Here is a 144,179-nt window from a genome sequence, read left to right as displayed (position 1 = left end):
ATTAGTAGAATGCCATTGCGGTTGAAGGGAAAGTTTTATAGGATGACTATTAGACCCGCTTTACTATATGGTACGGAATGTTGGGCTGCCAAGAGACATCATATTCAAAAAATGAGTGTAGCTAAGATGCGGATGCTTAGATGGATGTGTGGAAATACAATAAAAGCTAAGATTCGGAACGAGGAGATACGTAAGAAGGTAGGTGTTGCACCCATTGAAAATAAGATGCGAGAGAATCGTTTACGGTGGTTTGGACATATTCGGCGAAGGCCTAATGATGCTCCAGTTAGAAGGTTGGAGAAATGGGAAAATATATTAGTTAAAAGAGGTCGGGGTAGGCCTAGGAAGACTTGGATGGAGATGATAGGAAAGGATATGAATGCTTTGAACCTCATCAAGGACATGGCATTGGATAGAAATGATTGGAGGAAAAGGATTCATGTGAAAGACCCAAAATGAATTTCTTTTTTGGTTCATATCGCTGACCCCAATTGTTTTGGGATGAAAGCGTAGTTGTTGTTGTTGTTGTTGTTGTTGTTGTTGTTGTTGTTGTTGTTGTTATCATGATTCATGACGAGCCTGTTTCACAAACATCAATTATTGCAAGATTGTGTGATATATCTGTGCATGACATAAATAGTCACTTTTTTTTGTTTAGTTACATGAAGAAATCCAGTGTGGTAATAGATCATAGTTCAACTCCCACAGGGAAAAACTGTGGCTAGGACCTTTGCTCCCAGGGCTTACGCAAGGAGGTGCATTCAAACCTTGACCACCCATATGATAGCCAAGGCCTAACCCCACTACGCCAACTCCTTTGGGCCGATATAACTAGTCACTTAAACTATAGGTTTCAAACTTGCCACGTTCTATATGTTGGGTTTTCTTGATCGTGTATGTGTGCATTGAGGGAGGAGAAAACAGTGAGCCAGAACAGAATGGGTGATTGGGAACTGGCCTCCATCAATGGGGATGATATTTAACCTCTCTTGGTGTAGCCGTTTCCATTCCAAATTTAATATATTTTAACTTATACATTTTATTTTACTTTGCCCTCACCATCTTGTGGTTTTAGGATTTTTACTTTTGAGACCCTTTGTCCACACTAGTTTTGTTACCAAGATCCAACATCTTCTGACTGGTTACATGAAGTGAACAAACATATTATATCACAAACAGTGCATCATGTATCATATATAGCACTTTATGATAAAATATGCAGCAAATAAACTTGCATAATTTCAAAGGTAATATCAATATCTAAGTATGATATTCATTTTCAAGTATGAAGTTTTCATATATGTTATGGGTTATTTTTCATGTAACTGCGTGCACTTTTCTTTATTTTAAAGCATAAGGTTTTTCACACATGTTGACACTCCATTACCCTAGTTAATCGAAGTGGATTTCAGTGTAAAAGACCTTGACCCACATTCATCGACCCAAATAGATCTAATATGAAATACTCAAATCCAAATTCATTATACCAATGGATTTGGGTGCAACCAATCATTACTATAGAGCCAAATGTCGAAGACCGAGTTCGAGTTGAGGAAGACTCAAATCTAAGCTCATGGTCCAAGAAATTGATGAGGACCCATTTCCTATAGATCCATATTATGAGGAGTCCTTAGGTGTTATCTTAAGTTAATGAGTGTTTTACCTATTTTAGAGTTGAGACTCCAAAGAGTCTCTTAAGATTTTGCAATCTCTTTAATTCTTTATTATAAGTTGTTTTATATTAAAAGTTTTTTTGTGGCCTATATAGAAGTCTTGTAATTCTTTTGAGGTATATGAAAAATCTGAATAGAACTTGAAAGTTCCTCACTCTCTCACCCTAACCCGTATTCTTTAAGGATAGTCTCTCTCCTTTGCTTGACCCCTAGGCCTTCTTTACCTCTACCTCCTGGCCCCTAGGCCCTCGTCTATTCTTAAGTAGGTTATCTTCTTAAGCATAGGCCTCTTGTAGGTCAGCTCAATCTGACTTGGTGCAAGCCTAAGTTTAGACTGTGCATCAACATCAAGAAATCAGCGGAACTGGCCCACATCAACCAAGTCAACTTTCCTGAACCATCTCCATCACCAGACCTCTTGTGTTACATACCTTTTTTTGCTCCAAGTCTGACCTAAAGAATCTACCCTAACCCTGGATCTGCTCCATCCTTAATCCAGTGCAAGAGAGCTACCCAACCCCAAGATCCAATCCAAGGAAAACCGCTCAGCCTAGAATCCAACCCAAGCTGAGACTCTAGTGGGATACCCCCCTAGAATCTCATCTAGGGTGGGATTGTACTTGTATTTTTACTTTCTTGCTCATTTGTAATTCTATAAGTAGATATATCCTGCTTAGTTTATTTTCAATGACGATTATTGAGAGTTTTCTCTTTTTTTTGTTTGTATTCGTGTGAGTAACCTATGAAGAAATATTCTTCTCCTTCACCCATCCACCATCGTCCGGAATGTGTTTATCCCTTCTGGCCATCGCCCTCGCGACCCACCTCACAACCCATGTCAGTTAGGAGTGATGTCTCTCTTCTGGTCAGTTTCCTTCCTTGGTCGTGTCCTTGCCTTGTGACATGATTAGCTTCACGCACACCTGCCATTTTTTATTCAGTTTCCGATCGTAAGGCTATCATGTATCTTGATTTCTTGCAGGAAGAGTCCACACCCTTCTTGATTATACAAACCTATAAACCCGTAATATGACCCAAGCACATGAGGTGGTTGGGGAAATCACTACCAAGTAATAAGTGTGGTCTGCTCAAGTAGATCAAAGTTTCACACAAATGATGCAAGCTATGGCTGAAATGGGTATGCCTGTGGAAACACTCAACGAGAAGCTGGATGAGCGATTCTAATAGGTCCTCCTGCACTTGGATGAATGGGATAACTATCTTAATGCTGAATCTGGCTTAGAGGGGCAAACTGCGGGTTTTCCCTATAAACCCTATCAGGCCTGCCAACTTTAGTTGGAGTTTCCCAAGTTTGCCAAAGCTGACCCTATGAATTGGCTGTTTTGGGCTGACTAATATTTCAAGATTGCCAGGATGCCCGAGGAGGACCGAGTGGCCTTCGCCTCAATATACAAGAAAAGGCTATCTGCTGGTATCACTAGTTGGGTTGCCTACTTGGAAGGGCTTCTTCAGAGCCCTTGTGATAAGATTTGGTTCACTTGCTTGTGCCAACCACCATATTTCACTGTCTAAGATTCGTTAACAGGGCAACGTTATTGACTATCAAGTAGAGTTTGAGAGGTTGAGTAACCTCGTTACCAAATGGTCCTAAGAGTCCTTGATTGAGACATTCATTGCAGGTTTCAGATCAATGTTCAACCTATCTTCTTAATGCAAGGTTTCAAATTAGCATGTGTGGTTGAGGAGAAACTATTCAGGATGAACACACGTTGGACCCGGACTGGTGGAATGACCAGAGATACACGTCCAGGAGAATCCAATTTCCAGTAAGATCGTAACCCACCCTCCACAAGAGGCTGCCCCTCAAAAGTAATATTCATGGCCAAAGGGTTGAAGATCATTCATAAGGGTAACATCAAAATCTCTCTCCCCGTTGAAATTATTTGTTTGCGTGCTTCCGCATACATACGCAGAGTTATTAAACATGGCTCGGCACACATGAGAGAGAGAGAGAGAGTCAACGAGTTTATTAGCTGGCAGAAATCCTTTAGTGTGCCCCCGGTTCTATCAAGATTTAAAGAATATATTATTAAATTTCAAACAAAATATTGACCAAAAATATTATAATGAGCCGGTATGATTAAAAGAAAAGAAATGAGAGAGAGAGAGAAAGTTTATAATATGTAAAAGGATGGACATAATATATACAAGCTGGGGATACATGACAGAAGCAGAGATTATTTATTCTTCAAAAATAAAAAATTACTAAAAGACTCTTAGTCGAAGTGTGTAAACACAAAAGCATGGTTTGAAAACTTAAAACGGATCAGGTCATGCCTGATCAGTTGGCCCCCTAGTCGCTATGATCATACAAAAATGAGGTTACATCAGGTGATACGTCAAAACACAATTTTTTTGTTTTTCTGAATCACCACTGTCTCTCTCGCCTTCGTCACTGCCATTCATTGTATAAACAGTGGCCCGCCAAAAGTGGCGATGTCATCATTACAACGATAATGACCATGGACGGTGGTGATCTCAAAACACAAATTTTTTATGTTTTGATAAAACATGATTACATTATTTTAGTGTAAATGGGTTCGAACATATCAGACCCCAAGTTGCAATATAAAAGCAAATCGGTTCCAATCATCCCCTCTGTCAACCCTTTCTTCATATCCTTTGAGATTTCATTGATGCAAGTTGTTTTATCAAATCAGTCTCCACAATCATTCAGTGAAGATTCACATTTAAAAAACCAAAACCAACTTGTATATAGGATTTTTTGGTGATTCAAAAATCTATGGTTGACAAAACACAAATTTTGGTGATTTAAAAAAAAATAGGATGGGGGATCGACGACATAGTGGATGAGTGGAACCAAGGGGGGTTGAACCCATTTAATTTAAAACAAAAACGATCTAAAAGGGTTGTTTCATATTAAATCAATCATGCTAAATCCATCTAGAGGGTCAGATTTGAACAAAACAACTTGCATCACAAGATTTAAGAGGGGTAATAAGATGGGGGACGACATACTGGATGAGTGGAACCAAACTCCTATAAAAGGCAGGAGAGAACTAAGGGGAGATCCAGCAGAAGCCTCAATGGCAGATACTACCATGTACATTCTCCTTATCTCTTGACTTGTTTGTTCTAACCTTCTTACATGTGGCCTCATTTCAGCCAAACCTACACATTCAGAGCGTAATTGGAGTCGACTGGCTGTTACCAAATTCCAACTGCGTGGACGGTCAGAAGTGTCTTCCGTTCTTGCTGTTGACATGAACTTGTTCCAATCGATGCCTCCTTGTTTGCTTACGGCCATGGTTTTATGATGCGGCGTTATTATTACCATGGTGTCAAATATCGCCCGTATTTTGAAAGTATTGCAACGAATTGTGATATTTTGGTGATCCTTTTAAATGGGTAAAAGATCGAGATGCTATTGCTTTAATGCAAAATATCACGACTTTATTACTATATTTACATTTTTATTGGCTATTTCTCCAGAACAAGATTGAAGTTATTTTATGTTTTTATAAATATTTAATTTGCTGCTTTTTTACATACTTTTCCTTCCAATTTTTTTATTTATTTCTTTCTTTGGATCTTTTGCTAATAAAAGTCGGGGAAAACAAAAGGTTTCAATTTCTTATAAGAATTTCATTGCCGTTATTTTCATGTTTTAAATACTTTTGTGGCTATGATTAGTTCTAATTATGAATCAAGTCATGTTCAGTCCTGACTCCACAAGGACATGACCATGGTGTTAGCGTTCTGTCAAGTCATCTTTCTAACACAAGATGACCTTTGTTTTTTAAGAAACACAAGATGACTGAACATTTGGAAGTGAGAAAAAGGTAAGAAAGAAAAAAATTACAGATTTTTCTACTGTTTCAAACGAGAAAAGTTTTATCTGAAAGAGTTTTTTAAAGAGCATGTTTAAAAGTGAGAAAATATAGGAAAAGTGATGCAAAATTGAAAAACTGTACCATTTTTTCGATCATTCAAAATGAGAGAAAATTTCTTTATGAGAGATTTTTTTTAAAAAAGTACACTTTTTTGATAGAAAACATTCATCGAGGTGGTGGAGGAATGTTTTAAATTTTGTGAGTTCTATCTCTTCATCTCACTACCATCCATCTCACCACCACCACCACCATCCATCTCACCACCACCACCACCACCATCACCCACCTCAAAGAAAACCAGCCTCCCCACATTGATTTTTCACCATCCATCACCACCACTACTACTACCCACCTCCCAAAAAATCATGCCTGAGAAGCTCCACTATCACCATCTCACTACCACCTACCTCCCAAAAAACCACCCTCCCAATGTTGATTTTTCAGCATATATCACCACCACCACTACCACCCGTTATCACCTACCTCTCAAAAAATTATGTCAAAAAAGCTTCACCACCACTACCAAACACCCCCCCCCCCTCCATGATGGTTTTCCACCACCACCATCTATCTCACCACCACCCACCTTCCGAAAAACCACTCAGGTGAAGCTCCACCGCCACCATCATCTCCCTCCTCACTCTCATTTTTTTTAAAGATTTTCCACTTTATTTTTCTCATGCTACCCAAAACAAGTGAAAATTTTTCATTTAAAAAAGTTATCATATCAAAACTTCTCATAGGCAGTTTTTTTTTCTTATAAGAGTTTTTCTTGCTTCCAAATGTGCCCAAACAATATATTTTTTATAAAAAATATTTCACTACAAGAAATCTATGGATTAGCGATGGTCGCAATCCGTTGTCAATCCGTCGCTGTACAGTTTAGCGACGGATAACTTTCATCACAATTTCCTAGTCGCTAATTAGCGACAGAAACTTTCTGTTGCTAGTTCCATCGCTAATTTGCGATGAATTAATGTCTGCATAGATTTGGTTTTGCGACAAATACGAATCTGTCGCTATTGTAGCGGCGGAATTGCGACAGATTAAACTCTGTCGCAAAACATCAGTCAATTCACTTTTACAACGGATAAATATCCATCGCTAATCCATCATAAATAATAAAAAAATATTTAAAATGTAAATATCAAGAAAAAATTTCTCGTGATACAATTTATATATCTTGTGTATAAAAAATAAAGTACACATAAAAAATACATATACAAAGCAGCTGCAATAATTTATCGATCCACTATAATCCTCGCCAAGTTCTAATTATTTACAAGTGAACATTTATAAAGAGTTTCTTTTGAAACAACAAGAAGGTACAACAAATTCAACACATGAATCTAATCATCGCCAAGATTTTGTGCATCATCTTCTTCATTGTCTTGATCTGCCCCTTCATCCATGCCTGCATAAGCTCCTCTACGCTGATTATCTCCAGCATCCTATAAGAGAAAAGAAAGGTTAATATTGATAAACAAAATATAATAAAATAAATTATATGCAATACATCTAATCTAAGGCAATCAAAGTAACATGAGTGAATTACACATAGACTAGCTAGCAATAAAGTGAAGGATAGACTAGCTAGCAATAAAGTGAAGGATATTAACAAAATTCAAATATGTGTTCTAAGGCTGACAGAAAAAAAATTCTAGTGATTCAATCTTGCAAATATGTGTTCTAAGGTTGTCAAAAAACTCTCATAGTGATTCAATCATGCATATATGTGTTATAAGGCAGTCAAAAACTTTTATAGTGATGAAATCATGCTCATATGTGATAAAATAATGCATATACTAGCTTAAAATCTAACGACATGAAACAAATGACATGAACCTTTCATACTTGATAGGCACCTGCAAACGAAGTTCCCCTATCCCGAAAAAAACTACATAACTTATTACGGACAACGTCGAAAATTACTTCATGTAAATAGTCATGCATTGTGTTCTTAACAAGCTGGCGGACACCATCCCAAGAATTAGGCGAGTCAATCAGACACTTGGAGTTAATGCTGGCGGGAGAACTCTAAGAGTCGTGACTGGAGGAAGCAATGACTAGTGAGGTGTTCATATTACTCTCAAACCTGAACACACGACCCTTTTGGGTTCACTTGTTGCAGTCACTCATATTGCAGGATCAAAAGATGGATGCTCAGTAGAGTCATCGTCATATTGTTCTACCATCTGTTGCTCGTATGACTCCTACAAAGTAATGATTACAGTATGAATTAATAATTAAGAATTACAATGTTTATGATAACTTGTATATTACAATGTTTATTAATACAATAAATACATACCATTGTCGTTCTCGCCTTCTCTGATACAAACTCTCTCATGGTTTTACGTTTATGTGTTTCAACAAACACATCCTTGTATAGCATAATGCCTCATTTTTCTACTTCCTGCGAAGTTAAATGATAAAAAAATTATTTAAAAGGTATGCAACGATACTTATAAATTTGACAATATATATTAATGAGTTACCATTTTCTTCAGGTGGCTCCCAAAAGTCCTAGATTCACCTGTGTGTAGATGGCATCGGGCATCTTCGCTCAGTTTTGTGCAACCTTCGCTGAGTGGTTTCGAAATTCATGCCTCGCTCACTTGTCGCACATTGCATCCCAAAAAACTGACCTGATAGTAGAAGGGTCATGGCCCTTTCACTGCAGTGGATCATCTATCCCACCAGATACTTTTCTTGTTGCAGTCTTCATATTGTGCAGCATGTTTGCAAATCAACTGACAACCACCTTCTGTCACACCTGCCTCGCGCCCTGCTCCTCCATCACAGTCGCGAAGCGATTTGAAGCCTACAAATAATTTCAGAAAGTTAGTAGACATGACTATAACAAAAAATTAATTATGAAACACAATAGCTATGAGAAATGATTGTATACCATGAATGAGGACCACAATTTGTCCAACATCTTCTTCGAGTACTATTTTCATTGAGCGATCGGTCCTGAAAGATGCTGAACTAGTGATTGCCTAATCTCTCATATTAATTCTTGTGACTCGAACCTCGCGTTGCACATGAATTGGTACACATTAACTATCGATATACATTATTTATAAGATAAGTATTAGATAAGTGAAAATGAAATACTTACGATCGATTATCGATATATACTATTTGAATAAGTCATCGTGTGTCAGACTGAGAAGACCCTGCATCCAACGTTGTCTTGTTATTTATATGAACAACTGGTGTAGGTGGGTCATGTGCAGACAAAACATCATCTATAGAAAAATGAGTTAAAAATTTACACAATGTGCATTTAAACTAATCAAGTATATAATTAGTTAAATGATATACCTATCGAAGCAGCCTGTGAAGATGAAGGCCGAGACTGACTACCACTGGGTGCTCGACCACTGTGACCTCCACGAACCATATTCTAATAAATAAAAATTTTATTTAGATTAGTTACACAACTCTATATCTTCATGGATACATAATCAAATCAAAATAACTTCATGCGATATATTTCAATCATTCAAATCATTGCAATACATTCAAATCATTCACATCAAACATTGCAATACATTAAAACATAAGATATGACATCACTTGTTAATCATGGATAACTTATCCTTAACTTGCAATACAATTGGATAAGTTACACAACTCTATATCTTCATGGATACATAATCAAATCAAAAATAACTTCATGCTATACATTCAAATCATTCACATCAAACATTGCAATACATTAAAACATAAGATATGACATCACTTGCTAATCATGGATAACTTATCTTTAACTTGCAATACAATTGGATCAGTTACACAACTTTATATCTATATGGATACATAATCAAATCAAAAATAACTTTATGCAATACATTCAAACATTGCAATACATTCAAATCATTGCAATACATTTTAATACATTCACATCAAACATTGCAATACATTAAAACATAAGGTATGTATTACAAGATGTATTTCACTAGCTCGAGTATACTTCCTCATCACTTGTTTGACTTTCATATTCTTCCTCTTCGTCCTCTTCTTCTTCTTCTTCATTGGGCGCCCATCTACTTGGTATATCATTTGGATCACATTCTTCCATATGTGTGTCATCGAACAATGGAGATATGACATGCATACTATGTGCGACATCGTGACCATAAGAAAAGTTATACATATTGATTGATTGATAGTAATCACCCTCTTCAGCAATCTTTTCTTCCTAAAACTTATCATACTCGGGGTATAGTTTAGACTTCACCTTGCAAACTGCCCAACATTCATTTTTATCTGACTTCCTTGTATTCGGATATGAAGTATAGTAAACTTGTTGAGCTTGCTTAGCTAATATGAATGGTTTATATATTCCGAACCTTGATTTATGATTCACCTCCACAATACCTGGAGCTTTGTCGACTCTTGTTCCTGTGGGATCAAATCAATGACACTTGAATAAAGTTACCCTATTATTTATGCCTAAGTAAGACAACTACATTATTTCTTCTATAACAACATAGTAGTCATATTCATTTTCACCGTAATTGCTACCCTTGACACACACGCCACTATTCATCATTGACTTGTTTACATCATAGTCTTTATGTACCCATTGTAACATTACACAACTTTAGTGGGACCATTTTGTAAATCACATATTCCTTGACCATTAACATCATCATGGCTGACCTACAAGCATAAACAATGAATGTGATCACAACCAATTAAGTAACTTATTGTTGTTTACACAGAAAGAATGTATGTCATCATCCTTACCAACTCTTTCAACCATGCCACAAACTTATTTTCACGTTCTTTTTGTACTTTTGCATCAGTGAGAAGTAGAAGTTCTTTTCACAACTCCAAATCAAATCGTTTGCACTTAACAAATACTTATATTACTGAACCATGTACGCACGTATAGAACTTAGTGTTACATATTAAGTATACTTACTCGATGTAGGGGTCAATCGCTGAGCAATTAAAAAGGATATAGATTTTTGTTGTGTCTTGCTCTCGATCTTCCAAGAGTCTTGACCGACAACTGCCAAAGGCATGCCTAAGTAGTTAAAATATCGATAGTTTGTCTGGTACATTAAATTATTCTACATCATCATTACAAGGTGGGCAAGTGTAACATATTGGAATGCGAGGTTCAAAGTACATAGATGAGAAATTTGAAATCTCTTCTAAAGTGTACGCCTCACAAATAGAACCCTCTACTCTTGCTTTATTCTGAAACTTTTTTTTGAGGTCAAACATGCATCTGTCAACAATATACATCTTGTAATACAATAAATTTCTCAATAGCATTGAAGAAAAAAATATAAAAAAAAAATATACATTTCAAATGCCTGAGGCTTTCTTCACTTTAGGGATGGAGGAATGTTTCTTATGAAGAGAAAATGTTGATTTAACACACACAAACACACTCCCCACCGACCTCCCTACCGAGAGCCTCATCACCAGCAGAGGATGAGACATCCACAGGGCATCGACGGAAGATGAGATGGCCATGAGCCACCGACGACGAGGTTCTCAGTGATCTAACTCTCCAAATTTTAGCCCGCCAAGGGCCCAAAGGAAAATAAAAAATAATAATTAAAAATATTGTCATAGAGGCATTCAACTCTATAGAATTATTGTGCAGGGATTGGGGCCTCCAAAGGATACTATCATATATGTTGAATCTCTTTGTGATTCGATCCTTAAAATTAGCTCATGTGGGCTTCCCATGTACGAGGTCAAGCCATTCGTACTATCAAAGGGTGGCACATTCAAGACAGGCATCTGCTTCAGCAATATGTGCTACCGAGGGTGCGTTATGGCAGGTAAAGAGGTGTTTGAGTTTAAAGATCCATTCATGCATATTCTCACAAGCAAAAATATGGACTTCAAGGTGAGATTTTTTACCCATGCCTCGAGCGAACTTATGCGGTGGCTCTCTGAGAATTGGTTTGATCGGGTGTCTCCTTTAAACACCATTGAAGTTGGCACCCCGATCGATGACATGCCTTCACTTATGGAGAGCATCCAAGCGATCTCCTAGGGTTGTTACAACCCTCTCAATGTGCTTCAAACAACTAGTTTTGTCGATGCTCTCTTTCTTTCACCAAAATAACTCAGTGTGAGTTTGCTTAGTAATCACACAAACTTGTTATGTGTGCTTACAAATTTCTTCCGTCTTATTAATGTTTGAGGGTGGAGGCTTCACTTGGATGTGCTAACTCCGATACCACTTTATTAAACCCTTCAAATTTTTTGAAGTTGGTGGTAGAAGAAGGCCTAGAAGGTAGCTCTAGATTTTTGACTGACATGTATTGCAATTTAAGTCTGATGGACTCAAGAGGATTGAACCTGAGATTCTTTGATCGTGAGACCTGTGGTACATGTTTCAAGGGAGAAAAACCCTGCTGAACACAGTGGAAAAAAGGTATGACGGTTCTTATGGTTGCAGATTAGACAAAATATTAGAAACAAGGTTAAACTACTAAATAAGGTAAGTACGATTTGGACTCGGTAAGCATTTCAGTTCAAAACTGAGAGGACCTGGTCCAAGGGTTTTAGGGTCACCTAGGAACGTGTGTGAGGATTTGAGATATTAACTAAACATAGGAAAGGATGTTGATGGTCAGAGTTATCAATTTAGAAAATTTGGGTATTTCGGTACCTGACAGGATGCAGTTTTGGGTTTCGGGGTCTAGGAAAATAAAGAAAGTTATTTTAAGGTTGGTGAAGGGCTATAAAGGTACCTTAAAGGTCTGTAGCAGGTTGGGGTTGGGTTTCCCATGTTCTAAAAGTCAAACACATGATCTACACTGCAAAAATGTCACTCAGCTTGCTAGGATAGCAAAATGCACAATCTGGGATGGGGGGGGGGGGGCTCGAGCTCTAGAGAAGGGTTGAACGTCCAACCCTTGTAGGCCTAGTTTACTAATTACCAGGGAGAGGCCAAAGAAGTCATGAGAGAGAGGAGAGAGAGAAAGATGTTAGAGAGAGGTTCCAAGAACTTTAATGCATTATTCATTGATCAATAAAGCTCCCCAGACCTCCTTAAATAGAAATAGCTGAGATTGAGTCCTAATTACCCAAAACTTCATCTAATTAAAAAATCCAATAACTCAACTAAGATAGGACTCCTACTTACTAGGAACTTAACACTAATTAATAATTAAAAACTCTTAATTATAAATAATTAACTAAACTTAATAAACTTCTAGAAGGGGTCATTTTCTAGGACTCTTCTGGATTTACTACCTCCTCATGTGGGCCCCTCTGCTAATTGGCCTACCTCCTAGTGATTTCATCTGTCCAGCTCATCATCTTCCTAGTTGGGACTCAAAACATTTAACTTTTTATGAATTGGGAAAGTCATATCAGTTGACATATCATCAACCTAGGACCTACACTATGCTAGTCGACCCTCATTAACCTCTAGAGGTGGTGTTTGGATCCTATGCACTGGAATCATACCATCTTCTAAAATTCGGGTTATAACAACTTTTGAAGGTTTTTTTTATATTGTACCCTCCAAATTTTTTAGGCTCGAGTTGGATGAACTAGGGATGGGCCCGGTTGGGACATCCAGATTTGCAACTGATGGGTATGATAATTGAGTCTCACAGACTTGAGCAGATTGAACCTACTAGGTTGAGGCCTTGGGGCTTAGGGTTACGTGTCTTAGGGTTAGCACCATTTTTGACATGGTGGGGAAGAGATCGTAGGTTTCTCATGGTTGCAAGAGAGGAGATACGGTAGGACTAGGCCAAACGGTTAGCCAGGTATGTGTTGTTTCAGATTCAGTGAGAAGATTGACTAGGGTATAGGTTCAAAACATATAAGACCTGATCTAGAGGGTATAGGTAGGTCTAGAGACATGTGTAGAGGATATGAATAGGTACTTAACTGCTAGGAAGGTTATCGACAGTCTGGACATATCAGATCTATCCAATCAGGTAGGATGATCTAACAATAGGGAGTAGTTTTAGGTTTTCGATCTATAAAAATAGGTAAGGGTTAGGCTAATGCTGAGATTTGAGGATGAGGAGCACTTATAGGCATGTAGTAGGTTGGGGAGGATTCACCCACATTCTGGAGTGCTGACACATAATCCGTAATGAAGGAACATCAATCGGGTTATCGAAGAAACGAGACAACACTTGCCTAGGCTTCAAGAGCTTTGGCTCTTCGAAAGGAATGACAGACCAACCTGAGAGGTCTGGTCTTCACATAAACTAGAAGGGGAAAAAAGAGAAGAGAAGAGGGGGGAGAGAGAGAGGGGGTCAACTAGAGAGAGAAGTGATTTTTAATTTCTAAATTTCATAATTCAAAAGGAGACCCAGGTTTCTATTTATAGTTTATGACATGGGTTTAAGCCCAACTCCAATCCAAAAGTAAATCTAACCCAATTAACTTATGCACCCTCTAACTCATAGTCAAAAATAGACTAAGAAGGGGTTCAGTTGGACTAACCAGAGTTCCTCCCTAATCAGATCCTAACTAGGCCTTGTCATATTGGCCTTATTACCAAAAAGAATAATTGAGAAAATGAATTATTCTTTGTTGGACCCTTTTAGGAAAGGAGGAGACACCCTTTTTGGAAAGGGGGATGCCCCCTACTTAAATTTCTTCTTCTCCTTCCAAATTGGCAATGCTATGAGTTCAATTGCTTACCTTCTTTATCATTCTAGTGTGCACATATATTCATTGACTTTTCTTGAAGATGAGTCATATCACCTCCCTGGCCCCAATTTGACTTAGAAAGATCCCTTGACTTGATGAGGCAGCATTTGAATCTTTGAGCAATAGATTTAACGTTAACTCTGGATCTAAAACCATAATATAATACATGTTTTTCTCGAATCTGACTGTATAAATGTGTTCCATGTGTTTGATTTTATGGAAATAGACTCTTATATCATTTGATTTTGATGCATAGGTAGGTTTTATAAGGTTTAAAAAATGATGTAAATTTTTTATAAATATCATAAATATTCAAGGCTTTAACATTTATATTTTTTTATCGAAAAATATGACCCAAGTATCGTTTCCTAGCCAATCGACTATGCCAAATGCATATAAGTGGTTAGATTTGAGAAAAACAACTCTCAAACCTGCCCCCTCCCCTTTGCTCGTAATAGGCTATTGTAGGCACATAAGGCCATAGGCAGCTAGTCACACACACACACACACACACACACACACACACACACACACACACATATATATATATATATATATATATATATATATATATATATATATATTACACTTAATAGTTCATACTTTATGTATATAATTTTTTAGTCATCCTTGTCTTTTATATATTTTTATGCATTATTTTTAATATATTATACTTAAATTATATATTACACATAAAAAAATTATCTATATGAGCTCTCTTGAGCTGAGCCGAGCCAAACACCATGTGTTCGGGCTTGACTCGTTTAAGATAAATAAGTAGCTCATGGCAAAGTTCGCCAGCTATATGAACCAATCATGAACGAGTTTGTGATGACACGAATCGAGTCAAGTCATGAGCTGCACAGTTCGTTTACCAACCTGTGTCCTATATGTTGAGAGAGGGAGGCTAGATCCCTATTTATAGCTTTCCTATTGTGTTTGGATCTAAATCCTAGATTATTTGGATCTACATATCCAGATATGACTACTGCACAACAATAAACTCCTAATTGGTCAGAGGTATTGCATGAAACCATTTGATTGACTTAGGGTTCTACTTAAGGGCTAAGAAATCTTAAACTAACAAGTTTCATTGAATAAATGAGCTCTAATATGGAATGAGGGGATAAAGGCAATCTAGATTATTTCTATTTGCATTTACTACATTATGATAATGATAATTGGAATAGTGGTAAGTGGTCTTAACAACAATGTGATAATGACAAGTGTTTTACAAAAGTTGGTAACAATAATCCATTAATGATAACATTAATTCAATTTTTACTAATGTAAATTGACAAAATTCTAATGATAATCTATTGATTCTTAACGACAATCCAATTGTCATTAATAATAAACCTAGACTACATTGACAAGTTGATTTGTTTTGTTAATATCTTCTTATTTAGATGTCAGATCAAGATGTGATTTGTTGCATTGGAAAACTAACAATCTCAACTTTAATCGCAATGAAAAACAAATTTTATAGTTTTGGTGATCAAAATACATTAAAAATGGGACCTATCTAAAAAGACAAGTTGCTGATTGAATAAGTAACCTCACTTCTATCATAACTCTCCATTCCGAAGTTGTATTGACCTAATTTTTATCATGTTGAAAAGCTAATTCTCTAGTCTAATCTTTTTTTGGACAAAAAGTCTTGAGGATGTCATTTTAAAGGCCAAAATTTTTATTAAACTAAGATTAACTTGCCTTATAAAAGTATTGAAATACATTGCTTTCGAAAAAATAATTTGCAAAAAATTACTTAGATAAAAAAATGGATTATCTACAAGATCCAATTAGGCCTTAAGGAGGGATTACAAAATCAAAAAACAAACAAGCAGCTACAAGACAAGTTTTTTATATGGTTCAATTATGTGCATACATCCATGAGGAGAGTTTGAGATGATCTTATTAATGATAATCAATCATCATATAAGATAAAATAAGAAAAGCCACAATTAGATGTAAAGCCTACAACCATCACCTTGTTAGTATTCAATGGAGAAAGAATTCACTTCCCTTTTTTGTACACCAAGGGCCATGTCATATAGTCTTGCTCTCGTGGGTGAAGAACAATATCAGTCCTGTGGTTTTTAGCTTCAAACAACTTTCTTGTGTTGAATAATCACCCAAAACATAAACTAAATCCCAATATGCACCACTGTTCAAAAGGGAGTATTACCTTGCTCTTCTCTCTCACACTTTCATTAATGCAATATGAAAGTTATAAATACATGTTTCCCTATGCAAAATGGATGGCATATGGGTCTCAATGGACCCATTTAAGCCACATCATCACAGTTTTCACCTTGACTTAAATGTCCATGCTTATCAATCACCTCTTTCACATCTATGTCCCCTCTCCCTAGGGCCAACAATATCTAACTCGAGACAATAACTAAGTCCAGACAATGCCTAAACTTCTCAACAGTCACTAACTTCATCATCATGTTTGTAGGGTTCTATTTGGTAGGAATTGTCTCTAATTGCATATTCTCATCTTCATTATTTTTGCTTTGTCCTTTTAGCTTCATTTGTATCCAAGTTTTATCAAACTTCTTCTCATCTTGGGCTTCACTTATTTTTACCTTCAACATGAAACTCTCATTGAAGACTATGTCACAACTAAGAATGATCCTTTAAGCAATAGAATCTCAAAGCTCATAGATTTTAACACATTTTTCATATCTCATAAAATGCATGAATGAGACTTGGGATCCAACTTGGTGTATGGTCTATCCTACACATGAACATATGCAAGACACTCAAAAATCCTCAAATCTTTGTAATCTACATGCTTGCACTTCATACATCTTCTGAAGTCTTTAAATCTTTAAATGTTGTAGAAGGTGATCTATTAATCAAGTATGTTGTCATATTAACTGCTTCAACCTATAACTCTTTGTCAAGATCTATGTATCTATCTCTCTCTATCAATCTTTTATTCATCCTTTTTGTCACTCCATTCTGCTAAGGAGTATCAAGAGTGGTAAAGTGTCATGTAATCTCTTCTTTCTTGCAAAAGTTCCTGAACTCATATGGAACACTCACCTCCATTATTTTTCTTTAAGTATTTGATGTATTTTTCAAATATCTTTTTTACTTATGCCTTCCATTCTTTAAACTTTACAAATACCTATACCTCTAACTTGTACTACAAGTATACTCAGCCTTATGAGAGTAGTTATCTATGAATTACACAAAGTACTCTACACCACTTTGAACTTCACTAGGGCTGGTCTTCATATATAAGAATGCATATACTCAAGAGGATAATTTCTCTTATGCACACATATATAAAATCTTACCCTATAGTTGTAAGATCCACAAAATTTTAGAATTTTAAATAAGAAATATTGTAAGCGATGCAAAAAATTATCTTACCCTATAGTTGTGTGATTAATTGTGTTAAACTACTATGTTTTGGCTTAACTCTGACACAATGACAATAATGGGCTAACCGATAAATAAACTAAGTTGAATAAATAGTAACTAAATTAAGTTATTAACTTATTTGGTGAATTAATTAATTGGATGATTAATTACCCTAATAAATAATAATTAACTATGCTAGTTAATTAAACCATAGTCAATAGAAAATTTTAGCTAAGTATTGAATAAATAAAATTTATTATCCTTTGGGTGGCAAATTTAATTATTATCTAGCTGACAATATTAGCGACTTAGTATTTATTTTTGCTAATTAGGATTTATTGTCATTATTAGATAGATAATAAGCACTTACTAATTTTAATAAATTAGTAATTAATTACTAATTAACAAACATTTGATGTAAATTATGCTTAAGGTATTAAGTGAATTATTATATTTAATTTATGAATATAATTGTTTTTAAATTTAACCTAAGAAGAAATTGGCTAACACATTAAATAAATATATATTTTTTAGGTTTGGATCCACCTTGGGTTGGATCCACCTTGGGTTGGATCTCAACCTGATGTGGACCAAACCGGTTTGAGATCCAAGGAGGGATGCCATGTGAATTCGAATTTTGCTGGGAAGGTGTGGGGCCCACACTATGGGGACAACCCATCTCCCCCCTTTCAAGTCTTAGGCTCTATTAGTGGGTCAAAAACTTATCTTTCAAGGAAAGACAAGGTGTATGCCATATGAGATTTACCTTTTTCTCTTCTTTTTGTTTTTGTGAAAGGGAAAAGGGTATTGGAAGAGGGAAAAGGGGGCTGGTATTGACTCTTGTCAACCCTCCATCTCCTTTTAACCTCTCCCAACCCTCCATCCTCATCTACTTTCCCCCTCAAATCATTCTATATAAACACATTTTGAGGAAGGAGGCTAAGTCAATATTCATGATTTTTTCTGTAGTGTCTCCCTTCTCTTCTTTCCCTTCTATCCTCTAGCAAGCCTCTCTTTCTTGTGTAGGAACTTTTGAAGCTAATACACCTCCTAACCGGTCAAGTGTAGAGAAGGGTACACTCGAACTTTCCTCTACATTGATACGGAAGGAGGTCATGCGATTCTCTTTGTTCATACCCCACTCTACAAAGGTAAGGTTAAGACTACTCTCATATAGATGGTATGAGCTAGTGTATGCATCCTTACTTAGAGAAATATATACTTTTTCCAAAAAAAATGGTATGCATATGTTGGGTTTTGTTAAAACGTATAATCCATGTTAATAATGCATTGCTATAGGCGATTTTTAAACTATGACAAATATCGTGATATTTACCGTTTTAGCAGATATTTATCGCGAGATTTTTATTTTTAAATGTGTTTTATCTATATTTTCTTACAAAATTTAAATTTTTTATATTTTTATTTTGCCAAAAAAATACGAGATTTATGAAAAATTTCAGAATCTTTCGAGTTTTTTACTCTCGAGATTTTGCCATTTTTAATTTTTGTCTCTATGGTGCCATATGTTGTCTATGTTTTATATGCAGACTGCATAGGCGCAAGTCTGCGTACTGGTTTTTATAAAACAAATATATATATATATATATATATATATATATATATATATATATATATATATATATATATATATAATAGTTTGGCAATGCATATGGCAGCCAGTACCATATGGCCATATGCAGTCTGTGTTTTATACACAACTGCATAGGCGCAAGCCTGTACCTATTAAAAAGAAAAAATAGTGTGTGTGTAGTGAGTCTTGAAATCAAGTCTGCACCTATCAGGTGTGTGTGTGTGCAACGGGTTTTGAAATCAAGTTTGCACCTATCGAAGAAAAATAGTGTGTGTATGTGTGTTCAACAAGTTTTGAAATCAAGTCTGCACCTATAAAAAAAAAGTGTGTGTGCAATGAGTTTTAAAATCAAGCTTGCACCATAGTTGTGTGCAACAAGTTTTGTTTGAAATTAGGTATGCACTTATAAAAAAAAAAGTTTTGTGCAGCGAATTTTGAAATCAAGGGTCTGCATTTATAAAAAAAAAAGAACAGTTTGATGTGTGCGGCGATTTGTTGAATTTTTTTTGCAAGCCTACGAGTTGTTTTAAAAAATATATATATGCAAAATGGAGGTGTACATGTAGTTTTCGATAATAATATATGCGAGGTTCAAAATTGATTAATTCAGTTTCGAAAATATACATATAAACGATTGGAGGTATATGTGTGTGTGCTTATAACTACGTGTGAGCATGAGTGTGAATACATGAGCTTGATTATGCATGTCCTAAATATAAAGCATGTTTTGAATAGATGCTCGATGTATGAAATGCACATATTGATTACTTTCCTATGAGGGTGGGTATGGCTCATGGAACCTTCTGGGTGCGAATGCACACACTCGTGTGGATATTGTAACTTTTGTTCTTAACTTTTTTATTCATGTGAGATATGTCTATGCTTGTGAGCTCATGTACAGGCTTTGGGACCATTAAGAACCATGGAGGTGTGTAAGGAAGCACCATACTTTAACAACACATGAATGAATCCACACGTTAAATTTTGGTTGCCTTCACCAGCAGATAGCTCATGAGGGCTAAAAGCGCCTAAGCATTTGGAATGGATTTGGTACTTATAATCACAATATAATGTAACGATTGCCTTGAGAGGAGGGTACTTGGGCTTCTGAGGCCTGATTTACCTCATGGAATGAGGTACATGATGTAATAAATCATTTAATAAGAGAAAACCATGCAACTCATTCTCACATGGTCTACATGGAGAAAGTAGATAGTACAACCTCGAGTAGCAAGAGTGACACATAGGTTTACCTACGTGTCATATTTTTCTTTTATTGGGAGCAAGGCATCCCTTTTTTTCTCCAGTCACTCAAAGTTAGGGAGGCCAGGGTTATTCATGAGTCCTAGGTGATATACTTCATCTACTACAGTAGTCTTGGATGTTATCCTCATTGTTTAGTCATCATTGAGATTCTCTCGATCACGGACCACCCATTTGGGACCCACCTATTAGTTGGACACTTCAATTAATTAAAATACTTGAAATAACACATGCCAAAGTAATCTTCGCTAATCTGACAATAACCCAAGTACCCGAGGATACTTTTTAACTAAAGAAAAACTAAAGATTCATTATCACAACTTTGAAATTGTTCTTGAGCATTGATATTCATCATGTTTAAATCACGTTACTGATGTATTCTTTGATGAATCATGATTGTCTATGCATTTACTGGAGTATGACATAAATGCTAGGTTTTAGATTGTAAAATCTTTATGTTTGTAGTATTACCTTACCTACTAGAAAAAGTATGACCTCATCTTATGGGTATGCAGGTCATGCTTGATGGATGGTGCGATGGCGAGACGTAGTGGCGGGGCTGGTGAATCATGACTTTACATTTTTTGTGATCTTAGAAATTTTGAGATTTCAGTTAGACTGAAATCTTTTGGCTCTATATACTTTGGAACTTGTTAAATTATATTTTAATTATGACACTAATTTTGATTGTCACTTATTTATTACTAGATGGATGTAAAATTTTAAATCGTTGTATGTATGAGAGATTGTCCCCATGAGAACCCCATGTGATATGGATCTAAATTCAAGTCCAAAAAAAAAAATGGATCCAGCCCTTTATTGTATTTTTCTTCCTGTAACTCGCCAAAAAATGTCTAACTTATTTCAAAACAATTTTTGTTGTATACCAGAGCCTAGGATTTGTGTGGTAGATGGAATTGGTTCATGACTCATCCATCATCCGATAATCTCACTGTGAGTCTTTTTTTATTAAGTGTGAAATTTAAGCTTTGTATTCTTTTGGAGTAGATGGCTTGCATCCTTAAATGTAATGAAGTCATCCTAGCATTGCATAATGGGAGTCATTTAACAACACGCTAAGGCTATGCAGGTTATGGTGGGTAAGCTCTAACAGTTCATGCAGGAGACTTCCAACCAAGAAGGGATTGGAGAGCTACCAAAATGTCATAGATGTCACTAGATCCACATGGGACAATTATGTCTGTGGGAGATGGGTGATTATCTTTTTTGTGGTGAGAAGCGATATTCTATCTACGAATGTCAAATCAGAGAGGCCCATGAATTGAGGCAACTAAATGTCAAAAGTCTCGAGGATGATGTCTCTCGTGTCAGCGACGACTTCTTCTACACACCAGCAAGCCCAGAACCAGCCCCGTGGGAAGAGAGTGCTGATAAAGGACCAAAAGCTCAGCCTAAACATAGGTGCATGATGAGCAAGAACGAGTTTCGTAGGTAATTCACTTGTCGCCACTAGGATGATTAGGGTCACATCAGTTTTTGCTACGAAGTTGAGAAATGAACTCCTAGTTTTGTTTGGCTTCTTTGTTTTGCATTGTTGCCAACATTGCTGAAATTTTGACATAGACTGTTATAAAAGCAAGCAATGATAGATGTGACAAATTTATACTCTTGATCATTGTATACCCTCTCGACTTTATGTTTCATGGTTTGTCCTCTTTCAATATCAGTAATGACTGCAATTATGCTATATTGTGACATTGAAATTTAGAATTCTGACACTTATACAGTTATATGATTGTATAGATGCATTGGTAAGGTAGGTTTAACAACCTCATTGACATTGTCAACATGTTGGTATATGTTGTAGCTTAGCAAGTCGCCCACGACCAAACAATCATCGACGATGGGGTCTCATACAATAGGCTCATGGATGAACCCTCCTTTTTTTGGCAAGATAGACCTCAAGGCGGCCGAGAGCTGGATTCGTGAGATTGAGAGATTTTTTCGAGATTTAGAAACAAGAAGGCCAATTTCAGGACCTACAAGCAAACGAAGAATGTTGAATGTTGGTACGCGCCAACCTTTGATGTCAAGTTTCTGAGTGGACTTGTCACCTAGGAGCAATTTATTGAGGTCTTCTATGCAGCTTACTTTTCTAAGAGAGGAGTCGAAAGATGCAAGAGTTTTTGGACCTGCAGTAGAGCGATTCAACTTTGGCAGATTATATCACAAAGTTTCAAGGATTGGAGCATTATCACCCTAACCTCTATACCACTCAGGAGTACCGTGCAATAAAGTTTGCATGAGGGTTAAAGTAGGCATACTAAGGTTTATACCAATAGACCTAAGACACTTGCTGAGGTCATTGAAATGTCCACCCTTTTCAATATTAACAAGACAAAATCGCAGAAGCCCCAACTAATCAAAGTCGTGCAAAACTCAAGTGGTCAGAGGAGTCGGCCCAAGAAAAAGTTTTCTAGAAACTATTTTGGGGGATAGAAATTCACCCCACCAGCAAAGAAGTAAAGACACTAGGGAGGTGCTAAGTTGCAACAATCGATGCAACAAGTTTGTCAGAAGTGTGGTCGCAATCATGTGGGACAACCCTATTCTCGTGAGATTGGTGGATGCTTGTAATGTGGCAAGAAGGAACACTACATCAAGGAATGATACAAGAAACAAGGTGATGACCAAAGGAGTAGAGTCGAAAGATCTAAGCCCCAACAGTAACCCCAGCCACAATAGCAGCCACAACAACCCCAACCACAACAACAATAACAACAGAAGCAGAATACTATTTTAGGACTTGTTTACAACTCTACCACCGAATAGTTGGTCAAAGGTGAGTTAGTGTAAGGTACCATGTTAGTCATTGGACAAGCGGCTCTTGTCTTATTTGATTATGGTGCAACTCATTCATTTAAATCTGAAAATTTTGTTAAGCAATTGGGTGTGCATGTTAAGTCGTTGAATTATGTTTTAGATATACATACCCGGTTGGGGATCATTCCTTATAGGTAATGTATGTACCGAACACAGATGTTATAAAGAGACATAACCTGTCAGTTGGTCTGATCCTACCTAGTATGACTGACTTTGATGCCATATCGGGCATGGATTGGTTATTTGAGCATTATGCTCAAGTTCTATATTGGGAAGGAAAAGTTTTTCTATCCCGACCAAGATAACCAAAGGTATAATTCAGACTTTCGAGACTTGTCTTGAAGGACAGAGTGATCTCAACATTGAAGTTTTAAAAGTATCTGCAGAAGAGATGCACTACTTTCCTAATCAGTGTCACCTTGATAAAACTGACTATCGTGCCAATTAATGAGCTGGAGATTGTACGAGAATTTTCAGATATGTTTTCAAAAGAGTTGTTTGAACTTCCTTCGTATCGTGATGTCAAGTTTTACATCGAGTTATTGCCTGAAACTACACCAATTTTCAATGTACCCTATCATATGGCACTCATAGAGCTTGAGGAGCTGAAGAAGTAGTTGTAAGAGCAGATAGAGTGTGGATTCGTTCGATCGAGTGTATCTTCATAGGGTGCACAAGTATTGTTTGTGAAGAAGAATGACAGATCAATGAGATTATACATTGACTACAAGATGCTCAATCAAGCTACTATTAAGAATAGATATATGTTGTCGCATATCAAGGATCTATTTGACCAGTTGCAGAGGGCCAAAGTATTCTCGAAAATTGATCTGAGATCTGGGTACCATTAACTCAGAATTTAGGACAAGGATATTTCAAATATTGCTTTTCGGATGAGGTATGTGCATTATCAGTTTGTAGTGATGTCTTTAAGACTCACTAATGCACAAACAACTTTTATAGAGTTGATGAACCGAGTGTTCATACCATACTTGGACACGTTCATGATTGTTTTCATCGATGATATCATGGTATATTCTGAGAACATAGAGCAATATCGGGAGCACCTAAGAATTATTCTAGAAATTCTTAGGGAACAATAGTTATTTGCGAAGTTTTTTAAGTATAAATTTTGGCTCAAGCAGGTCATATTATTGAGCCATATAATCTCAACGAATGGAGTATTTGTGGACCTTGCAAAGGTTGAGGTTGTGCTCAACTGGGAGTAGTCGAAGAGTGTTAGAGATAGTCGGAGTTTTCTTGGACTAGCTGACTACTATCGACTATTCATTAAGGATTTTTTCAGGATTGCCATGCCGATGACAAAGCTTTTGAGGAAGGAAATTAATTTTGTATGGGTTGAGAAGTATGAGGATAGTTTTAAGATTCTGAAAATGAAGCTCACAACCATAGCAGTGTTAGTTTTGCCTTCTAGTAGAGGTGGTTTTGTGGTTTATACAGACACATCTGGAACACGTTTGGGTTGTGTTTTGACACAAAATGACAAAGTTATAGCTTATGCATCGCGTTAGCTGAAGACTCATGAGTGAAACTATCAAACCCATGATTTGGAATTGGTTGTCGTAGTGTTTGCATTAAAGTTATGGTGACACTACTTGTATAAGGATTAGTTTAAAGTATTTTTTGATCATAAGAGCCTCAAGTATTTGTTCTCGCAGAAAGAATTGAATATGAGACAACGACATTGGCTAGATTTCATCAAAGACTATGATTTTTCTTTATCATATCATCTGAAAAAGGTGAGTGTTGTGATAGACACTCTTAGCCGCAAGTCAGGTGGTGTTTCAGCCAATCTTGTGGGTGCAAGTTAGAAACTTTTTAAGGATTTTGTCATGTGCAAACCATTTGTGGATGATCATGGAGCTATTCGGTTATCTGAGTTGACTATTCAACCTAAAATTTTTATGAGGATTATCACAAAGTAGAAGGACACTCAATATAGAAAGCTTATGGCATGCGTTCAATAGGGAGACTTCTCTCTTCGTTGTAGCAAGGATGTGAGCATTCACATGAAGAATCGACTTTGGGTGCCAATAACCCAAAGTTGAAGGAAGAGTTACTCAATGAATCCCATAAAACCAAGTATACCATCCACCTTGAAGGCACAAAAATGTTCAATTATCTATAGTGGCAGTTTTGGTAGAACGGGATAAAGCAAGAAGTATTAGCGTTTGTTTCCAAGTGCATGACTTGCCCATAAGTCAAGATTAAGCACTAGAGACCTGGCAGAATGATGCAACAAATTGTGATTTTTGCAGTAGAAATGGTAAGGTATTACCATAGATTTTGTGGTAGGACTATCGAAGACTCACACACACCACAATATAATTTGGGTTATTGTGGATAGACTCAGCAAGTTTGCTCACTTTCTACCTATTCGGATCAGTCAATCTCTTGAGGGCCTGATACATCAATAAGATAGTTCATTTACATGGGATACCAATTTTGATTATATCAGACCGTGATTGGAGGTTCACCTTGCGGTTTTCGGGTCAGTTGCAATAATCTTTAGGTACTAAGTTGAAGTTCAATGCCACTTTTCACCCCAGACCAATGGTCAATCAAAGCGGACAATATAGACCCTAGAGGACATGTTGTGAGCCTGTATGCTTGATTGGAAATGTGACTGAGATATACACCTAGTTTTGGCATAGTTTTCTTACAACAACAACTATCATGTGAGCATCAGGATGACTATGTAAGAGGCTTTGTATGATAGGCCTTGCTAATCACTAACTTATTTATACGATATTGGTGATCGATCGATTTAATTATCGATGGTATTGCAGTACTACACTTAACAGGTGCAGATGATTTGAGAGAGACTATGTACAACTCAGAATCAACAAAATAGCTATGCAAATCAGAGGCATAGAAAACTCACTTTTGTGGTTGGAGATCTGGTCTTTGTGAGAATATCTCATATCCCGTGACACTGCCGCCACAATATGATCATATTCAAAACGTCTTTCACATATTCATGTTGCAAAAATACATTCATGACCCTTCACAAATAAGTAAATCAATCACCGTATAAAAAAAAGTTAAAACCACAAAAAAAAAATGCATCTATCGCCTGTCCACAAAGGTGAAATGATATGTGCAGCCAAATCTTCCATCTATGATCACCAAGATGTACAACCCACAACCAACACCTTTTATGTATTTAATGGAGGAAGAACAATACCTGTCTCACGGTTTGGCTTCAAACAACACTCGTTTTTTTTTTCATTCACACAATGATCGCCCAAAACACACACTAAACCTATATTCACCACCGTCCAAACAAGTCTTAACTTGTCCTTCTCTCTCACACTTTACTTGCAGCAATAGAAAAGTCACCGACACGGGTTTCCAAGAATCCTATGCAATACGGATGTCATGTGAATCGTGGTGGACCCATCACAACCTCATCATCACAATTATAAGATCTTTTTCACAGCAAGTTTTTCTTTAGTTAATCAGACATGGATAAATAAATCAAGATAACATATAAACAATAAGCTGGGCATCATATAAGAATTGGTTCATTCACATCCTACACTTAGTTGTGTATCTAGGATTTGATCTTACATATTACATATTATGTGACATACAAAATTGAAGGACTTAGATGGCTAGACTTTTGGATTCAAATTCACATTTACATAATGGTTTCCTATTAGAACTATATTTAGAATTTTTTCTAAACGCGAATCATACTTTAAGGTATAACTAATTTTATGTCTTCACAGATTTATATTTTTAATCATAATAAAAAGTTTAATTTAAACCTCATTTATCTAGTGCCCAGACACAAGGACCGGCCGTTGTCCCATTCTATTACATTACATTATAAAAGGCAAGAGAGCATAGGGAATCATCCAGCAGAAACCCCAATAGCAGATACTACCTCATTTTCCTTTTCCTTTGTCCTTGGTGTTTGTTCTATTCCTCCTACAGTCTACGGGTGGGCATCGGGCCCGCGCTGCTCGGCTCAGGATCAGGCTCATTTAGAGCTCGACCCAGGCCCGTTTAGAGCTTTAAGTGCTACCCGATACGGAGATGGCCCGGCCCATTTATTAATAGGCAGGATTTTAGCCCGGTTCTTAACATGCTTGGATTTGAAGAGGAGCCCATGACCTGGCACAATGGGCCAATGTTCAGTGGGTCAGTCCATCTTGACCCAAACCCATTTGTATTTTATTTCCGAATAAAGTTCAAACATTAATTTCTATAATACAAAAAATAATGAATTAAATGAAAGATCACCCAGCTAATTATTTTTCTCTCTCATATAATCAAGTGCATGATCACTTTCAAAAAATGACTGTAGCAAACTCGCACTGCGTGATGGACGCTCACTAAAAGTTTGCGTCACATAACACCTTTAGCTGACAAAAAGTCGCTGGTAAAAGTATGGGACCTTTAGCGACTAAAAGTGTTTATGTGGAAATAATGATGCTGAGTGTCCATTGCACGCGTGATGGATACTCGGTGCAAGTTCATTTTGATTATGTTCTTAAGTAATCATGCACCTACACACTACTCTACAACCAGCGCCCATTAGGTGGGCCTGACAGTCTGTGGGCTGACGTGGACCCCGTCCATGTATATAACAGACCGGATTTCAGCCGAATAGTTAATGGGTCAGGACCTAAAACCTCAACCCATACCTGACCCATGGTGAGTTGGGTCAGCTTGGTTCACCAGGCTGCTCGACCCATAGCCCACCCCAGCCAGATGGCCTCAATGTGCCATTCAATAGTTAGATGTTTCTCGCTTTCTTTCTATTAATGGGCACATGCATGTCCTACTTAATTTTTTGCCATTCAATAGTTAGATGTTTTTTATTTCTTTCTATTAATGGGCACATGCATGTCCTACTTAATTTTTCCTTGTAGTAGGGATGGCAGTGGACCGGGGGAAAGCGAAGCCCCGCCCCACCTCACCTCGTTTGGACCGGAGATGAAGGGCATGAAATCCGGATGGAGGCAGGGATGAAGGTCAAAATTCATCCTTATGCAGGGATGGACTTACACTTTCCCCCGCCCCGCCCCACCTCATCCCAGCCCCATCCTCGTTAATAAAATTATTAAAATATTTAAACCTAATTATAAAATTACAAAAAAACCATGTTAATATATACTAACTTACTAACCCTAAATCGTTTGCAGCAGCAGCACCACATTAGTCAACCCTCAGCCCTCTCTCTCTGTCCACCATCGGCGACCATCATCGTCGGTGCCAGATTCGTCCACCAGCTTTGCAAGGGATGAGATCATATCAGGAGTGTACAATGGGAAGACTTTCAACCAGTTTGAGAACAAGGACAATGGGATCATATCAGGAGGAATTTTGAGAATTTGAAGCATAGAGGACTCAGGAATAACGGGATTTTGTACGATGTTTTGGTTGATATATATGGACAGTATGGAAAGCTCGAGGGCATCGACGAGTGTGTAACAACCATGAAAGCTGAAGGTTTCCAGCCTTCTTCCGATGTGTTTTGTGTTCTATCAAATGCTTATGCTCAGCAGGTGTGTAAGCATCTCACAGTTTGCTTGTGTTTATTATGTCTTCTATCGCTATTATTTTCTTTAGTAATGAACACCGCTTGTTTCTTTAATTTATTGTTGAAATGTTTTTGCTATGACTGTATTAGCTTCCTTATTTGTAGGGGTGGCAAAACCTGGCAGGACCCGCCAACCTGCCTCTTAGGCGGGTTCGGATTGGGCTTAAGCCAACCCGTTTAATAAACGGGTCGACCCGCCTAACCCGTTTATTAAACAGGTCGGTTTCGGGTTGGGGGTATGCCAACCCGGCTGACCCGTTTAATAAACGGGTTAGGCGGGTGGGTCAACCCGCCAACCCGCCAACCCGCCAACCCGTCTGCCAACCCGCCAACCCGACCCGTCGACCTGCCAACCCGACCCGCGAACCTGAGAACCCGTTTACCCGACCCAACCCATTTATTAAATGGGTTGGCGGGTCGTGTCGGGTTACCCATTTATTAAACGAGCCGGGTTTGTGTTTGCCACAACCGGCCCGTTTAATAAACAGGTCGGGTTCGGGTTGAGGTATGCTGACCCACCAACCCAACACGATTGCCACCCCTACTTATTTGCTTGATTATTTGCATGTAATTCTCTCTTAGGTTTGTTGCAGTCATAACATTTATTTTTCAAACTTCTAAGACAAAATTAAGGATATGAATTTTACTTTGTTTAGAAATTGTTTTCAAGTGTAGAATTTCAAAGCATGGCCATACATCTTGTATGTGAATTTTATTGACGGAAAATCCTTGTGATATTTGACAAAAATTTTAGAAAAATATAGGTAAAATCTTCACATAAATTTGAAAAATGTTATAGAAAATAAAAAAAAAACATGATATACAAATTTGTGATGAGATCCATGGCGGGGCGAGGCGAGACGGTGACGGTGACGGGGGCGGGGATAATTTGTTTGAGACGGGGCGGGGGTGGAGGTCCAAAGTCCCCCCCCCCGCCACGGGGATGGAGGTTAACTTTTTGAGATGGGTCGGGGGTGGAGACCTTGTCCCCCGCCCTCGCCCCGATCCACCGCCATCCCTACCTTGTAGACTTATTGGTTGTCTCATATGCCACGATTGCTACCAATTTTGAATCAAGAGGTGCAGCCTCCTTACCATAGTGACAAATATCGCGAGATTTATGAAAATCTCGCGATAATATCTTGAGAAATTGCCTAAAAGTTTAAAACGACAATTTCTCACTAGATTTTCAAAATATGGCAGGATTTATGAAAAAAACATAAATACCATGATTTAAACACGATATTTATGTTTTAAATGGCTAATTATCATGAAAAAACCATGTATTTTTATTTTCAAATAATTTTTATTAATATTTTCTTATAAAAATAATTTTTAATTAATTTTTTTATTGCCAAGATTTTGCCGAAAAAATGCAAGATTTATGGAATTTTTTCAATTTCTCAAGAGTTTTTGAAAAACGAGAGATTGGCCATAAAAACGTTTGTCACTATGCTCCTTACCTGGCACCATGTTGGCTCATGAGCAGGTATGTTTTCATGGACTTATGTAGATGGGCCCCGCATTTTTTTCATCCAAGAGGAACGATACTTCAAGGATCAGCTAACCAAAAAAAGAAGATACAATAATGTGAGCACTTTGAAACAATTTACAAAAAGGCACCTATTTTTTTGTGAATGTACAAAAATAACATAACTTTTGACATATTACATTTAACTGCAAAATTCATCTACTCTCCTGCATTTCCTAGTCGACATTGACAGAGGAAAAGATGCAAGAAAAATCTAGACTATAACTTGAGGCTTTCCTTTTCTTTCTCACCTTCTTAGTTTTGTCTTTGTTCTTTGTTGCACCAAACTACGTACATCTTTCAGATGTATACACTAAAACAGGTCACAAAACTTGTTGATAGTTCATTTCTACTGCATCAAACCAAAAGCACTACAAATTTTATAGAGAGATGTCTTATTATCTGTTTGCGTCCGTTCTCTCTCGAACACAATGAACCAAATACAATTCCCACCAAGTAAACCCTTTAACTAGATTTCATGAATTAGAAGTAACTTTGGCGTTGAGGATATCAACACCGGCCAAGGAGATTTAAAAGCATAATTCAATGTCTGTCATACCTTCATTATGAGGCATGGTTAGGTGATCGGCCCGAGTACTTCACAAAGTACTTAGGCCACAAAAAACACAGAAAATCACTAACACGTGCAACATTTTCAGAAAATCACTATTCTGTGTAAAACACAACACAAAAAATCACTGCACACACCGGTTTTATGACTTTTGTGTGGCTCGAATACTTTGTAAAGTACTCAGCCACGACATTGGATCTGCTTTGCTTCATTGCTCTTATATCCCTTGCAGTAGCTTTCCCACCTTCCAATTCTTCTTTGATCCATGAACACCCTTTGCCCTACCAAAAGACCAAGACTTTAAAATTCATAATATAAGGAGAAAAAGAAAAAAGAACAGCAACAACACTAATGGCATGTTTGGCAACACTTCATGCAAGTGAAGAAATAAATAGCATTGGTATAGGGCATGTTTGGTAATACTTCATGCAAATGAAGAAATAAATCTCATTGGTTTTGGTTAACCAAACATTAGAAAATGAGAAGAGAAGTGAGAAACCAACTCTCATTTGCAATGGTAAATGAGATCCCTTTTCTCATTTACGTGAAAATCAGAATCATGTCAATAAATCAAATTTGATTCGGAATCACATGTGGCCTAGCAAACCAAACTTAAGGTAAATAGAAAACCCAACAAAGTTTTGAGTTTTTGGTACCTATTCTTCAATTCGGAGATCAAAGAGTAAGCCTCTCATGATGGTGAGTAAACTTGCAATTGTTGCCACTTGTCCCTTTCCCAACTTTAGTTTCTTAGTCTTCGAATTCTTTTCCATCTTCTCTGGAAAGGAGTAAAAAGGGCAATGGAGAGAGAGAGAGAGAGAGAGAGAGAGAGAGAGAGAGAGAGAGAGAGAGAGAGAGAGAGAGAGAGCTTGTTGAAAAATCACTTTTTAGATTCAGGCCGGCCGTGGTTGATGAACAACAATCAAGTTTTTCAATGCAAAGGGTAACAATGAAATTTTACTGGCAGCAAAATGGTTTTTGTTGTCCTCCATCACTGGAGCGTAGGGATGCAAACGGTTCGGATCCAAAACAGACAAACACATGAGGATTTAGATAAGATCCAGCAAAAAATTGTAAAACCTCCATCCTAGATTTAACCCATTTGCATCCCCACTGGTGCGGCTGCTTGAGAGTTAGTTCCTTAACCGAGGCAACTAAAACGTAATATTGCAAATGTCAGGTGCCCCATCGTAAATACTTCAAACGTAAGGCATCTCTTTGTAAGTACTTCAAACGATAGGTGACTTTCTGTAAGCTTTCCATATTATGTAGAGAAAACAAGGAGTCAAGAACAAGGTTGAACTTGAGCCTTTTTGTGAATTAAAGTATGGCAGAAAAATCCAGCCACTCGTTAATGCTTCGTAATTAGTCCACCAATCACTATGTGAACAGAATAAAAAACGTACACCGAAATACCCACAATGCCCGATGAGTCCACAAAAGTGTGACGGCCTAAATGCCCCGTTCGAAGAAGCAAGCGTTGGTTGGGTTGTTTTGGTTTCCATATTCCCTCCCTCTGCAGATCCAATCAGATAAAGGCCTTCGCCCATGTGAAAGCAGCCAGCCAAAGGTTGCTCCGATTCCAAGCGGGTTCGTGCCGAGGTTGTGGAGTAATCTAAAAAAGTCAGCGCAGGCGGCTGGAGATTTTGAGCACTTGTTTGTTAACGAGTATTTGAGGTCGCCGGTCGCTGGAGATTTGAGCAGACCTTCTGGGAAAAGAGTGTCAGAGAGCAGGGCATCGTGGAGCTTGTATTTGATGCGTTCTCCATAGGAAACTAGCTCATCCGGCGGTGCTGTCGAGGACTCATAAACTAGGAAGTCTTGCCATTCTAAGCACACCCCTCGCCGGCGTCGAGATCCGTCTCCGGCCGGTAATCTTTCTCTCTCTCTCTCTCTCTCTCTCGGTTTGGTCGGGGAAGGGGCTCCGATGCATGCTTCTTTGATCTCTCTTAATTGATGAAGCAAAAAAGGAGTACACGTTAACTGTTTGATGAATTGCCTCAAAGTTGTATTCTGAAAATATTTTGATAGTTGTGACTTGCTTACTGTGATGAGTGAAAACCTTGAATGGGTACCAATTTTTTGGGAATTCTTTGAGCACCATATCACATGTTTGAGACTGTTGTTGGCTTAGACACGTTTGGCATATTAGAGATACTTTCATCTCCCACTTAGTTCTTGCTTCTTTCGTGTGTAGAATGTTGGAGGACTTTGAAGGTTTGGAGGATTTGATTAGTTTTGAGTTTTTAGGTTATTTTGCTTATATAGTAATATTTTTAAGACTTCTTTAAATGTCTGAAAATATCATATCACCTTTCCTTAGTGTTTCCAAAGAGACAAAAAAGTTGGATGATTTGAATAATGATAGGATGTTTGTGGTTTGTTCCATCGTCATTTAATACCAAGATTTATATGTAGTTCTGCATTTTGAATAACACTATCACCTCAACACACAATAGCTACTTGAATGATACCCGTGAATATCAACAACTACGGGTCATTATGAGGCACTAACTTGAGACCACATTATTTCTCTCGGTATTTAGTATGGTAATAGCTGCAAGAAGCTTGTTAGGACCATTCCTAGGGAAACTAGTTGAAGTTCCAACTCTGTTATAGTTCTAGCACATAGTTCATGATTCAAAACTGTCTCGCACATAGTACACGATTCAAAACTATATTTGACCAGAACAAGAGGTAGGAAGCTTTCTTCAGCTAATCAGTGCAGTCTATTAGGCAAAAACTTGCATTTCATGCTATGTCATAAGATTGAAGATATCCCTGCAAGAAATATTCAATAATCTTCAAGAAGGGAAATAATGCAGATGCATAATGGGGAGCTGCCACTTCATAAAAAATAGAAGCAGCTTCAGCATTTTCAACAAATAAGTTATGTAGTAATGGGAAGAACATGTTAGTCTAGTTGAAACTTCACTTATAATATTCCTGAGCTTATAGGAGCATTGCTCAGTAATGAGAAAGTCTACCAACCACTGTCACTTGGAAGCTTTAACTTACTAAATATGGTGCATTAAAGTTTGCAGTATATTCCAGATGAGAGCAGCCAAATCCATTTGGGTGTCAAAAGAAACAGATAGTAATTTCATTAATTCCTAAAAAATGGTCAAACATACCCAACTGGAAATGACTATACTGTTGTTCCTGTTCTCAATTTTGCCTATATCATGCACAATAAATATAGATATAGAGTAAAATCTTTGAACAAAATGGTTCGTACAACTGCAAGTTTCCAGTGAGCTGTCATTGTTTTATAGTGTTGCAACTACTTATAACCAAAGATGAGAATGCAATGAAATGAGAGAAAGGGCCCACACACCTCACACAAGAGGCAAGAACAACCCACACACCTCACACAAGAGTCAAGATTACAACCCACAATATATGCAAGCACAAGAGCCACTAAGGGCCAAAGAGAGAGAGTACTCAATATTAAAAATAATTAATTTATTACTCATAAAATGCACATAAATGCATTGAATTAAAAGGGACAAGAGATCCCATATAAATAGGCAAAACAAGAAAGAGAGAGATCACTTATAGCCATTGGGGAGCTCCCAACAACTAGAAATCTACCTGTTGTGGAGCTCCTTAACTAGCAATTTGAGTACCTCTACGGGATAGACCTCAACAGAAAACTGAAGAGTAACGGCAACAGGTGATTGAGTTCAGTGGTTCCTCATATAAAATTATTGACTCTAGAGATATGGTAATATGGAGAAGACAAAATTGTTTGAAGCACATATAGAACCGGAAGCGCCCCTTGTTTCAAAGAGAGGAGGATGGGTTATTCACATTTCATTTGATGGTCAGAGGCGAATTGAAAGCTAAGCAGTGGTAATTCTAAAGATCCCCTGGGGGAAAAATAGAAATGTCTCCTACGTTACCTGTAATATGTGGAATGGAAGTATCGACATAATTTCATAGAGTCATTCGGTCTGAGTGCTACATGAAGAACATAAGCCAGATGACGGAATGAGGAGACCTAGGATGTAGAAGATCGTAGCATGAGTGAATCGGCAGATTTGGATTCCTATATATCCACTCATGTGGTACTTCATCATACAATTCATATAAGATCCATCTGTCTAGATATCATCATCTACATCCAGAAAGCCGTATGCTTTGGAAGAAGCTTGTACAGTTTGGGAAGGGGTTTTTATTGATAAAAAAGAAGAATCTACTTCAACCGATATGCCCTTAGGCACGACCATACATAACATAGAAATAACACTTGGAAAGGGTGGACAATTAGCTAGAGCAGCAGGTGCTGTAGCGAAACTGATTGCAAAAGAGGGTAAATCAGCCACATTAAGATTACCATCTGGAGAGGTTCCTTTGATATCCAAAAACTGCTCAGCAACAGTCGGACAAGTGGGTAATGTTGGGGTGAACCAGAAAAGTTTGGGTAGAGCCGGATCTAAATGTTGGCTAGGTAAGCGTCCTGTAGTAAGAGGAGTAGTTATGAACTCTGTAGACCATCCCCATGGAGGTGGTGAAGGGAGGGCCCCGATTGGTAGAAAAAACCCCACAACTCCTTGGGGTTATCCCACGCTTGGAAGAAGGAGTAGGAAAAGGAATAAATATAGTGATATTTTTATTCTTCGTCGCCGTAAATAGAAAGAAAAAACAACTAGAAATCTACCTGTTGTGGAGCTCCCAATGGCTATAATGGTCAATGACCATCATGCCCTTGACTAAAATAAAAATGACAAAAAAAACCCTAAAATTACATTCTAAAAAATAAAAATAATAAAAATATATATTTATTATATATATACATGTCACATATGTATTCATATATGTATATATATATATATACATATATATATATATATATGTACACTTGAATATGCTTTTACACCTCTCCTCAAACTCATAGTGTCACAATCTAGAGTTTGCCAATAAAGTGAAATCTCGAAGATGGAAGCGATGTGGTGAAAAAGTCCGCCAATTGATACTTAGATGTCATATATGATAATGTAATGGTCTTCTTTAAAAACTATTCTCAGACATAGTGACAATGCATTTCTATGTATTTGGTTCTCTCATGGAACGTGTGATTGCCAACGATATAGATTGTGCTTTTGTTATCACAATATAATCTTGAGAGTTCTATTATGTGAACTCCCAAGTCTTCTAGCAGTTGTCTCAACCACACCATCTCAGAAGTAGTAGTGACTATAGTCCGATACTTTGCTTCTGTAAATGTTAGGGACATCTTTTGTTCCTTCTTGCACTTTCATGATATTAAGTAGTCACGTACAAAGACACAAAAGCCTGTGGTTGAGCATCAATCATTCACATCTCCTCCTTAATTAGAGTCTGAATATGCAATTATTTCTAATGAGGAAGAAGATGATACAAATAAACCATGATTAATTAAAATTTTTTATATATCTAATAATCCTCATTGCAACACTCATATGTACTATAGTGGGGGAATGCTGATATTGACTAACATAATGAATAACAAGTGCAATATTAGGTCTAGTAATAAAATGATAAGTTAGTGCTCCAATCATTTGCTTGTAGGAAGTTGGATCCTTCATAGGTTCTCCATCATTGTTTTTCATTTTTTGCATTTATGATCTTTGGAGTATCAACTCGCTTTTCATCAGTAATTCCTGATCGATATATTATCTCAATTGCATATTTAGTATGCGACAAAAAATAACCACGAGATGAATATGGTACTTTAATACTAAAAAAAAACAAAGATCTATCATATCAAAATTAGCCTTAACGATATCCTTGATATAATCAACTCTTTGCTTATCACCTCCTGTGATAATTATGTCATCAACATAGAGTAGTAGAATCACTATACTTGCATTAAAGGACTAGACAAATAAAGTTGTGTTAGTATAACATGATTTAAATCCTTTAATTGAATCCGTAGTTTGAAAACTTTTTGGGTCAACCTGGTGACTTAGCTGACTCGACCCAGATTGTCCAAGTACTGGGTCAAAATCCAATACAACTCTCCTGTATACAAAACTCGGTCGAGTTAGCCGAGTTTTAGCATGACTCGATCGAGTTTGCCCATGACTCAATTGAGTCATGCATATATATACATATATGATATATTTTTATATAATTACATATATTGTATGAAATATAATATAAATATTATGTATATTATATATAAAAATATAATTATACATGCATTAATAATATTACACATTAAAATATTATAAAAAATATCATATAATGCATATTATATATAATATATTGATAACACACTATAAAATATACATAGTATATATATATATATATTTTATATAAAATATAAACTTAACATTACCCGACTGAGTCACCCATCACTCGAGGACAAACCTAATGACAAGTCACCAGGTTTTAAAATCATGATTGAATCATTATGCTAATAAAACAATCATACCAGGCTTTGGGAGTCTGTTTTAAGCCATACAAGGCCTTGCGTAAGCTAAGGACCTTTCCATATGCCAACTCTAACCCTGGAGAGGTTCCATATAAAATTCTTCATTTAGATTTTCATTAAAAAAGCATTTTTATGTCCTTTTGATAAATAGGCCATTTTCTGATTGAGGCTATAGTAATAACTGTTCTAATAGTAATCATCCTAGCTACTGGGGCAAATGTTTCTTCATAGTCTATTCCATATTATTGATTATAACCTTTAGCCATTAACATAACTTTGTATCTTTTTAATAATCCATTACAATTAGTTTTAATTTTGTATACCCATTTACATCCTATGGGTTTCTTACCTATGTGCTCTGTCACATGGACTTGGCTAATAGGCCATCGCACCGTCGTTGATGCGGGTGCCTCACCTAGTGCGACTTCATCCAAAATGGTTTCGATCAACTTTGACCGAGTCCGTTTTGATTTATTAAAAAAAAAAATTTAGGGGAGGGGGTTAAAACTATAAAAAAATAAAAAAGGGAGAAAGGGGAGAACGAGATAGAGATAGATAGAGAGAGAGAGCCTCGGCATGGATGCAACAGAGTAGGAGGGGGTAGAAAAAGAGGAGAAGCAGAAGGGAGCAGGTGAGGAGGAAGAAATGGAGGAGGCAAAACAAGCGGAGAGAGAGAGAGAGATTCATACCTGAATGGTGGGGTCACTAAAAGGGACGGAGGAATTTTAGGGGAAAGGGTATGTATCTTTCTTCCTAACCAGCTCCCTTCTGCTTCTTCTCCTTTTTTGCCCCCTCCTCCTTTGTTGCATCCATGCTGAGTTTCTTCCTCTCGTAACACCTGGTGCAAGCAAGTAGTCGGGTGTTAATTGGGTCAGACTTAGGTCTGATCCAAGTCTGGGTCTGATCCAGATTTGATTGGCCTAGATATGTTTAGACTCAAGTCTGATTCAGACTTGGGTCAAAGCAAACCAGATTTGAATTGAACCTGAATATATTTTGACACAAGTCAGACTCAGTCTTGTGTTAAAGCAGACCTAGGTCTGAATTAAACCTGTGTCTGTTGGGTTTGCTTTGACTCAATCTGATTCAAACCTGGATCAAAGTAAACCCATATTTGAATTAGTCTGGGTATACAGACCTAGGTTTGTCCAAGATTATATATATACCTTCCCACACCCCGTACTTAAGTTTTTTGAAAGTGCCACATCGCCACACTTGTACCCACACCTGCATCCGCATCCGCATCCGCATCCGCATCCGCATCCGCATCCGCATCCGCATCCGCATCCGCATCCGCATCCGCATCCGCATCCGCATCCGCATCCGCAGCTATGTCACATAGCCTATAGGTAATGATTGGATTTTTCAAGTTGTAGCTCTTTCAAGGGCTATTACTTAATTGTTCATAGCTTCACTCTATTTTTTGTGATTTTTAGCCCCATTAAAGGAAGATGGCTCTACATATGAGTGAAGGGCCATGAGACATGTTCTATATTTTGGTTTAATTGATTCATAGGACACAAATCTACTAGGTGCTTGGGATACCCTCATTGATCTTCTAATGCTAAATTAATCTACTTCTTGATTTTGAGAATATTTTTCTAAGACACATGGAAGATAATCCTCGATGCGCCGAGTATAAACTTGTATACTATTATAGGATTCATTTACATTGTTATGGACATCACTTTCACTCTTTTGTGCATCATGAACATCATTATTAGCATTCCCATGCACATAATGAACATTAATATTATCATGCTCATTCATTGTCAAGATTACTATCATGCTCATGCACATCATTATCAAGATTATCATCATGCTCATTTACTAAATAAAAAAGAAAAGAGTATTCACACTCTTCCTTAGACTCAACCCTATCAAATCCATTTTATTTTTCAAGGAAAGTGACATTTCTTGAAACATAAAGTTTGTCCCTTTTAATATCATAACATCTATATGTTTTTTGGTTTTTGGCATAACCAAAAAACACAAGGTATAGCTTTTATAGAAAGCTTATCATTTTTTGATAAGGACAAAGCATTTACAATAAAAAGTCTTTGGTAGTCGGGGGAAACTTTAAAAACAATTTCTATCAGAGAGACATTCCCAAGGCCAGTTGATGACATTCTTTTAATTAAGTAGACAACCGTAAAAGCGACTTCATCCCAAAATATTTTTGGAATATCTCTTCAAATGAGTAGTATGCTTGTGGTTTCAATAATGTGCTGATGTTTTTATTCGACTAGACCATTTTGTTATGGAGTGTTGGGACATGATCTTTGATGTATTATTCCATGGTGGTTATGATAGTTTTTGAAATCATTTAACAAAAATTCTTCTATGGAGTCTGATAATTTTTTTTAATATATTCATGTATGTCTACTATAATCATCAACAAATGTAACATAATATGATACTTCTTTAGACATTACTTACACCAGTACCCATACATTCGAATGTATTAACTCAAATGATTTTTTAGAGATAAAATTGCTTGAACCAAATGGTTGAGATTTCATTTTTTCAAGAATGCAATCTTTACAAACCAAATCCTTTCCATTACAATTTTCAAGAAATGAAAAAAATGTGATTTAGACATACTGGGATGTCCTAATCTCCTATGCCAATTCTCTATATTTTTCTTTTCAACAAAATTACAAAAAATTTGATTTGCATGTGTAGGTTGTCCATGAAATAGAGGTCCCCTTTTCTATGGCCTCGCCCAATCGGCCTCCTTAACTAGAGATTGTGCACCAAACAACCACTAGATGAAAAAAAAATCTTGCATCCATGATCGGTAATTTGAGAAACTGATAAAAGATTTAGATTCAATTTTGGTACCATTCTAATAATCGAGACATAAAAGTTTTGAGAATTTTTAGCAGAAACATTTAAAGTACCAAAACTTTTGATTTTTAAAGAAGTTACATTAACGGTTGATACATAGGAATAATTAGGGTTATCATAGTAATCAAATAGTATCGACTCATTAGGAGTCATATGAAATGAAGCGCCAGAATCTAGAATCCAAGAAGACTTACTGGGATCCACGCATATGGACACCACGACACCTGAGAGTGAAAATTGATTTTTGAAAAGTGGTCATAGAACCTCTATTAATTGTGAAAACAACATTGATCCAATGCTTGTGGAGCCTTCATTAATGCTACTTTTCTCGAAGGAGGGACCCACATACGCCATCTTTTTTTCTTTTTTCTCTTCTCTTCTCCTCTTTGGGCAAAACGGTTTGATGTGTTTCGGTTTGTTGCAAAAGTGACATTATTTTCTTCTTGGCCTGATAGTCATTATAAGATATTCCAAAGTGAGGTGGCTTGTAAGTTCTATTACGAGAAAGGCAAGATTCTCGATGCACTTCATAATGAACACCAAGAACCATAAGAAAATGTATTTGAATATAAACTCACCATAGAAGTAAAATTGAAACACAAGAATTATAAAATAAATAATTTCATTAAGAATGCAATTCAAATAATACAAAGAAATATAAAATTACAAGCAACACAAAAGCCTAAAAACTACCCATTACTCTCTCACCTTACAAAGGCACCCACCCGCCCATATATATAGAGAAAAGAAGAGAGAATAGAGAGAGTGAAGGAGAGGAGGAGCCCTTCTAGTCATTGGACTAGCCTCCAATGGCTAGTCTTAGTCAACATAGGTTGACTAAGATTTTTTGTTTTATATATATATATATATATATATATATATATATATATATATATATATATATATATATATATATATATATATATATATATATATATATATATATGTGTGTGTGTGTGTGTGTGTGTGTGTGTGTGTGTGTGTGTGTTGTAGCGACCCCAACTAATCCTCGTAAAAATAGTAATTTTTTTTTAAACAATTGCGGAAACAAACCCATGGATCCGGGGTTTCACATATTTAATATACCAAACCACAAACAGACTGTGTATTGAATCAACGAAGAATAATCAACTTTATTAATCAATGAATACCGTCAAATAACTGAAACAATAAAATCGTCTAAGACATAATGAGCCAATCTGACAGGGAACCTAGAACTAGTCAGACAAGGCTCGCAGTCTCCAACTAGCAAGTCAACCTATCACTGAGCACCCAGATCTGTAAAACAATTTTTAAAAGCAGGCAAAAACCAAAGTCCTTTTTACGAATTTATCTAAAAATTCAAACAATAAAAGAATAACATAAACCAAATTCATGCATAAATTTCAGAGGAATATCACAATAAAAATTTACATAATCAACTTATCAATCAAGTATTTACAGAATATCATGCAATAACAAATTTCATGCGAAACAAAATAAGTATGAATGCATGAACTAATGCAGAACAATAAAGATGCATGATTCAATGTACATGCATGAATAACTCATTAAATTATTTATCAGAGTTGATTTTTGCATGCATGTCCCTATTAAATGCAAAAAAATGTAATTTTCACTTTTCTTTAAACCTAGAGATACTTAAAATGAACACAATTTTTCGAATTCCAAATTGGGTTTCCAGTTATAGCTTAACACGCAATTTGTATTTTATGAATGTATTCTACACTTGTTCTTCGACTGATATCAGGAATCCTTACTTTTTATCGGAACATTAGGAATCCTTACCTAATGCTGTGAGACATCAATGAAAATCCTAACTTGGACTTCGGAAAATGGTCGTCGCTTTCTTGGTATACAAAAAACTAAATCTGAGTCAACATTACCCCCATACAAAGTGATTGAAATCTAAAACCGTGGCCAGGAGGTCTACCACCACATTGGGTTTAGGGGCACAATTTCACACGAAGTTTTAGTATCTTCACGGTCCCCCAATATTACTATCTAAGATTCTCACACTATGAAAGGGATATCAAAGAAGAAATCAATTACACTGTGTGGTCTCTTTTATCTTTTTAAATAATTTAAAGTTCTTTATATAGTAACGGTTTTGCAAATCCTTATACCAAACCAACTTCAGGCCCTGACTCACATAATTTAACAGTACAATTAACTTAGGAAAACCAATAATTTTAAGAAATAAATTTTGCAATGTATAAATAAAATCAACACTAAATGGAGCAACACATGCTCCTGGCCTACACGACCGTAGTGGTTCACATCTGACCGCAAAAGCATCTTAAAGTGATTTATGCATCCTTTGTAAAATTTTAGTGAACATGCAACATACACTTTGTTTTCAAAACATGTTCACAATGCATATTCAAACACACAACATGAATGCACATAAAGCCAATTGCATACACATGTGAACAAATGCTTACAACACGCATTATCATGATCAATTTCATGCATAAACACCCAAACATGCATATGATCATATTTATGCTTACAAAATAAACTTCAGATTTATGGGTATGATATGAACATTTGCAACATGGTATTTGAATGCATAAGCATGCAAAATCAAATCACATCAGATATATCTCCCTGAAATCAACATGAATGCGGGTCTGAGCATAACAATGCTGTTCAGAATCAACATCCAACGTACTGCAACCCAACACACTACTAATTTGATCAGATTGTAGACACCCAACATAATCGACAGTCTGGTCAAATTGCACATGCCCAGACCATGGCCAATTTGATCAGGTTTCACATGCAAAATCAATGATCAACCTGATCAGATTACACAAATACGAACCGTCTCAAATTTGATCAGATTGCATCTGCACAATCTGTGCCAAATCTGATCAGGATTACACACACTAACCACAATGGCATATCTGAAACCAATTCTCAAAAATAACATACAAGCAGATCTGCAATCAGCACCAAACAACATTGTATACAAGTCTGATCCAGGCTTCAAAATAACATGTTGCCAAGTTTTAATTACAATCAATAAGATGACATACAATTAAATATGATAACAGTAATCTGATTATCATATAAAAAATTTGACAACAATCAACCTAATAGCATAAACGTAGATTTGATGACAGTCAATATAATAGCATAAACTCTGATTTGATGACAGTCAATAAAATCAGATTTGTTAACATGGAATCAAATCTGTTAACAGTCAACATAATGACTGGAAATCAGGTTTGATAATAGTCCACAAACTAACATATATAAGTCTATTAACAGTCATCAAATACAACATATTATTCAAATATGATAAGCATAAAAAATGACCTATATGGGCAGGTCTAAAACAACTTAAAAAAAATTACCTGGAGCAGGTTTGATCGGCCTACACTCACACAACATGTGGGCCAGTCTGATCAGACTCCACCCACACCTATAGTGCCTATCTGATCAGATTGCTCATGCTCACATGTATCAGCAATCTGATCAGATTACACACCAAAGCAGGAAAACAGTCTAATCAGATAGCCCATGTAACATATCAACAATCTAATATGATGCTGTTAGCATAAAAAGTATAAGCAAGACTGATTCAAACATTAAAATAACATATATGCATAGCGGCATGTTTGATCAGACTGCCCACAAAAGCATATAGGCAGATCTGATCAAACAACTTATATGATGAAATCGGCAAACATGAATTGGATCAAAACTGATTTCAAACAATGTATATCTATATTCTTTTGAACATGAAAAAAAAATCAGCATATGCCAAAATTGACAAGGTCAAGTATATATATATATATATACAACAAAAAAAAGGGCTATATAAAGAATTCAACATGTATTTCTTACGATTCACATACCCAAAAATCAATAAAAGTTGAACACATGCTTAAACAGGAAAAATCAATGGTATGCTCGTGTCAGACCTAGAAAATCGACATAGACATGAAATCAAAATCTCAAAGTAATACATGTATACATACATATTTTTAATTCAGATTTCTCATTTCCATCTAAACTTATACATGAACCTGATTTAAACATGTTTCTTCCCGTAAGAACCTAGAGAGAAACTCGTACCTTGAATCAAAACGTAGAAAAGATCGAAAAACGTCGGATGTATTGTGAAAATACAAGTTTTCTTCCTTTCCTTCCTCTTTTTTTTCTTCTTCTTTCTTCTCTTCCCTTTCTTTCTTTTTTTCTCTCTCTTTCTTTCTTTTCCCTTTTTCCTTCTCTCTCTCTCCCCAACGAATTTGGGTTCTCAACTCTCTCTCTTTCTAACTCTCCCTCTCTCTCTAGAAACTCGAGTTTCAAGAGAGAGGGAGAGACTACCCCTCTTTTATACTATATTATCCTCTCTCTATATTTTTATTTAGCTCTTATCTAAAGGGTTTATCCAGAGGGTGACGTCCTCTCTAGAGAACCCAATTAGGTAGAATTCTACTTCATGTAGAACTCCACCTTATCTATTAGATAAATCCAGAATTTAATTATTTTATTTTATTAATTATTTTACTATTTAATTTATTATTTTATTAAGCAAAATATTTTATGAAATATTCTAAAGGGTGTTGCTTCCCTCTAGAAGCCTTTCTACCCAATTTAACTTTTAAATTGATTATAAAGTTTTAAATTGGCCATATTTGAAATTCGGATCCAGATTCAGATCCAAGATCCAAATTCATATCAAAAACCCATATGGATCTTACCTAGACCAGATCCTAGCTAATATGGGTCTTGAACTGGGTCCAGATCCATATCAACTTGGATCAAATGGAGCGGATCCAATCCGATCCAATCTAGAAAAAGGTAAAAGTAAAGGCAGATCATTTTTGAAAAACGCGAATTTTGGGCCAACCATAACTCGATTTCAGAGAAACAAGGCACCAACGTGCTCAGAATTATGAGACACATATAATGGTATACATAACCGATTTTCGCTTGAACTTAACCTGAATTTCGCTTGAATTTAAAGGTTAAAAACAAAATATTTTCTCAAACTTTAATTGTCTCATTTTGGTCTTGTCAGTGGGCTCTGGGCCACGCCCAGACCCATCTGACATCACCTATATTTAAAGATATTTTTCCATGATTTTATCATTTTCATTAAACACTTAGTTTAAAAAATCAAAATTTTTGAATTTAAAAAATCATAAAAAAATACACGATATTACATATGTATATATATACATGCTATATATAATATATATGAAGATATATATTATATATATTAATATATATTCATATATATATATATTTATATACATTGAAAAGTACATTCATCTTAACACCCCTCTCAAACTTACGGTGACTCATTGTAAATTTGCAATTACAGTAAGAAGGAACCCATTACATAAAATGTCTTTATCAAGTTCTTTCATTTGACTCTTCTTTAAAGGGTGCTCTTGTTCTTTAATCATATTCTCCATTATGCAGAGGATCTTTAGGATCTTCAATATCATCAATTCTTGAAAACCTGTAAATAAAGCTAACAAAACACCCCAACTATACATATATATCATAGGAAGATTTCAAAAAATAATTATATTAGTTATATATTATGGAGAGAGGATGGCCAAGCATGCCAAAAGTATAATTTATATAAAAATATTTAATAGACCAATTTAACATTTTCCAAAATTATATAAGGTAGGAGAAATTATTATTTTTTCAAAATATAATAGTCATTGAGATTCTCACTTCAATCGATAATTTTAAGAAATCATAGTTCTTAATTCATAGGAGAACATAATTGCATATAAAAAGAAAAAAATGCATGCAAAAATGATAAGCTTCATAAATCATTAATTACTTTAAGAAAACATCATTGTTCAAAATCAATACACACACACACACACACATATATATATATATATATATATATATAAACATATTAATGCATAAAAGGCATGAAATATGGAATTTTCAAACAAACATCAATAAGTAACTGACAAAAGAGTGTAACTCATAAAATCCCATAAAGAAGAATAAATTTTTACATAGATTTTCTTTTGAGAACAAAACATTTTTATACAACGGAAGATATAATGATTCAAATCATTCAATAAATATCAAGACAAGACAAGTATGGCAAGCATGAATTAATTAATTATTTCATTTCTAGATGCAATGTTAACCATACAACTAATGTATATATGAATGAGTCATAAAAGACAAATACGAGCCAACTAAGGGCATACAAAGGTACAATTTAACACCCATAATCACAAGTCCACTAGAGACAACATAAAAAAACAAGGGTTTGCAATAAATATAAAATAATAAAATTTATTGATAATATGCTTAGTTAGAAGCATTCATTATGCAAAAACACGCAAGACAACCATGAAAAAATACCTTTAATCATGCAATTAAAACATATTTGGATAATCACAAGTAATCATGTAAAGATGCAACAAGTCTTTAATCACGAACCGAAAGTCCACTAACTAGAGTGAATAATTACAGAGGTGTTCTCTAAGGAACACACTCACAAATCCATGAAGGGGGCACTCAAAATAAAAAATATAATTTCATTCCATAAATCAAGTGTGCAAAAACATCATATATCAATAGCCATTTCTCATAAATTTAGAAATTTTACAAAGAGATTTAAAAAATCCCACATAACACAATGAATGATATTTGTAAATCTCAACAATAGTTCGACCACGACAAGCAATCACCTCACTAGGCCTCCAAAACTTCAAAATTCAAGTGTATTAGCTACTATAAGAAGTGCATAACCACAATACCACTAAAGGGTTAAAACACACACAAAAATGTAAATAAACATCACTTGTTTACATATAATGACACTCAAAATAAGTGTATTAATGACTAAAACAAGTGCATAATTATAATGCCACTAATGGGCTAAACAAACACACAAAAGTGTGAATAAACATATCTTGCCTACATATAATGACACTTACATAAGAAGCATAATAGGAAGAAACAAACAAGGTAAGAGAGTTTATAATGAAAACAAATTAATGTCATAAAAAAGAATAATGTTATAAATTTTGATAATCTTTTGAAACACTATGATTTCAAAAAAAGATAGCCATTACAGATAAACATAATTATGGACATCCAAGATAATAGTAATGACCAAATAAACAAATAACCATCACAAATAAACATGATTATGGACATCCAACATAATAGTAATGACCAAATAAACAAATGAGTGCTACAACACACTCAAAACCCGAGATCAAACAACCGTCGGTTAGATTGGAACTATAAGCCAACAATCTAAACTGACAAAAAAATGGAGTGCACACAACTCACCCCAACAAACATCTCTAGTTTAAACAAAGCCAACATGGATCCAAAGGCCAATCATCTATCAATTAGATCTAAGACATGTGTCAAATAAACTTTGATAATTACAAATTGATAAGATGATTTGAGGTGCACATATAACTCACCTCAATGGCTAACTTTGTCTCAACAACAACAAGGCCAAAAATAAATGAAGCATCATATAAAATTCTATGATGGACAACAAAATGCCATAACATGGCAACAAAGAACTCATGAAAATAAATTTCAAATAATGTGAGTTCGAATAATAAATAATTAAAAAATATTATTTCAAATCAGTTTCAATAAAGATTTTAGGAATGATGTAATCACATGCAAACAAGGTGTCAATTGATAATATGTCATAAATCTTGTGCAAGCAAAGGCAACAAGATTATATCAAAAGCAATAGGGAATGATCGAGGGGCTAGCTTACCCTATATCATAAATCCACTAAGGGACCAAAGTAGCGGAAGCACAAACACAAATATTCCAAGCACCACCAATCACTAAGAGGCACAATAGCTCGATATATAAAAATGTGGTAGCCTTTTATATGAAAAAGGCCTAATAAAGAGGCGTATACACATATAGGGATTCATTAAGAGCACATGGATGCTAACAAAGAGATCATATAAAATATGTAAAAGAATGCATTTAAGTACATGATAATAAAGTATGTTCATGCAATCCAAAATAAGTTGGTATAACAATCACAAAGGCTACTTGTGGCATATACCCAAGAATATAACACAAGAGATAATATTCCATCAATTGTAAGAATCACTCCTTAGTCTCATAAATTTAAATCATTGAAGATCATACTCAATCAATCATTAATCCTTTAAAATAATTTTGCACAATAAGATAGTTTTAAATATAACAACTTAAAGTCAAAACATAGATGCCACACAAGCATAATAATCTTATGAGAGCCTATAAAACATTCATGATATTTCAAAACAATTTATAGCCTCTACGAGTCAATGAGTAGATCATTCAAGAATTTAAAGCATATTTTTCAACGTAGAAACTTCACACATTATATCAAGAATCATGCTTTGAACTTAAAAAAACATGTAAACACATTCACACAATGATAGAGAGCATACAAATACAATATTAACGAGTACAGGAATATATTCAAAATATCATGCATATCACAAGCTAAATTTCATCAAAACATCATAATATTAAAAAAATCACATGATTCATGTGAATACACTCATTAAGTGTCATACAAGGACATAAAATTTAGTAATTTGCAATTCATGAACATATGAGATTTTAAGAAACCACATACTTTTGCAAAATACACTTATCTATAATCAAATTTTATGTTTACATAAAACCATATGTCAAGATATAAATTTTTTATGAATTCTACTTTCAATGGATTTATGAAAAACATATTCATTTAAAAATAATTCCATTTTAGACACATATGCCATAACGCCACAATGTACATACCAGAGCAAGCGAGCCTTGAAAAAATCATTCCTTTGAAGCACGATCACGAACAAGACTTCAAAACCATGATGCCTTTAGGTTCTGATACCATGTCACGAGAAAGGCATGGTTCCCAATGCACTTCAGAACGAACACCATGAACCATAAGAAAATGTATTTGAATACAAACTCACGGTTGAGAATAGGTGGTTTTAAGTAAATAGGTGGTTTTAAGTTAAGTCGTTTTATATATTAGAGGCTATTTGAATTTTTGATTTTATAGTAGACTTAAAATGTAACTACTCTTTTCAGCCTCTCTCTATTTAATATAGAGAGAAGCCCTAATCACAATTAAGAAGATTGATTACTTGCAGCCGTCTCTCTCTCTCTCTCTCGTCTCTCTCTCTCTCTCCCTCTACCTAGGGTTCGGTGCCTTCATTACTTCCGCAACATGGTATCAAAGCCTACTATCCTAGGAGCGTGATCTACACTAGGAGCGTGACCTACATCAGGAGCGTGATCTGCTGCAACGATCTCGAACCAGGTGTGGTTTTATTTATTTTTGATCTGATGACAGATCTGGCCCAGATCTGTTATCAGATCTAATGATCAACGTGGGAGGGCTCTTCAGGTCTGGCAGCAGTAACCCCCTTTCTCTTGATCGAGATCTGCTGATTTTTTTTTGGATTTAGCAGCTGATAACATTGTTTACCTTCGTATGGCTATCGTGCCCCTGTCGTGATTTGATTACCTTCGTATGGTTGGTTGTCCTTTGAAGAAATGAACCTCTTGTTTGTTAGCAATCGTGATTTACAGCATGCTGTCGTGATTGCTGTGATTCTTCAGGCTGTCGTTAATCTATTTACTGTCGTGATTGCACTGTTGGCGTGAATACAACATCTATCTTTTTTTTTTTTCTGTAGTGATCAGTAGAAACAACAAGTTGGTTTTATCTACTGTGATGAAAATTATCAGTTGTGTTGTTGTTGAGGGAGTCTGTGTGGAGGATAGATGCTGGTCGTTGGTTATGGCTGATGCGTGATTGACTCATATGTGTGTGCAGCTGTTCAATATTCATGTGTGTGGGCTGCTGTCCACTACTGTAGCAGAAATTGCAGGCTTGACTCCCTGCCGTACTGGGAAAATACTCTTCTTCTGGCCTGCTGTACCTTGTTGTCGTTGTTTTTTTTTAACAGCTGCTGTTGTGTGAGTGGAACACAAGTTATTGAAATCTGTCCCTGCTGAAACAGAAGTATATTTTTTAGTATGGCTGAAACTTCAAAATGTGATTCCAAATTGGAACATATTGGAGAATATAAAGCATTTGCCAATCCTTTTTCGTACGGGTCTTCTGTAAGATTGAATGAAACCAACTATGCCAGATGGTCCAGAACGTTTATGATGTCGGTATCTGGCCATCGTCGAAAACATATTTTGTTGGAAGATGGACCCACTGAAAAATTGGGAAAATATGTTATTTGGGATGAAGATAATGACATAGTTATGTCATGGATCATGAATAGTGTCGAACCCCATATTGCAGATGGATTGATTTACTATAATACAACCAAACTAATGTGGGACAATCTTCGTGATACATACTCACAAGAAACGAATGTAAGTCGTGTCCTACAAGTCGAACAAGAGATATATAATTTGCAGCAGGGAGATCAGACCTTAACCCAGTACTATGCCTCTGTCAAAGCTGCGTTTGAAAGACTTAATGCTCACAGGCCTCTGTGTTGCTCGAAGCAGAAGGATCATCAAGAACAAACCATGGTTGCTCGTTTTCTTACCGGTCTCTCTTCAGATTTTTCTGTTGCAAAAGTTCAAATGTTGACTGGATCAAATGTTCCTACTCTTGCTAATGCATACAATCGTCTGAGTAGACTAGCTATCTCTCTTCCACAATCTCAGCCTGTGACTCAATCATCTGCCCTTGTTGTCTCAAGGCCGAGGTCGTGGACGTGGTATGGGAGGCAGAGGAAAGCTTCAATGCACATTCTGTGGAAAATCTGGACATTTAGAAGATCACTGCTGGGATAAGCATGGTCGGCCAACCTCTTCTTCATCAAAGTTATATTCTCCTAAAGCAAATGTGACTACTACCGAGACAACAAATGTACAAAAGAATATCACTGACAATGAAAGTAGTATCACCCTTAGTCGTGCGGAATATGATGAGCTGATAGCTCTTCGACCTTTGAGTTCCACTCCTCCTGTAGCTGGTGTTGCATATTCAACCGGAAATCATCTTCATCCGACTAATAGTAAGTGGGTTATTAACTCTGGTGCTTCCAGACATTTGTGTGGAAATTCACGTGTTTTTTCAGATCTAAAGGATATCAAGGCTCAGCTTGGAGTCTCCTTAGCCGATGGGAGCTCCTCCCCGGTTGTTGGTCAGGGAAATATTTCTATCTCCTCCTCATTACAGTTGAAAAATGCTCTTCATGCTCCAAAATTTCCTCAAAGTTTACTCTCTGTTAGTTGCCTTATAAAAGAACAAAACTGTAGAGTAATATTTGATCCAATGGGTTGTCATTTTCAGGATTTGCTGACGGGGAAGAAGATTGGTGGAGGCTATGAAGAAAATGGAATTTACTACCTACATCATCCAATGGGTACTGTTCATGCTGCAGTGGAATAGTCATTCAGTCCTATTCAGTGGCATCGTCGTCTTGGTCATCCCTCATTGTCAAAGCTTCGGTCGGTCTTTCCTCAGATTCCTTCCACCACATCGCTTCAGTGTGAAGCATGTCAATTGGGCAAACATCATCGAAGTTCGTTCCCTTCGAGTCAGAGTCAGTCTAGTAATAAAGTTTTTGAACTTCTTCATGCAGATGTATGGGGTCCTAGTAAGATTCCTACTAGGACTCAGTGTCGTTATTATCTTGTTATTGTTGATGATTTCTCTAAGTTGTCATGGGTTTTTTTAATAAAAGAACGATCTGAAGTTTCAAGTATTATTAAATCCCTAATTCTTGAAATAAGAACTCAGTTTGACTCTATTGTCAAGATTGTTCGCACTGATAATGCTCTCGAGTTTAAATCAAAAGGTCTCTTACAATTTTACCAAGATCATGGCATCCAACCCCAAACTTCTGTTAAAATGTATCATTCAACTTATGTAATCTTATATATATTTTATATATATAAAGGATAATACATATTCATATATGGTATATATGCATATGTATTATCCTAATTATATATATAAAATATATATTTTTCTATTTATAGGCATAGGGGTAGTTTAGTCATTTCATAGTTTTACGCATATTCCATTTGGAATATGTTTGTAATTTTTACTTTTATTTTTCTTTTTTCTTTTTCTCTTTTTTAGTGGTTTGCGCCACCTAGGGAGGCTCCCAAAAGAGTCGTTGGGGAGCCCCCAACGGTCACAAATGTGACCGTTGGGGGCTCCCAACGACTCCTTTGGGAGCCCCCTAAGTGGCTCCTTGCTTGTATTATAAATAGGGGCTTTCCCCTTGTAATTCCTTTACTTCTTGGAGGAGCTTATGCTCCATTGTATAGGGTTTTTACCCTCTTCTCCCTATTTCTTCAATAATATTTAACTTATGACTTTAAGTCATATTTATCCCTTTTATGGGTTTATGTATTAGCACTTGATGTGCTTGTGTTGTTCCCTTAAGTGGGTGTATTCACACTTAATGTGCATGTGTATGGGTTCATTATCGAACCTAAAATATTCAAAGTCACTTTCTAACATGGTATCAGAGCCCGGTTACGATGGGGTTGTCTCTTGGCGCAACGGAAAGCGTGGTGCTCAAGAAATGGTGAAGTATTCTTTGTTCCTTCTCTTTTTTTTGGAAGTTTTTCGGTATGTATCTCTTTTCTTAACATATTATGCATTATGAAACTATTTTTTGCACATTTAGTGTTTTTTGATAGTTGAATCATTTCCTTTTAGTATATTTTAAAAATATCTCTTTTTAATTTTGGTAAACGTGTTTATTGTTCAAATATATAATTCTTGTTTATATAAGTTATCGATTCCTCATTACATATTATTGTAATTTATGCTTGAAATTACATATAATAGTAATTTATGTTTTTAAAATAGTTTTCAATTATGTGAGATTTATGATTCTTCCTAAGAATTTCGTGATTAACCTATAAATTAACTTTTTATATATATTTTCTTGCTAAATTAATGATCTTTGCTTAAAACTCTTGTGTATGGTTTTTAGTGTTTTTTTTGTGAAAAACAAAAAAAAAATTATATATATATATATATATATATTTTGATATAATGAGAATTTCTCGCATCTAAATATTTGTTGTTTATTTTAAAAATCTTCTCACACTCTATAGAGTGCATAGTGTATCTATTGCATCCTTTAGTATAAAAGATTTTCATTATTTTGATTTTTCCTCTAAGGATGCCTACATTGGCCATAATATGGTCTTCCTTGTCTTAAATTGCATATGATTGCATAATTAAAGCTTGAGAGTCTCAAGCATTTGTTTCTTTTTATGAAATACATGCTTTATTACATGTTTTCCTTTATTACGCTTTTTGCGTATTTTGTTCAAGTGATTGTGAAAGTGTCTTTGTACACTTCTTTTATAAAATATTTATGCTTGTATGCGTATTGTCTATCCATAGACATTTTCACATAGTACTCTCTTCTCAATAAAGAGATGTTTTTATTGCCTTATTTAGGGCTTGTGTTTATTTTTATCCCTAAATAGACTTGTAAGATTGTTTTTTTTATCATTATAAATGCTTCTGTAATATCTTAGTACATGTTGTCCTAAATTTGCACATTTAAGATTATTGCCGTTTTGCATCTTGGTATACATATAAATTGCTAATTATAAAGGCTTGATTTATTTCTTGGATTATTCCAAATCCTTTTTCCCACATGACATAGCTTAAATATTTCATGTTGTGTTGATTAAGTCTTTTTATAATGATCATGATTAAACATAATTTCGTATATATACAACATTATTGTCACATGACATATTGTTATGATTAATTATGTTGGACGTTTGATTCAATTTTTAATCGGTCCTCTTTTCTTTGAAAAATGATTCCTAAAGTGTTTATTGCCTTTTTGTGGCATTTATATTTGTCCATCACATGTTATTTAATGCATCATTTGTTTGGCCTTATTATTGTTTTATTAGAGATGTTTGTTGAGGTGAGTTATGGGTACCTCGTGTTATATCATTCTAGATTGTCCACTTGCCATATTATAGATGGTTGTTGAGGTGAGTTATGGGCACCTTGGGACTCTAAAATGATTTGTTATATGATCTCTAATTATGAGTGTGTCACTCATTTTTTCTCTTTTGGCCATTGATCTAATGGATGCTCTCATTTATATGTAAATGTGATGGATATATGATGTTTAAAACCTTAAATGTTTTAAGGTATATTAAAATCAAGGTTTTGGGGATTATTGCCTAATATTTTATTGTTTATGAATCATATGAGTGCATTTGCACATTTATGTTTTGTGCTTTTGTGCACAAGTGTTCTTGGTGTGTATATTCACACATTTATTCCAAAATGATATTGTTATGGGTATTCTTTTTGAAGAATATTGTTTCAAGGTTTTATTTATATGTTTGTCATTACAAGTTTTATTGCCTCAAAAGTCTTCTCCTTTTATAGCCCCTTATCTAAGTGTCATCATATGTAGACAAGAATTTTATTACACCTTCGTGTGTTGTTAGCCCTTTGTTGGCTTTTGCTCTCTTGGTCTAGTAGCTGAACACACTTGTCTTGAGTGTTATTATATATAGACAAGGCACGTTGATTCACACCATGGTGTGTGATTTTAGCCTATGTTGGCATTTGTGTCCTTGTTCTAGTCGCTGAGTTGTATGCCCATGGTTGACTTTTTTCACTCAATTCAAGTGTCATTTTATGTAGACAAGAGATGTATTGCGTTTTTAGCCCATGGTTGGCTTAATACTCTTGTTCTAGTAGCTGAACATACTTGATCTTGAGTGCATTTTTACGTAGACAAGAGATGCTTTTTGTCCATGTTGGCGTGTATTCTCTTGTTCTTGTCGTTGATGCACTCATTTCAAGTATTATTATATGTAGACAAGAGGTATTTTTACACACCTTAGTGTGTGTTATTTGGCCTTTAATGGTATTTTATTTATATTCTTGATCTAGTAGCTTATACACTTGATTTACGGGTTTTGGAGGACTAATGAGGTAGTTGCTTATAGTGAATGAACTATTATTGAAAATTGCAAAATTTCTTTCATAACTTGTGTTTTTAGATACAAGTGAATAATATCTATGATATGTTTTTAAATCAAATTGATATTTTAGTATTTAATCTATATATGAAGTGCTTACAGTTAGAAGGTTGGAGAAATGGGAAAATATATTAGTTAAAAGAGGTCGGGGTAGGCCTAGGAAGACTTGGATGGAGATGATAGGAAAGGATATGAATGCTTTGAACCTCACCGAGGACATGGCGTTGGATAGAAATGATTGGAGGAAAAGGATTCATGTGGAAGACCCAAAATGAATTTCTTTTTTGGTTCATATCGCTGAACCCAATTGTTTTGGGATGAAGGCGTAGTTGTTGTTGTTGTTGTTTTGTTGTATGAAGTGCTTACAGTTTTTCGGCATCTTTTGTATTTGATATGCAAAATGAGTCTTTTGTCTCAAATGATATTCATTTTTGAATCTTGGGTGGATGCTTTAATATATTTAGTCAAATCATGCTTCTTATATATGACATTTGTTTGACATAGATCTTCTCCCTAAAGATGTGAAACTCTATTGTTGATCTATGCGTGTTAAAGCCCCTTGAAGTTCATATTCATCATGCTTTTGAACATTTGCATCCGTGTTCATTTTGACTAAAGTATGTTTAGAGCATGTTCATTAATGATTTTGTTTAAGTGATTAATTCATTTCATGATAGTACATGCATATGCTCATTATGACCTTTTAGGCCATCATTCAATAAAACATATATAGCTTATGCCTCTTCGTAGGCTTATTGTGGTGTTCCTTAGTGAACCATTTTGTTATTCTCCATTATGGGGTTATGTTTGTCCAATGTTGGACCTTATGAATGCATTATGCATTCTTGCAATTCATGTCCGCATAATTTGCTTCCGCTCACTTTTTAACATGATGTATGATTTTGAAACTTTGGTTTTCTAAATTTACTTTTCATGCTAAAATAATTATCCTATCATGTGCTTCAAATTTCTATGCATAAGTTATATTTTTGCACCATTGTTTTGCGGATGTGTCATCCGATATGGTTTCAATTAAGCTTGTTAGAAATGTTCCAATTGAGTAAAATGCAAAGATATGTTTTACTTGTTTCTTTGTTGTTGTTCCACAGGATCTTGAAGATAAGAGGAAAAGAAGTACCTTGATAGATCATGGAAGGTGCTCATCGTTAAAGACGTTGGAGGAAGAAATTTGCAATGGCATTCGTACCGAAGGCTCTTGAAGCCTTGAGAGTCTTCCTCCTGCTTTCTTCAATCTTTTCGTTCCCCCACGCAAAGTTTGAGGGGGGGGTGTTAAAATGTATCATTCAACTTATGTAATCTTATATATATTTTATATATATAAAGGATAATACATATTCATATATGGTATATATGCATATGTATTATCCTAATTATATATATCAAATATATATTTTTCTATTTATAGGCATAGGGGTAGTTTAGTCATTTCACAGTTTTACGCATATTCCATTTCGAATATGTTTGTAATTTTTACTTTTATTTTTCTCTTTTTTAGTGGTTTGCGCCACCTAGGGAGGCTCCCCAAAGAGTCGTTGGGGAGCCCCCAACGGTCACAAATGTGACTGTTGGGGGCTCCCAACGACTCCTTTGGGAGCCCCCTAAGTGGCTCCTTGCTTGTATTATAAATAGGGGCTTTCCCCTTGTAATTCCTTTACTTCTTGGAGGAGCTTATGCTCCATTGTATAGGGTTTTTACCCTCTTCTCCCTATTTCTTCAATAATATTTAACTTATGACTTTAAGTCATATTTATCCCTTTTATGGGTTTATGTATTAGCACTTGATGTGCTTGTGTTGTTCCCTTAAGTGGGTGTATTCACACTTAATGTGCATGTGTATGTGTTTATTATCGAACCTAAAATATTCAAAGTCACTTTCTAACAACTTCTTGTGCCTATTCATCTCAACAAAATGGGGTGGCTGAGCGAAAACATCGACACCTACTTGATGTTGCCATGACCATTATGATTCAATCCAATGTTCCTGCGTTATATTGGGGTGATGCGATTATCACTGCTTGCTATCTGATCAACCGCATGCCTTCGTCTTCTGTGGGTGATCACATTCCATTACATATCTTAAAACCTGATGCTCCACTTTTTTCCTTATCACCAAAAATATTTGGATGTGTTTGCTTTGTACACAAACTTGGCCCTGACCGTGATAAATTAGCCGCTCAAGCTACAAAATGTATATTTATCGGTTATCCCAAAAATCAAAAGGGCTATCGATGTTATGATCCCATTTCTCGCCGAGAGTATGTCAGTGCGGATGTATCTTTCCTGGAATCCTCTCCATATTACTCTATTTCCGGTTCCCCGCTGCAGGTTGATCCAGCTGAGTCTTTTCCATTACCTATACCTCCTTTTCCTTTGGAATCTGTGCCCTCATTACCGAACCAAACTTTATCCTCCTCCAGATTTAATAATCCTCCATTGGTATATGTGCGTAGAGCTCCACTTCCGCAAGAGCCTTCATCTTCTTCTTCTCCTGAGGTAAGTTCTACTGACAATCGTGATCTTCAGGATGATGATAACATACCTATTGCTCTACGAAAGGGGACAAGACAATGTACCTTATATCCCATATCTCATTTTGTCTCTCATGCCAGAATTGGATATCAGATGAAGTCTTTTATTTCAGCCTTATCTGCTGAAACTATTCCTCTGAACTATCAACAGGCCGAACTTGATACTCGCTGGAAGCAGGCTATGCAAGAAGAAATGACAACTTTAATATCTCAGCATACCTGGGATCTAGTCGATTCCCCAGCAGGTGCTGACATTGTTGGATGCAAATGGGTATATACAATAAAGTACAAAGCTGATGGTTCTATTGAAAGGTACAAGGCCAGATTAGTCGCGAAAGGGTATACTCAGACATATGGAATTGACTTCTTTAAAACTTTTTCTCCTGTTGCACGGATGGGTACCATCCGTCTTGTTCTCTCAGTAGCTGTTCAGCATGGTTGAAGCTTGTACCAGTTAGATGTGAAAAATGCATTTCTATATGGGGATCTATCTGAGACCGTTTACATGCAACAACCTCCAGGATTCGAGGTTGAGGGGGAGTGTCAGAAGGTGTGTAGATTGAGAAAGGCGATTTATGGCCTGAAACAAAGTCCTCGTGCATGGTTTCAAAAATTGTTTGAAGTGATGTCACGTTTTGGCTTTAATAGATCAGCAGCAGATCATACACTTTTTATAAAGAAAACTAGCTCTGGCATAGTTGTTATGGTGGTATATGTGGATGACATCATTCTTACAGGAAATGATGTGAAAGCTATTGAAGCCACAAAGGCTCATCTTCAAAAACACTTTGTTACAAAAGACCTTGGTTCACTCAGGTATTTTTTGGGTATAGAAGTTGCCAGGAGCCGTGAAGGGATGGTTTTGTCTCAACGGAAGTATGTTCTTGACTTATTAAAGGAAACGGGAATGTTGGGAGCTAAACCAGCAAATATTCCCATGGACCATAAAGTTCAGTTGTTTGAAGAAGGGTCAAAACTGGTTGATAGCAAGAGCTATCGTTCCCTAGTAGGGAAGCTACTGTATGTAACTGTGACTAGGCCGGATATTGCTTTAGCTGTAAGCAAAGTTAGTCAGTTTATGGACAAACCAACTGAGGTACACTGGAATGTAGCTATTATGATTCTCAGATACCTAAAATCTTCTCTTGGAAAGGGGTTATTGTTAAGAAAAAGTGGAAATCTGGAGATAGTGGCCTATTCTGATGCTGACTATGCAAGATCTGTAGTGGATAGAAAATCTACCACAGGTTTCTGTGTGTTTCTGGGAGACAACTTGATCTCTTGGAAAAGTAAGAAACAAAATGTTGTTTCTAGGTTAAGTGCAGAATCTGAATATCGGGCTATGGCCCAAACAACTGCTGAATTGATATGGGTTCGTACTATTCTTAATGATCTTCAGGTGAAAGTTTCTTCTCCCATGACCATGATGTGTGATAATAAAGCGGCAACATATATAGCGAACAATCCTGTATTTCATGAGAGAACAAAGCACATTGAGGTTGATTGCCACTATGTAAGAGATATGGTTCAAGCTGGTCATATCACTACCAAATACCTAAAGTCTGAAGACCAAGTTGCAGATATGTTTACAAAACCTCTTGCTAGACCAAATTTCTCAAAATGTTGTGACAAGCTGAGCATGATTGATATCTCCAGCTTGAGGGGGAGTGTTGAGAATAGGTGGTTTTAAGTAAATAGGTGGTTTTAAGTTAAGTTGTTTTATATATTAGAGGCTATTTGAATTTTTGATTTTATAGTAGACTTAAATGTAACTACTCTTTTCAGCCTCTCTCTATTTAATATAGAGAGAAACCCTAATCACAATTAAGAAGATTGATTACTTGCAGCCGTCTCTCTCTCTCTCTCGTCTCTCTCTCTCTCCCTCTATCTCTCTCTACCTAGGGTTCGGTGCCTTCATTACTTCCGCAACACTCACCATAGAAGTAAAAATGGAACATAAAAATTATAAAATGAATAATTTCATTAAGAATGAAATTCAAATAATACAAAGAAGAAATATAGAATTACAAGCAATCTCGCTACAAAACACTCAAACACATAAAAACCTAAAAACTACCCATCACTCTATCACCTTACAAAGGCACCCACCCACCCACCCACCCATATATAGAGAAAAGAAGGGAGAAGTGAGAAAATAAAGGAGCGAAGGAGCCCTACTAGTCATTAGAGCTAGTCCAATGGCTAGAATTAGTCAACTAAGATATATAATATATATTATATAGATAAAAATATATGTTATATATATTATATACATTATATATAATATATATGAAGATATATATTATATATATTAAAAGTACATCCATCTTAACATGTTCATGTATGATTTTCGGGTGTTGACATAGCTAGCATGGAATCTTCATCTTTGGAAAAAGGTTTCTTTAGTCTATTTCCCTCCATAGTTCTTCATGAGTCTCTATTATAGAGGGAACATCACCTCTACGAAGGAGACCAAACTTAGTACTCAAATTTGGGTCTAAGACCATTGATAAATTGGTAGAAATGCTTTACTTTTCTCACAGAGCTCTATGTCCATAAGACAATGCCACTTGGGCTCAAGTAGGGCTAATTCATCCCAAAGATGGGAGAGATCATTGGGTCATAGTCCTATCTTTGTTTTGTAGGTTACATACATGTGTAATATCTTTCAAGGAATGCATATATTGTCGGTATTTTCATACATTATATGCATAGTCAAATTTCAACAAGCTTGCACACTTTTTGATATCCATACTATGGATGAGCCATGCCATGATTTTGGAATGGCCCACCCTCCATTCCTTCCATCTTTTCTCCTAGTCAACAATAACCTTGTTCATGTCTTCTCCTTGAAATGCAGTTTTTTTTCCGTTGTTGTTTTTGGTAAGGACAAACATTGGTTCTTTTACAGTGCCGCTAACCAAACCCCATAGCCCTTTGCTCCAAATGTGGTGCTTAACAATAGAAGCTCACATCTCATAATTGGTGTCATTGAGCCTTATGGGAATGGAGGTGATTGACTCATGATGATCCTCCATGATGGCGAGCAAGATGATAGAGAGAGAAAGAAATAGAGAGATGAACAACAAGGCTCCTTTGAACACCACGAACTCTCGATCACACGATCCACGAGCTCACATCCACGGGAGCACTTTGTCCACAAGAGTCAAGAGTCCAAAGCTCTGATATCATGTAATGAAATGAGGGAAAGGGCACACATGCCTCACACAATAAGCAAGAATACAACCCACAATGGATGCAAGCACAAGAGCCACTAAGAGCCAAAGAGAGAGCACACAATATTAAAAATAATTAATTTATTACTCATAAAATGCACATAAATGCATTGAATTAGAAGGGACAAGAGGTCCCATATAAATAGGCAAAGCAAGGAAGAGAGCGATCACTTATAGCCGTTGGGGATTTCCCAACAGCCATAATGGTCAATGACCATCATGCTCTTGACTAAAATAAAAAGGACAAAAAAACCTAGAATTACATTCTAAAAATAAAAAATAAAAAATATTATTTATATGTATACACAACATATATGTATTCATATACACACAGACATTATATATATATATATATATACACACACACACACACTTGAATATACTTAAACTGAGAAAGTAGGTGGGGATTGAAAATTTTCATATCTACTCGAAGACTTCACTTGGCCACGGCCACTTCCAAGTGGATATTTCCTCCTTTTTCTGTAAAAACGAAAAGTGGCTATTTCCTCCTTTTTCGGTAAAACAAAAGTGGATATTTCCTCCTTGCTGTGCAGTTTCTTGATCCCACAATAGAATCCATTTGCCTCATTCCCTTCTTCCCAATTATCTTTTCTATCGTTGGCTATTCATCACCACTGTCAACCAGGTGTAAACTGGTTGAAGTCCAACACCACAGTATCAGCCATGATGTAAAATGCCATATATATATATAAATGAAAATATCTATAGTGTGTCTCTGTGTGTTTGTGTTGCTTTTGGTTTCTTGTCATACACATGAGTAGGTGCTTGCTTGTGATTGTTTATGTATGCACATGTTATTTTTGATTGAATGATCATGAAAATACTTGTTGCTTGTGATTTCTTGTCATAAATATGAGCAGGCATTTGTTTGTGATTCATTATGTATTTACATGCTATTTTTTATTAAATGATCGCAAGATTCTTGTTGCTTTTGGTTTCTTGTCATGATGACAGGTAGTTTCTTGTTTGTGATTGATTATATAAGAACAAGTGTTTTTGTGAGAGTTGTGATTCTTATGGGATGTCTAACAATGTAAATGGATGCTCAGCACAAGGATTTTACTGAGCCTTATGAAATGAATCCTTGTAGATCTGATGTTATTTGTGATGTTTCTTTATAATGGAAATGAATTATTGCTTGGACAGTGTCCTAGGCATATGAATTTGCGAAACACATAAATATCGTGGGAAATAAGGTTCGTGGAGGGAATAATGGTAGGAATTAGAACCAAATTAGTGGGTTGAAGAATGCTGGTGGTGGAGATCAAAAGAACCAAAATGGTGGTGGAGAAGGTGCTTGTAACAACCCCAACTCATACTCGTGTAAATGTGACAACTTTTTTTTTTTAAACAAGTGCAAAAACATTTTCAGAGACCCAGGGCCTTTACAATTATAATACATTCACAACCATAAGGGATCTTATACCCATATTGTAAACCAAACCAAACCAACTTTATTTATTAAAGTGCATAGAGTCTGAGATATAAGTAAATAAAATATAAATAAAGCAGAAAGAAGAGTCACACTGTCCTAAGAAAAGTCTGCCAAGAAGTCGCATAACCCTCACAGCTCCTCGCAAAGCAAATCTCTTCACTGAGCCTCAGAAACTGTAAAATCACAAAAGTAGGGGTGTCAGAATCCAAAGAAGTCTGCGTACGAATCCCTCTAATGAAACAAATAAGTACAAAGAACACAAATAAGATTCATGCAATATTTTAAAAGGATGCAGTTATGACAAATTCATAACTCAATTAACCATTCATGCAACAATTATTAAGCATGATGAAATAATTTAATAAACAACTGAAACCACAATTTAAGCAATAAAAATATTTAACATGTATTAGAGAACAAACATTATGCATCCACCAATATATCACAATTAAGAGAACAAGTAACTATGCATGATTTAATGCATAACAGGAATACACATGATTTTAGTGCATATGCATGAATAAATTATTATCTTTTATCAGAGTTTTCTTTTCGTATGCATGTCTCTATTAAATGCAAACAATTTAAGTTCTTCTTTTTATTACCGTTGTCCGCAAATATTCTAAACGAGTAAAATTTTCTAAGGTCAAGTGAGTCCTTAGTTGTAACTTACTACACAATTTGCATTTTATTACTGTGTTCCATACTTAGCCCTCGATCGAAACAACCTTCGGAATATTAGAAATCCACATTTAATGCCGGGACATTAGAGACACCCACATCTACAAATGCCCATTTCTTGGTATACCAAAACAATAGCTTTGTCTACACAGCACCCCCAGGCAAAATGACAGATTCTCCCTAAAACCGTGATGAGGAAAATAACCTCAATATCGGGTTCAGAGGTACAACAACGCACATAGAGTTTTAGTATCCTCACAGTTCTCCAAAACTGCAATGTCTAAGATTCCCATATTATAGAAGGGTTATCAAAGAAACATAGATTGCACTATTTTTTTAATTTCTTTTATCTTGTTATTAATTCATCTTTTTTAATTTGCAATTTCACATGCAGAATTAATAGTACAAGTTCGCAAATCCACATGCGAAGCTTTTCATGGGACCACAACCCGTGGCAACATAAAACCGTGCAATTAGAACAATAATATCAAATTTTGTTTTTTGCAATGCATAACATCTCAAACAAAGAGCAACACATGCTCAAGGCTCGCACGACCCACAATGATTCATTTTGGTCATCGATGCATTCTTATGCAAAAATCATGAATAACATGCCACTATGCATTCACTTTACATCCTTTTCAATGCACAATCATGTATGTAAATTTAAGGGTGTGCATGAAACAACAATATTCATATGCATGTGCATGAGTTCACACATTCATGCCAAAAGCATGCTTTCATTCAGTTTATATATTTATGTCAAATGCATGCTTTTCATTCATGAATCATTTTAATCAAACCTGTGAACACTCTTGCAACTATTTACATGCAACAACATATCAATTTCATGTATGCTCATGCATAAGTTAACAATCTTATAAACACTTAAATTCAGCATAGTATATCTAGTTTAAGCATGTAAACAATTCATTCTTTTGCATGTGAAAAGTCAAGTCTAATATCACATTTGGGAACTTGCATGCATCATTGAATTCAAACTAAGCTTCACGATATCAACATGAACTACCAGATTTGAGTATATGGCAAATCATCACTTTACCTAATCAAGAGTCTGACCTGAGCAGACTTGGCAGGCCAGCCAGCTCAACAAACAAAAAAAAAGAAACATTATATATATATATATATATATATATATATATATATATATATATATATATATATATATATATTGTAAAGTGCCTGCCCAGCAGACTGCTCGACTGGGCTCGACAACCCATTAGGTCAGGCCAGTCGAACGGCTGATCTGACAACCAACCCCTCTCTTTTCAAAACTTCTTTTCAAAAACATTCTTTTTTTATAAATCAGCACCTAGCTGACCCAATCGGTTGGGGCTCAGCTCCAGCTCCGCCGACTCAGTCGGTTAGGCCTGACAATCACTACACAGGCCCAGACTGGCCCACACTGGGCCTGTGGGCACCCTGTCAGGGCCTGGCAGCCAGCCGAGTGCCACTCGTTGTTTAGACAAAAACTAGGCTTGGTAGGTGCTGCACAGGCCGAACTTGTGTCAGGTCATGACAGGCCTGCCGTGTATAGCTCGGTTGGGTTGCCATTGAGCCCAGTAATGGCAAAAAATTAAACATGGGCCAGGGAAAATTTTTGTGATGCAGAAATTTAAACATGAACATACATGCATATACGGATTCTCAATCCAAATATGCAACTCTTTTGCATATACCATACAAAAATGCTTGCACATATAAATTTATACACAAGTAAGCATGCATATGCATATTTAATATCATGTATGCAGGTACGAGCAATGCTACATTCAAATATGCATAGTATACAGCCATGAGCACATTCAAGATCAAGTATGCGTGCATGAACATATTAATATTTAAGTATGCTCAGATTCTTCAAGCTGCCAACACATTCATAAAGATTTTTATTTAGATATGCATTAATAAACAAATTTCTTTCACATGCCTATATGCATCCAACCACTTATACATTGGGCGACTCGTGGGAGTCAAATTTATTAAGGACAAATACATGAAATGCCATATTTATCATGAAATAAAATTCTATTTTGGCCTTCAAATAAGCATGTACAGAAATTTATTTTTGGTAAGATGTCAAAAAATCGAAAATACATTCATAAAAGAGGATCCATAAATCCTCATCTATGCATTTTAGAGTAAACATCTAGATTTACTTATTTTCTATGGATTTTCACCAAAATATTGCATGAACATCTAATCTATATTCAATTTCTCACTTGAATCAAGAGAGGAAACCCATACCATACATATAGATCGAAAAAGAATATGAATTTGATAGTGGAAACGTCGGATGGCTGGTGAAAGATGATCTCCTCCTCCTTTTCTCTCTTTCTCTCCCTCTCTCTTTTCTTTCTTTCTCCCCTTTTCCTTCTCTTTCTCTTTTTTTTTTTGAGATTTATATAGACAAAGAGGGGGTGACGCACCCCCCCTTCTCCAGCCCCTTCTAGATGGGCCGGAGAGATGGAACTCTTTCCATGTTGGACTCTTCTCTCTCTTTAGAGTTCCGAAAATTTTTGTACTCTTAAGTTGACTTTTCAAAATTTTAATTCATTTGGACTTTAAGTCTCTCCGACCTTTTTAAGTTCTTTTACATGTGTTTAAGGACTCTACTAAGAGTCGGAAACAAATACCAAAATAAAATTTCAGAATTAAATAAAATTAATTAATTAATTATTAAATATTAAATAATAAATAAATATCTAGAAGCTTTCAAAAGTTGCCATATTAACTTGGGAGACTTCTTAACATTAATTAATTTTAATTTAAAGGTATCTAATGAATTTAAAGTTGAAAAATTCATTGGGCATGGATTTGGATTTGGATCCGGATCTAAGATCCAAATCCATCTCAAAAAATATAAATGGGTCTAGGGATGGATCAAATACATATTAATATAGGTCTTGGATTGAGTCCATATTCATATTATTTTGGATCAAATCCATTTGATCCAATCCGATCCAAATCAGGACCCGGCACGTCGAGGCAGTCATTTTTTGAAAAAACACGATTTTCGGGCTAACCGTAGCCTGAATCCATAAAAGTAAAATACTGTTACGCTAAGAATTTTGAGACACATCCAACGATATATAACTTGAACTTCGCCTCTGAAATTCGTTCAAAAATAACCTGAATTTCGCTTGAATGTAAAGGTTGAAAATAAAACTCTTTCTCACATTTTAAGTGGCTCGTTCAAGCCTTGACAATGAGACCTGGGCCAAGCCCATACTCAAAAGCATCGGCCTAAAATCGAGAATCAACCAATTTTTCTTCTATACTAAGCCAAATTTTCGAAAAATCTCAAAATGACTTTGTGAAAATACGCGATATTACAGTGCTAGTGAATCAGCAGAGTCTGCTAGTGGTGGTCTAGTGGTGGAGGAGATGCTAGTGGAGGTCTAGTGCTTTGACAAAAGTTGCATGGTCGGGAGTTCACAAACCGACATCATCTATCTATAGAAAGCGATTGGGATGTGATGCTTGTGATGCTGGTGGGAGTTGGTCCTTTGTTGCTTTAACTGGATGCTTCTTTGGGGATTTTCATGAACCACCATGTGATTTAATGTGATCCGTTCATTGTTTGGGTTTCACGAATCATGATGTAATCAGATGAATGTCAATTTGAGTTCCATGAATCATTGTGGTGGTCTTTTTTATTTTTTTGTTATGTTAGATAGTTTTTTCTTGAATTCTGTGATCCGCTATGCAATTGAATGCCACTGCATATTTGGTTGTTGTGGTAGGAGTTGGACTTTTGTTGCTTTAGATTCTTCTTTTTCCTGAGTTTGATGAATCACCATGTAATTGGATGTCAATGCATGGTGCATGTTCTTATGTATACTTCTCGAGATCCATGAATCACTGTGGTGGGATTGGTTTTCGTTATTTTAGATAGCTATTTGAGGAGTTCCATGAATTATCACAGTACACTTGAATTTTCAAAGCATGTGTGCTTATTCTCAAGTTTTAAATGGAATTGGTTCTTGTATGCTGCTTATTCCGTATGAGTTCATTTTTTCTTTTTTCTGTATGTTATTATGTTGAATTTCATGATTCATGAATCATCATGTATTTGAATTTGAATATCAAGGTGAAGTTCTTATTCTATGGCTATGATGGTTTGGCTTTTTTGTTATTTTGGATTTTCTTTGTTGCATTTCACTAATGACCGTGTAATCACACATCAATTTAGGGTAATCTAGCAAAAAAAAAGTCCTCATTGTGATGTTTCACCTATTGCCGATCTTGCTTAGATGACAGTATAAGCAGTTAGTGCTACATGCCAATGAAGGGGTGCACCATAGTGTCAACTATCTGCTGAAAGCCCTTTTGATTCTTTCTACTCAATGATTATTAAACTCCCTTAATAACTCAGCTAAGATATGATTCAATCAGAGCAGCACCATGCAGTTCATTAGGGAAGACGTTGAACATTAAAAAGCCAAATGGTTTTTAAGATTTCTCCATTTTATGACCTCAATCTTGTTATACAGTTTAACCTTTGACTTATATTAGTTAACTCTTTACCTAGTTATCCAGTAATTTATTTCGAGAGGTCCAGATTATTTATTGGCAAATTAGCATAATTTTTTTTATCAAGGCAACATTTGCAGCTAAGTTTATGAGAGAGAGAGGGAGGGAGGGAGTTCTCTTTGTTCACACACACACATAAATGTTTGGATCCGAATTCAGATAAAGATCCATAATATGTAGGACATTTTTAATAAACAATTATTTCTTGTGAAAATAAATGTTTGGATCACTGTCACCGATATTTTGAAAATATCGTGATATTATCGACAAATCCAGGTCAGCCAATATTAAAGGTAAAATATCATGATATTTTCAAAATATTGCCAGGAATAAAAATATCACACTATTATTGCCATGATATTGTGATATTATAACAATTCTTTTTGGAAAAAACTTATTTTATATATTTTAAGCCTATTTTTAGTATTTTTTGGTATTTTAAATTTTTTCAAAGTTATGTTTCCTTATATTTTTCCAAGAATGACTATTATTGTTTTATATTTCTTATTATTTTTCATGTTTTTTGTATTTTTAAAACTCCCAAAATTTTCCAAGATTTTTCAACTTTTGAAAATCTCTCCGAGAAATACCCTCGCCTGGATATTACCTTGAACAATATAGGTGACTATTGTTTGGATTCAGATTCAGATCAAGATCTAGAAATACGTGGTCCATTTTTCATTAAAAAACATTTTTCGTGAAAATGAATTTCTGCAGGACAAGTTGTATTTGGAATCAAACAGAATTATTTGTCCAAGACAAGTTGTCCTGCCAACTCAAACATTAGACAAAAAATGGCTACGGATAACTTGTCCAGGGCTCTTTTGTCTTAGCACAACTTGTCCTGGACCAGTTGTCCTATGAATCAAACTCATCCTAACTGTTCACTTCCGAATTGCAGGTTACCAACCAAAGCATAGAATAGCGACTGGGCAGGATCGGACGGCCATAGAGTGCATCTTGATGGGAAGAGGGAGAAAAGGAAGTGAAAAAAGATAATAAGACACCCACCGTCGTCCCCGTCAATATCATAACTGTTAAGTTACTGTAGACTGTGTGTTTCTACTTGCTGTTAGTGAGTGAACAAAGCAAGTGATGGGCAATTTGATGTAGTAACTGGGTTTCCTTTGACTCCGGGGATTGGGAGGGTCGTTGGTGGTGATTTTCACAGCAGCAGCAGTATCATTGTTGATTAGGGATGAGGGTTAGTTAGATTGGTGTTTGACTTGTGATCAAATGGGATCAAAGACAGGATTGTCCCCATTATCACCACCGCCACCTCCAGCGCCTGCTCCCACTTACAGGTGGGTGGAGACTAGCTGGGAAAAGGAGGAGGATGCTCCGGGTCCTCGATGCGCCCATACTCTCACAGCCGTTGCAGCGAAAGGTGTGGAGGGGACTTCTGATTATGTTGGTCCTCGCTTGGTCCTCTTTGGCGGAGCCACTGCCATCGAAGGACCCTTGAATGCTGGCATCAGTAAGTTTCATCTCTCTCTCTCTCTCTCTCTCTTGATTCATTAAAATGGAGTTTTTCCATTTTTCACAGGGTTGGCTGGTGTTACTAATTTGGTTCACATCTATGATGTCCTCACTCGAAAATGGTCGAGGTTTGAGAACCTCCATCTCTCTCTCTCTCTCTCTCCATATGTGTATGTGCATGAGCACATCTAGTTCTGTTGCCTTTGTACTGTACACTTCTCACATAAGGAGTTGGTATTCGTTCTTATTAAACTAGTAGTTCCCAACAAACTTTGCTTCTTCGTTTATGATGAATCGGGTGGTTTGGTTATGCATGGAGTTGTGCTTATTGGAGGAACTGTACCATTGTTTAAGATCTTAACCTACTTGTGGAACTACAGAATCCATCCTGCAGGAGATCCCCCCTCTCCCCGTGCTGCACATGCTGCAGCTGTCCTTGGTACCATGGTTGTCATTCAGGTAAGCCGTCTCTTCTGTCATCTCGATCTCTCATGGAGGAATTCGGAAATATTTGATTTGTTTCTAAAAGATGCAAGAATTACTTCTACTTTAGGGTGGTATAGGTCCCGCAGGGCATTCAACTGATGATCTCTATGTGTTGGATTTGACGCATTCCAAATTGAAGTGGCATCGGTGAGTCGGATCTTTTTTTGGGTGGTGGCCCTTTCTAATGCTGCTTTTTCTTGCTCCATCTCATGCTTATGATCTTGCAGGGTGGTTGTTCGAGGACCTGGGCCTGGTCCTCGTTATGGCCATGCAATGGATTTAGTTGGACAGCGTTATCTTGTCACGGTTAGTGGCAATGATGGTAAGGGCTGTTTTCTTTATCTTTTTTTTCCTTTTTATTGCAATTATTTTAAATACTAATGCTTTTTAAACCTTGTTTCTCTCTTTCTGCTGTTTGGATGTTTATTTTTGTGCAAAAATATCTCATAAGCATCTATTTCAATGGACTTGTTAGGCATGAGAGTTCTCTCTGATGCGTGGGCTTTAGATACTTCACAAAAGCCATATGAGTGGAAGCGACTTAGTCCAGAAGGTGACCATCCTTCAGCTAGAATGTAAGATTATCTCTTTTTCTTAACCAACATTACATGATCATATCAATGTCCATAAGTACCTCTCCACATGCCAGTTTAGTGTGGCCCCCAACACACATTTCTACTTATAAGTTATAACAAACATATTAAAAAATGGACCCTTTTGTGAAAAATATAAATTTGACTGTGCTATGGTCTTATTTGTCCTTCGCTTGTTTCTTATTTACATTCATGTGAATAGGTTCTAGTTCAGGGCATTTTAGTCTTACTTCGTCATTTATTGTAAGTAGCCCTAATAAAGAGGTTTGACCGATGTATCCTATTCTTATGCTCTAAAAAACAAAGTGGGCTAGGCTCTCCATTGAAGCTCTCTTCTTCACCATCTATACCATTGATTTCCAGACCTTGGGCATACTAAGAGTTGTGATATCTCCAGTTTGATCCAGTTGTTGATTATGAGGTAGATCCTACACTTGTGACTGGTTGATTTATGTACTATTGAAATCTAGCATCATGTAACTTGAATCTTTCATTGTAAATGGGTATTCATAGTGCTAAAGATTCTTATGTTAGGTAGTGTGGTACTAAAAAAAATTGCATAGTAGTATAAAGAAAACAAGAAAAAAGAAGCTTGCAAAACCAAATGCAATATAATAAATTGTGTCATAATGGTCGAAGTTGATAATACCTGAGAAGAGAGCACTTTCATAACAGACCATTGCATAATATCCAGTAATAACCATATCTAAGTGGCAAGCTTCTTCCCACCTTTCTTTTCTCTCTTGGAAGCATGTGAGGAAGACTTATTATTAAAAAGTGAAAAGAAGGTAGGGCAACAAGTCATTCAACACATTGTGCATGTAAGAAGCAAGGTCGTGAATACTGTAACTATAAGTAGGTGATTGTTTGATTAGGAGAGAAGAAACATATACATACCTGAAGTGATCTTGCTCTTATGTTCGCTAATGGTGTGCCTAAGTTTTTATGGTTTGAAGCATTTAATATGATGACATTTCATAAATAGATTGCTAGCAGATGTGTTGGATGGGAAAAGGCTCACAAACATGACTCCTAATTTTTCTGATCTCAGGAATTTTGGGTGTTGGCATTATATCCATATAGATGAATTCGAAAGAAGGAAGCTTGGCCCAAAATCTGAAACATGTGCATTCGTGAGTTATCCAAATGGATATAAATGTTATGGTTGTTACTCTCCATCTAAAATATTTGATTCAGAAAAGAGCAGGTGCCTAATCAATTTTATAGAAGTGAACTGTTCTTCATAAGTGGTTCCATTAATGATATGCAAGGATAAGGATTTTAAGTAGTTATGTCATAATGAAGAAGGTAATAATGATCAAGGTTGTATCATATCGTAATTCGTATCGGTCCGGCCCAAAAAAAGATACGTATCGTAAAAAAATCATAAATTTTGAAAAATAAAAAATAAAAAAATAAAAAAATAGCAAATAATCTAAAAAATCATGACACACGAAACAATGATGACATGCACAAAATGCAATAATAAAATCACATATAAAGCATTTATGTCTCTATGAGCTGCATAAAACATCATCAAACATCAACTATCTCACAAGAATAATAAAGAATATTAAATATCTTGCAATTAAGAACATGCCACAAGACTCATACTTTCATATTATATAAACAAAAATATTATGACAATAGTTGCACTCGATTTTCAATCGGTTTTCATTCATTATTTGAGTGCCCCATTGCTATGTCATATCATTTGATGCCATCTTTGTTTGAGGAGTATGGAGCTTGATTTTTACCTTGATATGATCTAACTTCGCAGTAAGTTGGCGGGGGGTTATAGGGTGCCGCAGCACCTCCCGAGGCAAAAATTTTTTGGAGAGTAGATTTGTAATTTTACTCGTAACAAAGATTTTTTTTTACCTTAAAACACATTTTCTTGAGTGAAAAAATGGTGGAAATGCACTTTTTTATCTTAACCAACTTCTTTGGGTAAAAAACGGTGCAAATGCATTCTTACTTGATGATATCATGAAAGCTCTATCCCTGATGCAAAGTTTGACCTCCAAAACGGTCTCATGACTCCTAGGGCGTGTGAGTAGCTCTCTAGTATGTTATATACAAAAGTGGGTTTCGGCCCTCAAAAGCTCTTTAAAACCTAAAAACATAAAAGCATGATTTTGCCCATTTTTAAGTCTGCAGCCACCATATCGTACAATACGGCACCGTATCGTATAATACATGTATCACATCGATCTCTTGCATCGATACAATACGTATCTTAAGTAAAATGAAAAACTTGGGTTCTTTATGATATTTCTTCGGTGTTGAAGTAGATAGAGCAGAGAATAAATTGAAGATGTGCCAAAAAAATATTCTTAAGACCCTTCTCAAAAAGGCTAAAAACATGTTACATAAATTCAATGTGGTAAATTGCAAACCGAATGAGACTTCTTTCACAATGAATAGAAGAATATCCAGAGAGACTAGTGTTCGGATATTGTATATTCTTAAAGAGAAATTTGATGGCATGAAGGAGCATGAAACAGAAAACTGTGGCAAGGTCAAGCACTGAGAACGAATCAGGACTTTAGCAGTTATAATTGCTGAAATAATTTGGATCTATGTCACATGGATACGGCTGAAGATACAGGGATACAATCATTTTTATGAAGTTTTCAATGTAATTAGTATACAAGGGGATACAGAGTGGCAGTCAAAATGGAGTATCCACATGACATATATTTAGATTAAAGGATTGATAAACATATTGGGTTTAAAGCCTTCATGTTCGACAATATTCTGTGATAATAAAAGTGCATGAGCTCTAGCTATAAATCCTGTTTTTTTATGATAGATCTAAACACTTCCAGATTGATTATCACTTCATAAGGCAAAGGAGTTGAATAAAGTGAAATAAATGCTAAATTTATAGGAACCAAACATCAAATTGCAGACATTTTTACTAAAAGATTATCTGAGGCAAGGCATCAATATCTAAAGGGCAAGTTGTACATGCCCCATTGTGGGAAGGTACTATCTAGAACTGATCTGTTGAATTTAACTTTTATCAGTTAGTTTTCTACTATCTAGAACTGATCTTTGGAATTTAACTTTTATCAATTAGTTTTCTTGCACCTGTTATGTTTCTGTTTTGGGTGACTTCTGGTCACCCAACATACTATGATCTATGTCACAAAGATGAGTGCATAGGTGTACATGACTCGTAAATGTGACAGATTCGGCAAAATCTTTAAAAGTATGACACAGTGACACAGATATATATATATATATACATATATATGTATATATATATATATATATATATATATATATATATATATATATATATATATATATATATATATATATATATATATATATATGTGTGTGTGTGTGTGTGTGTGTAATGTTTGATATTAGTATGAAATATTTTGTATTGTTTATCTAAAAAAGTTTTTTTGTATCAAGTATTTATGAAAATATAAATATTTTATATATCCCACTTACACAGGAATTTTTGTAACATTTATTCAGATGAGTCTCTCTCTCTCTCTCACTCTCTCTCCCTCTTTCAGGATGAGAATGATAAAAATAAGAAAAAAAAATGGCATGTCATACCTTTTTTGACTTTTTCATTCTTTTTTTGACAGTTTTTACTCTCTCTTTCTCTCCACAATGAAGTTATTTTTGAACATAAGCATGAGTCTGACAAGTTTTAAACCATGTCATTATCGTGTCGTGCAGTAAAACGTGTAGGACTTGTCTGGACGTGTCATCCGTGACATGAGGCTATTTCGATGTATCACTGTGACATAGACTATGATACTACTGTATTTCATTTTATTAATGAATTAAAGTTCCCTTTATGCTTCAAAAGAAAAAGGAAATGAAAACCTAACTGATTTGTACTACCATATGGGAGAGTGTTGCCTGATCTTAATTTGAATTTCTCTTTCATATTTCCTTTTTCTTTTCTGTTTTCTTGCTCTTATCTTTATTTTTTCTTGTGTGTGCATGTGTCTATGTTCCTGCACAGATTGTGGATGTTACTGTCATGAATAGACACTAGTAAAATGAGCCAAAAGAGCAGAGCTTCTTTTGTTGTGGCCCATCTCATTTAGGCCTAGTTCCAGCTTGAGCTTGGGTTCAACCTAGCTGTGAAGTTGTGTTCAGTTGTGCTGGCTCATTTCTGTTATTGAGTTTATTTACTCTTTACTGAATCATTAGTGAAAGCGCTAAACTAATAAGATAAGACTAACTAAAGTTTCATTCAAATTAATCATTTTCATTGACTGCTTTTCTGTGGATGAGTTAAATAGCAGCAGGAGCCGGGTGTCCTTCTATTTGATGTCGCTATGTGTCACACTGTAACAATATTTTTTTTTCTTGGCAGGCCTGGTCTGTTGGACATAGACCCAAATTTTCCCTTTCCAAGTTCTCCCATTTGTTCCACTGTTCCTTCCCAACCTAAGATGCCAGATATTTCTCCTTCAATCCCCTTATCCCTCATTCTTCGAGAATCAAAAAGGATCTTTCCGACTTACTGTGGCGGTGGCAATAGGGGTATGCTTTGATCAATATACTGAATTGGATGCTACCCATAAACCCAAGAACTCTTATTACATTCCTGTTCCAACCTTAAGAAGTTTTCAGTCTGAATAGATAGACATGCATATATCAAATTCTGAAAATATTCCACCAGGTGTAAAAGATTGAATAAATAACTTGATGTTCCCTATGACAGACACATGTTAACTGACTGCACCACATGATATTGATTAATGTTCAACATTGCATATTTCGACGTAGCAGGTCTAGCCAACCCTGTAGCCCTTGTTTTGGACTTGGCTCATTAAAGATAATGAGCTCATAAAATAGGTTCATTTTTGAGTTCAGGAGACCTGTTCTTGTTAGCCCAAATGAATTGAGGATGGGCTGAACTGCTGTGAGCCACAATGAGCTCAGTTCTTTCCGCAATCTTAGTCATGTATGATGTAAAGCATTTCTTCTGCTAGTAATAGCAGAATAACTTTCATATAAAATTCTCTAGAATATAATATTTCTCAATCATTTTTCAGGTATGCAACAGCTAGTGCTCGTTCAGATGGCTTGCTCTTGCTTTGTGGTGGTAGAGACTCTTCTGGTGTGGTAAAATTTTAACCTTGAAAAGCTAAGATGCATATAACATTTTCCAGGCATTCAGATATTACCAATGCCTAGTGGTCCTTTTTCACTCTTATCATCTTGTAACCAAATCTTTCACATGGATTGGTAATTGAAAATATGCTTGCTTTTGAGGCTATCAGGTTTGGAAATTTTGCAACTCATTCTCGATGCAAGTGGGTACCTCTATTACCATACAGACATTTCTGTATCACACACACCCACACACCCACACACTTACGCATGCGCATGCACGCGCACGCACGCACACACACACACGTGTGCATGTGTGCATGAGCAATTCACTTAGGAAGGAAATGGTGCTTGAACATTGTGATCCATAACATCTTTTATTCTCTTTCTTCTATCATATGTATACTACATTAATTTAGTTCTTATATGATAAAATTTATCTGATTGATTTCTGTTTGAAGCATTGGGAATGTGGAAATTGATTTCACTTAAAAGTATCAAGTTCCATTTTTTTTTCTTTCCTTATCAAAAGGCATGCCCTTAATTCTTATTTCTTGTGAACAAAGAATGATCTTGTTGAATTTATTAGCATGTTAATGTTGTTATTAGTGTGTTTTACTACCATGCCCCCAAGAAGGAAATATACTCAAATGGAGGCATGAATGCAAAGCGTTTATTGGAATGACAAAATGGATGCAAAGGAGATTGAGGAAGAACTAGATTTGGCAAAAGCGCTATATTCACATACATTCCAATGATTTTCGTCTTGGGAACAAGGCAACTTTTAAGAGGTGGATAATGTTACAAATTCCACTACCTTGTATATGTAATATGTTTTCATTTCTTTTGTATGTCATATTTTATTGTATTTCTTGTATGTGGATGTATTTGGGTTAGATCTGAAGGGGTAAAATCATGGTTGCCAGTTGAGGAAGCGGGAGCGGGAAGCGATACGGGAAGCGGGAGCGGGAAGCGAGGCACTTTCAAAATTTTAGGAAGCGGGGAAGCGTGGGACCACTTAGGAGCGATTCGGGAAGTGTCTCGGAAGCGACCTAGGAAGCGTCTCGGAAGCGACCTAGGAAGCGTCTCGGAAGCGAGGGGGAAGCGAAAAAAATAAAAATAAAAAATAAAAAATACAAAAAAATTGAAAAAAACAGGGGAAGCGAGGGGGAAGCGTGGGGGAAGCGAGGGGGAAGCGTGGGGGAAGCGTGATGGGAAGCGCGCTTCCCATTAAAGGGAAGCGCGTCCCCCATTAAAGGGAAACGCGTCCCCCATTAAAGGGAAACGCGCTTCCCAAAAAAGGGGGACGCTTCCCCCCACGCTTCGGAAGCGCGACGTTTCGCGCTTCCGAAGCGCGCTTCGGGGAAGCGCGCTTCCCCTTTTAGCTAGGCGCTTCCGGTAACTCTGGGTAAAATCCTGTTTGTTGTAGTTGCATGGGGTTGCACTTGTATGGGCTGTATCTTGCTTGCAACTCCACAAGCCACATGGATTAGTAGTTAGGTTATTTTAAAGATTTTATGCGTTGTAGTTGCATGTCCATGTGCACTTACTTGCATGGGCTTGCACTTGTAAGGGCTGTATCTTGCTTGTAACTCCACAAGCCACATGGATTAGTAGTTAGGTTATTTTGAAGATTTTATGCCTTGTAATCGTAACGTCCAGTGCAAGCTAGGGTAATTAGTGTTAATTACTACCATGCCTACTGAGAAAGAAATATGATCAAATCGAGGCATGAATGTGAAGCATTTTATTTGAATGACAAAATGGATACAAGGGAGATTGAGGACGAACAAGATTTGGCAAAACCACCATATTCACTTACTTTCCAGGGATTTACATCTCAGGGACAAGGCAACTTTTAAAGGGTGAAGAATGTTACAAACCCCAGTACCTTGTAAGTAGGTAGTATGTTTTCATTTCTTTTGCATGTGTCATATTTTGGTGCGTTTCTTGTAGGCTTGGATGTGTTTGGGTTGGATCTGAAGGGGTAAAGTCCTGTTTGTTGTAGTTGCATGTCCATGTGCAGTTACTTGCATGAGGTTGCACTTATATGGGTTGAATCTTGCTTGTAACTCCACAAGCCACATGGATTAGTAGTTAGGTTATTTTGAAGATTTTATGCTTGTAATAGCAACTTCCAGTGCAAGCTAGGCTGATTAGCATTATTTAGTAGCTTAGCAAAAAAGCTAATGAGGTAGCTTGCATCCTAAGCCTCATTAAGGGGAATAAATAGGAAGAGTCTTGTGTTAGAATCTGTCCAAGAAATGAATCATTTGGGAATTCTCTAGAATTCTTTGGAGGTTTCTATTTTTGAGTGCCCTTTTTCCTTGAACTAGAAGGAAATTCTACATCAATTTGCAATCCTATGAATGATTGACTGGTTTCTGGTGAGGTTGCACTACCGATTAGCTTATCTGATCCTGACCGATCTGGATCTTCTTCATTACAGGTTTGAACCAGATTCAGAATTGTAACATAATGAATTCTAAATTTTCCTTCAGAAACTTTTTTTGCACATGGCAGTTTGTTGCTTTTGGTTATTTCCTTCTATTTTGAACTGGAAAGGACAAATTATTGGATTCTTATTGAATTATAAATTGTTGAAGAAATAGCTGGTAAATATACACAAACTGCTCTCTTTGATTGCAAAAAAATGAGTTAGTGACTTATGGTCTTATTTACTTGCAATTCACTCGTATCATCATCATCATATCATCAATCCTTGTCTTATGATCCTTTCTAGCTGGGATAATGTCATTCCAAGGATATTTGATAGAATTGGGCTGGGCGTAGATTGAATGTGTTAGGGAATAAATGTCATTTCAATAAGATTTGATATAATACTTTACCAGAAGACATTGGAGCATGGATTTGTTAAAAATCTAATTGAATAAGAATTCTTTTTGCTATTTCTGATATGTTGAGACTTACTTTTGCAACAGTTTGTAATCTATGATTCATCGACTTTTGGTTCTTGACCTGTGATGTCTTGACCCTCTGTGCATATCTGCTACATTCTTACTTTAGATTTTATTCCACATTTCACAGCCACAGGCAGATGCATATGGGCTACTAAAGCATAGAGATAGTCGATGGGAGTGGACCCTTGCTCCAGGGGTTTCTCCCTCCCCAAGGTATCAGCATGCTGCGGTAAGTTGTGGCTAAAATATTTTTCAATATCATTAGTGAAAATTCATATTTTGAATTGATTATAAGAAAGCAAGAAATGAATATAAATGACCATTACATTGGATACTTGTTGGTCTGCTTTGTTCAAAGATTCATACAACAGTTCATAAAGTCACTAGAATGCAATAGTGTCTGAGCTTCATGTTGGTTTAGACCAATGTGTATTTATGTCTTGTAACTATGCTGATTGAAACTTTTAGCATAATTCTTTTTTTATTTTTCGTTTTTGTGGTGGATGTTTTCTCACTGGATTGCCACCTTTTGATTGCGTATCTTTAGATTTTGAGACAAATACTTTCAAAATTATCAGGTGTTTGTAGGCAATAGATTGCATGTTACTGGAGGTACTCTAAAAGGAGGCCGTACTGTTGAAGGTGAAGCAACTATTGCAGGTGAGTTCTGGTGCTCTTTCCATTTTCTTTTTGTTTTTCCTTATCATTTGTTTGGATTTGTTTTGTTAGTTCTGGATACTGCTGCTGGAGTCTGGCTTGATAGAAATGGAATTGTTGCATCCTCCCGTACAAACAAATCTTCTCTGGAGAACAATCCTTCACTTGAGCTTTTATGTCGTTGTCGCCATGCAGCTGCTGCTGTGGGAAATCGTGTGTATATATATGGTGGTCTAAGGGGAGGTAATAGCCCTCCATTATACATATATTTACACTTTATTTAAGTATTTGTGCTTCAGACTTTTGTTCCATCAATACTATTTGTTGATATTTCCTTTGATACTACTATTTTTTTTCTTACTTTTTCCTTGAAGAAAAGAAAAGAAAAGAAAAGAAAAGAAAAGGAGCTTGTGATAGTATGCACCATTTTATTCTGTGTCATGCTTTTCTTTCTCACAAATAAGATTCTCTAACCTAATGGCTTTGTCTCCCACATGTGCATGATGAACTGGGATGTATTTACATGCAAAAAATGGTAATTTTGACTATAAAGTACATTTTTTTATTCTTGAAGAGTTTATCTGAATGTTTGTATGTATTATACATTTCATCATTCAATCTTTGACTATAAAGTATTCTGTTTCAAGTAACAAAAAAATATCCTTTGCTAAACACTCACCAAGGAATTGGATATCAATCTAACTGTAAGAATATAATAGAGTAGGGATTGTCTTTTCATCATAATGGAAACTAGAAAGGACTGAAGAGATGCTACATGCAATACCATATAATTGGATTATGCAGAGGGGCAACCCCATTAGATTGGTATTTATAATGATATTGCCCTAATAATAATACAATCAGTTTACATTTGTACAAAATTAAAAGACCTAGCAGCTACTTTTAGGATTATTCCATATATCAAAGATACTATGTACCGTGCCTTGTTCTTTTCAACCTCATCAAAGTTGGAGTTGAGAGCTTATTGTACTTCAAACTTTGGTGGATCTTTTAAAGATAGACATTCTACTTTAGGATTATGCATCTTTTTGGGTGATTCTTTGATATCATGTAAGAACAAAAAGCAACGAAGAGTTACTCTATCTACCACAAAAGCTGAGTATTGAGTTATCACTGAAACTACATTTGAAATATTTTGGCTCAAATGGTTACTTGAAGACATTGAAGTAAACCTAACTGGTGAAGAAGAGTTGTATAGTGACAATCATAGTGCTATTCATATAGCCAAAAATCCAGAATTGCATGAGTGCATTAAGCACATTGAGATCATATATATGCCGTTTTAATAGAACATATTTGGATGATATCAATTCATTGTTTCATGCATAGTTACCTATATATTTCAAGGTAATTTCTCGGTGAGGGTTTTTCTTGAAGATATTTTCAATAATTATTTTTTTCAGAAAATTCTTGGTAGTTTTAAAAATGTAAAAAATATAAAAAATAACAAGAAATATAAGAAAATAATTGGTATTCATGGAAAAATATAAATATAAGGAAATAGCTTTGAAAAGTTTTTAAAATACAAAAATAAAAAAAATGCAAAAAATTGGGCTTAAAATATAACAAAATATGTTTTCTTCAGCAATATCATGTTAATATGGTAATATTATCGTGATATTGTTATTTCTAGCGATATTTTGAAACTATCACAAATTTTGCCGATATTATCGGCTGACCTAAATTTGATGATAATTTTACAATATTTTCAAAATATCGGTGATATCGGTGACACTGGTTTTATGTTGGTTTGGCTCAATAAATTATTAAAATGCAGATTTCTTTACGAAGAACCTTTCTACTTGTTTCACACATTTCTCATCAAACTCGGGATGATTGACTTTACATCATCTCGGGTTTGAGGAGTGTTAGAGGTTTATTGTAAGATAATGTTATATTAGTACATAAGTCAAAAGTCATAGTAGTTAATTCTGTCCATTTTTAGTTTCTTGTATGGTTTACATTATTTATGTAGCAAGGACATTTTAGTTAAAAAATGTATGGGTGCTTCATTAGTAAAAGAATTATGAAAAACAAAAGAATCATATACAAATCTTTTTGAAAGAATGGGCTACTTAAAACAGCAATGTATCCAGATAGAGATGAGTGAGGGGGAAGAGGCCTTCCGGGGTGGTCATCCGAATACGATAGATCCCACAAGGAAGCATGCCTCGTCCAGTTCAAGGTCCAGTTCGAGCTTGCCTGTCAACAATGGTCTGCGATCGTCATCTGTGGTTGTAGGTTCGAAGGCGAACCTGTGCAGTCACACTTGCAGGATAATCCTCCTAAAACAAAGGTCCTGAAGGAAGAGAAGAAGATGATTATTCCCAAACCTTGCTATGCAGGGATGGTGCAACCGTGGAACTGGACTCTGATAGCCAGATGTACGAGTGGGGAGCGGCAGAAAAAACAGATAGATTTTGATTTTATCTTTACGAATATGAAGCAGATGTGGTCGGACATCAAAGATATCCTCTTTATTTCGGGTAAACATGGCCTGTTCCTTATTAAGGTCATTCGGGAGGAGGACATGGACTTTATTCTCCAAGCAGCAACATGGAAGTTCGGGGGTAGGATGCTGATCATGGACAAATGGCGACCGGAAGTTGGAAAAAACTTCAACTATCCCTATTTAGGTCAAACTCATTGATCTCTCTCCCGAGCTATGGAATAGCGAGACATTACGGCCGTATTATTGAAAAAGAAGGTTGATTTTGTTTTCTTAGTGGAATGTAAATCTTCTTAGGTGTCTGCTTGTCGTCAACTCTCCAAATTTAAGCATTCTTCCACTGATAATTTTGATTATGCACCGGTTTGTTGAATTATTTGTTTATGGTGTCAGAATGCTATTGATGTAGATGTAGTCAAGATTTTTGGTCAATTCATTCCTGTTGTTGTGAAGACTGCTCTTGGTCTTGTACTTGTTGTTGGGGTATATGGTCCCAACCATGGTACATATCGTTACTTTTGGATTTTGCAATATGATACACACTCGTATCTCGATACAAGTGTGTATTATACTCTATGTCACATGGGTGCGGGTGCGGGTGTGGGTGTGACACGGGTGCGACACAATTTTAAAATTTTTGGACACGGGGACTCGGCAAAAAAAAAACAAATATATATATATATATATATATATTTATAATTTTATTGAGCTTGTTGAAAACATTTATACGGTATTGACTTTTCCTGTTATGTGAGATTTTTGTGATTCATCTTCTCAAAATTTACTAAGTGTGTTAAATAATTTCTAGTTTAAAATATCATGGAGATGGAAGCCTTTTTATTAACTGAAACATTCTTTTCTTTAGGTATTGGATTTCTTCAATAGTCGCATGGATGCACAAAATGTATTTATTTTATTTTATTTTTAAAATGCCACAGTGTGACTGTGCACAGGCACAGTCACAGACTGTGCGACTGTGCACAGTCATACAGTCACAGACTGTGCGACTGTGCACTGTGCACAGTCACACAATCACAGACTGTGCACACTGCACAGCCTGTGACTGTGCACACTGCACAGCCTGTGACTGTGCACACTGCACAGCCTGTGACTGTGCACAGTCACAGTCTGTGACTGCAGCACAGTCACAGTCTGTGCCTCTTTTTATATATATTTTTTAAAATAAAAAATATAAAAATTTGATTTTTTAGGGACATTTTTGGACTCGGTCAAAGTTGACCGAGTCCAAAATGTAGACGGACTCGGCCTGGACTCGTTGACCGAGTCTGACTCGGCGTTGACCGAGTCCGGGCCGAGTCCGAAGCCGCACCCGAGTCCGCACCCGTGTCAGGGCGTGTCGACTCAGGTGCGGCACCTCCTTAGCCGAGTCCGTGTGACATAGATTATACTGGTATTGTGTGTGTCATATGATACAGTGTGTATTGTATGATATAGTGTGTATCGTACAATACAATATTGACACACTTAAAAAAAGTCGAAAGTTGTATTTTTTCATTTTGGGTTTAAAAGGCCTCTTGAGGGTCAAGTTCTCTATATGTATAGAGTCCGTTAGAAGAGAACCCACACACCCTAGGTTCCGTGAGATCGATTTGAGGGTTGATTCGTGTGCAAGGGATCGGGCTTTTGCGATTTTATCATTAAGAGTGCATTTCCACTATTTTTTCACTGAAGGAAGTGGGTTAAGATACAAATCCCTATTCTTTGCTTCTTATTGAATGTTTTTGGGGAATTGTGCGTATGGTGCTTTTTATTCTTTGCTTCTTATTGAGTTTTTTAATTGATTATGTTTTATTTTTTATCCTTCGATGTCGTTTTCGCATTCATATCATATAGATGATCCTGCATGACAATACTGCAGAAGCATTGATGATGTACCACGACTAGGGTTACCATTGAATTTGAGATGTCTGTTTTGTGATGCTGTTATTAGATGTGGACTTCATAGATTTAAGCAACATATTGTAGGTCAAGATTAAAATGTACGCCCATGTAATTCTTTATTTATTGTTTGCCACTTTTCGTGCTAATGTTATTGATGAACTCAATGTTGTGAAAAGCGTTGAGGCGTAGCGAGGCGCTCCACCAAAATCTGAGGTGAGGCATAAGCCTCGAGGCGTAAAGCGTAAGCCTCAATTAAAAAAAAAACTATAAAAAGTATCTAAAATTATAAATAAATAAAAAATTCTTTATTGATGAAGCAACAACCAACAAGAAATAAAAAATCTCAAATAAATACTGAAAAAACATACTTGAACTTTGCCACCGAGTAATGAATGATCAAAACATACTTGAACTTTGTCATTAGGTTCTCCACCAAAGCATGGTAGTCCCTAATAAATGCTGGCATGTGTGTGAGGTATACTTACATTGAGTATTGAATGGATTCAAAGGCACTGGACGCTGGCAGAAAGCCATTCACATAAACCTTGTTGTTCTCGTTCTTCTTTTCTAAAATTCAGTCAAGGAAGCCAACTTGGTTTCAAGATCATCATGACTGTAAAGAGAGTACTTGCTAATTTACCATGAACTTTGTCAGGGTAGTGTAGTTTCTGTCAACTTTGTCATTGGATTCAATAGGAAGGCCTCAAAATTATGAGGAAAATGTTTCTTCTAATTTGTGAACCATGGGGGTGTATGGTGCACTTGAACTCATTCCACAGGCATTCAGATGTTAATAAAGTAACACTGCCTCCAATGACGCTTTGTTCATTTTGTTCAAACTACACTGCCAATTTAGCATGAACTCAAGTATGTTGCACTCAAATATCTCATCATGACGGTCAAAAAAACAATAGTTTTTGCACCCCTCGAAAGGCAAAATATCATGTCATATGTAAAGGGTTCAGTCATGGATAATTTCTAACAAGCTGAATCAACTAATCTCTAGCAAGCAAAACAGACAAACTTCAGACATAAACTACACAGGAATATGTGAAAGAATAAATTTCCTTTGAATGTAAACTTCAGAATTTATATATGAAAAAATAACACACGTTAGTAAAATAAAAATTGGGTCTCCTTTACCCTTTTGAGTTGCATTCAGCTAGATACTGAGTTAGTAAGCAACCACCGAGGGCTTAAAATCTTTTTGTTTTGAAAGTCTAGCTGGGGTTAGTCCGACCCCTAACAGTTATACAATCTAGAGGAATAAAGAGAAGGAGAAGAGATAAGAAGAAGAGAACGAGAGAGAAAGAGAAAAAAATAGAGATGAGAGAGAGTACCTGTTTTGAGGCTCCACCACGAGAGAGAGTATGCTGTGAGAGTCAAGAGGGAGAGACTGTTGTGAGAAAAAAACAGAGAGAGGGGTGAGAAAAAAAACCAAAATCACAACATAAAAGGTCGGGGGCACTTTGTTTAAGCCCTATTTTTTGGTCAAATGAGGGTTTTGACCCTCATTCGACCAAATGCTTCGAGGCATGTACGCCTCATCCTGAGGCGCGCCTCGCCTTGAGGTGTGCGCCTCAAGGCCTATGAGGCGCACACCTCGAGGCTTTTGTGCTTTACACATGCGCCTCAAGGCATAAAGCCCCTCACCTTAAGGCAAGGCACGCTTTTTGCGCCTTGAGGCACATTTTTAATAACACTGGCTGAACTAAAAGAAATTTGAAGAAGAATTTTGTAAAAATTCAAAGATAAAGGACTTCCAACCATTATTCCAGATTTTGAAGATGATGATGACCCAGTTGCCGAAAAATGGCTGAAGATAAAGAGATCATCACGCGACAATTGGATGTAACACTGAGAAATTATTGTCCTGATGTTTGACAAATAGATTCTAGAAGATAGTTTAGTTTTAGGATCGTTATAGTTTAGAACTTTAGAGATGAAGATTGACATGTAAGATGTTAGTTAAATGTAATATGTTTAGTTATCATGAACTCTTACTAGTTCAGTTCTGACTTATGACATTTTAGTATGACTTGGATACAACAACAACAACAACAACAACAACTACGCCTTCATCCCAAAACAATTGGGGTCAGCGATATGAACCAAAAAAGAAATTCATTTTGGGTCTTCCACATGAATCCTTTTCCTCCAATCATTTCTATCCAACGCCATGTCCTCGGTGAGGTTCAAAGCATTCATATCCTTTCCTATCATCTCCATCCAAGTCTTCCTAGGCCTACCCCGACATCTTTTAACTAATATATTTTCCCATTTCTCCAACCTTCTAATTGGAGCATCATTAGGCCTTCGCCGAATATGTCCAAACCACCGTAAACGATTCTCTCGCATCTTATTTTCAATGGGTGCAACACCTACCTTCTTACGTATCTCTTCGTTCCGAATCTTATCTTTTATTGTATTTCCACACATCCATCTAAGCATCCGCATCTCAGCTACACTCATTTTTTGAATATGATGTCTCTTGGCAATCCAACATTCCGTACCATATAGTAAAGCGGGTCTAATAGTCGTCCTATAAAACTTTCCCTTCAACCGCAATGGCATTCTACGATCGCACAACACTCCAGTAGCACTTTTCCATTTCATCCACCCAACCTTTATCCTATGATTTACATCTCCATCAATTTCTCCATACTTTTGAATGATGGATCCCAAATATTTGAAATAATCATTCACCGGTATATCTTGCTCACCAAGTTTCACTACACTCCCATCACTACTTCGTTGCTTACTAAACCGACATTCCATATATTCAGTCTTACTCTTACTCAACTTAAAACCTCTAGCTTCCAATGTCTGTCTCCATAATTCTAACTTAGCATTAACCCCAGCTCTAGACTCATCAATCAAAACAATATCATCAGCAAACAACATACACCACGGTACATTTTCTTGAATTGATCTCGTAAGCTCATCCATCACTATCGCAAATAGGAAAGGGCTTAAAGCAGATCCTTGATGTAACCCAACCGTTATCGGAAAATTGGTTGTCACCCCTCCACAAGTGCGGACATTGGTTACTACTCCTTCATACATATCTTTAATTATACTAATGTACTTGAGAGAAACACCTTTCTTCATCATTGTCCACCAGAGAACGTCCCTAGGTACTCTATCGTATGCCTTCTCTAAATCAATAAAAACCATATGCAAATCTTTGTTCCTCTCTCTATATCTTTCAATAAGTTGTCTAAGAAGATGTATAGCTTCCATAGTTGATCTTCCAGGCATAAAACCAAATTGATTCTCCGATATCATGACAACCTTCCTCAACCTAGACTCAATCACCCTCTCCCAAAGTTTCATAGTATGACTCATGAGTTTTATACCACGATAGTTTGTGCAATCTTGTATATCACCCTTATTCTTATATAAAGGCACCAAAGTACTCTTCCTCCACTCATTAGGCATCTTATTTGTTCGCCAAATCAAGTTAAAAAGATTTGTCAACCATTCTAAACCTTTCTCTCCCAAGCATTTCCAAGCCTCGATAGGTATACCATCTGGGCCAACTGCCCTTCTTGATTTCATTTTCTTCAAAGCCTCTGCAATTTCTTTCTTTTGAATCTTGCGCATGAAGTCACGATTTATCTCATGAAAAGGAATGGAGAAGTCTCCAAGATCTTGAGCATGACTATCATTAAATAGCTTATCAAAATAATCTTTCCATCTCTCCTTAATCTCCTCATCTTTGACTAAAACCCTTTGCGTTTCATCTTTGATACATCTAACCATACCCAAATCCTTCGATTTCCTATCTCTCATCTTTGCAAGCCTATAAATATCCTTCTCGCCTTCTTTGGTATCCAACTTGTCATAAACCTCCTTATATACCTTAGCCCTCGCGTTTCGAACAACTTTTTTAGCTTCCTTCTTTGCTATCATATACTTCTCCAAATTCTCATTATCACGACTCTTACTTAGATTTCTATAACACTCTCTTTTAACCTTAATAGCTAATTTGACATCCTCGTTCCACCATGATGTATCCTTACCTAGTGGTGCACCGCCTTTAGACTCACCCAATACCTCCTTAGCTACTTTTCTCATACCACCCGCTATCTTATTCCACATTGATTCTGAATCCTCCTCGAGACACCAATCAACTTCCTTAACTACCTGCTCTACAAACATTCCTTGTTTAGCTCCTTTCAGTGCCCACCACTTAATTCTAGGATCTATCCTATGTCTATCCCTTTTGCGGCATTGTCTAATTCTAAGATCTAAAATTAAGACTCTATGTTGTGTAGCTACACTTTCTCCTGGTATAACCTTACAATCGATGCAAATTTAATATTGTTAGTTAAGGATTTAATTGTATTTAAAATTTAAATTATGTAGTTGCCTTTTATTTATATTGTTAGTAATCAGTTGCATGTTTTGATATTAATTTAAATTATATAGTTGCCTTCATGTGTGATTTTATGGTTGTATTTTGTGCAATTCATCATTGTTTTATGCAATATAATTTTTTTAGGATTTTTTGCTATTTTTTCTAGATTTTTTTGGTTTTTTTAGAAAATTTCTATTAAAAATTTATGATATATTTACTGTACGATATAGTGTTACTTTGGGCCTGACCGCTATTGGTAACGATATGATACTTACAACCTTGGTTCCAACTATTATATGGAGAAGCGGGAGTTATGGAGAGACTTGGAGGGTCATGCTACTAACATTCCTTGGCTTCTGCAAGGTGATTGGAAACACTATTTGTGATCCATCAGAGAGATGTGGGAGGAAGGTATCACATGCCATGTGTAGGGAGTTTAATGACATAATTCAAAATTGTGTCCTTATTGAGCCCCCTACCTTGGGAGCTCGTTTTACTTGGCACAACCATCAGAAAGGTCTTCAGTATATTGCTAGTAGACTGGATAGGATCCTTGCCAATGATAGGTGGATCCACTCCTCTGAATCGTGGGTTGAAGTGATCTCTAATTCGTGTTCGGATCACATTGGTTTGCTAGTTAGCACTGATAGAATGCAGGATAAGGCTAGACCTCCGTTCAAATTCTTTAAGATGTGGGTTTTCAGTGAGGAGTGCAAATCCATTGTTTAATCATGTTGGCAGAAGCACATGGTCGGTGTTTCGATGTTTAAGATGGTTTTTATTCTGAAAGAGGTTAAATTCTGTCTGAACTAGAATCATCATGTCCTGGGGGATATTCATGAGAGGCTTCATAAATGTAATGCTGATTTGGAGCGGGTCCATTGTCTTATTGATCAGGGGTAGTTGGGATATCTTGAAGAGGAATCATGTGTTACAAAGGATCTTAATGCCCTTTGTCAGTTTGAGGTGGCTTTTTGGCATCAGAAGTCCCGTGTTCGATGGCTGCAGCACGGTGATAGGAATACATCCTTCTTTCACTTGAAGTTCAAGCAATATGTTCTTCTAAGAATCTAAACGATGTTCGAGTGCTAAAAACTGTAATATCGTGTATTTTTCCATGATTTTTAAATTTAAAAATATGACTTTTAAATTAAATATTTAATTAATTTGATAAAAATCATGAAAAGTATATTAATTTATAGGTGACGTCAACTGGGTCTGAGCGTGGCCTAGAACCCACTAACAAGACCTATTTAAGCCAATTATAATTTGAGAAAATTTTCATTTTTAACCTTTAAATTCAAGCAAAAATCGAATGAAATTCAGGTTAAATTCAGTCAAAATTCAGAGGCAAAAATTAGGTATATACACCGTTACATGCGCCTCATAATTCTTAGCAAATTGGTGACCTATTTTTCTGAATTCGGATTATAGTTGTCTCAAATCACGTTTTTAAAAAATGACCCGCCTATATTTTTGTTTTTTTCTGGATCCACTCTGTTTGATCCAAGTGAATATGGATTTGGATCTAGTCCAGGATGCATATTAACTAGGATCTGGTCCAGGTAGGATCCATATAGATTTGGATCCAAAATCTATATATGGCCAATTTAAAACTTTAAGATCACTTTTAATTAAAAGAGGATAAGGTAGAGTTCTACCTAGGGTAGAACTCTACGGGGAGCGGCACCCTATGAAATATTCTTAGATATTAAATTAAGTAAAATAATTAAATAGATTAACTAATTAAGAGGATAATCTAGAAGATAGTGTTCTACTTAATAAGAGTCATCTAGAGGGGATGCCACCCCCTTCTAGATTAGGATAAATTAAATAAAAAGTAATAAAACATGAAAACAATATATAAAAAGGGGGTTGGACTCTCCCTCTCTCTAGAACTTGTGTTCTAGAGAGAGAGAGAGTTAGAGAGAAAAGTAGAGAAAAAAAGAAGAAACCCCAAAATCGTGTGGGGAGAGAAAGAAAAAGAGAAAAAAAAGAAAAGAGAGGAAAGAAAAGAGAAGGAAGAAAGAAAAGAAAAAGAAAAAAATCAGTCTTTCATATATCCATCATTTTTCTCGGATCTTTTTCTACGCTACGATCAAGGTACGAGTTTTCTTCTAAGTTCTTAAGGGAAGAAATATGTTTAGATCGATTCATGTATAGGTGTTTGAGGGAAAAGAAAAATCTGATTTCGAAACAACATATATTTATGCATATGTATTGTTGATTTTAGTAGATTAATGTATATGTATTATTATTCACATATATGTCATTTTCCCTGGAGTATTGAATTCTAAAAATATGCTTGATTTTCAACTCCCTAGATGTCGACTTTCTTGATTTGGAATTTAACATGCATATACTACATGTCAACGATTTTTCCCTGTTTAAGCATATGAATGCATGTATTCAATTTTGTCAATTTTGGATATGCATGTAGTTAGATATGCATGTTGTCAATTTTTTTTAATAGCCACATATATATATATATATAAAATCCTATCGACCTTGCTATGTGATGAATTTTTAGCATGTTCTGAAAATATGTATAGACTCATATTTGTTTTGTGTGCAATCTGATCAGACTCATTGATTTCTTCGTGTAAGCAAATCTGATTATACTTGCCGATTTCTGTTTGTATGTAAATCTGATCAGACTTGCCAATTCCTTTATGTCAGCAATCTTATCAGACTTGCCGATTTTTGTTTGTGTGTAAATCTAATCAGACTTACCGAATTTTGTATGTTAGCATTCTGATCCGACTTGTCGATTTCTTTATGTTAGCAATCTGATCAGACTTGCCAAGTTCCTTTGTGGGCACACATGATCAGACATGCCAACTATTTTAGATATTTAAATCTGATCAGACTTGTCGATTTTTGCGTGTCGGCAAATCTGATTAGACTTGCCGATTTCTATGTGTAGGCAAACCTGATAAGACTTGTCGGTTTCTGTGTGTAGGCAAATCTGATCAGACTTGCCAATTTTTGTATGTAGGCAAATCTGATCAGATTTGTCGACTTTCTTTTGTGTGCAAAACTGATCAAACTTGCAGTGTTTCGCATGTGTGTAAATTTGATCAGACTTGCCAACTCTTATTGGGTGTAAATCTAATCAGACTTACAGTGTTTCACAGGTATGCAAATCTGATCAGATCTGCTTAGTTGTTTTGCTATCCGAATCTGATCAGATCTGTCATGTCTCAAGTATGCAAATCTGATCGGACTTGCTGAGTTATCTTAGTAAGCAAATATAATCAAACTTACTGAGTTGTGTTGGTGTGAAAATCTGATCAGACTTGCCGAATTCTTGAGTGTGCAAATTTGATCAGATTTGTTTAGCTTTATATGCATTCATATCTAGTCAGATTTGCCGAGTTTCTTATATACGTAAATTTGGTCCAGATCTACCGAATGGATGATTGATTGATTTGTGAATTCAAACCAGCCCCAGTTGTTGGCTCAATAAGAAATTTCTGCATTGTTAAATTGGCACATGAATTTGATCATGTTTAAGATTGATGTATGCATTTTTTTGAAATAATACATGAATTTGATGTTGATTTGGTTGACTTGCAGTGGTGCATATCATACACATGAAATCTGAAATTTATTTGATGTTTGCATAAATATGATTATATGCCTGTTTGAATGTTTGTGCATGAAATTGATCATGTTAATGTGTTATACGAGTATTGATTGGCCTGCCTATGTGTTTGGTTTCATGTGCATTTATTTGTGTGTTTGAATGTACATTCTGAACATGTTTTGAAACAGGATGTGTGTTGCATGTTCATTGAAATTTTGTAAAAGATGCATAAATCACTTTTGAGATGTGTGGGTGGTCAGATGTGAACCATGGTAGGTCGTGTAGGCCATGAGCATGTGTTGCTCCAATAGTTGATTTTATTTATGCATTGCAAAATTTATTTATGAAAATTTAATGATTTTCTAAAATTAATTGCACTATTAAATTGTGCGGGTCAGGACCCGAAATTGGTTTTGCATATTGATTTGCAGAATGGTTTTTGTGTAAAGAACTTAAGATTATTTGAAAAAGTAAAATAGACCAAACAATGTAATTAATCTCTTCTTTGATATCCTTTATACAATGTGAGAATCTTGGATGACAGTTATGGAGGACTATGAGGATACTAAAATTTCGTGTGCGATTGTGCCTTTGAACCTGATATGGTGGTTCACCTTCCGATCACGGTTTTAGGGAGATTTTAGTTACTTTACCTAGGGGTCGTGGTGTTGACTCAAGTGTAGTTATTAATATATTAAGAAAATGACGTCAATGAATGTTGATTTTCCTGATGTCCCAATATTAGATGTTTTCTAATGTTTCGATGGATGATGTTGATTTTTGATATCGATATAGGAACAAGTATCCAGTAATAAAATACAAATTGTGTTAAACTACAACTGAAAACCTAACTTAGACTTCGGATATTTGTGTCCATTTTGAGTATCCGTGGGTTTAAGAAAAAATAAAAATTAAATTTATGTGCATTTAATAGGGACATGCATGCAAAAACAATTCTGATAAATAACTTAATAAGTTATTCATGCACGTGCATTGAATCATGCATATTTACTGTTCAACATTAATTCATGCATTCATACTTATTTTGTTTCACATGATATTTGTTATTGCATGATATTTGGTTAAATGCTTGAATAGTAAATTGACTATGGTAAGTTGCTTTTTGTGATATTCCTCTAAAATTTATGCATCAATTTGGTTTACGTTATTTTCTTTACTGTTTGAATTTTTAGAGAAATTTGTACAAAGGACTTTGGTTCTTTCCCGTTTTCTTAAAACTGTTTTACAGGTCAGAGGCTCAGTGATGTCCTGACTAGCTGACTGGAGACTGTGAGCTTTGTGACCGGTGTTTGGTTTTCTAACAGAGTGCCACGTATTGAGATAGATGAATTTTGGTGTCTTAGATTATTTGCTAGAGGTTTTAAGTTGAGTAAGAGTAAGACTGAATATATGGAATGTCGGTTTAGTAAGCAACGAAGTAGTGATGGGAGTGTAGTGAAGCTTGGTGAGCAAGATATACCGGTGAATGATTATTTCAAATATTTGGGATCCATCATTCAAAAGTATGGAGAAATTGATGGAGATGTAAATCATAGGATAAAGGTTGGGTGGATGAAATGGAAAAGTGCTACTGGAGTGCTGTGCGATCGTAGAATGCCATTGCGGTTGAAGGGAAAGTTTTATAGGATGACTATTAGACCCGCTTTACTATATGGTACGGAATGTTGGGCTGCCAAGAGACATCATATTCAAAAAATGAGTGTAGCTGAGATGCGGATGCTTAGATGGATGTGTGGAAATACAATAAAAGATAAGATTCGGAACGAAGAGATACGTAAGAAGGTAGGTGTTGCACCCATTGAAAATAAGATGCGAGAGAATCGTTTACGGTGGTTTGGACATATTCGGCGAAGGCCTAATGATGCTCCAGTTAGAAGGTTGGAGAAATGGGAAAATATATTAGTTAAAAGAGGTCGGGGTAGGCCTAGGAAGACTTGGATGGAGATGATAGGAAAGGATATGAATGCTTTGAACCTCACCGAGGACATGGCGTTGGATAGAAATGATTGGAGGAAAAGGATTCATGTGGAAGACCCAAAATGAATTTCTTTTTTGGTTCATATCGCTGACCCCAATTGTTTTGGGATGAAGGCGTAGTTGTTGTTGTTGTTGTTGTAGATTATTTGATATTTTTGTTAAATTAATAAAGTTTGAATTATTTTTTTTTGATTCAGTAGACAATCTAGTTTGTGGTTTGGTATATTAAATCTGTGAGACCCCAGATCTTTGGGTTAGTTTTTGCAATTGTTTTAAAAAAAAATTCACTATTTTTACGAGGGTCAGATGGGTCGTTGCAAAATCTCAGTAGGGGGAATTGTGCTTTGGGCAGAATGAGATTATGGCAGAAGCTACCAAATTTTTTTGCAGCCTTTTTACTCGTGAAGGGTGCATTGATGACCAGTTGCAAGGTGTTCGCTATCCTCAAGTGTCGACAGAAGAGAACCATTCCTTGTTGATGTCTGTGTCGGTTGAAGAAAATAAACAAGCAGTTTTTTAGTTCATGGGAGACAACCTGATGGGTTTTCAGGGATGTTCTTTCATTCTTACTGGGAGATTGTGAAAGATCTGACCAACACAGTTATTGGAATTTTTGAAACTGGTCATTTTCTTAAAGAAATCAATGCTACTCATATCATCCTGATTCTGAAGGTGCATGAGGCCATGAGACTCAATGATTTACATCCTATTAGCATCTGTAATTTCGTTTATAAGATCATTTCTAAGGTCATTGTCAATAGGATGCGGCCTGTACTTCAAAATATTATCTCACAATCAAAGGGCATCTTTTAAGGGAAGAAATATTAAGGAAAGTATCTTAATTGCACATGAGATGCTGGATTCGATGAGCAGAAGCAAGAAGCCCTCCTTCCTACAGGGACTTAGGGTCCCCTTGACGAATGCCTCTAGAACTGTGAAACACAGGACCAAGTCTCCAATTCAGAATCATACAGAAACTGGGAGAGGATACACATTCCTTGATACTGTCCACCCAAGCACTGTCAAACCTAAACCAAAGGAGAGAGGATCTTAAGAAATTCCAATCAACTCTATCATAATTCTTTATTAAATCTGTTTACTCATTGTTTTTCATTAGCGATAAAGGAAATTCAGTGGTGAATTTTCTCCACTTGATTGAAGAGTTTGAAGGTGTTTCTGGACTTCGCATGAGTAAAGAGAAATGAGTCTTTATTCCCTTATAGTGCTCCTTCGCGTATTGATCATGTTCAGAGTGTTTGTCAATGGCAGCCAGGTAGCCTTCCTTTTAAATATTTAGGTCTGCCAGTGTTTCGAGGCAGTCTTAAATCCAGCCATTGTCAAAGCTTGCTTATAAAATTTCAGAAAAAGTTGGAGACGTGTAGTGGGTCAGTGCTCTTTATGGCGAGTAGAGTGGTGTACATCAATTCAGTTGTTTCATTTCCAGTATATTGGACGATGCGTTTCCTTCTGCCTAAAGTTCGGATAATGAAGAATGCAATGGAAGGGAGAGTGAACAAACACTTAATTGATCATAGTATTGTAGACTTCTTCCTTAGATTCGATAGATTTCATTGTGTTAGGACCTCAAAAAGGTGTATGTTCAATGTGGTGCACCTGGCTAATCTTGGGGTCCTTGGTGATGCTCGTTTTTGGAAGGATAAATAAACCACCAGACTAGTTTCCCTTTGTTGGAAATATGCAATTGATTTCTGATGTAATCTGGTCGGGGTCTTTCTAATCCCAGTTTATCAATAAAAAAAAAAGACATTTTGGTCAAGGAAAAATTGTAAAGATTGGGGTTGACCCTATATTCTATGTAGAATCCCTAAAGAATGAACGAATGCTTCTTGTTTCTCTTTGCTTCTCTCTTATGCTAATAGTTTTTAAGACATTCATTTTAGCCAAACTATGATATAAAACGATGGGAGGAGAGAGAGAGAGAGAGAGAGAGAGAGAGAGAGAGAGAGTCATATGTAAACTTAGTCGTCACTTATGAGTGGTATCCTTGTAGCCTTCATACCCCTGTTTTAATATTCAATATCATTTGCCAACTTGTTAACAGAAATTAATATTGGCCTAGCTCCATGCGTTGATACTCATAAAAAATCCAATGAATGTGAAAAGCTAATATTTTTTGGACTGTGGAGTGTATATATACAGCCACATCTTAAAAAATTTGGTACCACCCATAACATAATCCATATGATAGGATAGAATCCAAGGCACCATTTGAAAAGGGATTTTGACTTTTATATTTGTGGTGTACAAATTGTGCAACTAAAACACCTCTTTTTGAATTGGATATAACGAAAGAGGAGCTTTATTTGCTGAACTGTGAAACAGGTTCCTTTGAAAAGCAATAGTGACTAAAAAATTATCATCTTCGACACAGTCAAGATTTTGACCTATATCACATGGGTGCGGGTGCGGGTGTTGGTGCGGGGATGCGACACTTCCAAAAAACCCAGGTGCGGCAGGGGCAAAAATGTAAAAAAAATTTATATATATATATAATTTTGAAGTTTTAACAGTTTAACATTTAACAGTTAACATTGTCATAATATGATTCATCATGCATGCAGTATATCAACCTAAATATCAAATTATCAATCAAATAAGTAAAGCAATTACATAAATCGACCTAAATATCAATCAAATAAGTAAAGTATAAAAAAACCAAATTACATACCAAAGTATATCCTGATGAAGTAATGGATGTTAATAATTTTCTTCTTCATCATCAAATGCATCATTAGAAGGAATACTGGGCTCAGCTAAATTCATGTTTATTATGTTGAAATCATGTTCTCCCTCGAAGTCACACTTTTCTGGGTTTACATCCCAAAATTTGGATGTTCCTTGTCTGCGTTATAAACCCAATTTGAAAATGATAAATACAATACAAGTATATTTAAATGAAAACTAAGAAATAATCAAATAACTAAGAGAGCAAATTAGTACCTGTATTCATTATTGCTTCGCGAAAGTAATCGAAGATTTGAATGAACATATACTAAATCCTCTGCACGCTTGCTGATGAGTTTGTTTCTTTTCATGTTGTGGATTTGAGAATATGTGCTCCAATTTCTTTCACAACAAGATGAACTAGCAGGCTGCGATAGCAATCTTAATGTAAGACGTTGGAGAATAGGTGTTTCTGATCCAAATGTTGACCACCATGTGATAGGATCTATATTATCTTTTTCTCTCACGAATAATGCCGGTCCATATAATCTCGAAGATGAAAAATTTCCAAACTCTTGTGTGACATGATGTATTAGATATGCTTTTGAAAAAAGTCTTGTCATACACATATTTCTATGTCTTGATAGCTCTGGGTCTAAATTTGGAGGGACACGACCAATACCACCAGCCCGCCACTTATTTGCATAATATTTTGGATTAAGAGAATGTGCCATGCAATGCAAAGGAGTGTTGCTCTTATCCCATCTTCTGATTAAAATTGAATGCATATGATTAAAAAAATCTGAATCATCTAATGCAGGATTTTTTTCTTCATGCTTGAAAACTATAGCTTGTATTTTTTCAGTCATATTATCCCACATTTCATAAACTCTGTGAAGCATGGGCTCATCCTTATCAACTTCTCTTAACATTTCCCAAATAGGTTGCGTAAATTGAAGGAAGTATACCACCCTGTCCCAAAACTCATCATCAAGAATGAATTTTTTAATTTCTTGAGCCTTGATATCATCATCAGCACGATAGAATGTTCAATTTTCATCAGTCACAATGTTAATCAAAACATTCTTCACTCTTTTAATCCTCTTCATCATCACAATGATGGATGCAAAACGTGTTTCAGCAACCTTCAACAATTTCAAATCAGAATGCCTATTAAATATAGCATTAGCACGATGGTGGTTAACAACAAAATTCCTAATGCTTTTGACATTTCTTTCTAAATCTTCAATCCATGAACATAAAGCATATGCTTGTGAATTTTCTTTTTCTTTGGGGTTGCAGATGCTCTTTAGGGCTAGATTTAAGCTGTGTGCTACACAGGGAGTCCAAAAAATATAAGGGTACTCACTCTCCAAATTCAACGCTACACTTTTACAAACTGGAGTGTTGTCTGTAATGATTTGTACCACTTTCTGATCACCCACTTCTATAAACAATCCCTTCAAATACTCTGCATTTTTATATTCCCCAGATGCATCAACTGCTTTCAAGAATATTGGGTCACTAAGCGAACAAACAATGAAATTAATTAATGGACGCCTTTGAATATCTGTCCATCCATCAGACACAATAGAAACTCCATTTTGCTCCCATGAATATTTTTTAATCTCTAGCAACCTCTCCACATTTTCCCTCTCTTCTGCAATAAGCGTGGTTCGTATTTTTTCTGAACTTGGAGTCACATAACCACTCAAATTACAATTTTCCAAGGATGTTACTGAATCCTTCCAATAAGGATTTCTAGCCACATTAAATGGGAGTGAACCAGAATAAAAATACCTCCTAACTTTTCTATCCAATTCTTCTCTTCCATATGTATTAAATGCTGCTTGTATCGTTCCTCTACCTCCTATATTGACTTTTTTTTTTTCAGTATCTTCTTGGTGGCTTGCAAATGACACACTGACTGCAGAAGAATCGACCATTGCCTTTCTCTTCTTGTATTTTCTTGTATTGTCTTCACATTGCTTCATCAACTTTTCTGCAAGCTGAAATGCCATGTCTTGGTATCTTCAACAAATGAGCCTTCACTCTTGTGTAAGACCCAACAAAATCTCTTTCGTAGAGCTTGCATCAAAATCTCTTGTTTCCACCACCTCTTCCAGTTTTTGCAAGTTTATCTACATGTACCCATAGTGGCCCCACATCATCAATCCAACTGCAACTATCAGCAAAACTACCAGCAAAACTCACATGTTGGGATGAGGATGACGCAGGTCCTTTCCATTTATCCATCATTTTTATCTTGAAAACACACAAAAAAATACATTAAAATTTTCAAATCAATTATACTCGACCCCCTCCCCCTGTCGAAAACACAGGGAGAAGGCGGGGCTCAGCCCCTCCCCTGCCAACCCAACAAGAGAGAGAGAGCGAGGGGGGCTCGACCCCTGCCCTGCCAAAAACAGAGGGAGCAAGGGGGGCTCAACCCCTACCCTGCCGACCCAACAAGAGAGCGAGAGGGGGGGGGGGGGGGCTCGACCCCTCCCCTGAAATCAAAGGGAGTAGGGTGAGGGGCTCGGCCCCTCCCCTGCCAAAAAGAGGGAGGGGCTCAACCCCTTCCCTACCGAAAACAGAGGGAGCAGGGGGTGCTCAGCCCCTCCCCTATCGACCCAACAAGAGAGCGAGAGGGGGGGCTCGGCCCCTCACCTGTTGAAAACAGAGGGAGCGAGAGGGGGGGCTCGGCCCCTCCCCTGTCGACACAAGAAGAGAGTGAGAGAGGGTACATACCTGCGAAAGGAGAGGAGGAGGAGAGAGAGCTCGAGCTCAGGGGGAGAGGAGAGGAGAGATTAGGGCAATTTTTTTTGCCCTAATCCTCCTTTTCATAGGGGATTTTTTTTAACGCCAAAATAGTGGACAAAAATGACCCTGGGTGTGTTGACCGCAACCAGGGTCATGTTGACAGCACCCGGTGCCGCACCTGCGTCGCGTCGACGCGGGTGCGGCACCTGTTTTGCCGAGTCCTTGTGACTTAGATTTTGACTATTCCATTTCTCTATGAAACCAAAATGTGGATATCTGTCTGTACTTATCGGAATCTCTTTTAATTTTTATTCTATTCAGAATTGGCAAGTCTGCCAATAACTTGTGGTGTGGCTGGCTTATGATGTAATGAATCTAGAGGAATACAAAAGAGCCACCAAGGGCATACAATGATCAAAAGAGAGTGCACAAGCACAAATCTTTTAAGAGACAATACACAAGCCAATCAATGGCATATATAAAAGATCACAAAAGCCACCAATGGACATACACAAAAGAACACAAACGTAAAATAATATATCTTTTATTAAGAGAAAATGCTTAGAAAAGCATTAATACAAGAGGGGACTTAAACTCCTTTATGTAGACAACATGAGACTCAAAAGAGCTATTGGGATGCTCCCAACGACTATAAATATAACCGTTGGGGATGTCCCAACGATGTATTGGTCTTTGACCAATATGCCCTCATATAAAAATAAAAAGATAGAATAAAAAGAATATAAACAAAGAAAAATCTGCCCCTAATGGGAAGTACCTACTACATGCAGGTAAAAAGAAAAATTTCCCTAGAGGGCAAGTAACTAGAATATGAGAACTGAAAATATGAGAACTAATGTGTGAATCACAATTTTCATGGATTTTTTTGTTCTTTTTTCTTGAATCTAACCGTACGGATGTGACCTACATGCTTGGTTTTATAAGAACTCACCCTTGAATCATCCGATTTAATGCATAAACAAGATTTTTTTAAGGCTATAAACAAGAAGGCAGGCAACAATATGTGATAAATCATGGAGCTGTGTTATGCTAAAGAAAGTGACTTAGATCTTTGGCATAGATGATTAGGACACCCAAATATATCCAAACTATCTGTTTTTCTGTTTTTAAAAAAATCTTGTAAGGAAAAAGACTATGTATGTAAAGATTGTATACTTGAAAAGATGAAAATATTGCCCTTTGGATCTAGAACTTCTTTGTCTAATAATTTTTTTGAATTGGTGCATTCGGATGTATGGGGTCCTGCGCCCGTTATGTTAAAAGGTGGATTCTCATATTATGTTACATTTATAGATGATTTTGGTAGACATACTTGGATCTACTTCCTTAGATTCAAACCCGAAGTATTTTCATGTTTTAAGGATTTTCATAATCTTGTTAAAAATCAATTTAAAACAAATATTAAGATCTTCTGCTCCAATTCAAGAGGAGAATTTCTTTCAAATGAATTTTAATTTTATTTAGAAACCCATGGTATTTTTTACCAAAAATCATGTCCTAGGACTTCTCATCAAATTGAAATTGCTGAGAGAAAACATCGTCATATTATTGAAACAACTAGGACTTTACTTATTTCAAAGGATGTTCCAAAAAAGTTTTGGGCCGAATCCGGTTCTGACCACAGTTTATTTAATAAATAAAATGCCTTCTCAAATCTTAGAAAACAAATCCCCAATTGAAAAAGCTTTTTAAAACTGCTCCCGATTTGAAAAGATTAAAGGTTTTTGGATGTAAATGCTTTGTGCTTCTTGAAAAACATAATAAACTCTCTCCCAAAACTATTAAATGTGTTTTTGTTGGATATGCCGATAACCAAAAAGGCTATCGGTGCTATGACTCAAAAAATGATAAACTTTATGTATCTAGAAATGTTAACAAAAGACACCAATGGGCATACACAAAAGAACACAAACATAAATAATAGATCTTTTATTGAGAGAAAATGCTTAGAAAAGCATTAGTACAAGAGAGGACTTAAACCCCTTTATATAGACAACATGAGACTCAAAAGAGTCGTTAGGATGCCCTCATACAAAAATGAAAAGACAAAGAATAAAAAAATATAAACAAAGAAAAATCCTCCCCTAAAGGGGAGTACCTATTACATGCAGGTAAAAAGACTAAAATGCCCCTAGCGGGCATTACTTATTATATATATATATATATATTAACATATACAACTCATATTTTAACATATGATGGCACTATAGATGCCATGTCTTATGCTGAAGGAGGTGGGGAAGGGATTGAAATAAAGCACTTTGAATTGTTGAACCAAGTATTATGTTGGTTTATTATAAATTAGAAATTCCAACGTTGAAAATTTATTAAACAACTTGTTAATAATGGATAGTAAGGGCCTTCTGGCAGGTTGTAGATTGTTTTTGTTTATTTCTTGAAATGGAAGAACAAAGAAAGTGTCTGGCATTAGGCCAATTACTATTAGTAACATTACTAGAAAAGAAGGCAATTTGTGCTTTCCATTGTTTTAAACAAATACTTTTCTGTACTTCAGAAAAAAAGGTTTCCGTTTCCGTTACTGTATGTGAGCCAGCAATGACTTTCGAACTTGTGCAGATTTACTGCTTGACGATCTCCTCTTTGCGGAAAATTCAACTGTTCAAACTGTAGCCATGATCCCCATAAATGCCTCTGAAAGAGCAATATCGCCCACCAAAATTGATCAGTCAATCATGACTGGTTCATCATACATCCAAACAATGTCAGATGGACTGATTGAGACAGCCACGTCTGGTGCTTCTAGGTGCTCTTTACTTGATTTGGTTATTACAAAATCATAATAAACTAAAATTCAGGATATTGTTGTAGTCTAATTCAATTTTGTAGTTGTTCATGATGAAATCGGTTTGTTATCAGTATGGATAGGAATTCTCTTGAAAAACTGGTTGAGGCTTCTGCTGCTGAAGCTCAGGCTGTTAGTGCAGTCTGGGAAGCTGCAAAGGCTGCAGCTTCCATCAATCAAGACAATATGTTAGATGGGCAGTTATCATCAGATTCAGTCAAGGATAAATCTCAAGCCTCAGAAATATCCTCAGACTCAAGTGATGGAGACATCCTTGAAACAGATGTTCGCCTTCATCCTAGAGCTGTATGTGGCAGTTGGATTTTCAGCATTTCATCTATGTTTAATGCCATCCTGTTGTAACTAACTTTGGATCCTTCAGGTGGTCGTTGCTAAAGAGCCTGTTGGAAATTTGGGTGGGCTTGTTAGGCAGCTTTCTTTGGATCAGTTTGAAAATGAAAGCAGACGAATGAATCCATGGAATATGGACCAGGGATATGCAGCAAAAAGAATCTTCAATAAACAAAAATCGCCTGTTGGCTTGCACAAGAAGGCAGGCAACATTAAGAAATTGAGGTTATGTTGGTAATAGTGCTTGTGGCTGGTTTTTCAATATTTATTTTTACTTTCGCAGATTATTTCCTTGTTGCTGAAACCTCGTAACTGGAGTGCTCCTATGGTGCGAAAGTTCTTTCTGGATTCATATGAAGTTGGTGAGCTGTGTTATGCTGCTGAACAGATATTTCTGCAGGAACCTACAGTTTTGCAGTTGAAGGCTCCAGTTAAAATATTTGGGGATCTTCATGGCCAGTTTGGGGACTTAATGCGCCTATTTGACGAATATGGTTTTCCTTCAACTGCTGGAGATATAACGTGAGTCTCAACTTCTGTTTTTGTTGTGGATTCATTCTCACCTTAGCAAATGTAGTTTCTTTTGGTTGGTGAGGTTGCCATTTGTGGTTTTGAGTTTTGGGCCCAGAGTAAACTATTTGTTATTTGAATGTTCCCTTTTGTCTTGGATGATGGAGTCTCAGATTTTGATGTCTCTGAACTGCTTTTGCATGGTTACCCTCATTGCTTCTGATACCAGCTAGGCTTAGGGAAGATGGATTAGGCAGGGAAATAGGGAAAATTGAAACTAGGATAAAATGAAATATATAAAGGGTTCTCTCTAGCTCTTAGTGGATCCTAAGATCTAGAGTATCTAAAACAAGGTTAGATCAAATCCTACACTAGGAAGTCTAGAGTAGTCCATGAGATCTCCAAAATAGATCCCTCCAAAAGTATTGTTAGTCAAATATATAAAATGAGTACAAATGCTCTTATCTATAGTTCCATGCCCCTCCCCTTAGCTTCCACTAGAAGCTAGCTTAGCTAAGCTTGGCTAAACTTCCCAAAGAAGCTATTAAGAGTACAAAGACCAATTTATCTCCCAAAGTGCACATATCAACCCTTTATTTCTCCCAAAAGGGTCACCGACTCTAGTACAAGCAATATCAATCCTCATGAAACCAAGACAAAGGAATCCATCCAAAACTAATGCTAGTGGGTATGGTAACTACTTTAAGTAATTGCTTTTGGCTGCCATGAGCAAGTGGCTTTTTCATGGTACTGACTGGACTCTGGAAGCCACATGCCATTTGAGTTCATTTTTTTAGGTACTGTTCATTGTTTGAGTATTATAGTTGATCATATTTTGTCTCTGCTATGTTTCATGGAGAGACATGGCCGTTTATGATGTTAAAAACACCATTACTTTCAGTTATACTTGTCCATATGCTGATTATGCAGCAATTGTTTACTCAACACCTTGTGCATGATCTCAAATCTGAATTACACAATATGGTGACTTTACTAGGTCTACATCAGTGCTAGTTTGATGATGTCCTGGACTTTATTACTATGATGAGTGTAATATGTATTTTTTGATGTTTCCAGGTATATTGATTATTTGTTTCTAGGTGATTATGTTGACCGTGGCCAGCACAGCCTGGAGACAATAACCTTACTTTTGGCTCTTAAGGCAAGCTTTGGCTGGAAGAGTTTGACAAAATATGATCTATTTCTTGCAATGATATCAACACAATCGATCTTGCCAACTTATAAATCTCTTTTATTGATTTGTATAGATTGAGTATCCTGAGCATGTACATCTGATTCGGGGGAATCATGAAGCTGCTGATATAAATGCACTTTTTGGCTTTCGGTTAGAATGCATTGAAAGGATGGTAAGAATGATTGGCATATTAGTGTCGTTTATATCTTGTCTTGTCAAGTAACCAACTTTGCCTGTGCAAACATTTTTTTTTTGAATTTGTTAGGGTGAGAATGATGGAATATGGGCATGGACTCGATTCAATCAACTTTTCAATGCTCTTCCTCTGGCTGCTCTTATAGAGAAGAAAATAATCTGTATGCATGGAGGCATTGGGAGATCCATAAACTATGTAGACCAGATTGAGAAACTGGAAAGGCCCATAACAATGGATGCTGGATCTATTGTCCTGATGGACCTACTATGGTATGGTTATCTTACTACTGATACTTAGAGGACAGCCAATTGATGAAACCCAATCTTGGACTTACAAATTGCAATAATGATTTGTAGGTCTGACCCCACAGAGAATGACACTGTAGAAGGGTTACGGCCAAATGCAAGGGGCCCAGGCTTAGTCTCTTTTGGGGTATGAAGATTGCAAATTCAAAATTTGCTATGCTTATGGACTTTAAAATATCTTTTTAGATAGTTAATTGTATGTTGGATGGTGCTCTTAATTGTGTCATTGCATGTTGGTATTATCCAATAAACTTCTGATTTCTGAAAAATGGTAGCCTATTTAGTTTCTTGCTTGTCATAGTATTCCACTATAAAATTTTACTCCTTTAATGTTTCACATTAAACTAAAATAGTAATTTTAATTGTAAGTCAAGATGCCGGATATGCACAAAACTGTCGCATGAATTTGGTTGTTGGCACTGGGATATAGCCCTTTTGTAATGTTCTAGCACTATAAGAGGAACCAGGTCTTACTGTGATGAGAGTCATGCTATGTCACAGGGACTCGCCTAACTGGGTGCCGCACCCGCGTCGACGCGATGCTGGTGCGGCACCCGGTGCGGTCAACCTGACCCTGGTGCGTTGACTGACGCACCCAGGGTCATTTATGTCAAACTTTTGGACTTTATATATATATATATATATATATATATATATATATATATATATATATATATATATATATATATATATATATATATATATATATATATATATTTGCTGCACCCCCACACTTGCACCCACACCCACACCCATGTGACATAGGAGTCATGTCATTTCTCCCCAAAGGAGGTGAGCATGCCATTAAGTATAAGCATCTGACCATGGTTGGGGAAGATGGCTCTCCTAGTCATAGTGACAAATATCATGAGATTTATGAAAATCTTGTGTTAATATCACGAGAAATTGCCTGAAAGTTTAAAATGACAATTTCTCGCAAGATTTTCAAAATATCGTGAGATTTTGCGAAAAAACATAAATACGACAATTTGAACACGATATTTACATTTTAAACGGCTATTTATCATGAAAAAACCATGTGTTTTTATTTTTAAATAATTTTTGTTAATATTTTCTTATAAAAAATAATTTTTAATTTTTCTAGTTTATTTTTTTATTGCCGAGATTTTGCAGAAAAAAATGCGAGATTTATGAAAATTTTTCAAATTCTCGTGAGTTTTTGAAAAATGATATTTTGCTGTTTTTAACTTTTGTCACTATGCTCCTAGTAAGCGTTCTTGGCTGCTTCGGGAGCCCTATGCCCAAGGTCTTAGGAGGGGCAGATGGTAATCATCGTGTTAAATATTGTTGTATATAATAAAAAAACCTTTTATGTATGTACGAATGTATATTTAGTATATATATAATGTATATTATATTTAAAATATATTCTTTGTTTCTTATTTTTTTTATTTTATTTATAACTAGCCGTTAGATCCAGCTAGCCGTTACACATGTCTAACGACCAGTTTAGCAACTAGTTAGACATGTCTAACGGCTAGTTGGCTGTTTCTCTCCTTCAACACAGAATATTATATGTAAAATATCATGATATTTTGAAAATATCGCCAATTTGATAATATCGCGATATTATCAATTATTGTTACTGTTTTTTATTTTTTATTTTTTATATCTTAAATATATTTTCCTTCTTTATTTTCATTTTTACTTATTTTTTATTATATATGTATTTTGTTATCTAAGCATGATATTTTCTTAGTTTTTGTTTTATATATATATATTGTTTTTTTAAGGATCGAGATTTTCTCGAGATTTATCACCAAACCTATAATATTGCGAGAAATAGTCTCGTCGAGATATAGCTGATACCAATATTTGTGTCTGTGTAATTATATGGGCAACCTAGCCATTGTTGTAACGCCCCAAATTTCAAACCTGCGAACCTTTTTAGAAAACAGGTAAGAGACTAGAAATATCTCTTTCCTTCAGAGTTTGTTTATGCAATCAGTGAAAGACTATTCTTTTGTTAAATTCAGAAAGGCAAGCTGTCAACTTTGGGCGCCTTAGCTAAAAGAACCAAAATGCACAAACCATGCTACTTGCAAGCCACTTGGAAAAGCCACTTCCATTAAAAGAAGTTTCCAAATAGTATAAAATTCGGATATTCCAAGGAAAATCCGTTACAAAACCCAAAACGTCCAGGACGCGAGCTAAGAGCAGGAAGAAGAAAGTCTTGAAGCCATCTTGCGATCGCACCATCGCCCGTGGTGTACCTAATCATCACCTGTACCCATAGAATGAGTTAGTTTCGTGAAAAACTAGTAGGTGCACAAGAGAGACTACATAAAACTAAATTATGTACATTTAATTTAGTAGGTTACGCAGTTTAAAACAAGTTAAACAGGTAAGCGGTGCAAAACAAGTAAGTAGTGCAACTGTCAAAACGCAGCATGACGATTCATTTGATCGTAAGCTGTGAACTATCACAAAACAAGCAAGTCTCATGACCCAACAACCAGTGTGAACAAACGTTATGTTTCAATATTACTGGCCTGCAGGTACGTGTAGGCAAAACGTAGAAACAACTGAGACTAGTTCGGGTGTCTGTTATTCTATGTATTTTCAATAACCCAAATAGCTAGTTGAGTCCGCTCCTAAAGGGACGGCTTTAGCCGAGAGAGGATTCCCCAAAGGCAGGTAAGCAGTGCCACGGATGCATCCAACTTCTGCAGAAGTGTTGAGCTAACTATTGTAGCCTATTTCCCCTAACTCCAATGACTGCGGAGGCCAGATTATTGCCCGTGGGGTGGTTGTTAACAACTTGTCCATTGGAGTTTTGCACCACTCTGTCCTCTCCCTTGACAGACAACAATAAGCGAATGGGTGCGTTTGGGGTTGCTTAACTAACGACCCATTCTATGCTGTGGTCTTTAAACCACTCGAGCATCTTGCCTGTGAAGGCGAATCAGTCATCATTTAAGTGATTACAACATTGTGCATTTAGCACTATTCGAGGTCGCACGTCTCATCTGATCATCGTAGTACTAGCGTGTAGTGCACGACTACAAGTACTCTAGGATGAAAGGGGTATAGCTCCTCAATAGGAGCCTCAACAAGAGTGTTTCACAAAGATGTAATATTTATCAAACTTTACTTTTGAAACAACTAGCAGTTTGTGCCAACATTTGGCATGCGATTTTCTAGAATCTCATCCGCTATCGGGGTATCTACATGCCTCACATGACTCGATACCGACCTCGATAGATGGGATAAGGGTTTCTCAACAGAACCTCCGCTAAGAAGTTCGCTCGAACCCCAAATCGTCTGCAGGACTGCGTACTCGAAGAACCCGAATCCCTGCTAGGGATCTCTCTAAGCTCTTGACTCAACTCTTGTCGCAAGAGGGAGAGCGGTAAATGCTTCTTGCATCCTCCACGAGGATGCCTCTAAAGCCTATGCAATGAGCGAAAACCTGAGCGTCATCTGCAATAGCAAGGCAGTAACAACACATGCAAAAGCAAGAGCCTGGGCGCAAAGCGCGACGACAAAGTAAATACTGTAAGCAGGAGTGCAACGCAAGACCTGGGCGCAATGCTCGACGACAAAGTAAAGATTGTAAGCAGGAGTGCAACGCAAGACCTGGGCACAATGTGCGACGACAAAGTAAAGACATGAAAGAAAGTAAAGGACAAGGATCGCGAAACTGCGTCCTTGAGTTAAGTGCATACTCGTATAAATATATATATTTGTATATATATATATATTTATTTATTTAATGGTCGTTTTTAGTTAATTGAACTTAATTTAATTGTCCAAGTCTTTCGTGCAATCTTTTCTTACCTCGGAGAGTTGCCAGCTTGTTGGCGCCTGTGGGTGTAAACGATTGACGACTCGGGTTACGGAGCGCGAGCGAGATCCGTCGTAACTGCAAATATGCGATATTAACATGCAACCAAGACTAAAGCAAAAACAAGGATAAGACTGGACTTCTCCGATACATAGGGCTGGGGCAGGGCCGAGCGACTTTTGCCGCCAAAAGAACAAGTACAGGGGCCATCGACCCTCGCTGGTTATTTAAAAAGGCAAGGGCCTTCGGCCCCTGCTGGAAATTTTAAAAGGGCAGGGGGCCAATGGCCCCTGTTGGAACAACAATAAGGGCAGGGGCCTTCAACCCCTGTTGGAATACTAAAAAGGGGGCCCCTGCCAGGAGAGAGAGAGAGAGAGAGAGAGAGAGAGAGAGAGAGAGAGAGAGAGAGAGAGAGAGAGAGATGCAGGGGCCAACAACCCCCCTGTGGCTCTTGGGAGAGGAGGCTGGGGCCAAAGGCCCCTGTCGGCTTGCTTAATAGGGAAACGAGACAGGGGCCAAAGGCCCCTATTGTTTCTGAGATGAAAAAGGAGGCAGGGAGGGGACCCGACCCTCCCCGGTAGAGACAAAAGGGCAGGCAGGGGCCCCACAACCCCCTGCCGAAACCCTCCTCACAGGCGGCAGGGGTTTTACCCCTGCTGATCCGTCGCAAATGGTAGGGGCTAAAGCCCCTGCTGCACGACCCTTCCTTATCGTAAACAACCGACGGGAAGGGGCTTTTTGCCCCCGTCTATCGACGACAAGGAGAAGAGAAAAGGGAAAGAGGAGGCAACTGAAGGAAAAAGAAAAGGGGAAGAAAAGGCGTACCTGGTGGTCGCCGGAGGAGCCTTCGGGCTGTCGACGGTCGGATGGGAGGTCGCAGGTGGTGTCGGGTTGATAGGGGTCTCCGGGATGGCTCGCCGGAGAGGATCGTCGGTAGCGGTGACCGTGGACGAGCGAGAGAGAGTCGGTGAGAGAGAGAGAGAGAGTCGTGAGAGCGAGAGAGGGGAAAGGGAGGCTTCGAGAACCTCCCCCTCTTTTCCTCGCTGTCTTTAAGAGAGAGCGAGGGAGGCGGTGCCTCAGTTGGGTCCGGATCCGACCCGAATCCAAGGTCATAATTTTTTTTTTGAGTTTTACAATTGTAATGTATGTTTTTAGTGAGCATTATTATTAATAAAATTTATATTTTTTGTGTTGCTCTCTTGCTCACATACACTCTTTGCCTTAGTGCATTTGTATTGCCCTTAGTGGCGTGTGTTTGGCTTATAGCCCTCTTGTAGTACTTCATTGTCTTTCAATTATCATGGTATCATTGCCACTCCTTTTTCCTAGCTGCCTCTAAACAAGACTCAGGCTCAACATAAGAATAAATCAATACAAAAAATGCATGATATTTAGGAGCAAATGACTCATAGGATACTAAATGAGAAGGAAGAATCAAAGTTTTAGATCTTCTACATACCTTAGAAAAATTAAGAAAAGATGACTCACACAAAGACTTTGAATTTGGTTGGTCGGAATCAGCTGACAAAGGAATATGATCAAAATTGACCTCTTCTCTTCTATCTGGCTTTCCCTTTACTTGATCCAAAAAAGGAATTTCTACAACATTTTCATGTATTTTTGAGTAGGCTTGTCCAAATCGATTATCTCTTGGCTGAACCTGCTCCCCTTGAATCTCCATCCTTTCATTTATACTATCTTTTTAACCAAAAGGCATCGAGAATGACAAATCATACTCATCTCTTGTCTTTTATCCATTTTGGCTGAAATATAACATATCCTCATGAAGACATGTTGGGATACCACACCCTCTTTTCAATAGGATCAAAACATTTGTAGCCCTTTTGACCATTAGCAAAACCAAGGAAACAACACTTAACAATTCGAGGAGACAATTTATCTCTATATCTATCAGGTAGAAGAACAAAACATATACATCCAAATATTCTCATCATTTCATAATTTAGGGATTTTTCATACAATTTTTGAAAATGAAATATACCTTAAAGCACACTTGAGGACATATGGTTTATCTGATAAATACTCAACTGCACCCCTATAACTAGACCTAAATGGCAAGGCATGACCTTTTGTCAACCTACAACTCTCACAGTCTTTAACATTGATTATACACCACTAACTGAGGCTCACCAATGTTTCCTGAAGATACCAACTTTTGCAACTTAAAGCAAACTTCTAAAATCATCCTCTAACAAGGTCCTAACTCAAATAAAGCAAATTGCAACCCTTCCCTAAATGTGTTGATGTCAACACCTCGAGATGCGTGCCTACAGGAACAATGCTAACAATCCCAAAATGAAGTTCCTAATACTCTCCTTTCAATCCCAGATGACCTCTTCTTAGAGCTACACAAACTCTGATACCATATTTAAGGAGATACATGCATTAGGGTTTCTCAAGAGAAAGCACAAGTAGGGATGGCAGTGGACCGGGGCCCCGCCCCACCTCACCCCGTTTGGACTGGTGATGGAGGTCATGAAACGGGGATGGAGGATAAAATCATAACCCGTGTGGGGATGGAGGCAGGGATGGACTTACGTGTTCCCTTGCCCCATCTTTGATCCCCATTAGTAAAATAACTAAAATACCCTTCGATGGTTTGACCTTCTTCTTTAGGGATGACAATAGACCAGGGGTGCTTTGGTCCACTGCCATCCCTAAGCATAAGAGAGGAGAGGAGAAACTAACTTCATTGATTTCATAAAGAAGAAGGTGGTGCCTCTTAAGGGTCGACCCACTCTAGATACATTACAAGACAAAGAAAAGAAAAATGTGCATGACCAAACTGCCCCTGGTTATGTTATAATGTACAAAAGAATACTAGATTAAGGGACATCACACTAGTGATACAGTATTTTACACAACTCTTAACAGGGGTAATGTTGTAATGTCACAAAAGGGAAAGTTAATATAAAATAGGAGATTCACACAATCCCACATTGGGAAATGTGAATACAAAAAAAATCTGTCCAGAATTCTATTCTCTTCCTCTTCTCTGCAGGATCTCTAAACCAACAAGGTACCCAAGTCTATTACAACCAATGTCACATGGGTACAGGTGCAGGTGCTGGAGCTGGTACGGAGGGTACGAAATGGCAATTTCAAAAAATGCGGGTACGGAGGCACGGCTATATATATATATATAACTATAAAATAAATTCAAAATAAACTATGTGTAAAGCCTTACTTTTTGATGAATAAAAATCTGAGGGGGCCATCTCCCCCAAGTTATTCATTACAAGAAACGCACTGTGGGAGGATACAGCACTGGTCATATAACTGAATTTCTGGGACCTGCTGAGATCTTGTTTTACAATCGTTCTTGTCATATTTTTTTCCCTTTCCGCATTTACATATTTGTCATTAGCACCATTACCACGTAAATGGCTTGACTTGGGTTTGCATATGAAATATCAATATTGGCAACCAGTAATATGATTTTTCCTTCTTTTTCCTTTTTGTCAAGTTATTCTGTTGGTTGCCATTTTTGATGACTAGCATGATGTTATGTCACCATGTCATTGGCGACCTTTTTGAGGAGCAAGATGTTGGAAACGTACTGCAAAATTAGAAATGAAAGGATTCTTTATTTTTTTCTTTGATTGCATTGTTTGGAGTTCCATCTCAGTGGTTGATATTGTATGTTTATGTAAATGCAGCCTGACAGAGTGATAGACTTTTGCAAGAAGAACAAGTTGCAACTCATCATCAGAGCCCATGAATGCGTCATGGATGGTTTTGAGCGATTTGCACAGGGACATTTGATCACTTTGTTTTCAGCAACAAACTATTGTGGTAATTTAATCTGTTTGGTTGTATCCCAAAAGGCTGTGTATTTGTTGATAAAATAGTCATTGTGTTGTATTATATGCTGATGCTGCATGGAACATTTGTCAGGAACGGCAAACAATGCTGGTGCATTACTTGTAATTGGTAGGGATCTGGTGGTTGTGCCCAAGCTGATTCATCCACTTCCACCACCTTTCCAATCACCAGAATGTTCGCCTGACCATACCATGGAGTTGACATGGATGCAGGTGAGTTTGTTATCTGCCCATCTGCTTGTTCTTTTCCTTCACAAGATGCATCTAAGAGAATAAGCTAAATTATGTGCTTGTTCTTTTTCTCAGCAATATTGTCTTTTCATTTTATTCAGGAGCTCAACATTCAGAGACCACCCACTCCAACAAGAGGCAGACCACAACCTGCTCATGATCGCTCATCTCTTGCTTTTATATGACTGAAATGGATGTATTGAGTGTCAAGTTAAATAGATCTCCAATGGTGTCTCCAAGCAATTTTTCAATTGTTTGATGTAAGAAAGGTGTAAAGAAGGTAGGAAATTGGGGTCCTAGTGATTGTTGATGTAGCAATGTATAAAAATAATGCGGGTGAAGTGGATCCTGCGTGTGTTGTCCATTGTGTGAAGATCACCATGAACCACCGTCCAGGTTCATCTCTGGTTATTAATTTTCAGTGAAGGGTTGATATCTAGGCTAAGTGGATTTTTAATGTATTCCTTCTTTCATGGTTTCGTGTTAAATATTATCGAGGTGAAAGTAGTGTGTTTCAGGGGTATTATGCCCCTTGGTCATGCCGAAGCAAGGCAACTCCCTGGTGGAGAGGAGTGCACTACAGGTTTTCACTGTTGGGAAAGTGGCCATGTGTACTTTTGGTAAAAGTTTCAAAATATTCTTTATTTTATGATGAGAAAATACATATTCTTCTTGAAGTTTTGGTGCTTTTATTGCTTCTTCTTAAACTGCTTTGAAAAGTGCTTAGTCCCATATCTAAAAGGGAGTGATATTTCCGGTGATAAAAAGTCTTTCTTCTATATTTTATACTTTAGTAACTCGTGTGTTAGGGTGGCCTTTAGATGTCTTGCTTTACGCAGGAACAGACTCGCCGTTCATTCGCACGTGCGCACAATGTGCACTTTTGCAGTGGCGAGAGGTACATGTGAGGCATCGAGGTTCATTTTGACCGCTTAACCTTTTTACTTAATCGTATTTGACTTTCTTCTTCTCGATTGGTTTGGCCGTTTAAAAGTATTTAAAAGACATTTATATGGTGTTTATGGGGTGTTGTGACTGTTGGTTTTGGAGGTCGTTGACCTTAGGTCAAAGGCAGGTGACAGTTCATGATCATTTTTGCTGTTGGATTGGCTTTTAATATCATTTATCACAAAAAACTGATTGGCTTTCAAAAGGTCTAAAACTCTTGATTTCAGTCTTTTGAATCATTAAATTTCTTAATTCGCAAGTTTTCTCTCTTTCTATTCTTGTGTTCTCGTTTGGCTTGTAAAATTCATTGTGAGAGAGGTCATCTGATCTTGCAAAGCAGTGATGTTCTTGAGTCTAAACCTAATTGTATCTTGGGAACTCAGTCTCTTACAAACCTTGTTCGCATCTTCAAAAATACTGAAGGGGCAATTAAAGTTGTAAAGATAGAGTTCCTAAGAACGTGCCTCTGGGCTTGAGATCTTGATTTTCATAAATCTTGTTTTTGGCCGCCATTTGTTCCAACAAGTATGATTAGGTCATTGATCTTTGGGTGGTTTCCCCATTCCTCGTTAAAAAAAGATAGCGTGTTGCACTTATTGCACGAGATTGAAGAAAATGATCAAAGAGACTGCCACTAATGAGAAAAAACTAGATATGTAATCATAAATAAATAGAAGATTATGTAACCATTGTGAAGGTCCTATTTATATATCTAAGTTCTTGCTAAAACTTGCTTGGTATAACCTATTGATAACCTAAATTACTTAGGTTACAATCACTCGCTTATCATAATCGTCCAAAAGAATGTTTATCCAAAGTCTTAAAGCCTTTTAAAAAGTTGTAGATAAGATAAAAATAGCCAGATTTGTGCTAGTGGTCTTCGCTTTATTTTCAAATGACTCACATGTTCCTCGAGGATAGGCGAAAAAATGGATCAAGCCAGGTCGGATCCCCTAACCTTTTTCCTGGATGCAGATTTAAAAGTAGGTTCCCCTAACCTTTTTCCTGGATGCAGATTTAAAAGTAGGTTCCATTTGAATGTGTATGTGGGTTAGATGACAAGGTGATTGGATTTGTTGGAACTTGAATGACTTTGACGATTTTATGTTTATATATAAATTAGATCTCATCCATCTCCATCTCCAACCCCAAAACCCTCTATTTCCAAATCTGTGGTTGGATCTGGTATTACCATAAAATTAATTTGAACCCAACTTTATACCTTCTATTGTAGATTAGGCTGAATCTATGTCACAAGGATATGAGACATGAATTTGCATAATTTTTGAAAAATCAGACACGGAGACATTGATTTTTTAACTATTTAATTGATCACAAATGGGCTGAATCTATGTCACAAGGTTATTTTTATCTAGCCCTTATGCGGGCTTCATCGACTGTTAACACTTGCTCTCAAATGTACTTGACAGTGTAAACGTCAAAAAATGGGGTGTGATATGGACTTATCTAACTGAATATGTAATCGGATGAGTTTGCCTTGCCATAACTATCCATAATCATTCATATCATATTATATACTTCATCTTGGAAGAATATGGATGAGAGAAACCTACTTCCTTCATATTATATTATATTATCTTATATTATCTTATATTATCTTAAAGCAACCTGTTTTTAGCCTAGATGGCAAGTTACAATAATTCAATCCAAATGAGCAAATATTTATTCATTTGAGAGAAACCAAAAGAGGGGCATTAAAAGGGATCAAGGTAAATATGCTTAGATAGCAAATAGGTTAATTCCAAATTAGATAACTAAATTTAGAGTTGGATAATCAAGAATTTAAAAGCTAATACAAACAAAAATAACGAACGAAATCAAGGCAAGGGACTACCAATCTATAATCAAGGGAAACTAGATCCGTAACTGAATATGATACCATGCATCGGTCCAAATTCAAACTTCCAAGTTTGAAGGGATCAACTGGATGTCCCCTAACCAAGTGGTGGTATGAACAAGTGTCATACATGAGGTCCACGCTTCGAGAGAGAGAGAGAGAGAGAGAGAGAGAGAGAGAGAGAGAGAGAGATTTCACACATGTTTTCTAAGTTTTTGTTTGTCCCCCTGCGCTCCCACCATGTGCAGTCAAATCAAATGATTGGATGGTTACAAAAACCTTCCAGATGCGATCTACATGGTGTTTTTAATAAAAATCAGGGTTTTGGGGCTGTTAGACATCAAGAGACCACAATGTAACAAGATGCGTTGAATTAAGACATTACAGTTTTATTCCAGAAAAATACAAACCAGAGCATGATTACTAACAAGCAAACTATGCTTGATACATCTATTTGGTTAGATTTAGGGGTGGCAATTTCTGACACGACCCGCCAACCCGACCCGCCAACCCGTCTCTTAGGCGGGTTCGGGTTGGGCTTAAGCCAACCCGTTTAATAAACGGGTCGACCCGTGTAACCCGTTTATTAAACAGGTCGGGTTCGGGTTGGGGGTATGCCAACCCGCCAACCCGGCTGACCCGTTTAATAAACGGGTTAGGCGGGTGGGTCAACCCGTCAACCCGACCCGCCAACCTGCCTACCTGCCAACCCGATCCGTCAACCCGCCAACCTGACCCGCGAACCTGAAAACCCGTTTACCCGACCCAACCCATTTATTAAATGGGTTGGCGGGTCGTGTCGGGTTACCCGTTTATTAAACGGGTCGGGTTCGTGTTTGCCACAGCTGACCCGTTTAATAAACGGGTTGGGTTCGGGTTGAGGTATGCTGACACGCCAACCCGCCAACCCGACCCGCCAACCCGACCCCATTGCCACCCCTAGTTAGATTGAATGAAAAAGAGACGTTCATAGCGCTACTGCAATCTCTCTCTCTCTCTCAGAGAGAGAGAGAGAGAGAGAGAGAGAGAGAGAGAGAGAGGTACAAACCATCTAAACTACATTAAAAAATCCTTTATATATGTGTTTTTTGGCAAATTTGATGTACAATTGTGACCTCCATGATTAAAAACCTAGGAATAAGCTCTTAGATAAAAACTTATTTATGCATAAATAAGACTTTATAATGCGCTCAAAAACAACAATTTAAAATTTTAAAAAAATTCTACATTATAAAAATCTTATTTATGCATGATTTTTTTTTATCTAAGAGCGTATTTCTAGTTTTTGACCATGAAGATTACATCTGTATGGTCAAATTTGCCAAGAAATGCTTCTAAAAATGTCTGTGCTCTCTAATTTGACTATCGACTCTGTTATGGACCATATATAAGGGGGGATCTGATAGAGATTCTCACAAGACCCAATATGGGAAGACGAGTGAGAAGGCTGATAGTGATCCTCACCAACAGGAAAAGTCGAGTGAAGAGGCTGGACGTGATCTTCACAGGTTTGGCAAGGCTGGATGTGATCCTCACCAACAGGGAAAGTCAAGTGAGTAGGCTGATAGAGATTCTCACAAGATGGGAAAGGCGTGTGAAAAGGAAGCCGGCCGAGGCAAGGTTGGTTTATGTTATCTCAGCACAAAGGAAGGTCCAAAAATACAAAATGAGATGGGAAAGGCGTGTGAAGAGGAAGCTGGTAAAGGCAAAAGGTTGATTTATGTTATCTCAGCACAAAGGAACTCAAAAACATACAAAATGAGAAAGTTGGTGTTATTACTAAATTGCAATGTAACAGTTATGTATATAACACCAAAAATCAAGGACACTCACTAGATAAAAATGTAGTAGGGAGGTCCCCTAACAATATAGTAAAAAACGACCTGTATGAAAAAACACCTCGTGTGCTAGAGTGATTATAGTGAGGTGTTCAGTGGACGTAGGTGATTTTTACACCGAACCGTGTTAAAATCGTTCTCTCTTATTGTGGTGTGATTGTTTTTAGGATCTCGTCCAATATCATTTATTCTGTAGTCTCTAATGGTTAATGGTAGGCTTTGGATTTGTCTGCTGAAACGGTCCATGGATTCATTTAGTGTGGTTCTTTACCAGGAAACACAATCTTGAAATAGTTTTTATTTATAGGACAATCTTGAAATAGTTGGTTTAATGTAAAACTCAGAAATTTTTAGTGCGAGGGCCACTGATTTTTTGAGCTCTTGGGAGACGGCTTATGTATAGAAAGCCCAATGAAAAATATGTTCCTCTAAAATAGATCATTGTTGATTGTTTTTTATACTCTGTGGATTAGCATTCTTTTAGGAAGATTACTGTAAATTGATATTTTGATCAATTACTGGTAGGGGTCTGCCTAACCCCAGCTTTCCTATATAAAAAAAAAACTACAGGGAGATCATGTAACATGCATAAACACCTCGTAAAAAGCCAGCACGGCCTATTCAGATAGCAAATTTTCATGATCGCTTGTATCTATTCCCGTCTTCTGCAGATTCCACCAGTGGTGAAGGAAAGTCGGTGGCAAGAGTAGTTGGTCAGTTCGGACCTTGTTCCCCTTTCACAAACTTCACCAGTAACCGGAACATCACTGAACTCATCCAGCATGACCAGGCCCGTATCAACTGGATCCAATCCGAAATATCCCCAGATGCCGGCCTAGGCAAATAAAGCCTTCCTGCTTACTCTGGCATTGGACTGGGCACACCCAAGCAGGATTACCTTTTCTTGTTCGACAAGGGAGTGACGTGACCTGGGTCCAGTGTGAGCCCAGCCTAACCTCGAGCTACTCCCAAGAGGGCCCAAGGATCATCCCTTTGAGCTCGCCCACGTTCCAGTACTATGGCTGCAACCCAACTAAGGCCCTGTTTGGTAACTAGGAGCTGGGATAGAAGTTAATGCATTTGGCAAAAACTTGATCAAACTACCTCGGGAAGAAAACTGGATTGCGCGGTATGAGAAGAAGAGGTTCCCCTGCAGATGCTGCCGACCGAACAACCACTATGGAGTATCCTTTCCCTGGTGGCAGGTGCTATACCATGGATCATGCTTCCACTATTGAACGTGCATCGATCGAATGACCAACATCAGAAGAAAAGGGAGGCCTGGTTAGGGCATTCGGAGGCGCCGGGTTCAGAAGGCAGGAGGATTTCAAGCTTCGGGCGGGGGATGCATAATTGTGGTGGTCGTTTGGAAATTGGTAGCTGGGATGGGAAGTGAGGTCCTCTCACCATTGTATTTACCTGCCAAATCCAGGATTTGGCAGTTCTCACTTCCTCAAATTACACCTCCTATCCCAACTACTAGTTTCCAAACATGGCCTAAATGCAATTAGCTGTCCCTCGAGGGAACACAGGGTTCGTGCCGCTCATCAAAATGCATGTACAGTTTAAAGTACCTTGATGAAACCCAATCAATCGGCTTCTTTGATCGCGACACCTTGACCTTGACCAGTACCAGTACCGATGTCTTCTCGAATTACCCATTTGGCGGCGGTATTGAGCAAGCTGGACAGTTTGGAAAGGAAGCATGGCGGCTCATGTTGGGAAGGAGCAAGCTCTCTCTGGTGTCCTTCACAGCCAGGTACTATGATGGTGTATTCTGAGCCAGGATCAGGTGCTATCACATGGCACACTTTGAGTGTGCCTTTGCACCGTTGCCCTCAATCTGCTTTTGAGCCACACAACTGACAGTCAGCCAAAGATGGAGGGCATTAGGGGCACTGGCACACTTCAAAGTGTGCCATGTGATCGCACCTGATCCTGGCTCATGTATTCTACTGCCTGCAAACAACAAGCTCAGCCGGATTTTTATCATTAGGGTCGGACCAAGGGTCCCAATCCGCTTCATTTATTCTATTGCTTATAAATTCCCAAGCTCCATCATTTTACTTGGTTTCATTGCAAGGGATAAGCGTGGGAGGGAAGCTGCTGTCCATATCTCCTTCAGTCTTTTCGAACCCGGGCACGCTTCTGGATTCGGGTACCGCAATCATTTATCTACCCGCCGCGGCTTTTGCTTCACTCAAGGCTGCTTTCCAAGGTTACATGTCTGCATACCCTAAGGCTTCACCTGCTGATATTTTCGACACTTAGCTTTTCATTCACGCACAGACTTGGGGATGATAGGGAGTTGGCAGCAAAGGAAAACCAAGATTATTCACGATCTCGCCCAGTCTAAGATTGGGTTCAATCTTGGAGCCTGCAGTTGATGATGATCTTGACCTTGATTGGGAGGTTGGTTCAGCTCAGTTATGCTGGGCCTTACTGTGCAATAAAATTAAGCTTGGTGAGCATGAAAATTTGTCAGATGAATGAGTGGATGGTGTATGGCTAGATATAAGTTTGGTTAATTTACATGTACGTGCTTAAGATTGACAAATTTACTTTTGAATGTAATATACAAGGTAGGTTGCAGAAAGAATTCTTTCACCCCAAAATTTGCTGGGTTAGTTAGCCTAGAAACGAAGAGCACGGGCAACATTAAGTCTCTGTGTCTGTGTTTGACGATCTCATTTTGTTGCTAGATTGCAACACAACGTGATGATGATTAATCCCTTTCTTTGTAAGATATGATTGCATATCATTCCAGAAAGATCTAAGACTTAAGACATTGGTACTAAATTGAGAATGAATCATCATAACAAAATCTTTAAAAATATTATAAGTTTCAGACTTATATATACCCACGTGCATCCGACTATGGTCAAGAAGTAGTGACCCACGTGCTCCTCATATAGATGGGGTTTGATATCTTGCATAAATATGCACAATGGATTAATTCAAACGGTTTGAAAGAAGATAGAACTTGGAGAACGAGAGTTTAGTTTGTTTGGCAATATGACAAATTGAACAATGATCATGAGATATAGAGTCATTTGCTTTATTTGAATTAATAAGAATCTAAAGTCCTAAATTCAACAAAGGACCATGTCTAGAATGCCAAATAAAAGAAGAACGAAAAATATTTAAGGCATGTTTACTATCAATCTCAAGTATGTAAAGGTTACCCTATAGTCTACCTGTTCCAATATTTATGTTTGAATATGGGTCCTAAAAACAATGATCAGCAGTGAATATGACTTTACAATTAGTCATGAATCAATTTATTAACAAAAATAAGATTAACCTAAAATTTAGAAATATATAAAACATTGGACAACATGATCTTATATATATATATATATACATATAGTGAGAGAGAGAAATAAAAACTTACTGGATAGAAAATATACCAACCCTACCTACTAAGAACTTTTTCAGTGTTTTTTCCAAAATTCTGACCTTATGTGTTCATCATGATTGATTTACTAGAAATTGACACTTGGATTATGCATTTTGGATGGAAAAAATGGTATTTGAGCCTCAAAAAGTTATAGAAATGGTAGACTCTTGATTTTTGAACCTTATAAAAACCTATTCATGCAATGGAATCAAATGATCCAAGTATCATTTTCTACTAAATCAATCATGTTGAACACATCAGAATTTTGAAAAAACACCAAAAATTTAAGATCCCAAGCAATCTGGTACCATATGATAGGGATGCAGTAGGGTAGCTTCCCACTGCCTTATATATATATACACTTGTGGGTAAGGAATCCACCTGTAAGAACTCATAAGGGGAGGTTGTTTTGACTAAATCTGACCTCATGAACGTGTTTAACACCGTCAAAATTAGCTTTTGAATCTTAGTTTTTGGACATAAAAATATGTTTTTTTTTTTGAAATTTTGGTACAGTGTAGGCCGTTGAAATTTTGTTTGAAAAACACTCGATATTTGGGTTGTGAATCCCTTGTCATAAGTTTGAAGCAGCAGGCTCCCTATATGTTGAGAGGGTGACTTTAGGGTTTTGCGGCCATTAGGCATGGTGACCTACCTTGGCAGGAGTTTCAAATGCGGCAGGTCTCCTGACTTAGCAAGGGTTTCCCTATGTAATTAACAAAAAAGGAGCATTACAATTAGGAGGCTACTGGGATTGAATAAGATAAATGGTAAGGTCACTCTGTCATAAATAAGAAGGATTACACACACACAGGTAGCAAGCCTTCAAGTGAAAACATTAATTAATTAATGAATTATTATTATTATTATTATTATTATTATTATTATTATTATTGTTGTTGTTATTATTTTTTCATATGGCTCTTTATACGTGATCTACAAGTTTAGTTTAGTATAAACCAGCCCTTGAATAATATTTTTCTGACGCATATGTTAGATGTTTTAGGGTTGAAAAATCAACAGCTTATAATGATCAGAGTTTTAAATCCTCAAAAACCTCATATTTTTGCATCGAAAAAATAAGACCCAAGATTCAATTCTTATTATTTTGACCATACTGAAAACATCCATGGGCTCAGATGTGGTCAAAATAACCTCCTATAAGTATATATATATCCTTATGGATGTGATCTATAAGTTTTTTTTAGTAAAAACAAAGTTCTAAATCCTCTGATTGTGCCATGTAAGCAGGCTTCTTAAGGACTTCAAAAATCAACTAAGTACAATGCAGTAAAATTTGATGATTAAAAAATCATACTTTTTATCTCAAAATAACCTGATACAAGGTTTGATCCTTAGCAAACAAACTATGCTGCACACATCTATGTGATCTGATTGAGTCGACAAAGCTTGAACCAATGATTTTCATCTTATATATATAGTGAATGGTAGTTGTGCAACCCTTAGGTGCGCAGCTACATGGCGCCATCCATCACAAGGCGTGATGGATGACTACAAAAAATGCAAAAAAGGGCAAAAACGTGTTATTTGTGCATTTTCCTTCTTTAGCGGCAGTTTTTAACCACCGCTCAATAGAAACTGGGGCCTTTAGTAGCAGTCAAAAAACTGTCACTAAAGGATCCAGTTCTAATTGGACCTACTATAAGAGAAACCATACCCGGATCCTATAAAGACTAGATGAATCAGACCAAAACAATATTTTTTTATCATTTTTACATTGAAAATATGTGGATCTTAATCAGAACTCTGGTCATGCTCCTGGGTCTGGTATAAAATTTCACAAACCATACCGAGCTCCATGTATTAATATGACCCTTTGGGTCCAACCCGGATTATAATCGGGTCTTCTTATTTATCACCAAACCCTGATCCTATAGGGTTTGGTACAGGTCGGGTCCGGGTCAAACCTGACCCGTTGACACCCCTACGTACAATCCCTCCTGCATAAAAGGGAAACGGCATTCATCCTGAATTGAAAAACAAACATTCTGCTTTTTTTGATAATCAAAGGGAAAGTGCCTATTACCAACCCTTGAGGTCCCTCCTGCGGCCCAGGAGTACACCTAACTTCAACCTTACGGCAGGGGACAACAACCATGGGTTCGAACTTGTGACAACCCGCCAACTTAATAGCATTCACAAGTAGGCCCTACCAGGAGAGAGAGAGAGAGAGAGAGAGAGAGAGAGAGCAGCCCGAACGAAATTATGTTGCCTGAAACAAGAAAGCAAGAATATGATTTAAATATACGAAGGCAACAATATAAATAAATCCCATTCTAATAATGACGATGAGTAAACCCCCAAGTTCATCACATGCGTTCAAACAAAACGAAAATATTCCTCGATCAAAATTTACAAAATCTTGAATCCTTTTCCTCGACAACAATAATAAAATTTCAATGTTCTACCGATGATTGCACTGTGCTAAGAAACCACAATATTTTGGATGCAGATCAGGTCATGCTGAAAATGAGCGTTTTTGCTCATGCTGACATCGTGGCCATCCGATTTGCATTTTAAAAAGCTCAAAAGTCAACAAAACCACGTGGCATTCATCCAAAAATGCAAACAGACGGCCACGATGTCCGCATGAGCAAAAACGCTCATGTTCAGCATGACCTGATCTGCTTCCCAATATTTTTAGTTCAAACTTTAACTCATACTCACATTGTGTTCTATTTACCTTTTGCAGATTCTACAGATAAGCAAGGTAATTCCTCGGTCCTTAAGCTGGTCAGTCGGTTCGGAGCATGTTCACCCTTTGGGAACTCGGCCGTCAACCCGAATAACACCGAACTCCTCCTGCTAAACGAGATCCGGGCCAACTGGATTATGTCCAAGGCTTCAGGAGACGTCCAGTCAGACAAAGAGAGCCTTCCTACGTACCCAGGCAGCCAATAGGGCACCCACCAATTCATCGTGAAGATCGGTCTGGGCAGGCCCAGGAAGGACTTATTCTTTTTCTTCGACACCGGGAGCGACTTCACCTGGGTGCAGTGCAAGCCATGCGTCTCGTGCCACCCGCAGGTGGGCGCCATATTCAACCCCACCCAGTCCTTTACATTCCGGTACTCTTGCAGCTCAGCCGACTGCGCCGAGCTAAAGCCGGAGGGTTACTGGGCCAGGTGCACCCTGTCAAAGTGTTGGTATCTGGTCCGTTACTTAGACAGTTCTCTCACCACCGGCTACTTCGGCCGCGACACCTTGACCATGACACCCACCGACGTCTTCTCCAGCTTCCCCTTCGGCTGCGGCAGTACCAACACCGGGCTGTTCGGGAAGGAAGCCGGGCTGCTCGGGTTGGGAAGGAAGAATCTCTCTCTCGTCTCGTTGACATCAAAGAAATACGGCCGCGTCTTCTCCTACTGCCTACCGACGGGAAACTCGACCGGGTTTCTAAGATTTGGGTCGGGCACGGGATCGCAGTACGCGTCATACACGCCATTGCTCACAAGTCCCCAGTACCCATCCTTCTACTACGTTACACTGGTCCAGGTGAACGTGGGAGTGCAGGTGCTGCCGGTATCGGCATCATTCCTTTTGAGCTACGGCACGATCTTGGACTCCGGCACGATCATAACGCGGCTGCCGACCGCGGCGTACGCCGCGCTCAGATCAGCTTTCCGGAAGTGGACTGCGAAGTACCCTTTGATTCAGCCTTATAGCATCATGGATACTTGCTACAACTTCTCAGGGTACAAAACCGTAGGACTGCCATACATAACGTTCTATTTCCAGGGAGGGGCGAAGTTGGTGCTGGGTCATAACAACGTCCTGTTTCCCTTGGGTGGGAACAAGTTTTGCTTGGCTTTTGTTTCGACGACGGGCAGCGCCATCATAGGGAACTGGCAGCAGCGCACGACTCAGATCGTTCACGACCTCTCCCTCTCCCTCTCAAGGATCGGATTCAGGCCCAGTGCGTGCACATAGCCCGCTCAGATGCAACGAAAAGTGAATGTGATGCCCCACGTCCCCCAAAGACGCGAATTTGTCTTCAGGGGCGTACGAAGGAATAACTTGGGACTTGCCATGATTCAATGCCAATGTTACCCACGATTACTTTATAATAAAATAACATATAAAAAAGTTAGATATGTGTTTTAGGAGAAATGTCCTCTCATAGCTATTTACCAAAATACATGTTCAGACTCAATGAAATGAACATGAAATGTTCTCTTTTGGTCATCTTCTCCTTTTTTTTTTTTTTTTGTGAAACACTGTAAAACCCTTTTTCTTTAAAAAAAAAATTAAGGCAAATAACCGACGATCCGATGACGATCGTCATCCTCTTCCTGCTAGCAGTGGCCAGAATGATGCCCTCGTCCAGCGGACAACCGACTGTGATAGCTTCTCTGCTACCTTCGATCAAGGCTATGCCTTCTAGGCCACTCTGATGTTGTCCAATACGGGCGTTCGCACCCTCAAGTCCTGGTTGACATTCGTCAGGTTCTAGCACCGCAAGGTCCTTATCTCGACCTTCGACATCGTGCTCTTCGATAGGACCCACCTTCTCGCCAACGTCGAGAATGGCACGTTCCTTTCCAACTTCCCTGTCACGGACCTCAAAACTACCATCGAGACGTTTGGCGACTATAACCTGATCACAACGAATATCGTGCTCAAAGAAGCGGAGTTTGGCATCGCGATTTATGATTTACACACAGTAGCAATTTATGAAAATCGCATAGAAAAAAAAAGACAAATCGCTATATCGAGAAGTGAGTTACGAAAATCGCGTAGCAAAAAAAATGGCAAATCGCTAAATAGAATAGCGATTTACGAAAACCTCCTAGCAAAAAAAAAAAACTGCAAATTGCTAAATAGAGCAGCAATTTACGAAAATCGCATAGCAAAAAAAACCCCGCAAATCGCTACACGATGTTCGTAAATCGCTATATCGAGTAGGTGGTGCCTATGAGCTTCTTCGAACAGTTGTCGTGCAGTTGGTGTAGCATCACGTCTTTTCTGTGAAATGCGAGTATTGCTTGAAACAGTTCTTGATTTAAGTTGTCTTTAATGTTCTTAAATAAAAGACAATTAATGACTTGCCAGCTTTAGTTTATCATTTTGAAGCATTTCTATTTTTCACAATCCTCTGCACTTTATAGCGAAGTAAATAGGTGGGATTCAGTTTCGATGGAGATATTAGTGAATCCTACCTTATCTCATATATACAAACTTTAGAGTTTGATTTGGATTTGAATTGAAGATCTGATAGCGGAACCAAATTCCATTAACTAAAATAGATAATTTGTTATGCCCTTTACATTAATTTAATTCAGATGTTTGTTGGACTAGAATTTGAATTCATTTTTTAACGTAATACTCCAAGTGTGAAACTAATCATCAATTGGATGCCATTATTCTTGTTAAATCAAATATTTGACTCAAATTTGAATAATTTACAATATCCTACATGTAATGTCATGGAGAACTGGTTTTTGTACCCGAATAAAAACCCATCTTTACCCATTAGCAGGAAGACAATCTTTTATCCAGAAAAATTAGTTAAGTCCAGACATACAATCAATTACCTTTCTTTCCATAAGCATATAAAGGGAAACAACCAACTTCTATTAGTTTTTACATCAGAAAACATGAAATTGAGAGCGAAATGTGTGAGAGCAGAACCAACAATCGGACTGAGTAACTTGCAAGGTAATTGGTGCAATCAATGGGTGGAACCAAGGAGAGGCAGGAAGGGGCTCTGCCTCTGCCCCCACCCCCGGTAAAAAATAAAAAAAAAATCACTTTAAAATATGAATTTTGAGGGGGATAGAGATAAGCATGGTTGACTTGCCTATCTCATTCTCCATGTTGGATTCCTAAAAATAGTTTCTTAAAATAAATATTGCATTGATGGACTGATTTTTACTCAAAAGCCAATGCTTTCTCTAAATCAAATGCTAGTTTGATAAATTAGCATAATGTATGTCATTGTAAAAGCTGCTTTCTTAAGTATTGGCACAATTATCTTGAAATATATTTCCATTTTGCCTAAGATAAAGTATCTAAATGAGACCTTTAGCTTGGTATAAATACCTCCAAAGGCCAGATTACACATATCCTGATTAAACTTTCAGTTCATACTACTATGAGACTCATTTCAAAAATTATGCTTGAGGATCCTATTAATTATAAGAAAATAAATAAATTCTCTTCTCCTCCCAAATCCCCTCCTCATGCCCACACCCCACACCCTGCCCCCACCCCCACCCCGCCCACCCCATGGAGCTTGGGTAATCTGGAGCTGAGGCATTGGGGTTGTGCTACCTTAGGAGAGGCAGCCTAGTGGAGGAGAACACTTACTCTACGATTTTCAATTTCCCATCATTTTTTTATCAGTTCGAGGTAGGTTCATCCTAACTACGAATGCATGTATGATGCTAAGGAAAATATGAGTGCAATGGAAAGATTCTCAGATGCATTTCAATATATATATATATATATATATATATATATATCAGTCATGGTTCATGCCTAGATTGATGTCATATTAGGGTTTGAGGTTTTAGAACTTTAAAACTGTTCTTACCGAAATTATTTTCAAGTTTTTGTAAAAATCAAGAGATGTTTTTGTAAAAATCGATTTGTGTGATTCTTAATTCATGATTTGTGTTAAATTAATCATGTACACCATATGGTAGATTAGATTGATGCTAGAACTGATATTATATGCCCATGATTGTCTTAAAAATTCAAGATTTGAACCCATTTTTATGAAATACCAAATTCGGTTCGTAAAAGCCTTCTTTTGAAAAAATCAGTTATGTGGGGTTCTTGAGTCTTTGTGGTTTCTTATTATGAACATGAACTCTGAGATTTTAGTATGCTTGAATGAATACAATCATATTTATGATGTGTTATATGAAATCAAATTATGAAAAAGCATGCTTGTATGATTTATTTTATGAAAAACATGCATGTTGATGTATTTAGTTAAAATGCACATTCTGTTCTGAATTTTCCTACTAAGATGCATAAATTGATTGGATATCCCAAACAATGAATCCAAAAAAATTTAAAAATTTTGTGAGATGTTTTAGACACAGAGAGGAAAATTCAGAAAAAAATTTGCTTAATTCGATGTTCGGATTAGGAAATATGACCTTTGCAACAAAATTTCTGTCCTGACAAAAATTCTATAAATGACACTTTGACCTTGTTGATTTTATTTCTCCAATTCAGTTTCATGTTTATGGTTGAAAATTTTATGAATGATAATTGATATAATGAAAAAAAATTAATAAAAATTTTGTGCATAAATTCATTTTGGTATATGAAATAGAAATTACACAATATGTTTTTGAAACCTAAAATTAAATTTCTAGAACAAGAATAGACTACGATGCATGAATTTTAATTAACAGATGGGATGAAGTTTAGACTTGATTTCTATGTGATAATTTAACATACATTCAAGGCTAACTCAAATAAAAATGAAAGAATTTAACTTATTCTATATTTATATTAGTTGATGCATCTTCAGTAAAATTGAACTAGACAATTTTGTTTAGAGAACAAAAAACCAGTTTTGGTAAAATGTTTGTTTCTCCCTAGTCCGTAATCTAAATGAGGCATGGTTTGTAGTTATGTTTAGATACCATATCAAGGTATTTACTGTTAAAATTTCAGATTTTTCTGACTTATATTTAAACTGTGAAAGAATTTACAACAACTGATAAATTTTGTCAATGTTGTCCCAAATTGAAAAAGCATGCTCATGTCACTACAAGAAAAATGCTAATTAGCGATGAAACTTTGCGACAGATTTTATCTGTCACAACGTTACGACAGATTAGCGAGAGCAAACCATCTGTGGCTCATTTCGTAAATATTTACAAAATTAGTGATGAAAAACATTCTGTCGCCAAATCCGTCGCTAAGTAGCGACGGATTCACAACCAAAGTTTTATGTCGCAAAACCCATCACACTTAGCGACGAATTGTTTTTCGTCGCTAGTTAGCGACAACGTTTGCAACAGAAACATTTCATCGCTAAATGTCGATGTAAAATGCCCTAGGGCATGAATTCATTTTTTTTTGGCTCTCACCCGTGCTGCTCTCTCTCTCTCTCACCCGTGCCACTCTCTGTTGACCGGCCCCTCCCTCTCTCTAGCTACCGCTCCCTCCATCTCTCTGTTGAAATGCTAGGCTACCAGTGAATCAGCAACCTCTAACGAAGGTCACCCCCCTGTGTGAAGGATGACTCATGACAGAAACTCCCAGCAAAGGTAAGGGTTAGCACATTCTTTTTTGTTTTCGTTGGGGTTGCTTCCTCCACCGACGATCGATCATAGATGCTGGTCGCCAACTTGGGCAGTTGGCCCTGACGGTTAGTCGACACCGACGACGACCACCGTCAGCCACCACCAACCTCCCGACGAAAGCAAAAGGGAAGAAATCACCTTTTGATGTTGTAAAAATAGAGCCACCGCCTTCTCGGTTACAGAAAATGGCTCTGGCGAGGCCGATGGCGGCAACGATCAGTTGCAGAAGATGGCTTCACCTTCTGTTTAGTTTTTTTTTCCTTTTTTTGGTTTTAAGGTTGGGTTTTGTTTTGACTCCTGTATTGGGTGCCTGTTAGGGTGTTGTGCCGAGAAGAGAGGTGCGGAGTTCGTTCCTGAGTCTGAGGCTGATAGGTGGCTGTGGTGGTGGAATTACTGACGATTTGCATAAGGTAAGAAGCCTGATTGTGATTTATTTACATGGGAATTTCTCTTAGGTTTTGGTTTCTCGTCTCTGTTTTGCGATTTTTCATTGGTGTGCATGGCTTTTTAGTCGTGTCTCATCCTGATTTACTCGTATGTTGATTAATTGCTAGATATTGATTGTTTTATGCTTCTATGTCTCTTCTTCTTTCTTTCTTTTTCTTTTGCCCCTTTTCTGTGAGACGTTTCCCATGTCTGATCGAGAAATTGAGTGCTATATGTTGATTTTTTTTTGGCGTATTTACATTTCTTTGTGGTGGTTGTCACTTTGTGGAGACTGTTTCATGCCTGGCTATCCCTGTCAAAATTTTTACCACCGCACGTTGATGTGTTGTGAAGTGGTGAACTGTAGATATGACAAGGCTTGGCGAGCTTTGAAGTTGTATGGTCCATTAATATGGAATGAAAATTTTAACTTGGATCAAAGATATTCTTTGATCAATTTTTGAGAGTTTTATTGTTTTCCATTGTTTAATGTGATGTTCCACAATCCAGTGTAAACTGTTACCTTTGGACACACTGGCCTGATCCTCAATTATAGTCCATCCTTTTCCATGAATTGTGAACTGCATCTTAAATCATGTATGAAACGATCTTGTTTAACAGTAGTATTTTCACAGGGATTTTCCAAAAAGATATCTTAAAAATATGCTACTAATTTTCTGTATTACTAAGTTCGGACTTGTTTAATGTTATGCGGATGTTCAAACAACATTCTTATGAAAGTATCCTCACACAACATCAAAATTTTGTGATATTTAAATTATTCTTCATTGAATGGTTGATTGGTTGTTGTTTTGATAAAGTATTGCAAGAACCAAGAGCCTGATATAGTATGTTGGTTTGCTTGTGAATCTTATTCAATATTTAGTTTATAGCTTTGAGCTCTAGATAAGTTGTTAGTGCACGATTAAGTAAATCAGAGAACAAAAATGATAGAATCACATATAAGGTTTTTTTACTGCCTTAGAACACATATGAGCATGATAGAATCAAATATAAAGTTTTATAAGATGCTAACCTAATGTTTTATGATGCTCTTATGTCTTGGGCATTTAGTTATGCTTCAAGCCACTCAAACATTAAAATATCTCTGTTATGCAGCTCAGCTCAAAGGATTCAACTATGCACATTGATATCTATGATGAGATTGGTATTGGAGGTGGTGCTTCTGGGGTTGCTGGAGGACTTCTGCATCCCTACTCCCCTAAAGGTTTGATTTCCAAGTCTAATGTTGAGGTGCTACAATGGCCGCACACTTTTTATTTTATATTGTTTGGAGGTCTGTATTGATTTGCATTCTTCTTTTTCTTTGTGGTTCTGTATTGCAGTGAAACTTTCATGGAAGGGAGCTGAATGCTAGGAAAAAACCCTGAAGCTTCTAAGGGTTGCAGAAACTGCAGTGCAATCTAGGCCTTCAAATTGGAATAAAATGATGATTTAATAGTTGACTTCGATGTACCTATTGTATGGAGAAGGTTTTATACTGATCCTCTTGGCTGAATGCCCATTTTTTTTTTTTTTTGAATCATCCTGGCTATTAATTTATCATGCTTTTCTTCTGCTTTTAGTCTACATAAATGCCAAAATGTCACAAGTAGCTCTAACCCATCAGATGTGATTGTCATCATTGACTTAGGTTGACAATATCACAATACACAAAGTCAGGTTTGGATACCAAGACATTTATCAAGGGCTACACTTATTCTTGTTGTTTTTGTTTCTGTGTGTGTGATTATCATCATTGATTTAGTAGTTAAGAGTACCAATATATAGGGTAAAGTGATTTGCATACTAAGACATTTGTCAAGAGTTATTTTGTTATGGTTGTTATTGTTCTCGTGTGTGTGTGTGTGTGTGTGTGTGTTGTTAACATGACTACTACTAGTGATAATTATAGTGCTGATGTTCTGCAGGGGAATCATAATACCCATGACCAAAATAAAAAGTCTTGATATAATGTCTGAGGTAATCTTTTTTATAGTGGATTCTGCATAACCAAAACAAGACACTTTATTTTACTGAATCAAGCAATTCTAATGTTGAAAGAATATGTTTTAAGTTGTCAGAATGCCCAGAACTACCTTGGGAGTTGCAAACTTGAAATTATAACTAAAGATACTGTGAAGAAACTCATGCCTGATGTGATTATGCCTTTAAATGCTGCTTTCTATATGCCAGAAGCTGTAAATATCCATCCTCTGCGCTATCTCTAGGTAAAGCATTTCTTTGAACCATGATTGCCATGCAAAAATTTTCATCCATTAGGATCATCCCTTTTCTGTTTAGAATGATCATATTGGATGAATGATTTCATAGTTCTTATTTGTAGGCACTCTTTTTTGGCATGCCAAAACCTATTAGGGAATTTCATGATTTCAGGAAATCCTTCAAAAGGGATAATTTTTCATAAAAAAGCCGTTGACAATCTACAAGAACTTTCAGGTTATTCCTTTGCCTGATTACCAACCTTCTCTCTGTGTGCATGTAAATATTTTGTTAATGCTTGTGTATCTTGCTACCATTTTTGTTTATTTGAAAATATATATGACTACCAATAAAAGATAGTATGGTATGCCAAAACATTAAGCCTTGATTCTTTCAGTCAAGCATAGTACTGTTTGATTGATATACAGTGTAAGCAATTCATTATTGAAATATTAGCACAAGCTTATGGAACATCAGATGAAAAGGTATGTTGGAATATGATGTGCAGGCACATGGATGCACACACACATAAAGAAAGAAGGAAAACTTTAGATATTCTCTTTCTTTTTTTCCCTTATAATTTTTTTCAAGCAGATTTGAGTGAATTGTCAAATCTCATCGTCTAAGATTGGATAAACTGTGTAGAACTTTGGAAAACCATAAGGCTTCCAAGTTGACAAATATCATATACCTCTTATTGTCACTGAGAAATATTGAAATATGTAGCCCTTATAAAATATGGTCAAAGTTGTGCCCTTTAGGGGACACGTGATGAGTTCTGGAGCCTGATTCAAAGTTTTTTTCCTTACAGAAGGGGGGTTTGGGGGTTCCCCTCTGTGCGAGTTCCGCTGTGCGGTCAGTGGTCCAGGGGGGGCCGCCCTTGGCGGGGGGGGGGGGGGGCTCGAAGGGCAGTACCCCCAGACCAATTTTTTTCTTGGAATTATGTTTGAGATCCAGTTTCTTATGGATCATACGCGGTTTCTTATGGATCTGTTTACCAGAACCCGACCCACCAACCCGCCCGCTAACCCGCCAACCCGTTTATCCGACCCAACCTGTTTATTAAACAGGTTAACCGTGTCGTGTCGAGTTACCCGTTTAATAAATGGGTCAGGTTCGTATTTGCCACAACTGATCCGTTTAATAAACGGGTTGGGTTCATGTTGAGGTATGCTGACCTGCCAACCCGCCAACCCAACTCGATTGCCACCCCTACTTTGGATCATATTCTTTCTTCTCACCTTAGTTCTTCATCTTAAGGGTCAACTAACTCACTCTGATGTTCTTGGATATGCAAGCTTTGCACTAAAGTGGTTGACTTCTTTTTAAAAAAAAAATTACTTTAGGAATTTTCTCCTTTTCCTCAACTGGTCATTTTTCTTTCTATTTTCAAGATCCTATCTTGCTTCATTTTTGTTTTTTTTTACTTCCCTTTTTGGGAATTCTTCCCTTTTCTCAGGTTCAACGTTCTTTCTTATTTTGGGAATGTAATATGTTTCTAATTCTGAATAAGTTTTCTGATATTTGAGCTTTCTTTTAACCATCTTTTCCTTTACTTTCTTTGGTTCTCCCACATATTCAAGATACCTCATTTTCTTGGGAAATTCCTCTTCATATTAGTTGTCTTGGTACTTTCTTGGTACCTTTCTCTCATATCTTTTATAATCCTCATGAGACCTTCTTTCCCTAGGGATGTATTCATCATTAGATGAGTCCTCATCTTTCTTAGGTATATTTCTTCCTCTTGGTTGATACTCTTCTTTATAGTAGTTGAGGAGGATTTTTATTATGGGATAATATTCTTCTTCTTATTAAGATTTCTCATAATATTTTTGAAGACCTTTTTTCCTTGGTCTTTCGTCTTTATATTTTTTAGTATTCATTTTTTAGGGATAATATCCTCCGTCTCCATTTGAAGCTTCATAGACTTTATTGTTCCTAACCCCCCTCAGCTTTACCTTCTTAGTGTAACCTTCATCTTCATCTAAACTTTCATATTGTTTATAACCTCCTTGGATTTTACTTTCCTGGGGTATTCTTCCTCTTCATCTGAGCTTTCATTGTTTTTTCCTACTCTTGACTTCTTTTGATCTTATTTTCCTTAAGTAAGCTTTATCATCTTGATAGTATCCCTTACACTTAGCTTCCCTGGGTTTTCTTTTTGAGGATTTGTTTTTCTTAGGAATGGAGTTTCTATCCTCACCCATAGTTTTCAAGACCTTTCTTATGATTTCTCTCATCAGGTCATCTTGATTGACTGGGTTGGATTTCTTTTTCCCGAGACCTTCTTTCTTAGTTTCACAATCCTCTTCCTCATATCTTATGATTTATTTTCCTTCTAAATCATTTTCTTGGGCTTTACTCCTTAGGTGCTTCTTTCGGAGCATCTTCCTCACTCTCCTCCTCTTCGGGGTTGGATGAACCTCTCTTATATTTTGAGGGTACAACTTGAACCATTTTTGTTTTTTGAGCCCTAACAAGTACTCTAAATGTGGTCAAGGTTTGGATCCATTCTTTCAAGTCGAACTCCTCGTGCATGTCACTTATACCGTTCCTTGACCTACCCATGGTTTAGGACAACAATCAAGGTATCATACAAGATCAACTTGCACATAACTTTTGAAAAACATGGGTGTCATAATTAAGGGTTAATCACACAATTGTTTCTTTAGGGTTCTATGGTTAGGGTTTCCTTCCAGGCCGTTAGCAAAGGCTTTTGGTATGCATGATAAGGGACGCTGGCAATCCATGGATACCTATAGATATACCTGAGCTAAGGTCTCCTGGAACATAGTAAGGGGATCTTGTGATCCAAGAATGTGACAAAGGAGTTTGAAAACCTTAAAAAGAAAAACAAGAGGGCTTCTAGATTCTAGAGAGAAAGAGATGATAAAAAGAGAGCAATCACAAATCAAACACTGTTTTACACAAATTTTATGATATTACACAAAGTATCAATAACGCAATGCTCTCTTTCCAAGTCGTTACGTTTTCTTCTTCACCAGGCTATAGCACCCACATTAAGTAGAGTTGCTGCAGCCTTCACCCTGAGCTCTTCGACCAATACATTCTGAATATCAAGATAGTCTTTCATCTAAAACAAAAAAATCTCAATGGCCTTACTATCTTTAGAACCATTGAACTTTGCTGGCCTCAGCACATCTATTTTTGATGGCCTATCAACACTTTCACCATTTTGGGTCACTGTTCGATGCAACGTGCGGTTCTTCAACTGAAGCTTCCCTACTTCAGTTTGCAGGGCAGTCATTGTCGTAGTCAATCACGTAACCTGCTCCATCAACAAGTTCACCTGCTCTCGCAGGCTTGTTACCTCATTGTCTAGTCTTTCGAACGACTCTAATCACATGAAATTGTTTTATCATGCGAAGTCACATCAACCACCAGTCTATTGATAGTGTTAACCATCTGCTCATGACCCAGAGGTGAACCCATCTGCTCGGTCTTGAAAACTGCCTTACCTTTGGTGTTGTGCAAGTTATATTGGGGCGCCATAATGTCTTGCTCACAAATCGGGGTCTGTCGACATGTCTCTTGACACCGACTCTATAGTTCTTTCCTCAACTCGAGAATGGACTCTAGTACCACTTGTCATGAGTTTATTTTTTTAACAGGCCAATGCGGCGCGGCGATCCTTCCTTACCGCCACAAGCCTATTTGGTGGCTTACTTGCCACTGCAAAAACTTTAATTATAGAGAGAGCAAGAAAGCAAAAGAGAAGAGATAAAGAGAAATTGCAATAACTTAAAGGTAATCACAATGAGGGTGAACAAAGAAAGCTCAACACATTTGCATTCATTCATAATTTTGCCCGTAGGCATCTTACAGTTCACATCCGCGAGCTAACCCTTCAAGGTATTGATCAACCAGAACCGAGGTACAAGGGTGACCGGGAGAAAGTTACAAATGACTCATCACTTACATCAGGAACAAACCAAACCAAAACAAACTCTAGACACAACCATACAAAGGAGCAAGGTCACAAGGGAACAATAAACCCCAAACATATTTAAACAGTTCACGCTAAGCAAGCCTGACATGGATGGAGGTGTTCTTGTAAGACACACGTACAAAAAAAAACAAAAAGTACATGCCTTGGCCAGTATATGACCAATGCTATTCCTAAGACCAACGTTGAGCTGCAACATAAAAGAAAAAAAAAAGAACAGACTTTTACTAGATCGGTATTTTCTACAGACTACACACATGTTGCAGTTTACAAGCCTAAAACAACACCCAACACACTATGGAGAGATCATTGTATCTGTGCCCTCAACATGAGCTACCTATGTACTACAGATTCATGTCTAGTAATTGGTACCATTGATCTCCATACTGAGGTTAGGAGCACTCTTCCACTTCCCACATTTCTTCATTACCATGGTTCCCTAAATATCTGGGCAGTCGTAGACTTGCAGAGTTTGAAGATTATTTAGGCCATTCAACCACTCAAGCAATGAGCTTAGTCTTGGACAAGATTCAATCATCAGTGACTGAAGATCAGCTAGTGGTGCCCTCACCAAAGACTCCAATTCTTGGCAATTCACGATGCTCAAAGATTGAAGTTTAGCCAAGTGAATCAACTCATTGGATAGAGTCTTCAGCTTGTGGCAGCCATAGATGTAAAGTTTGAGGAGGCCGGCCATATCCCCCGGTTGCATTTCTGAGCTGCCCTCCCAGCTGTGTAAGTCACATAATTCGAGCTCCTCTAGTGATGAAAACCCTCTTTCAGTGCCATAGAACTCGCGACCAATGTGCCTCACCTTGCTCATCCCATATATGGAGAGATACTTGAGCAGGGGCAAGCTCCCAAGCGGCGGTAATTGCTCGCACTGATCAACACCATCCAGTTTGAGCCTAACCAATTGGGACAGAGAGGAACTGTTCATCCAGTTGGGGAACCTACATCCAGCGTAGTGAGCCAGAACAAGCTGTTTTATCGAAACAGCAGGTTTTAGGCTTTCCAACACCTCCTCTGCAGCTTCTGAGCTTTGATGATGACTCTCGGATGCTTTATGACCAAGCACGGTTTTCTGTTTGCTCCCCTTGGCCTCATGGTTTAGATTCTTTTGCCAAGCTAATTTTAGAAAGTTGAGAAATTCTTTTTTCTCAAGTTGGGCGTGCTTGGCTTCATTGGCATCCATGATATTCCCTAGATGTGTTATTTCTAGAGTTCCACTGAGATTGTTCAAGTGTCCCAGCTCTCGAATGCTTGCACATTCGGTCCCCGTTCCCACAGTGAAGTTGTTCAAGGTCCGAATGGAAGTTAACCCGCCTATTCCAGTAGGCGTGTCGGTAATTGAGTCGCAGCCATCATTGCACAAATGGCGTAGTTTGGTCAATCGGGCCAACTCTTCTGGTAACTTGGTGAGCTTTGTGCATCCATTAACTCTCAAAGTTTGCAGATTGCAAAGGCCGGACAAAGATTTGGGCAACGAAACAATACTAGTGTAAGAGAGGTCAATGTAGGTTAGAAGCTTCAGCTGGCACACCTTCTCAGGTAGTTCAACAATTGGACTCCGGCTCAGATGTAAAACACGCAAGAACCTCCATTTATCCGAAACAAGCCTAAACTCAGTGGATCTGTCGAAACTGAGGAATGTTCTCAACTTCTCATTCTTGGACAAGTTATCGACAGCCTTTTTGTCAAAGTCATGCAGTGATGAATGACGAGCTTTTGTACGGAGGGTTTCAGTAATGTGCGTACCTGTTTTGATGCTAACACAGTCATTCCCTGCAACTACTTGTGTTAGATCATGCATAAGATGATGCATCTTCCAACTTGTTATGTTGCCCAATTCATCTTTTTTTATGTCTTGGAAGAAGGACCGCGCCACCAAATCCTTGAAATATTGATGAGCTTTGCCCTCCACATCTCTGCCTTCGCGGGCTTTGACAAAGCCTTCTGCAATCCACAATTGGATCAGCATCTCCTTGTCAAACACATAGTCTTTGGGGAAGATTGCACAGTATGAGAAGCATGGCCTAAGATGCGGGGGAAGATGATAATAGCTTAAACATAGCGGCCGCAGGACAGGGTTTTCCAAATCTTCCAATTCCCAAATTTCGCTGTTCATGATATCTGACCACTCTTCCTTTGTTTTCCTCATGCCCAAGAGGCTTCCAAGGGATTTGGCTACAAGAGGCACCCCATGACATTTTTCGGCAATTTGCCGCCCTATTTGAAACAACTCCAGGTTCTCTTCATCTCTCTTCAATGCTATTTTCCTAATCAACTTCCAACAATCATCATCAGAGATGCCATCCAGTGAATATCTGTTCTCAGGTGAAATGAAAGAATCTTGTGTACTGCGTGATGTAACTAAAACCCTACTACCATTCGCACAACTTGCAAGCGGTTGCATCAGTGTTTCCCAATCTTGTCTGTTAGGACTCCAGATATCATCCAATACGAGCAAAACTCTCTTTGATTGCGCTATTTTAGTGAGCCTTTTCTGTAAGCTATCAAAGTCTTGGAGATCACAATTGCTATTGGAAGCATTATCTACCATTGTTTTTGTTATCCTTTTTATGTTGAAAGAAAGGGAGACACACACCCACATCCTGACGTGGAAGTGCCTCTTAACTGTTTCGTCATTGTAGGCCAGTTGAGCAAGAGCAGTTTTGCCAAGCCCACCAACGCCTACTACCCCAACCGTGGAAAGATTGTCTGTACTATATGTGTATAGCAACAGTTTTTTTATGTTTTCAAGATCATGTTCTCTACCAAGAATTTCTGATTGGGCTACCACAGACGTCGTGGGAGCCAAGGTTGGCTCATTGATTTGTATAGTTCCATCAAGTTGTAGAAGTTGGAAGTTTTCCTTCTCCCTGTTGATCGTCTCTAGTGTTACTGCCAAGCTCTTTATCCGTTGGCCAATATCATAGCGAGAAGTAAAAAGAAACCGAATTTGGCGTACCGTTTTCTTGAGGTAGTTGATCTCGACTTCCTCGTCTGTTGAGACTGAACTCTCGGTCATGTATAAGCTTATTATGTCATCTGCATCGTAGGCCACGTCTTTGAGCTTCACCAGCCAATTTCTCACCGCCTTGTCCTTGAACTGCCTTCTTTCTGCGTCCTGTATGAAATATTTAATTGATTCCAGTGTTTTGGAGAGCTTCTTCACCTCTGTCCTGACACCCAAGAGCAGCTTCAACTCGTCCTGGATAACAGTGCCTAATTCATCTATGACTTTGCCAAGTATGCTGTCCACCAGAATCATTTTGAGCAAAGGAGAAAGACGAGGGATAATAGAGTTTGAAGGGAGGAGTGCTTTCGCTTGGTTTTAGAATTGGTTATATTCCTAGCTGACACACTAACGAGTGAAATGGAAGCTAGTGCAGAGGAAGTGCAAAGGCAATTAGAGAAATGGAAGAGAAAGGCGCTGATTCTATATTTCGAGACAAAAAAGACAGGCTTTGCAAGTTCGTTGGACTCCTCTCTACACATCGTTGTATATATAAATGTTCAGAGAGAGAGAGAGAGAGAGAATTGAGATCAGGTGCAATGTGATTGCACACTTAAAGTGTGCTGCTGCACTTCCTCACCCACCATCCGCTGTTGGACCCCACAGTTAACAGGATGTATCCCTTTTGGTGGGTGATCAGGTGCAGCAGCACACTAATAGTGTGCAATCACGTTGCACCTGATCCTCCCACAGATTGGAAGGGGGAGCTGACCAAGTCCACCTTGAGGGTAGAAGTATTTCGCTTTCAGATTTGAATGCAAAAACAATAAAAGCTGTGATATTTTGCCCACCCGACAAAAACGTAAATATTTGTTGAAAAAGTTTTCTGACCATTCCACGTTTTCCCTTATAAAAAAATATTTTTATTTTTATTAATTTATTCCCAATGTCCTGCACTCCCATTTGTAAGTTTCTTGGATGTAAGAAGTAGGATTTTTTATGTCCATGAAATTTTGACACATTGTAGGCCATTGAATTTTGTCGAACTTAAAAATCATAAATATACATTGCAACCACATGATTTTTTTTATGAATCGAAACTTGTGGTTGAGCAAGAAATGTAGGTAGATCATGTTTGTATGTTTAACCAACAAGGAAAACGACAATGTCTGAAAATTATGATATTCTACTAGGTGGATATAGGATCAGTTCATAGTGACTTGTCTATCGATGGCATTGGTGGGAAGTTGATGGAAGATGATTTGCAATTTTCAAGAGATGGAAGTGTTGCAGGTTATCTTTGAAGAGATGCAGCCTGGAGCTTCTGTTATAACTCAGTGAAATTTTGAGACATTGTGGGCCGCCGTTCATTTTTTAACTCCTTTAAAAACCTAATTATGTGTAATAATCACATGATTCAAAACAAGTTTGCTACTAAACGAACCATGTAGATCACATCTGTACCATTTGATATAGATAAAATTGATTTTTTTTTTTTAAAAAGAGTAATTTCTACTCATTAGTTCTATACCTTCGTTAGTAGCCAATATTTTTCAATATATATGGAAATGAAAACCTCCCAAACCTCCCCAATAGACATTTTATTATATTTTTGACCATAAAGATGTGATCTATATGCTTGTTTTTATAGGAATAAGTTCTTGGAGCATTTGATTCCGATGCATGAACAGGCTTTTTTAATTTTCAAAATCAACGGCATACATGCAATTTTTATAAATTTTGAAATCTCCAAATACCCTTTTTTCTATCCAAAATTCATGATCCAAGTGTCATTTTATAGTAAATCAATCATGCGTTCAGAATTTTGAAAAAACACCAAAAAATTTTCATTAATTGGAGAGGTTTTCATTGACCTATATATATATATATATATATATATATATATATATATATATATATATATATATATATATATATATATATATATTGGCTACTAATGAAGGTATGTTCTTGAGGGTTAGATGTGCATAAAAACATAATTATAAAATAAAAAACTTTTTTTGACTCAAGAGATTGAAACCTACAAAGATAACAAATTAAAAAATCTGGCACCATTTAAATGTCGCCTGAAAAAATCAGCCACCATGTAAGTTGTCGCCTGAAAAAATCAGGCATCATGTTAGTTATCACCTTCAGACGCCTAAATTTTTAGGCAATAAAAAGGCAAAAGTGTGGAGTAGACCGTAAATTGGTCACATTTTCTAGTTTGCGGTTAGCAATGTTATTTTGAATAAGAATGAGGGCCATCTACGTAATTTTTTTTAAAAAATTAAAGTACTAATTGACATGTATTTATATCTAGAGATAGGTAAGAATGTATTTTTGCAAGTCTATAAATTACCTTCCTATCTTTCAATTTATGGAATATGGGGGGCACAGCCCACTCCACTCCAACTAGCAGTAGAGCCCCCAACCACCCAAACACATCTCTCATGAGAGTTATAAGATGAATGGCAGAGACAGCTGGCTCTTACTGGATCTTGCTCACCACCTTCCTTCTTTATTGATTTTTGTTTGCCATTGAAAAGTATGAGGACTAACAGTCTTCTGGTTGATTGGGTGGCACTGACCTGAACGTCATTATCATCATCATAACTCTTATCCCAATTATGCAGTCGGCTTGGACCTGGTCTTCATTACATTGCAATTTTTTATTTTTTTCTTGGAACAAGTGGTTTTGGTCATCATGTGGGGATGGTCAATCCCTTGGGTTTGACCTTGCATTTATTCTTTTCCCTGTCCACCACTCAATATGTACGACATTTACTTGTCTTGCTAACAATTGCGAAATGATATTTGTTTTCCTAATTTCAATCCAAATCTAACAATATTTGCAACTTCCCAAGCCAATTAAACAACCTTTTAGGTGAATATCCTAATCAGATGTTATGTAAAATAGAAATTAGTTAGTGCTTATTCATAATTTAAAGTTTTATTGGACTGCAACTTACAAGCTTTTTTTTCTAGTGTCATGTTATTAGGAGCAATCTTTAGTGCAATTCTCAGGGCACAACCACCACCCACTTCCATCATCATCACCATCACCATCATCCTCTTTCTCATTTTTACATATTTTTCCATTTTTTTTTTATGCTACCCAAACAAATGAAAAACTTCTCATATCAAAAAACCTTTATCAGCAAGATTTTCTTTTCCTATGAAAAATTTTCTCTCTTCCAAACATGCCGTAATTAGGGACATGGAGCAAAAAATTGACTTGCACACGACTTTTGAAAAATATGGGTGTCATAATTAAGAGTTAATCAAGCAATTGTTTCTTTGGGGTTATATGGTTAGGGTTCCCTTCCAAGCCTTTTTGGTACGTATGATAAGGGACACAGGCTATCCATGGACACCTATAGATGTACCTGAGCTAAGGTCTCCTGAAACGTGGTAGGGGGGATCTTGTGATCCAAGAATGGGACAAGGGAGTTTGAAGACCTTGCAAAGGAAAACAAGAGGGCTTATAGATCCTATAAAAAGAGAGCACACACTAAGCAAATATTGTTTTACACAAATTTTATGATATTGCTAACGGTGAGAAATTCAAATCCTAAGATTTAGGTGTCAAGTCGATCCTAGGCAATGTGAGTGTGTGAAAAATGTGCTCAAGATTTAAGAATTCTAAAAAAAGTTTTGTTTTGGGAAGATCCCAATAAGATAGAAGAGTGGGTCCCATCACGTTCGCCAAAAAAAAAAATAAAATTTGCCGTGAGAAATTTTAGCAATGACCTTTTGGAAGATATTTTGAAAATGATTTTTAGTAGAAATTTTGTAAACTCGCATCCTTTTTATGAAAAAATCATATATATGGTGGTTCTATATATATATATATATATATATATATATATATGAAAAATTCATATTTCAAATGAATAAGCTTTTTAAAAAATATTTTTGTATATATATAATATATATTTATTATTTTTTAACAAATTGAATAAAATAATCTTGACTTGGAGTTAACTCACCTTAATCATGGAGTAAAGCATGGCCCATCCTAGACCGAGTCGCCAGAATGCTAACCACGTAAAGAACTGACTTCATATTTCTTTTCTTGAAGTACAGTCCATGATCTCTATCTTCAACAAATAAGCCCCGCCTCCACTTGGCATTCAATGCTCTTTTAATCAAATTGAGATCTTGCCTACCCAGACCGCCTAGTTCAGTTTAGCTGGCATAGTATAGCATTTGCCAGCTAACAAGATGAGAACCTTGGCCTCTCCAAGAAATTCTCTAATTAGCCTTGTAATGTGTGCTTGACAGACTCCTTAGGGATTCAAAATCAGCAACCATGCATGTGAAGAAAGTCTCTAGTTAGCATTGTTGTGCTCTTCAACCAGGAATATCTCTAGATATGACAAAGGCAATGATTTTGGGATCTGGATCCAACTAGCTAACAGAATACATTTTGTATCTAGCAAGTTTTACACACAAATATGAATCTGGTTGCTGATTGGATGTTACTTGTTCTACCAATTCTGACCAAATGGTTTTGGTAAGATATCTGACCCAAGTCCAATCCATTGAAGTCTGAGATCGGTGGTTCTGTTTCTCTTCCCGGAAGCTAATCTTTTAACTCATTCCAAAATACACCTCGAGGAAGTGGTCTCCGTGGTACAAATTACAATCACTGAAGGTGGAAATGAACGCAACAAATAAATGCTCTCTGATCACTGGATCAAAACCCTGCCGGCACCGTAGCTTTCAGAGGTGGGCCACCCAAAGCGTTGTGGTCATGGGAGCCCCACTCAGGATTTTCCCTCTCTTTGGTGAGGGTTTCTCATGATAAAAATTAGGGGTGTCAACCGGTAGGGTTTTTTTTGGCACCCAGGTGGAACCAGACCTGGACCTGAGTATCAGGTCCGGACCCAGTCTAATCGAGTCCACTATAAGAGAAACCATACCTGGACCCGATAAGAACTACATGAATCATACCCGGTAAAATAATATTTTTTTATCATTTTTATATTGAAAAATTGCGGGTCTTAATCGGAACTAGGGTCGGGCCCAGATTTGGTATAAAAGTTCACAAACTATACCTGGATCCTTGTATTAATTGAAACTTCGGGTTCAAATCCGGGTCTTAATCTGGTCTTCTTATTTATCACCATACCGCGACCCCCGATAGGGTTTGGTACCCGTTCACAGCCCTAATAAAAATACGTAAATAAATAAATGCTCTAAAAGAATTACAAGACAAAGCATGGATTAAATTGTAATGTCATGGCCCGTTCTTCTATCACTTTCTGAATTTTGGCAAAACTTCTTTACTTGTTCACATATTCGGGTCTGATATGATAAAGATCCAACCCACAAATATAAAACAAATAAAGAGATAAGTAGGACACATGACCACTACCTGACCCCCATGCACTAAACTCATGATCCTAGAGAGAGAAACCAACTAGAATTCCACTTCTCCAAAAGTTTGATTTACATATGAGCTAGAGCATGGTTATTTACTTACTGCATCATAAATGTTATGCCAGTGCAGCGCAACGATCATTCCTTACCGCCGCAAGCCTATCCGGTCGCTCACTTGTCGCTGCAGAAGCTTTGATTATAGAGAGTGCAAAAGAGCGAAAGAGAAGAGAAGTAGAGAAATTGCAATAACTTGAAGGTACTCACAAGGAGGATGAACAAAGAAAGTTCAATGCATTTGCATTCATTCATGATTTTGCCCACATGCATCATACAATTCAGATATACAAATTAACCCTTCAGGGTATTGATAACTTGAACCGATGTAAAGGGTGGCCTGGAGAAAGTTACAAATGACTCAACACTTACATCATGACTCAACCAAAGCAAAACAAACTCTAGACACAACTCTACAAAGTAGGTCACAAGGGAATGTTATCATCGCAAAATTTTACTTTTGCAAGTCAAACTGACCATTGAAAAAGTTTTTGAAAATAACACGCCTCTGTTTTAAAATGCGAGAAAATTCTAAGAAATGGGGCTCGCCTGCCGGTACGAGGTTCAACCATTCCTGACGCCTTTACCAGAGGTAATCGAACCAAGGATCAATCATATGCTTTGTTCTATTCAATTTGTCTAAATCGATGTTCTTAATTCCTAAATGCATAAAGAATCAGGCATGTGCTATGGATTTCTGAAAATGCAAATTTGAAAACATGATGTTTGCTTTAAAGATTGGAAATATTTGGAAAGTTCTTAGAAAAGATGTCACTTGAAAAATCATGAATCTTGTTGAAAGAATGTTTCTGAGGAAAAT

The 144,179-nt window shown here is 37.0% G+C and overlaps 3 protein-coding genes across 3 annotated transcripts; 2 read left to right on the top strand and 1 right to left on the bottom strand.

Moving 5' to 3' along the window:
- Positions 1 to 32,334: 32,334 nt before the first annotated feature.
- BSL1 (BRI1 suppressor 1 (BSU1)-like 1) lies at positions 32,335 to 112,684 on the top strand. Its single transcript, XM_090013748.1, has 22 exons — positions 32,335 to 32,845; positions 68,641 to 69,216; positions 69,286 to 69,346; positions 69,599 to 69,677; positions 69,772 to 69,851; positions 69,932 to 70,026; positions 70,180 to 70,279; positions 75,337 to 75,406; positions 78,443 to 78,544; positions 78,894 to 78,975; positions 79,045 to 79,215; positions 101,341 to 101,527; positions 101,641 to 101,872; positions 101,949 to 102,119; positions 102,201 to 102,439; positions 103,505 to 103,589; positions 103,696 to 103,794; positions 103,888 to 104,087; positions 104,175 to 104,250; positions 111,612 to 111,747; positions 111,850 to 111,989; positions 112,109 to 112,684. The coding sequence occupies exons 2-22, from the start codon at positions 68,976 to 68,978 to the stop codon at positions 112,190 to 112,192; spliced, it is 2,730 nt and encodes a 909-aa protein (XP_089869874.1). The 5' UTR covers positions 32,335 to 32,845; positions 68,641 to 68,975; the 3' UTR covers positions 112,193 to 112,684.
- A 3,555-nt stretch (positions 112,685 to 116,239) lies between these two features.
- LOC149831224 (aspartyl protease family protein At5g10770-like) lies at positions 116,240 to 124,002 on the top strand. Its single transcript, XM_090012960.1, has 3 exons — positions 116,240 to 116,525; positions 122,765 to 122,930; positions 123,012 to 124,002. Exons 1-3 carry the CDS (start codon positions 116,240 to 116,242, stop codon positions 124,000 to 124,002), a joined length of 1,443 nt encoding a protein of 480 aa, XP_089869086.1.
- Positions 124,003 to 135,397: 11,395 nt separating this feature from the next.
- On the bottom strand, positions 135,398 to 138,232 carry LOC149831223 (putative disease resistance protein RGA3). The gene has a single exon (XM_090012958.1). It carries the CDS (start codon positions 138,230 to 138,232, stop codon positions 135,398 to 135,400), a length of 2,835 nt encoding a protein of 944 aa, XP_089869084.1.
- Positions 138,233 to 144,179: the final 5,947 nt, after the last annotated feature.

The sequence above is a fragment of the Nuphar pumila genome, chromosome 7 (assembly GCF_984573655.1).
Source record: "Nuphar pumila chromosome 7, dmNupPumi1.hap1.1, whole genome shotgun sequence".
NCBI lineage: Eukaryota > Viridiplantae > Streptophyta > Magnoliopsida > Nymphaeales > Nymphaeaceae > Nuphar > Nuphar pumila.
Note: the sequence above shows the minus strand (reverse complement) of the source record. Positions and strands in the feature narration are given on the sequence as shown.

Excerpts from the sequence above, each read along its gene's own strand:
- BSL1 (XM_090013748.1), top strand. The coding sequence starts at position 68,976 with ATGGGATCAAAGACAGGATTGTCCCCATTATCACCACCGCCACCTCCA. Across the intron at positions 102,120-102,200 it reads CTGTTGGCTTGCACAAGAAG|ATTATTTCCTTGTTGCTGAA; the intron begins GCAGGCAACATT and ends TTACTTTCGCAG. Across the intron at positions 103,795-103,887 it reads TAGAATGCATTGAAAGGATG|GGTGAGAATGATGGAATATG; the intron begins GTAAGAATGATT and ends TGAATTTGTTAG.
- LOC149831224 (XM_090012960.1), top strand. The coding sequence starts at position 116,240 with ATGGGAAGACGAGTGAGAAGGCTGATAGTGATCCTCACCAACAGGAAA. Across the intron at positions 116,526-122,764 it reads GAAGCTGGTAAAGGCAAAAG|ATTCTACAGATAAGCAAGGT; the intron begins GTTGATTTATGT and ends TACCTTTTGCAG. Across the intron at positions 122,931-123,011 it reads AAGGCTTCAGGAGACGTCCA|GCCCAGGAAGGACTTATTCT; the intron begins GTCAGACAAAGA and ends CGGTCTGGGCAG.
- LOC149831223 (XM_090012958.1), bottom strand. The coding sequence starts at position 138,232 with ATGATTCTGGTGGACAGCATACTTGGCAAAGTCATAGATGAATTAGGC.